Here is a 117,775-nt window from a genome sequence, read left to right on the forward strand (position 1 = left end):
ATTTAATAAAAACATTTGACATTTTCAGCCCTCGGTCCCCGTTCCTCGATCGTCACTTGAATATTCCTTTAAAAATTACATTTTAATGCAATAATGTAGAAAAAATATATTTTAAACATGCAAATATGCACAACAAAATTAATCCATGCAATTAAAAAATTTAATTAATATACACAATGAATTTAATACTTTGCGCATGTGGTTCGCGTGGACCTTTAAATTTTCGGGGCGTTACAAAATCTAACCTAGAACTAAACTTTCATTCTAGCACCGCCGACGAACCCCAAAATCCTTCGTTTAGATAGTGATATCACCATTTCCGTGAAATTTTCCAATTTTTCGAAACTTTGAGGAATTTTCATTTCCAAACGGCTTAGTAATTTTCCACCAAATTTGGAACCATTCATGTTCTTGATGTGAATGATTTTTAGTAAAATTTTCACGCAATTCTAAGACTGAAAATTTTTGAGCTATTTTCTTCCATCGAATGTATAGGCTGTACTGATTCTGTTCATTCCAGTAATTGTCTATAATTCGACTTGTACTCTTGATATCATTTCTGAACCTTCACTCTCATGTTTTGGATGTAGGATATGGCTGACCAGAGTAGCTACATTAAGAGCTTAGAGAGGAAGCTAGAGAAACTCAAGGAACATAACTACTGCCTAGAGCTGGACAAAGACGAATTAGAGCGTCGAGCAGAACACTTGAGATGTGATGTTCAACGATATGCTCACTATCTGCATGAAGCAGAAGAGAGGAATAGGAAGGCTCAAGAAGAGTTTGAGACCTCTCAAGAGACTGTTGCCGAGTTAATCGAGTTACGTGATACCTTGGTAGAGAAGATCCAAGTACTTAAGGATCAAAATCACCAACTCGTGCACCAGCATAATCAGTATAGAGAGCAGACTGATGCTCAGATTCAAGAGCTGCAGGACACTGTTGAAGTCCTTAGCGACCAGAATGCAGTTCTGCATGGTCATATTGAACATCTGGAAATAGTGATAGCCAACCATCAAGACGAACCTGAGGAGAATCCCGAAGAAAATGAAGAAGTTGAGGAGGATCCTATGGATTTGGGATTAGGAGAACTGATAGATTAGACATTCAGTAGTAGCTTTTTGTAAAAGAACTTGTTCTATTTGCATTTTGTTAGCATTTTCAAAGGTTATTTGTAATTGTACTTTCTTGGGAAATCAATAAAAATTTATTTCTATCCATTGGTTTCATATTTCATTTTGGAGCAATTACTCAATCATTTTTTTTGCTTCCTTTGTTTAGTCTCTATTCTGCCATCAATCTTAGAACTTACATAATTGTAGGAAATGGACCGACGACCAGTGAGAAACAACCGCAATCCTCGATATGGAAACTGCAATAAAAACCACAATGATGAAGATGCACAACAACCCCCACAACAACCACCAGCAGTTGGCCTCAGTCAGGTGGACTTGATGGCTATAGCCACGATTGTGGCAACCACGCACAAGGGTTGGTCAACCCTAATGATAACCGGCCTCCACCACCACCTCCAGCTCAAAATGGGACTAAGCAGCACCATGAGGCTCTCCGAAGAGCAAGAGTCCCAAACTTTGAAGGAAGTTCCGATCCCGAGGTCAGACAGAATTGGATGAAGGAGGTGGAGAACCATCTTCGACTACTTGAGGTTCCACAAGGGATCAAGGTAGATGTGATTGCACCTTTTCTTGTGGATAAAGCAGCCAAATGGTGGGAAGGAGTCTCACCAGCTTTGGTAAGGACGGGACCTATCACTTGGCAAAGGTTCCAAGAGGCATTTCTAAAGTAGTACTTCCCGACAGCAGTTCGAGTGTAGAAGCTGTCAGAATTTGAAATCTTGGTTCAAGAACCAAACATGACAGTGGTGGAGTATTCATCTAAGTTCCACTCATTGGGAACTTACTCCCCAACCATCATGGGAGACGAGACTTTGAAGATGCATCGCTTCAAGAAGGGATTGAACAGCCGTATTCAATCTGCCCTTGCCGTTATAGAGGCCAACAGTTTTGATGAATTGATGGGAGCCGCCATCAGGGCTGAGAATGACATCAAGAGGCTTGAATATGAGAACAAACTCAAACGTCCACAGTCAAACCAGTACCAATCGGGCCAACAATTCAAGAAGTCTAGGTTTTCAAGCAACCAATTTACCAGTGCTCCATCCAAAGGAACCACTTCTTCAGCATCAAGCAAAGAAGGAGTCAAGTGCCAAAATTGTGGATTCACTCACACGGGTGAATGCCGTAAGAATTCTGGAGCTTGTTTCCGTTGTGGAAAGATGGGCCACCGCATTGCTCAATGCCCTTTTCCAGATCCAAGGGATGGTCCAGCAGGCGGAACAACTCCAAACAAGCCTAAGGAGAACAAGCCTAACGCTCGAGTCTATGCTATTACTCAAGAAGAGACTGATAACTCAAATGATGTCGTAGCAGGTACCATTATAATCAATGATAGAACTGCGTATGTGTTATTTGATTGTGGTGCTAGACATTCATTCATGTCTAAGAGATTTGCCAAGAAGTTAGGAACTAAGCCTGATAACTTAGAAGAACCATTTAGAGTAGCAACTCCCGTAAATCGAATGCTAGAAACTCGCACTCTATATCGGGATATTAGTGTTCTCATAGAAGGTCAGAATTTCAAGGCAAACCTGATTCAACTAAACATGGTGGAATTCGAAGTAATTCTTGAATGGATTGGTTAGCCAAGAATCATGCTTTAGTAGACTGTCATGGAAAGACGGTAACCATCCAAGCTCCACACCAAGAGAAACTTTTATTTCATGGTAAGACAAAAGAACGAAAGATTTTTCTTTCTGCTTCTCAAACTTGGAAAGCAATGAAAAGTGGAGAAAAAATTTACATAGCTATGTTAAGAGAGGTAAAGAAAGAAACCACACTTACACTAGAAGAGATTCCGGTAGTACAAGAATTTCCAGATGTCTTTCCTGAAGAACTCCCTGGCGAACTTCCCGACCGCGAAGTGGAATTTGAGATTAATTTAGTACCCAATGCTACACCAATCTCAAAAGCACCGTACCGAATGGCTCCGCAGAGTTGAAAGAACACAAAGAGCAACTTCAAGAATTTTTGGATAAGAAGCAAATCCGACCAAGCGCATCTCCGTGGGGAGCTCATGTCCTATTTGTAAAGAAGAAGGACGGAAGCATGAGAATGTGTATTGATTACAGAGTGCTGAATAAGATCACAATCAAAAACAAGTATCCGCTTCCAATGATAGATGATCTGTTTGACCAACTTAAAGGAGCTTCAGTCTTTTCCAAGCTTGACTTAAGGTCAGTTTAGCACCAAGTGAAGGTCAAGACAGACTATATTCCGAAGACAACCTTCAGAACAAGGTATGGAAACTATGAGTTCATGGTGATGCCGTTCGGGTTAACAAACGCTCCGGCAGTATTCATGGATCTCATGAAGAGGGTGTTCAAACCATTTCTTGACAAGTTTGTTGTGGTATTCATCGACGATATTCTGGTATATCCGTCAAGTGAGGAAGATCACAAAGAACATCTTCGTCTCACCCTTCAGAAGCTGAGAGAAAGGGAACTATACGCAAAGTTCAAGAAATGCGAATTCTGGCTGGAGAGCGTCGCATTCTTGGGACACATAATATCAACAGCAGGAGTATCTGTGAACCCTAGGAAAGTTGAAGCAATCTCAGATTGGCCTAGACCAAAGACTATGACAGAAATTCAAAGTTTCTTGGGATTAGCAGGCTATTACCGAAAATTTGTTGAAGGATTCTCTTCAATAGCAATACCTCTCACCAAACTCACATAGAAGAACTCTAAATTTCAATGGAGTGAAGATTGTGAGAAAAGCTTCGAGACTTTGAAGAAGAAGCTTACCTCCATGCCAGTGTTGGTATTGCCAACTGAAGGCAAAGATTTTATCATCTACAGTGATGCATCTAAAGAAGGTTTAGGATGTGTGCTCATGCAAGAGGGAAGGGTGATAGCGTACGCATCGAGACAGTTGAAGCCATATGAACAGAATTACCCAACGCATGATCTCGAACTAGCCGCAGTGGTGTTTGCACTAAAAATTTGGAGACATTATCTTTATGGAGCTAAATGTGAGATTTTCACTCACCAAAGTCTCAAATATTTGTTCACTCAAAAGCAACTAAATATGAGACAAAGACGATGGATCGAACTCATGAAGGATTACGACTTGACGATAAGCTACCACCCAGGCAAAGCCAACAAGGTAGCAGATGCTTTAAGTTGAAAGAATATGAGTAAGGTGATCTTGACATCACTTTCAGCACAACCATGTCATCGAGAGACAATCAAGATAAGTCATGATAGAGATTCAACTTTGGTGAAACTAAAAGAGCAAGTTAAAGAAGAGAAATCACCAGATTTCGAGACGTATAACAAAGAAATCTTGTGGATGAAAGGATGATTGTACGTACCAGACATCGATAACCTTCGACAAGAAGTAATGTCTGAGGCACATAAGTCGAAATTTTCAGTCCATCCTGGCAGTACAAAGATGTACAGAGATTTGAAGAAAAATCTCTGGTGGAGTGGAATGAAGAAGGACGTGGCAATGTTTGTGTCACGTGTGCCAACAAGTCAAAGCAGAACAACAGAGACCTGGTGGACATCTTCAACCATTAGAAATCCTGGAATGGAAATGGAAACATATTTCCATGGATTTTGTAGTTGGTTTACCCAAGTCGAGACAAGGTCATGATGACATCTGGGTAATCGTAGATAGACTCACAAAATCTGCGCATTTCTTACCTGTCCTCATGAACTATAATTTGGACAAGCTAGCCACATTGTATATGAATGAGATCATACGACTACATGGAGTTCCAGCTAGCATACTATCAGACAGAGATCCGAGGTTTACATCCCGATTTTGGAAGAGCTTTCAACAAGCTATGGGGACAAAAGTTACTCTTAGTACGGCGTATCACCCCCAAACTGATGGCCAAACTGAGAGGACAATACAAGCTCTAGAAAATATGCTGAGAATATGTGATCTAGACTTCAGTGGTAATTGGAGCGAACATCTGCCCTTAATTGAGTTCGCATACAATAATAGTTACCACAGCAGTATTGAAATGGCACCATACGAAGCTCTGTATGGACGAAAGTGTCGATCACCACTGTATTGGGATGAGGTAGGGGAAAGCCATTGTTGGACCCGAAATGATCCAAGAAACAGTGGATAGAGTCGCTTTGATCAAGGAGAGATTAAAAGCTGCACAAGATCGACAGAAAAGCTGGGCTGACCTGAAAAGAAGACCCGTGGAATTTGAAGTTGGAGAGAAGGCATATGTAAAAGTGTCACCCATGAAGGGTGTTACCCGATTCAATAAGGCTGGGAAACTGAATCCCAGATACGTCAGACCATTTGAAATTCTTGAGAAAGTGGGAACACTTGCTTATAGATTAGCACTTCCACCCGACAAGTCAAGAATTCACAATGTATTCCACGTTTCGCAGCTGAGGAGATATATTTCCGATCCTGATCATATTCTTGAAGCTGGACCACTGTTGGTTGAGAACAACCTAAATGAAGAACTGAAATATGAAGAAATTCCGATTCTAATTGTGGATAATAAAGACCAAGTACTGAGACGACAAACTATTCCATATGTCAAAGTACAATGGTCCAATCACACCGAAAGAGAAGCTACTTGGGAGTTGGAAGAAAAGATGCGAGAACAATACCATTACCTCTTTGAGGATCATGTATAGCCAAGTTTCGAGGACGAAACTTTTCATAAGGAGGGAGGGATGTGAGAACCCGAATTTCCAGCATTTTCAGCATTTCAGTAGCAATGCAAAATTTCCAGCAGAAGATAATATTTCAGAAGCTGGTACTTTTCCAGCAGATTAGAATCCAGCAGCAGACAACAGATAAAATCCAGCAGCAGAAGATTTAGATTCCAGCAGACAATTACTGAGTCAGCTTAGACTTGTGACTGAAGCATTAACATGGAATAAAGGCTGTTAATGACAGATTATGGTCATTAATAGGGATGCTAATAGTCAAAATTTGGCCTATAAATAACACCCTCAAGTCTCTGAAATTGTTGTTACATAATTCTTGAGTTATCACTTTAAAATTGAGTTAAGAGAGTGTATTTTTGAGCTGTAAAAACCAGTAGCGAGACAAGCAGATTCCAGACTTCAGCAACCGAAATTTATAGCAAATTACAGTAAGTGGGCTATGTATAAATATCTTGAATCCAGTTTGATGATTTATGTTTTAAAGCAAAGTTTCTGTACGATTGATTTCTGATATCTGATTTTTGAAGCACTGAAACCTAGTGAACTAATGGTAAGAATATATATTCTGAACATTACTGATTACTGGCCTCACCCCTTAGAGGAGATAACATATAGGGGACTGATATCAGTTTAGCCATGAGATTCACGAACGTGCTCAGTGCTTACTTGTTAAATTTCTGACTTCTGATTACTGAATACTGATTACTGATTTCTGATTACTGAATACTGAATACTGATTTATGTTATGAAAATAAGAATTTTGGTATATGATTCGTATTACTGTTTCGGGATGAAAATGATTTCGAAAACTGGGAGTTATTCCCGCCCCCGCTTACTGAGTGACAATCATATCACTTACCCACCAAATCTATCTCAGATAAGAGCGAGGAAGATCACAAAGAACATCTTCGTCTCACCTTCCAGACGCTGAGAGAAAAAGAACTTTACGCCAAGTTCAAGAAATGCGAATTCTGGCTAGAGAGCGTCGCATTCTTGGGACACATAATATCAGCAGCAGGAGTATCTGTGGACCCTAAAAAAGTAGAGGTAATCTCAGATTGGCCTAGACCAAAGAATGTCTGTTACAAATCAAATACTGATGTTTTACAGCGGAAATTTAAAATCAGACATAACAGTGTCTTAACAGATACAGCGGAATTAACATAAACATAAACTGAGAACGATAATCTTCTTCATCAGCCCCAGAACTGGATCTGCTCTTCTTCTTCTAATTCTTCCTCGTTCTTATCTGAGATGGATTTGGTGGGTGAGTGATATGATTGTCACTCAGTAAGCAGGGGCGGGAATAACTCCCAGTTTTCAAAAACCATTTTTACAGAAACAGTAATACAATAATGTACAAAAAATTTTTATTTTCAGAACAGTAATCAGAATTCAGAGATCACAAGTTTCAGAACAGAAATCAGAATTAGTAAGCACTGAGCACATTAATGAATTTCATGGCTAAACTGATATCAATCCCCTATATGTTCTCTCCTCTAAGGGGTGAGGCCAGAATCAGAATCAGAATCAGAAATGTTCAGGATATATATTCCTACCATTAGTTTACTAGAGAGTTTCAGTGCTTCAAAATCATATAGCAGAAATTAAACATTCAGAACTGTGCTTTAAAACAGAAATTAACAAACTGATTTCAAGATACTTATACATAAGTTCACTTACAGTAATTTGCTTAAAGAATTTCGGTTGAAGTCTGGAATTCTGCTTGCCTCGCTACTGGATTTTACAGCTTCGAAAAATGCACTCTCTTAGTTCTAATTTCAAGTGATAACTCAAGATTTTGGTAACAACCATTTCAGAGATTAAGGGTGCTATTTATAAGACAAAATCTGACTATTAGCCTTTCAGTTAATGACCATAATCTGCCATTAACAGCCTTTATTCCATGTTAAATGCTTCAGTTACAAGTCCTGGAAAGAATCAGTAGCTATCTGCTGGAATCTCGCTACTGAACTCTTCTGTCTGCTGGATTCTGTCTGCTGGATTTTGTCTGCTGGAAAATATCATCTTCTGAAATATGAGTTGCTGCTGGAATTGTTAGCTTCTGCTGAAATTTGCTAGCTGCTGCTACTGCTGGAATTTCAGGTTCTCCATCCCTCCCTCCTTATGAGAAGTTTCGTCCTCGAAACTTGGCTATACATGATTCTCAAAGAGATAAGGGTATTGCCCTCGTATCTTTTCTTCCAACTCCCATGTAGCTTCTCTTTCGGTAAGGTTGGACCATTGTACTTTGACATATGGAATAGTTCGTCTCCTCAGTACCTGGTCTTTATTATCCAAAATCCGAATCGGAATTTCTTCATACTTCAGTTCTTCATTTAAATTTCCCTCAACCAACAGTGGTTCAACGTCAAGAATATGACTTGGATCAGGAATATATCTTCTTAATTGTGACACGTGGAAAACATTATGGGTCCTTGACATATCAGGGGGAAGTGCTAATCTGTAAGCAAGTGTTCCCACTTTCTCAAGAATTTCAAATGGTCCGACGTATCTGGGATTCAGTTTCCCAGCCTTATTGAATCGGATTACACCCTTCATGGGTGACACTTTCACATATGCCTTTTCTCCAACTTCAAATTCCACGGGTCGTCTTTTCTGATCAGCCCAGTTTTTCTGTCGATCTTGTGCAGTTTTCAATCTCTCCTTAATCACAGCAACTTTATCCACTGTTTCTTGGATTAGTTCGGGTCCAACGATGGCTTTTTCCCCTACTTCATCCCAATACAATGGTGATCGACATTTTCGTCCATACAGAGCTTCGTATGGTGCCATCCCAATACTGCTGTGGTAACTATTATTGTAGGCGAACTCGATTAAAGGTAGGTGCTCACTCCAAGTACCACTGAAGTCTAGAGCACATGCTCTCAGCATATATTTTAAAGTTTGAATTGTCCTCTCTGTCTGGCCATCGGTCTGAGGATGATAAGCTGTGCTGAGAGTGACCTTAGTGCCCATAGCTTGTTGAAAACTCTTCCAGAAACGAGATGTAAACCTCGGGTCTTTGTCTGATATTATGCTAGCTGGAACTCCATGCAATCATACGATCTCATTCATGTACAATGTGGCTAGCTTGTCCAAATTATAGTTCATGCGGACAGGTAAGAAATGCGCAGATTTCGTGAGTCTATCTACGATTACCCAGATGCCGTCATGACTTTGTCTAGACTTTGGTAACCCGACAACAAAGTCCATGGAGATATGTTTCCATTTCCATTCTGGAATTTCTAGAGGTTGCAGAAGTCCTCCAGGTCTTTGGTGCTCTGCCTTGACTTGCTGGCACATGTGACACTTGGAAACAAACATTGTCGCGTCTTTCTTCATTCTACTCCACCAAAATTTTTTCTTCAAATCTCTGTACATCTTGGTACTGCCAGGACGGACTGAAAATTTCGACTTATGTGCCTCAGACATTACTTCTTGTCGAAGGTTATCAATGTCTGGTACGCACAATCATCCCCTTTCATCCACAAGATTCCTTTGTTATCCGTCTCGAAATCTGGTGCTTTCCCTACTTTAACTTGCTCTTTTAGTTTCACCAAAGCGGAATCTTTATCCTGACTTATCTTGATTGTCTCTCGAAGACATGGTTGTGCTAAAAGTGAGGTCAGGATTGCCTTACTCATATTCTTTCGACTTAAAGCATCTGCTACCTTGTTGGCTTTGCCTGGGTGGTAGCTTATCGTCAAGTCGTAATCCTTCATGAGTTCAATCCACAGTCTTTGTATCATATTTAGTTCCTTTTAAGTGAACAAATATTTGAGACTTTGGTGATCAGTGAAAATCTCACATTTGGCTCCATAAAGATAATGTCTCCAAATTTTTAGTGCGAACACCACTGCGGCTAGTTCGAGATCATGTGTTGGGTAATTCTGTTCATACGGCTTCAACTGTCTTGACGCGTATGCTATCACCCTTCCCTCTTGCATGAGTACACATCCTAAACCTTCTTTAGATGCATCACTGTAGATGGTGAAGTCTTTGCCTTCAGTTGGCGATACCAGCACTGGTGTGGATGTAAGCTTCTTCTTCAAAGTGTCAAAGCTTTGCTCACATTCTTCACTCCATTGAAACTTAGAGTTTTTCTGTGTGAGCTTGGTAAGGGGTATGGCTATTGAAGAGAATCCTTCAACAAATTTTCGATAATAGCCTGCTAGTCCCAAGAAGCTTCGAATTTCTGTCACATTCTTTGGTCTAGGCCAATCTGAGATTACCTCTACTTTTTTAGGGTCCACAGATACTCCTGGTGCTGATATTATGTGTCCCAAGAATGCGACGTTCTCTAGCCAGAATTCGCATTTCTTGAACTTGGCGTAAAGTTCTTTTTCTCTCAGCGTCTGGAGGGTGAGACGAAGATGTTCTTTGTGATCTTCCGTTACAACAAACTTGTCAAGAAATGGTTTGAACACCCTCTTCATGAGATCCATGAATACTGCCGGAGCGTTTGTTAACCCGAACGGCATCACCATGAACTCATAGTTTCCATACCTTGTTCTGAAGGTTGTCTTCGGAATATCGTCTGTCTTGACCTTCAGTTGGTGGTAGTCTGACCTTAAGTCGAGCTTGGAAAAGACTGAAGCTCCTTTGAGTTGGTCAAACAGGTCATCTATCCTTGGAAGCGGATACTTTTTTTTGATTGTGATCTTATTCAGCTCTCTGTAATCAATACACATCCTCATGCTTCCGTCCTTCTTCTTTAAAAATAGGACAGGAGCTCCCCACGGAGATGCGCTTGGTCGGATTTTCTTCTTATCCAACAATTCTTGAAGTTGCTCTTTGAGTTCTTTCAACTCTGCCGGAGCCATTCGGTATGGTGCTTTTGAGATTGGTGTAGCATTGTGCACTAAATTAATCTCAAATTCCACTTCGCGGTCGGGAAGTTCGCCAGGCAGTTCTTCAGGAAATACATCCGGAAATTCTTGTACTACCGGAATCTCTTCTAGGGTAAGTGTGGTTTCTTTCTTTACCTCGGTTAACATAGCTAGGTAAACTTCTTCTCCACTTTTCACGGCTTTCCAAGTTTGAGAAGCAGAAAGAAGAGTCTTTCGTTGTTTTGTCTTACCATGAAATAAAAGTTTCTCTTGACGTGGAGTTTGGATGGTTACCGTCTTTCTATGACAGTCTACTAAAGCATGATTCTTGGCTAACCAATCCATTCCAAGAATTACATCGAATTTCACCATGTTTAGTTGAATTAAGTCTGCCTTGAAACTCTGATTATCTATGAGAACACCAATATCCCGGCATAGAGTGCGAGTTTCTAAAATTCGATTTGCAGGAGTTGCTACTCTATATGGTTCTTCTACGTTATTAGGCTTAGTTCCTAACCTCTTGGCAAATCTCTTAGACATGAATGAATGCGGAGCACCACAATCAAATAACACATAAGCAGGTATATTATTGATTAGAATGGTACCAGCTACTACATCATTTGAGTTGCCAGCCTCTTCTTGAGTGATAGCATAAACTCGAGCATTTGACTTGTTCTTCTTAGGCTTTTTTGGAGTTGTTCCTCCTGCTAGTCCATTCCTTGGATCTGAAAGAGGACATTGAGCAATGCGATGGTCCATCTTTCCACAACGGAAACAAGCTCCAGAATTCCTACGACATTCACCAGTGTGTGTGAATCCGCAAGTTTGGCACTTGACTCCTTCTTTGCTTGATTGAGAAGAAGTGATTCATTTGGATGGAGCACTGGTAAATTGGTTGCTTGAAAACCTTGGCCTCTTGAATTGCTGGCCCGGTTGGTACTGGCTTGGCTGAGGACGTTTGAGTTTGTTCTCACCTTCACGCCTCTTAATGTCATTCTCAGCCCTGATGGCGGCTCCCATCAATTCATCAAAACTTTTGGGTTCGATAACGGCAAGGGCAGATTGAATACGGCTGTTCAATCCCTTCTTGAAGCGATGCATCTTCAAGGCCTCGTCTCCCATGATGGTTGGGGAGTAAGTTCCCAATGAGTGGAACTTGGATGAATACTCCACCACTGTCATGTTTGGTTCCTGAACCAAGCTTTCAAATTCTGACAGCTTCTGCACTCGAACTGCTGTCGGGAAGTACTGCTTCCGAAATGCCTTTCGTAACCTTTTCTAAGTGATAGGTCCCGCCCTTACCATAGCTGGTGAGACTCCTTCCCACCATTTGGCTGCTTTATCCACAAGAAAAGGTGTAATCACATCTACCTTGATCCCTTGTGGAACCTCAAGTAATCGAAGATGGTTCTCCACCTCCTTAATCCAATTCTATCCGACCTCGGGATCGGAACTTCCATCAAAGTTTGGGACTCTTGCTCTTCGGAGAGCCTCATAGTTCTGCTTAGTCCCATTCTGAGCTGGAGGTGGTGGCGGTGGCTGGTTAGCATTAGGGTTCACCAACCCTTGTAGCGTGGTTGCCACAATCGTGGCTATAGCCATCAAGTCCACCTGACTGAGGCCAACTGCTGGTGGTGGTTGTGGTGGTTGTTGTGCATCTTTATCATTGCGGTTACTGTAACGAGGGTTACGGTTGTTTCTCACAGGTCGTCCGTCCATTTCCTACAATTATGAAAGTTCTAAGGTTGATGGCAGAATAGAGACTAAACAAAGGAAGCAAAATGATTAAGTAATTGCTCAAAATTAAATATGAAACCAATGGATATAAATAAATTTTTATTGATTCCCACAAAAGTGCAATACAACTGATCTTCGAAAATGAAAACATAAATGCAAATGGAACACGTGGTATTACAAAGGACTACCACTGAATGTCTAATCTATCACTTCTCCTAATCCCAACTCCATAGGATCCTCTTCAATTTCTTCTTACTCTTCTGGATCCTCTTCAGGTTCATCTTGGTTGGCTATTACTGCATGTAGATGTTCAATATGACCATGCAGAACTGCATTCTGGTCACTAAGAACTTTCACGGTGTCATGCAGCTCTTGAATCTGAGCATCAGTCTGTTCATTATACTGGTTATGCTGGTGAACGAGTTGGTGATTTTGATCCTTAAGCACTTGGATCTTCTCTACCAAGGTATCACGTAACTCGATTAACTCGGCAACAGTCTCTTGAGAGGTCTCAAACTCTTCTTGAGTCTTCCTATTCCTCTCTTCTGCTTCATGCAGATAGTGAGCATATCGTTGAACATCACACCTCAAGTGTTCTGCTCGACGCTCTAACTCGTCTTTGTCCAACTCTAGGCAGTAGTTATGCTCCTTGAGTTTTTCTAGCTTCCTCTCTAAGCTCTTAATGTAGCTACTCTGGTCAGCCATATCCTACATCCAAAACATGAGAGTGAAGGATCAGAAACGATATCAAGAATACAAGTCGAACTATAGACAATTACTGGGATGAACAGAATCAGTATGCTTATAACATTTGGTAGAAGAAAATGGCTCAAAAGGTTTTCGGTCTCAGAATGGTGTGAAAATTTTACTAAAAATCTTTCACATCAAGAACATGAAGTGTACCAAATTTGGTGCAAAAATACTAAGCCGTTTGGAAGTGAAAATTCTTCAAAGTTTCAAAAGTTTGGAAAATTTTACGGAAATGATGATATCCCTATCTAAACGAAGGATTTTGGTGTTCGTCAGCAGTACTAGAACGAAAGGTTCGTTCTAGGTTAGGTTCTCCTCGTCGAGAGCTTTCCAACGCATACTTTTAATAGTAAACATTTCTCCTGGATCAAAAGTTATGGCCGTTTGAAGTTTGCGCAAAAAACACCTCAACTTCCATGCCATTTGCGAAGTCTACTGCATGCGCTTGCTGGAATTCGCGGTCTACTGCAACTCTGATGCCTCTGCAATCAGTCTGCTGCTTTTCCAGCATTGTCTGCTGCTTTCCAGCACTGTTAGAACTAGTCTGCTGCATTCCGAGTCTACTGACCCAGTCTTCTGCATTCAGATCTACTGGTTTCCATCTACTGGTTCTGGTTTCGGGCTACTGGTTTTGGGTCTACTAATTTTTTTTTCCTACTCATTTCAGACATGCTGCTTATTTCAGACATGCTATTGAAACACTCAGAGCTCTACTGTATTCTGATTTGTTTCCCTTACTGATTTTTCCCAACTGTACGTAGTTAGTCTATATTTTCAGTAGTCTATTACAATAGTAAATTTTCAGAAGTCTATTACAGTAGCTTATTTCAGTAACTTTCATGACTTAATTTCAGAAGTCTATCAGAACTTATTATTTCTAGTTCCTTCTCCCCAGATTATGAAACCTTGCTCTGATACCACTTCAATGTCACGCCCCGGGACTGGAGTTGGTTGACACCGGCGTTGCTCTCAAATTTACATTCGAAAACAACCAGCCTCAGAGTACAGAATTCAGAAACCAATCTTTTATTCATAATACGAAATAAATCAATTGTCTGTTACAACTCGAATACTGATGTTTTACAGCGAAAATTTAAAACCAGACATAACTGTGTCTTAACAGATACAGCGGAATTAACATAAACATAAACTGAGAACAATAATCTTCTTCACCAGCCCCAGAATTGGATCTGCTCTTCTTCTTATTCTAATATTTCTTCCTCGTTCTTATCTGAGATGGGTTTGGTGGGTGAGTGATATGATTGTCACTCAGTAAGCAGGGGCGGGAATAACTCCCAGTTTTCAGAAACCATTTTTACAGAAACAGTAATACAATAATGTACAGAAAATTCTTATTTTCAGAACAGTAATCATAATTCAGAGATCACAGGTTTCAGAACAGAAATCAGAATTAGTAAGCAATGAGCACGTTAGTGAATTTCATGGCTAAACTGATATCAGTCCCCTATATGTTCTCTCCTCTAAGGGGTGAGGCCAGAATCAGAATCAGAATCGGAAATGTTCAGAATATATATTCCTACCATTAGTTCACTAGGGAGTTTCAGTACTTCAAAATCATATAGCAGAAATTAAACATTCAGAATTGTGCTTTAAAACAGAAATTAACAAACTGATTTCAAGATACTTATACATAAGCCCACTTACAGTAATTTTCTTAAAGAATTTCGGTTGAAGTCTGGAATTCTGCTTGCCTCGCTACTGGATTTTACAGCTTCGAAAAATGCACTCTCTTAGTTCTAATTTCAAGTGATAACTCAAGATTTTGGTAACAACCATTTCAGAGATTGAGGGTGTTATTTATAAGCCAAATCTGACTGTTAGCCTTCCAATTAATAATCATACTCTGCCATTAACAGCCTTTATTCAATGTTAAATACTTCAGTTACAAGTCCTGGACAGAATCAGTAGCTATCTGCTGGAATCTCGCTACTGAACTCTTCTGCTGCTGGATTCTGTCTGCTGGATTTTGTCTGCTGGAAAATACATCTTCTGAAATATGAGTTGCTGCTGGAATTGTTAGCTTCTGCTGAAATTTGCTAGCTGCTGCTACTGTTGGAAATTCAGGTTCTCACACTGGGAATGTTAAGCTAAGCAAAGACCAATTCCTTTCATCTGGAAGCATGACAAAAAGGTAGTTATTCTGAGATTAGTTCAAAATTTTGGATTCAACCTTCTCAGTTCCGTTGGACTAATGGGAATATGCAACTTCTCCTGTAAATAAAATACTATATTTTTCATCTATTCCGTCATTGATATACATTTGAAATTCTACAGGTTAATGTTGCTGGAAGAGAATCAAATTTCCTTTCACTCGGATGATGATATGATTGTTGATGGTGTCAAGGATTATTCTCACCAGATTGCTGAGATGATAGGATTGGGAAGTGATGCTGAATTTTGCGAAGCTGGTGTAAGTTATCTCTACAAAGCCTATCATCTCTTCATAATTCATAGTTTGGCCGACTGCACCAGGTTTTCTTATGTAAACTCAGGTTGTCTTTGTTAGAAAATCCAGAAAAGTTTAAAATTTGTGTTTTTTCCTTGTGAAACTGTTTTGCGTTTCATCGTTAATCGTAAAAATATAAATTGCCATATACCTAATTTTGTGTTTGATGAATTTGCTTCTGCTAAATTACAGGTGCGCAATGTGTTAGATATTGGCTGTGGATTTGGTAGCTTTGACGCTCACTTGCTCTCGCTCAAGTTGATGGCTGTTTGTATAGCAGCTTAATGAGTCAACTGGTAGCCAAGTTCAGCTAGCCCTTGAGAGAGGTCTACCAGCTATAATTGGAAGCTTCGTCTCAAGACAGCTACCATCTCCATCATTGTCATATGACATGGTTCACTGCACTCAGTGTGGCATCTTCTGGGATGACAAAGGTATTTTCTTTGTGTTTGCACCAAAAATAAAAATAGATCGATATTGTTTGGCCTAAGGGTGATAGGCTTTCCTCTTTCTGTCAAGCAATTTTCAAGGCAATGCTTTGCTCCTTGGGATCATAGAGAATATTCTTATTTCTCTAAGAATGATTTCTTAAACTTAGCCCGTGGACAATGGACTTTATCAGACTTAGAGCCTTTTTACATTTAGGAAAGTAAAATTGATATTTGGGTTCAATACGTATGCCAATCTTTTGTCATTCTGATTTCCTGTTGCAGCTACCACCATTTGATTTGATGTGGGTACTACACCCAGAAATTTGCGTGAAATGTCTATGTCTTGGTGTCACGGAGCTATTTTATTTTTTACTTTGATCATACACAAAATTCGTACTGTTGAACAATTTCAGGTACCATAACTATCAGATTTCATTGCACGAGGTATTTATATGACAATTTTTTCTATAAATAGAAATTTACTATTTCACGGAAAGTATTCTTTACAGGTCACACACATCTTCAAGTTGTCAAATTGGTTCTCTTCAGATCCTACTTAAACATTTGTATTTTCTTATTCTCTCCGTGCTAATGGAAGTAAAATACTTTGCTGGAAAATTTTTGTTGCTTCTTGAATACCGACAACTTAGTAATGAATGAGATCTAAGTTCATACTAAATAGTCTAGGTTAAATAAAAAAGATAAAGTCCAAACTGATGGACGTAAATTGAACTTTACGATCAAGATTTTGCCTACGTCTGGAATAAGCGGCAGATAGGTGTATCATCAAAGAAAAAAATAATTTTGTCTGTACATTCATTTTAACACCAAATTGACATCTGCTGGACTTCTATTTGATGCGTATACCAAACTACAAGGCAAGTTAGCTTTTTATGCTTTCTAAGCTTTCTAGGTACTGTGAAAGAGGATAATCTTGTACTTAAGTTTTTTGACATAATGTGATTGATTTCAATTATTCAGTTGTTATTTCTTGTGCTTATTACGAGTTTGTGCATCAGATGGAATCTTTCTAATCGAAGCTGACAGAGTACTCAGGCCTGGAAGATACTTTGTTTTAACATCACCCACAAGCACAAATCAAGGAAGTTATGTAGGCACAAAGAAAGGCAGCATTGCAACTCCTTTCGAAGTATGCACACGAAAACTATGCTGGGATCTTTTAGCAAAGCAAGAAGAGACCTTCATCTGGCAGAAAACTGCAGATGCTCAATGCTATATTTCTAGGTGAGGCTAGTTTGTTACACTTATCCTTTGCCTGATATTTCCTTTATTTTTGTTTAATTCCCTGCCTAGCCCTCTTTAATTTTTCAGTTTACTTTATATCCCTTTTCCCTCCTCAGTTTTATCATCATGCATCTTTCATTTAACCATGATTTCCTTTCTGTTCTAATTTTAGGAAGCAGGGCAGTACCCCACTTTGTAATGCAGAGGATGTCCAATCATATTATAGACCACTTGCGCAGTGTATAAGTGGGACGACAAGCAAGCATTGGATCCCAATTCAGAAGAGATCATCTGGTTCATTAACCTCTGATCAGCTGGAAGTCTATGGTAAGTAATGTTAGTTCACGACATACAGGTGTTGCGCTTGTATATCGGTTTATGTTATCTTTTGTCCACGGCCAACATGCTGAGCCCTGCTCTCTTTGGTTTGCAAACAAATTCAATTTGTCATATTGTTCAATTTTTATAGGAATTAATCCTGAAGATTTCTTTGAAGAATTGGAGTTCTGGAGATCATCATTAAGAAATTATTGGTCATTGCTTTCTCCCTTGATTTTCTCTGACCACCCAAAGAGGCCAGGTGATGAAGACCCAATTCCTCCTTATAATATGGTTCGGAATGTGATGGACATGCATGTTCACTATGGAGGCTTTAATGTTGCGCTGTTGGAAGCTAGAAAGTCTGCGTGGGTGATGAATGTTGTGCCCGTTGGTGAACCTAATATACTTCCTACCATTTTTTACCAAGGTTTGGTGTCTTACATAACTGGTAAGATGTTTGTTCGAAAGGTTCCTTAGACTAGTTCACTGCTGTGTTTCTTGAGTAAAAATTGACTAAGAAGCTGCTGCTTGTTCTGGAAATCCTATTTCATGCTTAAGTTTCTTTTGACGTCATGTTTCTAATATAGGATAATATAATCCATATTCTTATAGCAATGTTTTACTTGTATTTTACCTGGAATGGCTTATTGTTGAACACCCCAAATTTGGTGGAGATATTGGGATATAAGTACATTAGCCATCAATCATTAAGGTTCGTTTGGAGGTGGAGTGGGAATTTTGTAGTACTACATCAAGCTTCTTTGAAATAGTTCGAAACATAGTCTGATTTGGATAACAGTCTTAATTCCAATTTCACGGCCGAGAAGTTTATCCTCTATAAGCCAATATGCAAACCGTGTCTACAAAGCATAAAATATTCTCTACTCAGTCATTTTCTATGTGATTTATCTTGTTTTCTTGCACTATTTCTTGAATTTTCTAAAGCCATTTCCATGGAGTGTTGAGAAAACAGTTCTTGCAATGCAGGTGTGAGTGAACCTTTCCCTACCTACCCTCGGACATATGACTTGCTTCACGCGAAGGGACTACTTTCACACCTTGCTACAGAACAGTGCGGTATGTTTGATTTAATTTTTGAAATGGATCGCATTCTCCGGCCAGAGGTAAATGGTCAATGACCCATAGTGTAGATGCTCAAAAGTTCTTAATTATTCGATGACTTTCTGCATCTTATCCTGTTTAAAGTACAGATCTCATGCACATATTTTTGTATCTGCTCTTGATACTAGCATTCTCGAATTATATGCATAACTGTGTGTAGGGATGGGTTGTCGTATCTGATAAGGTTGGTCCTATTTGTAAAATCCAAGATTTTTGCATAATCGTGATAATATTTTTTTTGTAATTTAAGTGTTCTAGGATTATTCAATTTTTGGGTATCTATTTCATTATTTTATTTAAGATGTAAGATTTGCAAGTTTATCTAAAGTTGGGTGGATAATTATATCATGTTCAATATTTTTGAGCTCAAGATTTAAGATATTATTGTGCATATATTTTGAACTTGGGATAATAAATAGACCACGATCTAAGAAATTAAATAAGGAATATTTGGATATAAGCAAGTAAAGTTGGATATATAAATTCAAAGTTGGAAAGATTTTTACCAGATAAAGATCTAAGATTTGATATACTTGGATAAAGATTAAGCAGAGGATAATATAATCCCTAAATTTTGAAATATCCAAGGGATGAATATTTAGATTTAAAAATATTATCCAAGATCACGGATAAAATATTGATAATAATCATAGATTTAAAGTTTGATTCAAAAGTTCAAACGTAAGGATATACACGATCAGGATAGCAGCCACCTCTCTATAAATAGGAGAAGCTTTCATTCAGAATTTACACCTCATTTACACATCAAATTTCGAGTTTTTGTTCTCCAATTTTCGAAATTCCTATCCAAAAATTATGCACGAGTCATCAAAATTTTGTCCATGTTCAGAAATTTTTTTCTCTCTCTAGGATACAAGGAATCCGATCTTCACCGTTCAGAATGTTCTTCCATATGTTTCAAATAAGATATCCAAATTTCGTCCAAATCCAACGGTTAGTTTTTTGTTTATAGCCTTCGCCAAAAACCTGCTCCGATTCTAGGTGGGAAACAGTATACCTATGGTTTTTTGTCCATAAGCAGGTTAAAACGACTTCGAAACTCGATCTCCACCATTCATAATGTATTTGACGTAATTTTGAACGTACCGTGAAATTTTGAGCCCGATCCAACAGTTCAATAATGCGCAATGAATTTTTCAAGACTGCTGATTTTTCGGGCGATGGTGCTGCTGCGTTTTTGAAGTGTCGGTTACATGATTCTTCTATGATTTTCGAATTCTTCGTGTTTTTCTTCAAGGATTAAGGTAAGTGGGCTTGTATTAAATGTGTAAATTTCGGTTATGCATTTCGTGTGTTTTAAAATTTGATCGAGTGCAAATTCTTCTTCTACCCCCTTCTGGTTACGATTTTTGGCATGAGTTATGTTTTGACAGTGTGAGAATTCAACTTGATATGGGTGGGAATCCCAACCATGACGTATCCTTACGCGGTGGGGGACTTAAGCGCTATACGGCCTCGTCTCCTTATAGGAGTAAAAATTAGGGACTAATATCAGTAAAAAATTGAAAGTAGAGGAATCTCAGTGTCTGGTAAATGTCATGCATGTGATATGAATGATCTTATGTAAGTCGTGTGATTTCGAAATTTTATGCATGTTGTTATATTGTGCTCGAACGGCCCCCACTTGCTGAGTAATTCCCAAAATACTCACCCCTTACTCTACCCTCCCCAGATAAATCAGAAGAAGAAATAGAGAAAGAAGAATCAGACGCCAGTTTTTGGGCTGATAGTAGACGCATGAAGAATTTTAATTAAGAATATGTTCTTGTGAGTTTTAATTCAAGTTGTAAACGCTTCCGCAGATTTTTATCGTTTTCGGAGTTACTGTTGTAAAGACGATTCCATTTTTATGGTATTTATGATATAAACTGGTTTTGGTTTATAGTGTACTACGAGGCTTATTTAGCAATTATGTGATTGTTGAATAATGCCGGTGTCGACTAACTCCGGTCTCGGGACGTGACACTATTGAGAGTGCACGTACCATTGTTACACAGCTCCACCTCGAGTTATTGATCTTCAGAATGGAAGTGACCAGCGGCTACTAGTATGCCAAAAACGATTTCTGAGAAAATGATCTCTTACGGAAGCTCTCACACCCCGGAAACAATCCAATCCTCTCGAAATCTGGTAATTCTCACGTCTTGGATTATCGAACAGATAAATAATTCGAAAAAAGCTGTGGGGGCTTACAGGGCAAGTATGGCTAGCTGTTTTTCTCAAAATGATAAAAATTTCTAATGCCATCTCTAGTTTTTCTACAAGTATTAAATTATTAATCCCTTGTCTGTGTAAGTTTTGATGCAATGCTATCACCCAAGTGACATTCTATAATTACATCAATCAGGACAACACTGTTAAGATTGGAACTTGGACCTAACTCAACCCCAAAAGCTAGCTCAAGGGGGGAGGATTGTCCAAGCCCATATATACAACTCCCAGGTTATTTATCCAACCGATTTGGGACAATTAACACACCCCTCTCACGTCCATTAATGAACATCTGGAGCGTGGAGTTTACAAATGACCCAATTATGGGCAACACGGGTGGCCTAATTATAGGCAGTCCAACACATAACGGTGGAACCCGGGCTCTGATACCATGAGAAATATTGGAAGAAAATAATTTTCTTTTCCTTGATTGTTTTATCTATTGAATCACACGGTGTATATATACAGAGAAGTTCTCGAAATTGCAAAGTGCTATATTTAGACAAAAGAATAAATAAATGAAAGTCCTAATTATGGTTGAGATTTGACAGCACTAATTCTTCCATTAATTTTTCCATTGATGCTTCCAGAATTTGAGTCACGGCTGATGTGTCTAATTCCTTCTGATTGTAGAGTTTCCTTAACAAACACGACTGCTGGTTAAGGTTTCAACACAGCCATGATGGTTTTCCACGAGAAACCTGTCCTTGCGAATTCGATGGTATCGAAAATTTTGAAGGTTGTAGATTAGAGGTATGTTTGGTGCAGAGGATCTCCAGTTCAAAGAAAAGAGGATCACTCCAAATTAGTTCACAGCAGTCCTAAATCCTCTTCTTTTTTTCCTTTCTTTTTTTTAAAAATTCTATTTGATTATTTATGTGATCGAATCGTGTTTGCTTGCTTTTAAAAAACTGAACCATTCTGCTGTCATTGGTACAAAAGCCACAAAATGTAAAAAGTTATAACTGAATATTAGACAACTCACAAGTATATGAACTCCTGATCCCGAGTCTTGTTGCTCCGATGTCGCTTGCTTTAAGTAGTGTTTCTGCATAGGAAATGCCATTTTTACACACACATTGAATGATCTTCCATTTACAATTAGTTTAAAGTTATGCATCGGTTCAGATGTATTATGAATCCAAAGTTTGTTACTGTAAGCAAATCTACATTAATAATATGGTATAAATATTAATGATATGGTATAGATATTGCGAAAAGAATGTAAACATTGTGCTTTTCATTGATTAAATTTAATATATGTTTCAAATTTGAAAGCACCAACGGTTGTGTGCTGCATAGTCTGACCCTTTGTTTCATGTCTTTTGGAAAATTATATTTTTTTTCTTGTAATTTGCACCATTTTTGTTTTTATTATGTTATTGGTTAATTTATAATTTTAGTTCAATTATCTTATATTTTTTTTCATCGGAGTGTTATTGTGATATCAGATACATCAATAATATTTGTCACTTCGATAACAATATTCACTAACATGTCATCATTTTTCAGCATCAATTGTCATGTCGATAAAAAAATAGCTAAAATCGAAAAAAATGCAAAATAGTGAACTGAGTCTATAAATTGACTGATAACCTAACTAAAAATAGAAAATATATATTACATGAGAAAACAGTAATTTTTCTTATTAACATCTCAAAATTTTTAAATAAAAAATCCTAAAAAATATCCCAAATAAACATTGAGTAGGTCTCTTGTGAGACGGTATCACAAATTTTTATCTGTGAGATGGGTCAACCCTATCGATATTCAAAATAAAAAGTAATATTTTTCCATGAATAACCCAAATAAGAGATCCATCTCAGAAAATATAACGTATGAAACTGTCTCACACAAGTTTTTACATTGAACATTTTACTTCTTAAAATATCATATTTCTTTTCAAAACAAAAAGAAGTAAACATATTCAAATGTATAGTAAACAACGTGATTGGTTGATTGAATAAAAAAAAAACATATACGCACGTGTATCCTCTGCCAGTTTTCATAATTCCACTATTTCACTCCCTATCTTTCCTCAAATTACGCAAGTGCCCCAATCCAACCGTCTCTGTCTCTTCACCTTCCATTTGCCCCCGTTTTCCGTGTATTCTCCATACAAATATATATAATAATAACCTGTATGTATGAAAAGCACGAACGGAGCTCTCAGTTTTCTCTACGTTTCTAAATCTTTGATTTTATTTGATTTGATTTGCCGGGGAAAATGTCGACGGAAAATGGGAGAGAGGATATGGTGTACATAGCTAAGCTCGCGGAACAGGCCGAGCGTTACGATGGTAAATTAATTTACATTGCTATGTGTATATACGTTGTTAGTTGCATATGATGTATGGTTTCCATTTTCTATGTGTTTTTGTGTTCTGTAAGGATGTGGAATTGCCTCGTGTAGATAATTTTATTTCAGCATGTGTGTGTGGGGAAGAAGTGGGTTTCTGATGATCGGCTTGTCTATAAAAAATTACGGCTTTTTTTTAGATTTGATGTGTGTGTGCAATCGGTGCAGGCATGCGAGTTGTGTGTGTGTTTCTGGTCGGAATGGGTTACAGTCGGACACATGAGAAAATTGGTGATGTTGGTCTTTTTTTCTGCTGTAAAATTCCATGACGATGTGCTTGAGGTAATAGATTGAATTTTTCTATAACCAATGATGAGGATGATATTTAATGTATTTTGAATATGCAAAAACTAAAATTCCAAAAAAAATGCATATAAAATCCGAAGATTTTTGTAGGATGATCTTGTTTGTGCCTATCTTTGAGCATTGATTTTGGGTGCTCTATAAAGATATACTAATTCATTGAAGTAGTGTGATGTTGGTTGTCTAGTATATACATTAAGGGTTGATTCCAATTATGTGTTCTAGATGTTTTTAGTTTTCTAGAAATCAAATCTCCTAGAATATTTACACTATTTCTTGTTCAAACTTGGATATTCCTTCATTTGAAGGCTGTTAGGATTATGAATTTCTTTAACATCTTTTGCTTTGCCATCTTGCGAATGCCTTTCTCCCCTCCCACATTTTTCCCTCTTACAAATGAACTTGTGTACTGTAGATGGAAAGTTCTAACTATGTTTCTACGTTATTTTCGCAAAGTCGGGCCTTGTCAGTTACTTAATTGGGCTTTGCTAATTGGTAACGATCAAACAATATCATCCACTTTGCTGGTCATGCTGAATGGTACTGTCACAAATTTTTTTTTTCCAGAAATGGTTGAAAGTATGAAAAAGGTTGCAAAACTAGATGTTGAGTTGTCAGTCGATGAGAGGAACCTACTTTCTGTTGGATACAAGAATGTAATTGGTGCACGCAGAGCTTCATGGCGCATCATGTCGTCGATTGAGCAGAAGGAAGAGGCCAAAAGAAATGAAAACAATGTGAAACTGATTAAAGATTACCGGCACAAGGTGGAGGATGAGCTATCCGAAATCTGCTATGATATTCTTTCAGTCATCGACAAGCATCTAATTCCCTCTTCTGGTTCAGCAGAAGCTACTGTATTCTTTTACAAGATGTAAGTCAAATGGTTATCATATTTAAATGAACTAATTCTTTCGGTATTCTTGGTATAACTTAATATCTTCTTCTTGCTTTGATCTGATTATGCAATCAAAGTGTTCCAATAGTCTTCTATCCAAGGTTCGATTAAATGGATAGTTTAAGAAATGCAGTCTCTAGAAGCCAGGAAAACCATTTTTATTTCATTTTCTCTAGCTCGTGAGTTTGTTGGAAAAAACAAATTTGTGTCACTGTCCTTTCCAAATGTAGCCTGGTCAAATCCAAACTTTTGGGTCTGTGTGTCAAGTTCTTTGCGTATCATTAAAATTCAACAGCTCTAATAGGTATTTGCATGAATTATTCACTATTTTGGATTTTCTGCCTTCTGGAACATCAATTAATGAGCCGCAACTGACTAATTTCTGGCCTATTCTAATTCAGGAAAGGTGACTATTACCGCTACCTTGCTGAATTCAAGACTGATCAGGAAAGAAAAGACGCAGCTGAACAGTCACTCAAGGGCTATGAGGTGTGGTCATTTCTCTGTGCATGAGAAACCAATATAGAGAAATAACTAAGGAATCAGTCAATATGGCTTTAACTGTTTTCCTTAGCTATCTTGTTTCCATTGATCTGTAGGCAGCTTCAGCCACTGCAAATACAGATCTCCCATCCACCCACCCTATTCGCCTTGGTCTAGCTTTGAATTTCTCAGTGTTCTACTACGAAATCTTGAATTCCCCTGAGAGGTAATTTTATTGTTGTCTTTCATGGTTACTTGTGAGTGACTCTTTGAAGTGTTCTCGGAATCAAGTTGTTTAACAAAAATGGCAGGGCTTGCCATTTGGCTAAACAAGCGTTTGATGAGGCAATTGCTGAGTTAGATACGTTGAGTGAAGAGTCTTACAAAGACAGCACCTTAATTATGCAGCTGTTGAGAGACAATCTCACTCTTTGGACCTCGGATTTGCCTGAAGATGGAGGTAAGTGGTGGTGTATCGTTAGTTATTTCGTATCTTCAGTTCAGTTAGTTTCATTCAAAAGTTCAAAAGATGTTTTTCCTCGCCTGGTCTTATTTTAAGAGTGGAACTGTCGATACATCATCTTAAATTCTCAAAATGACTTTTAATTTCCGGAAACCTTTTTCATATTGTAATAATTATAATAACAAGAATAATAATGATCCTGTTCAGAATCTTGTAATGTTTCAGCTTCAATAAGTTTAGTTGAAGGTGTTTCAGTTATGTTTTGGGCTTTATTTTACCTCATTTCTAAAGTTTTAAAAGATATCATTTTTAATATAATTTTAAATTGTATACTTGAAACTGTTGAACATAGATCTTCCTCGTTTATGTGGTTTTAATGATGTTGCTTTTGAGTCATATAAAAATTGTGATAGTATATCAATATGCTGGAAAAATAGCTTGAAAACTCATTTAGAAAGAAATGTACATGTCAATTCATCCACCAGACCAGAGCATTTATCTGAGTGTTAATTTTTCTTCGAACTTTTAAAACAATCTCAAAATCTTGAAATTAAAATAAGCCAAATTCTTCCTAAAAGTGATTAGCTAACGCTAGAAATTGCACTTTACCCTTGGCAGGGTCTGGTGAGGAGAACAACAAAGGTGAGGAGAACAACAAAGGTGAGGAATCCAAGGCAGCAGCACAACCGTCTGAGGTAAATAACACTAAATCTCATCCCAACTTGCCTATCCACGTTTCCTTCAATTCGGATCTCACGTAATTATGTTGCAATCCAATTTTTTTTATTGGCAATGAGAGCTGTTTCTTGAATCAATTTCAAAATCATATTCACACACAAATTCGATACTGTTCTTCTTTTGTTAAGATATTGTCATTGTCTCTCTTTTGTAGAATTAAGGACTAGACTGCACCCAAATCAATAATATATATCAAGAACATGTTTTTGATTCATCTAAGCACGAGACGGCCACATTCGAAATGCCAACAATCCCTTTTGTAACGACTACCACAAGTTGCTACCGCAAAAACTTTTGTTTTGGCTTCTGAGAAATTCCGTTTTATCAACTGAGTATTTAAGGTAAGAAAATGATTTATATGCAAGGACAGGCGTATCATATTTTTGATGGTTTATGAATATTTAGGTGTTACTACTCATTGAAGAAGATTACTTGTTTTCTTTTATATAAGCTTTTACAAACCTCATACAACAAGGAACAGCCGGAGAACCAAATCGAAAATAAACTTTTTAAGCAACATTTTTGGTTAAGAAGTAGAATTGAAGTAAACGTCGATTCTTTTAAGTTTTAAAAATGGTAAGGAAGGATTTAATTTAGGAGAATAAAAGCCATGGTTGGACTTCGAACCAATTTTTTTAACCTTATTTTTTTTTTTCAAGGATAGACCATATCAATTACAAAGTTGATCCAAGCGCACAAATGCAAAAAACGTCTAATATCTAACGTCCGGTTCAAATCCTCTAAACCTATTATTCCTCGAACGAAATGAAAGAACACATAGTTCCTTACATGTAAGGCAAGACAATGAAGAAGCTGCCTTGTAACATTCATCCTGCTAAGGCCCAAAAAACTAATAGGTCGGAGGTTCCATAATTTACAAAAGCCAGAGGCCGAACAACACGAATGTCAGATAAATTTAAAAACTAGAGAGCCTCTTCCGCATAGTGTACAGAGAGACCTGTGAACATAGCAAAGCATAAGAAAAACATATAAAAGCAGGCATCACAAGGCTGTCTTTTGTTCAGATGTGAGCAACCATATCTTGAAAACTTACCATCATGTGTAATCTGTACTATACTGAAGATTAAACAGAAGGTCCCTGCGACCCTCTGTACCCATTCGAATTTTAAATTGCCTGCTTATTGATTCCACCTTGTCATCAGATTCGTAGTCCATCTCTCTAATGCATCGCCTACGCACCTTTTTTAGTATTCCCTTTGAGGGTTCAAATCCTGCTTGTACCTGCTCGAGGGGTTAAATTCCAGTTCAGGGATAGGTTCAATAGAAAATTGATAAAAGATAAATGTGGTGTATTGATTAAATGCAAAATTTACCATATCATCAATCACGGTGAGAGCAGCTTTAGGATCCCGTATAATAAGATGAGCATCAATAAGTAGACTATATGTCATCATATTTGGTTCCATGCCCAATCCAACAAAGTGTTCAAATACTTTTACAGCTTCATCCCTCTGCATTATCAAAAAGCCCTTATGATTGATTCAACAGAAGTGTGAAACAGTATTTAGGGCTGGATCAAAGGAAGCGTTTAATTCAGTATGAACATGTGAACATGGCCGTGTACAATCACAGTTAAGATTGATCAAAAGCTACGGTAATATATGTTACATGCATCATCTCTCTGAGAATCACCATGTATCTGGTTTGACCCTCAGGTTACACAAGTGGTTTTAAGAGAATAAGCCTTGTAAGATGTAAAAACTCTAAAATAATAACAATAACAAGAAGTTAACAGTAGAAAATAAGTGACTTGAAAATACTTCTTCAATTATCTACTTTAAGTAAATCTCTAAATGTCAAATGCATGCTAGTCGATAGGCCAAACAGGGGTATTATGCAGTTGTGAACAAGGGGAAGTGAGAGATGCACATCTAGTTACCTTGCTGAGTTTTCCGAAGGCACATATCAGGGAATTGTATGAATGGATATTTGGTGTCAATCCAAAATTTGCATCAATTGCGTTAAAGGTCTGATAAGCACGATCAAGATCCCATATATTAGCACATCCAAGAATGATACAATTGATGGCAGCAATAGACTTGTACGGTGGATTGCCTCGACTTAAATTCTCCAGCTGATAATAAACCTAAGGGAACACTTCAAAAACACAGTCAACTATAGGACATTTTGAGGGCACGTTACACTCTAACCATGAGAAATCATGCAAATCCAATAGAGGTACCAGAAAATATATAGGAAAGGATTCCATGTCAAGTTTGAGTTTTGGTCCTCAACTCCGAAAAGAAGGCAGAAAATTTACAAGCACGGGCAATTAGCTAGAACAAGAAATGATTTCAAATCATGACCTAGAAGGTCTGCTCTTCAATAATTAAAAAAAAAATTAAGCATGCGTAGCAAGCTTGAAAAATATGAAACCATAACGCCATGACCTAGTTGGTTTGCTCTTTGAGTCGAATTTTTTACTCGTACTTCCAGTACCCCTAGCAATCAAAAAAATTGTCTACGGACTCTGAATAGATTTCATGTAAGGCTAAAAGGGTAACATGCATTGTTATATGTATGGAACTCGAAAACATCCGAAGAATAGTTGCCGTTATCATTCTTAAAGGGTCATATTCTATCCAACCTGAGATTAATTCATTCAAATAAAATAGCTTACATGAGGTACTTCTCAAATTATGCTGAAAATACCCATGGACTGACTTAAATCAGGACATTAAAATCAGTATCTTCTAACCAAATAGGTAGGGATTCACCTAAAAGATTTTGCTTGTTTCCCCAGTTCAGAAGATCCATTCATAACTGGGAACAATGATTTCAATGTTTTTACCCACTTTTAACATTGACACGTAAAACTCCAGAGACAATGATACGAGATATTCTCACAATATCATTTTTGGAATGCTCTAGCGACGGAAATTCTTCTCACACGGTTCACTATTTTTGAATCAATGAACATGGTCGTATTGGTTATAATTATTTTGCATGCACAGAAATCTCATTCGAATGCATGAGGGAAACAACCTGTTGACCCTCAGAAACTTAATGACTGTCTTAAGGAAATGATTACATAAAAATACTCTACTCGTCGAAAACATGCCCGTCAAATTAACCAACACTGACTTGCATCGTCTGTCACAGCACCGCACAAGAAGGCACAAATTTTCAATAAATGTCATTTTTATGTTTGACACCACTCCACCACCATCTCAAAAATTCTAATGCTACGGGTAACCTTCTAACAGTCCACAGGTTACAAAATGAGTTCGAATACGTGATCACTTTTCTTCGGTCCTGACTTTTGACTTTCATTGTGATATTACAAGGAACTAGTTGTGCCATATATGACATGCCATAAAACTCTAACATAAGTGACATGCAAGTATGCAGGTATTAGGAATCTGGCCTATGGCATCTGTCAAGACAAACAATAAAGAAGCAATTTTACCTAAATTGCGAAGATTAACTATTCATACTCAACAAAAGCTCAAAAAATATGCATCTAGACTCTAGTCAAAAGAACTCACTGAATCCAAAGTCTCGAAACCTTTCTTGGAACATGCTATTACAATAGGATTCAAAGATTGAAACGGGGAGAATAGGTCTTCTCCATCTGTGCTTTTAGAATTTCCATAAGCACTCTCAAATTCATGCAGAGTACTGAAAGCCTTCTGTAAATTCCCCAAATTAGCATGGGCATACATTTTTGCAAGATAAGTTTCAGGACCAGGAAGCTTCTTGTTACGCAGTGAGCGCTTTAGAACAGCCCATGAACCATCAAGGAGTCTAGAATTGTAAGTTCTAGTAGCAGTTCCAAGAGCAGAGACAACTAATCCTTCATTTATAGAAAGATGGGTCTCAGGCCGTGATTTCTCCCCTCGAGCAATCCATTTAGCAATGAATTCAAGAGCATAATAAGTTAATTCGCTGTTATCTGATCGCATTGCTATATCAGCAATATAATTGCAGACAACCCAAGGAGGGCACAAAGACTTGTTCTGATCCATTTCCTAATAACAACCATGTAATCAGAGTCAGTCATCAGTATACTTTAACAAACTGCACATAATATATATATATATATATATATATATTTGACCTTGCATCTCTCTATAATTGATAACAAGGTGTCCAGTCTGGCATTTCTAGCACAGCTTTGCACACAGTCCGTGAATGCATTCAGTGACAGCATATATCCAGATATCAAGGTCAGATCGATGTACTTCACAGCAGAGTCAATCTGGTCATTTGAAAGAAGCATGCCAATGACTAAGTCATAAGACTCATCATCAGGTAGAGATTCTTTGTACTCTATTCCTGTTTGGAGCATCCTGGGGTCAATTACATAGATCCCACCATAATATTATTTTCGTGTCAAGTGAAAATGGTTTCAATTAATAAAAAAAATAAGCAATAAAATTCCATAAATAACAACAGCAGAAAGAAGATTATATGCAACAAAACACCACGAGAAAGCAATGCAGAAGTTTCATTCAAAACAACAATAAAAGGGGCTGAACGAGAAAAGAGAACAGGAAGGAGAACCAATAAAAACACAGACACACATTACTTTTATAAGACATAATAATAAATAAAAAAAGGAGGTGGATGGATCTAACAAAATCTTCATTTTTAGTCAATAGTCGCTGAAAAAGATTAACTTGAAGAGGAAATATAGAATAGGAACGGGAGAATGGAGTGAACAATAGAATTGTGTCAACCAACTTACCGAAACAAAAGAGATTCAGATAGAACTTATGGCATCTGCTGCAATTTTCATTTTATTCTTACCTAACCAAGTGCAACAATTTTCACCATGCCTCTATCGTCTCATGACAACAATCATCATATTTGATGCATAGGGCAAACGGAAAGATATAAAATCATAAAAACCATCACCAACGGAAGCATATTAAGGGTATAAATCATGTTGAACCATGTATTCTTAGACTATAAGAGAGACATTCAACACTTATTTTATATTTCCTATTGGGACATACATGCTCAACACAAGATAAAAAATTTAAAGAAACAAGGGAGACCAAGTTTATCCTCCAGCTCTTACACTTACATCTTGTCTTTGACCCAACATCAAGAGTTTCTTTATCCTCTATCTCTAAAATTACAAGTCAGATATCTTCTCTAATCTTATAGACAAAAGGTACACCGCCCAAGTAGGATATCCACCCTTGAAGAAGCCACACAACTGCTTATCCCCTCCGTGAAAGTATCAACTAAAGAACAACATCCAAACAAGAGTGCAACGACAAAAACTGGTCAAATTAACATAAGATCTATTGCCGCTCGAGAAGTCATAAATATTTTCAGTTAATTTTTAATCAGGAAGATCACAACTTTTTTCCAAAGAGAAGTTGCTAAAAAGATTCAAACCTCTCAATCAATTTCTCAGCCGCGAGCGCTTCACCAGCCTGTTTCATAGTCTTGAATACAAGATTATACGACGCGGCATTGGGTACGATCCCGTAATCATCCATTTGCGCAACAAGGTCCAGTAGCTCTCCAGCAGATGCGCCGATCATCAAATTCGCCCGCAAGTAATGATTATAAAGTTTCACATCCGGCTTGTTGGGCTTACCATTCTTATCCAAAGACCTAATCCAAAACTCAAAAAGCTGTTTCATTTCATTCCATCTCTGCGAGGTCATCCAATCAGCGAACTGATTCATCAAACTTTGACCGTCCAGCGATTGAGAAAGAGATTGCATACGCGAAGTCGAGGTATTTTGAAGAAACCCTAAACTGATCGGAATAACCGCCGCATCGGCAGCGGATGCGGAGGGCACAGGGCTCCTCCAGTTCTCATTGTATAGCGGGCTTCCAGAGGCCGGGTTAGGTGGCAGAGGCGTTTGCGGCTGCGTATAAGGCTCAGGCCCAGGCCCAGGCCCAGGCTCAGGCTCAGGCCCAGGCTCGGCCAGCTGAACATCCTGGTGGAGATGGATGGAGGTAGTAATGTATCTCAAGTTCTGCCGTCTGATCAACGGCCATGATCTGGCGATTAATGCCATTGGCGCCATTTCCGGCGAAATGCTTAAACGCAGATAGTCTATATGTATGAATATGTATCTATTTCATGACGAAGCTCCACTGTCAGTCCTCTGCTGCTAGGGTTTTTGGAGAAAGAGAGAGAGAGATAAGATTATAATATATTTTTTCGGTTTTGGAAACATTTTGGTTTTGGGAAATGCTTTTATAGTGTTGTTATTTTAAAAAAAAAAAAACATTCCTTTTTGAGGTTTAGACTGTGAGGGATAAATGTTTTGTATATATTTCTAATGTTTTTTTTAATAAAAATTGCACTAGCTCAGTGAATATAGTTTATACTAAGTGAACCATTTAAATATTTAAGTTTTTATTGACGGTTTTAATTTCGCATATTTAGTAATACTAGAAAAATGCACGTGCGTTGCACGTGAGAACATAAACTGCTGAAGATATATACGAAATTTTGATCATATTTAAATGAATTAAAACATGGCTAATAGCATTTATCAATTGAAACAAACCAAGCAACAAAAAATAAAAAATCATGACCATAGACGTTATATGAATTGAAGAAGTTATCTTATCCACTTGACACACTTTTCAATATGCTTCTTGGTTTATTTTGACAACTCAACAACTCTTTGTCGTAGTTTGTTATAATATGCATATAACTATTTTGGTATACTCAACAAGTATCTGATCGTTCTTAACATCTATTATGTTATTCACAATCCTCATCTGAGATCTGACATGCTCGTAGCTTGATTCCTTATCACGATATTTTTTCGGTTTCTACATTGTTTTTATCTGATAATCTTATTTTTCCGACTATTTGTTTTGTTGTTAAATGATTTTTCAGTTTTGACAATCATCAACTATAACTCTTAAGAAAACATGCTTTTAATCGTGATAGATTTTCACTTGTGACTAAAAGTATGCATAACCTATATATTCTTCAATAACATAATCAATGAATAGTGTTACACCTTCAAACATTATGATATTTGTGATATCATTTTTATATATTTAGTATCAATATTGTCAACATATAGCTATAAGGTTAATAAATTTTTAACAATTATTTCAGTATTTCTCAATCACTGTGATAAAAAATACTTGAAAATCTCTTCAAATGACTATATCTTATAATTGTGTCCTCGTTTAATTTGACGCAATTCAGAAAAATCATCTCGTTCATCATTTTTTTGAAAGCTTTAGAACAATGATTGCGTGCATCATGTCATGAGGATGATATAGTTTTAATCTAATTTGTTGTGTCTAGAACATAATATTATATTATTCATTGAAACAAAACAAATTTTCTTCTATTGAGTTTACATTTGTTTTATAATATTTTATATCTTATGTAACGACATACAAAACTAATAACTGTATTTTAAAAACCTTGAGAAAAGACACGAATAACGTAATTAAGATATGCGTATGAGATATCATTCAAATAAATGTCAAAGTATTTGTCTTATTCAATATTTCATCTAATAATACAACTGTTTATATTTCATAAGCATTTTATGATAGTCAAAATTAATTTTATGAATTATTGCAGAATTCTTTTTGAATTTCAATATTTGGCTAAGTGAATTTATTTGACGAGGAGTTTTCTATGCTAGCATCGTATATCTTATGAATTAATTGGTTAGACACTTTGACTAAAAAAAGAGACAAAAACAACCTTTTAGTCACTTCGAAATATATCGAGATAATATTGGAGAAAATAAAGTGAAATGACTCAATGTCTCAATAAAATGCACAAAATTGATTTATTGTGTCCACAACGCTTTAGAATTATTTTCATACCATTATAAATATAATGAAAATTACGCATATTTTGTTTTTCATGTATTTTTTTTCTGACTGAAGAATTTTTTTCTTTTTGAAAAACTATTTTATTTTTTAGAAATATTGACATTTTATATGACATCCATATGTCGCAAACCATGTAGTAGAACCATAATCACTATATACACTTAACGTACACATACAATTCTTCAATTTCTTCTTCATTGTGCTTCATTGAAACTTAAATCTGAATCATTCTTGATCTTAACATTTTGCTTTAAATACGATTTAATATATATGTATATGTTTCATGTTGCTTAGTTAGACCTAATTTCAAATATCTATAAAAAATGTGCTTGAATTATATCATACAGAATTTAGCACATATTAATACGCAACATTATTTTTTATTTAACGTGTCTTTTTTCATCCATTATATTTCTCTTAACTTTTTTGTTCAAAGTTTGACGCATTTCGTAGACTATATGTATGAAGAACCATAAATTATATATTTCACAGAAGTCATCTATTATGTTAGACTTAACTTTATTGTGGTGATAAGTATTAAAACCAGTAGGAATAATATCAACCAGAATATTATGCAAAACAGTAGCTTTTGAGTTGCTCTATCAGAAGCAGTATTTTAGTTAATACTCAACGGCTTAGCAGAACTTAGTTCTACTGGAACAGCACTTAACGACTTTCTACTCGATTGTTTCAATCTTAATTGTTACCGTTATCTAATCTAGTACCAAGCATTTATTGCACCATTAAATGCTATACTAAGTCATTTAATACGCTTTACCGATTTTAGTATAAAACAGGACTGATTGTTCTGTAGCTCTTATGCAGGAACCTATTTCGGTAATAAAGCTGATTGTATCAGAGGACATGAGACAATCTCTGATTATAGACGTTGGACTCAAGTTATCTATATATATGGATCAAAACCATTTAGATAACAACGCTGATCATTCTTATCCATCCAACGATACATTGAGCTACCGCGAAATTTTCATTATCTTCAAAAGCTCAAACTTGCAGAAAAGCAGTACACGCATCATATTTTGCATCTGATCTTTGGAGATCATTTTGTACTGCTGTTTCTTCATCTCTTCAAGCAAAACTTTATAATATTGTTGTATAAGAGTTTGTAAACTGGAAAAGAGTTTTTTCCAGAACATTCCTATATTGAACTATTGTATTGAGTTGCTAAGAGTTTCAGTAGGCAATAGATAAGTCCTGCTGAAGTGGGTGTGTACAAGTGTGTACTACAAAACCAAAGTCTTTTAGTGATACCTTCTGGAAACAGAAGAAGTGGAGACGTAGAAGATTTTATCTTTGAACTTCCAGAAACAACACTGTGTCACTACCTACTACTATTACTGTTTCTCACCTTACTCCATCAGATTGTTTCCGCACTTTCAATTGTGATCTGCTGGACGTACTATTGAACAAGAACAGCTACAATCTCTAACAGGATTTTAGCACCCTTTGCATAAACTATCATCAAAAGAGAAGAGTTTATTCACCCCCTCTAAACTCTACATCGATCCCCAACAAGTGGTATCAGAGTAGGTTTCTCTTGTTCTGAATATTTGCAACATTTATGGCACACTTTAGCAAGGTTCCCATGTTCTCAAAAGAAGATTTTGATGATTGGAAGATCCATATGCAAGCTCACCTTGCAGCTCAGGATGATGACATGTGGTATGTCATCACAGACGGACCATTAAAGATCTTAACGCCAAATACAGCTATTGCTGTTACTGAGGGGGCACCTCAAATGGTTGAAAAACCACAAAACGAATGGACTGGCGAAGATAAAATGAAAGCTAATCTGACAATGTTGCGGAGGATATTCTGTATAAGACTCTTGATAAAAATACCTTTAGCAAAATCAAGATTTGTTCTACCGCAAAAGATATCTGGGAAAAGCTCATTCAGATATGTGAAGGAAATGAGCAGACAAAGGAAAACAAACTGTCTGTAGCAATGCAGAAGTTTGAAAATCTAAAAATGAAAGCTGGAGAAACTCTAAATGAGTTTGATGAACGTTTCAGCAGCTTGGTCAATGAGCTGACGGCTCTGGGAAAAGAGCATGGCAACAGAAAAATAGCACTCAAAGTAATGAGAGCGTTACCTAGAGAATGGGACGTGAAAACAATGGCTATGAGAGTCTCTAAAGATCTAAACAAGTTGGAATTACATGACTTGTTCGCTGACTTAAAAGCCTATGAGTTTGAGCTAGAAGTGAGAAGCGGAGAAGAGCCTTCAACAAGTCTGCCAACCAAGGCCCTTGCTGCTATTATTGCTACTAACTCTACTGTTGCTGCTGCACTCATTCCACAAGCAGCATCTGCCACCTCTATTGAAAGTACTTCTGAAAAGACTACTGAGCAGATCAGCAGTGATGCTATGTCCTTGTTTGTAAAGAAGTTCTCTAGATTCATGAAAAAGAATCATCGAGCTTACCAAGGTCCAAATCGAAACTTCAAAAAGGATTCATTTTCTGGAGATATGGCATGCTTTAATTGTGGAAAAGTCTGGCATTTTATTGCTGACTGCCCAAAGCCCAAGAAGGATGATTTGAAGAAGAAAGAATACAGAAGGAATGACAAGAATTTCAGAAGAGAACGCAAAGCGATGATTGCTGAGGAAAGCAAATCAAAATGGGCGGACTCAAGTACTGAGTCATCTGACTCTGAAAGTCATTCCAGCGAAAGTGATGCAGAAGAGATCAAATGTCTTATGGCAGATGTTGAACCAAACTCGACATCTGAAGAGGTACTCGACTTTGACTCTGATGAATTCACACGAATTGAGTTAATTAACGCACTGCATGACATGGTAGAAGAGTGCTCGAGACTTTCTCAATCATTCGAGGAAGTTAAGATTGAAAATCTAAACTTAAAAAATTAAGTCAGTAAGTTCACTTGCTTGAAAGAGATTAGCTGCAATGATTTGAAAGTGGAGATGAGTAAATTGAAAACTGAGAATGAGATAGTAAAAGCAGATTACCAGACAATGAAATCTGAAAATCGAAAGCTATCTGTTCTGGTAAATGCTTGGAATAAGTCTTCTGTTTTATTAGAAAAGATGCAAGAATTGCAGAAGCAATCCGGTGACAGAAGTGGTCTCGGATTCAGCAATAATGAAAGCCCTTCTGAAACCAGTACTAAACCAGAACTGGAGAAAGATAAAGAAAAATTTATTCACTTTGTCAAATCCAGTATGGCATATGAACCAGAAGTACCGACTGTTCAAGTTGAAAGAAATGTAAATCAGATGAACAGAAGAAAGCATTATGGTCTGGGTTATGTTGAACCTAATGGAAGAGTTGACCAAAGTTCTGAATCCAGTAGAGGATTCAACTCAGGAAGACAACCCCCTATGAAGGTTAAAAATTACCAGTACTATAATTCTAGACCTGTTCAGAAGAGATACAGGCCAGACAACAGGAACAGAAGGGAAGAACAACATTCTAAGATGCATACTGTTAGAAATAACAGAACCTCTGCTGCACACACCTCTATGGATACCCGAAGTACAAAATCACCAAAAATTGTACAAATGTGTGTTCCTAAGGGACTAATAAGGCTTGGACCCAAATAGATTGGGTACCAGATACTAAAATTCGTGCTTGCAGGAATAGATGAAGAAAGCTAAAGTAAGCAGCTCCACATGGTATCTGGACAATGGATGTTCCAGACACATGACTGGACAGAAAAATCTACTATCAGAAATAATGAGTTGTACTGGACCAAAGATAACGTTTGTGGACAACTCAAAAGGTATAACCGTGAGTAAGGGTAAGATTATCCATGGTAACATAACTATCAATGACATACTACTGGTTGAGAATCTTTGTTACAATCTGATTAGCATAAGTCAACTGTGTGATAATGGGTATTCTGTAGCTTTTCAGAAGCACATATGTACAGTTAAAGATTCTGCTGAGTCCACCGTATTAACTGGAAAGAGAGGAGGCAACACATATAGAGTTTCTTGGAACTTATATCATGTTAATGCTTCTACATGTTTAGTTGCCTCTCTTACTGATAAGCATTGGCTCTGGCACAAGAGATTGAATCATCTGAATTTCAAGTCAATCAATAATCTCAAAAATCAGAACTTAGTTGATGGTTTGCCTGATATTAAATTTGTTAAGAATCATGTTTGTTCTGCATGTCAGCTTGGAAAACAGGTCAGATCCAGCTTCAAGAACAAAGGCAGTAAATCAACTTCAAGGTGTTTGGAATTACTGCATATGGACTTATTTGGTCTAATCCCTATCATGAGCTTAGGGGGAATGAAATACACCCTTGTTGTTATTGATGATTTCTCTAGATTTACTTGGGTAATATTTCTTGCTGGAAAGGATCAAACCAGTAACCTCCTGATCAAGCTTCTGAAAAAGATTCAAAATGAAAAATCTTCTTCTATTGTTAAAATCAGAAGTGATCGGGGTACTGAGTTCACTAACAAAATACTTGAGTTGTATTTAGATGAGCAGGGAATTCATCATGAATATTCAGCTGCCAGAACGCCTCAACAAAACGGAGTAGCTGAGAGGAGAAACAGAACTCTTAAAGAAGCTGCTAGAACAATGCTAGCAGATGCAGACATCTCTCAGCGCTTCTGAGATATGGAAAGGGAGTAAGCCTAATGTATCTTATTTTCATGTATTTGGTTGCAAGTGCTTTGTGCTCAATAATGGTAAAAACTACTTAACTGCATTTGATTCAAGATCAGATACTGGAATATTTCTTGGTTACTCTGCTGTGAGCAAAGCTTTCAGAATCTTCAACAATAGAACTCTCAATGTTGAAGAATCGGTTCATGTTGTCTTTGATGAAGATAGCAATACTCCTGAAATATATAATCTGTCAAATTTAAGTAACAGGATAGACAGAAATCATCTGGAACCAGATTAGATAAAATCGCATGCAAAAAATCTACTGTATATTATATCTTTTAACAATTTATCCATGTTTGTCGTCCACAAGAGGACTCCTAAACATACCAAATTTTTTTAGTCAACCTATTATTTTCGCAATAAATATTACTACAAAAATAATATAAGCAAGCACATAAAAACTCAAATTCAAATGCTTTCTATCAATCTAAATACAAAAATTTTGAATAGAGAATACAATAATTCGTAAAAAAAATTAAATATTGATTTATAGACAAGATTCTGGAAAAACATTTGCCTCAATAGATAAAAAAATATTATCTCTTGATATTCTGATACGTAAGGTAAAAACAAAAAAATATTTCAGCATTTTTAATATTTTTTAAGTCACTTCAAACTAAGTAATCTAAGCAAACAGAAAACATGCATTATGTGTTTACAAATTAACAATATATCTCAACAACAAAAAATTGAAAAATAACCATTTTCGTGGGATATGTGATTTTGTTTTCTGTTTTCTTTCGGCAAACAAACAAATCACATAAGAAATCCAAACACAACATGATCAATACAAATAACATATAACAATAAAACATGTTAACGCTAGGGTAAAAAACTCATCTCTTTGCAAGAACACAAAATGATCAAATGGATCATATTATTTAATAATATTTATTTAGCAGCATTTATAAAAAAAATTGATTAAATAGTTTAAAAACAGTGTTTGAAATCACTTATATTAAATAATTTCTCTCAATCACGTATCTCTATTGACACATAGAGAGTCTGAAAATATATTTATTCTAAATGAGAGAAAGAAGTTTTATATGACCTTAATATTTATTAATAATTTATTTTTATTCAATCCGACTCACCTTCCTTCGTCTTCCCATTATTACCAATCATTAATATGGTAGAGATTTTTCATGAATTTGACAGCAATGTATAAATTTAAATAACTAAAATTAAATTTAAAAGTAAATTAAAATAATAATTAGTTTGATTGAGTTAAGTACACTATTAATGATCCTATTAAACTAACATAAAAAATTTAAATAACATCATTAACATGAGAAATTGTAAAACAAAAAATGGTAAAATAGTAAGCTCACAAAAGTAATTCATATATTTAATATATTAATAGATAATATATTATTTTGTAATATTTATTTAGCATCATATATCGAAAATGAATAAATAACTTAAATGTTTACATTTAAATCACTTATATACAAACATTTTCTCTCAATCATGTATCTCTTTTGATACATAAGTAGTCTAAAAATGTCTATATTCTAAATGGGAAAAAAATATTTTATATGACCTTAGTATTTATTAATAATTTAATTTTATTCAGTCACACTCATCTCCATTCGTCTTCTCATTATTACCTTAATGTCCGTAATATTAAAATTTTATTTAATTTATAACATTATGATAGTGATTTTCTATTAATTTAATGTCAATGTAAAATATATTAAAGTAATTAATTTTAAATTTAAAATTAAAATTAAAATTACAATAATAAATAACTTGATTGAGTTAAGCGCTCTATTAATAATCATATTAAACTAACATAGAAATAATTTAAAGAACCTCATGAACATGGAAAATTATAAACAAACAAAATGATAAAATAGTAAGTTAAAAATAAAAGTCATATATTTATAATATTTATTTATTATTTATAATAGTAATATATGTTAGTAATTTTAGTAATTTTTTTAAATGTGTAACATTATGATAAGGATTTTTCATGAATTTGACGAAAATGTATAAAATTAATTAAATTAAATTTAAAAGTAAAATCAAGTCATATATTTATAATATTTATTTATAATAGTAATATATGATAGTAATATTAGCAATTTTTTTAAATGTGTAACATTATGATAAGGATTTTCCATGAGTTTGACGAAAATGTATAAAATTAAGTAATTAAATTAAATTTGAAAGTAAAATCAAAATAATAATTAATTAAATTAAAATTGAAAATAAAATAAAAATAATAATTATCTTGTTTGAGTTAAGTAGACTATTAATGACTATATTAAACCAACATAGAAAATGGCTTAAAGAACATCATTAACATGATAAATTGTAAAATAAATAAAAGGGTAAAATAGCTTAAATGTATAATATTATGATAAAGATTTTCCATGAGTTTGACGAAAATGTATAAAATTAAGTAATTAAATTAAATTTGAAAGTAAAATCAAAATAATAATTAATTAAATTAAATTTGAAAGTAAAATCAAAATAATAATTATCTTGTTTGAGTTAAGTACACTATTAATGACTATATTAAACCAATGTAGAAAATGACTTAAAGAACCTCATTAACATGATAAATTGTAAAACAAATAAAAAGGTAAAATAGCAAGCTCAAAATAATTATCTTGTTTGAGTTAAGTAATTATTAATGATTATATTAAACCAACATAGAAAATGACTTAAAGAACCTCATTAAAATAATAAATTGTAAAACAAATAAAAGGATAAAATAGTAAGCTCACAGTTCAAACTCATATATTTATAATAGTATTAGATATTATCATCATGATCTCAATTGTTTCGTTGTAATACACAACTGGTATCAGATCCTTGTTGTAAATATTTTTAAATTTCATAGTATTCTCTGTTTTTGCAGCTTCGTCTAATATTCCACGTCAAAAACTATTTTTTGTGAGTTTTTGTTGTGGCTACAGAATCAATGGATGAAGATGATGGGTCGGGACCTGGAATCAATAAGTTCGACGACACAACTTTTTGTTCTAGCAGTTACATATTAAAGATTATTTGTATAAAAAGAATCTCTGCATCAACTATATCAGGAAAGAAGCCAGAAAATATGGACGATGATGACTGAAAGCTCTTTTATCGACAGATGTTAGGTATAATATGATTAAACCTAACGAAGAACATGACACATAATGTGGTGGATGCAAAAACCAAAGAGGAGATGATGTTCATTTTGTCATATATGTAAAAAAAAAAAATCATCAGCAAACAAGATATATCTTATGAAAAAATTATTCAACTTGAAAATGGGAGAAGATGTTTCAGTGATTAAACACATCAATGAGTTCAACATGATTTTTTCTCAGCTAACATCGGTTGAAATTAATTTTGAAGATGAGATTCACGCAGTTATTCTTTTGACGTCTTTACCAAATGTTTGTGAACCGATGCATGCAGTGTTAGCAACTCTGTTGGATAAATAAATGTGTAATTCAATGATGTCATATATTAAATTCTTGCTGAAGAAGTTTGTAGGATGGATTTGGATGAAGAAAAATCATAAAGATCTATTTTAAATCTCGAGAACAGAGGCAAGGGCAAGATTGGCAAAAATAGTTCTAACAAATGGTATGGTAGATCCAAATCAATAAACAAAAAAGACAAAAACTCATTTAAAAAAAATCGAAAGTGCTGGAGATGTGGTGAGACTGATATCTTGAAATAAACTGCAAATCAAGAAAGAAAAATGTTAATGTTGTTACTGAGGAGATACATGATGCACTATTATTATCCATGAAAGGTTCGGCTGATTCTTAGGTTATGGACTTAGGAACTTCGTTATATACAACTGGAAATCATGATGTATTCGACAATCACATTACTAGAAATTACGGAAAAGTTTTTCTGGCAGATGAAAAACCTTTGGAAATAATTGTCATGGGTGATGTTCATATGAAGATGTCAAATGGATCTGTCTGAAAAATAAACAAATTCATGCATGTACCAAAATTGACACGCAATCTGATATCATTGGGACAACACAATGACGAAGGCTATAATATGACCTTTGGTGATAGTTCATAAAAAGTGAACAAATGAGCCATGATTGTTGCTTAAGAAAGAAAACTGGAACATTTTGTAGGACTTTCACTTGCAGAGATACAATAGTAGTTGTGGATGCTGGAGCTAATTCAAGTCTTTGGCATTGTAGGCTTGGGGATATAAGTGAGAATGAAATGAAGATGTTTGTAATCAAACGTGAATCTGCCGGAATTAAAGGCTGTTGAACACAAGCTGTGTGGAAGCTATATTTTTGGAAAGCAGAAATATATGAGCTTTTCAAAAGACAGTAGAGAGTTGAAAGCACCAAAAATGGAGTTGGTTTGTACCGATTTATGAGGACCATCTCCTATGATATCCTTTGGAGACTCAAGATATTGTGGCACTCTTATTGATGATCGAACATAAAATTTTGGGTTTATTTGGTTATAAATAAATATGAAGTTTATGAGACCTTTAAAAAGTAGAAGTTAACCATGAAGCTTAAATGGATTTTTTGTCATCCAATCAGACGTGGAAATTGACATAACTTTCGGAAGGTAAAAAGATTTTACATTACAAAAGGGTGTAACAGTTAAAATATGGTAGCAAGTGACACAAGGCAAAACTTGTTATAAAATGTTATTAAGAAAAAAAAACATTGATTACACTGATATTTTCTCTTTGGTGGTAAAGTTAACTATTATCAAGACTGTGCTTGGATTGATGCAAAATAAGATTTACACCTGAAGCAGTTAGATGTAAAGTAGTTGTTTCTTTATGGTGAGTTAAATGAAGAAATGAAGCAATCACAGGGATTTGAAGTACGAGGGAAAGAGAAAATAGTGTGCAAACTTCGGAAGAGCTTTTATGGTCTCAAAAAGTTTCAGACAATGGTACATGAAGGTTGATAGATTCAAAGTAATAATGGTTTCCTACGGTGTTAGGTCGATCACTGTTGTTATGTAAATAATCTTGATGGTTCTTATATCATACTACTGTTATATGCAGATTATATGTTGATAACATGAATTTGTCTCAAAAGATTGACAAACTCAATAAAAAATTTGCTATGAATGATTTGGGTGCTGCAAAGAAAATCATTGGAATGAGGATTTTAAGATATTAGGTGAATGCGGTCTTGATGCTTGAGAAGATTTCTGGATGTAAGAATTCAGTTGATATGCTCACACGAGCTGTGATCACTGAAAAATTAAAGTTGTGTTCGAATTCAGTTGAACTCCATCTATAAATGAGGGGGTATGAGTTGTCGCATTGATGATTCGAATATATGATTGAAATAGAGTCTTCAAGTGGAAAAAAATTTAGATGGTGTGAGCCAAGATGATTTGAAAACTTGTATAAAAGTGACACAATTATCAATGATGGTATGCATTATTGCGGCAGATTTTAGGATTGTATTGTGAGGTTTTTTGATAGCTTTGTTGAAAACTTCGAAAATAAAAGGAAACTTCAGACAAGTAGTTGCATTTATAAATAGATGTTTTCCTTCATCAAATATGATTATCTCGTCGACAATCCCTTCAAGCTTTCTTTAAGCATCCAAAATAAGAGAACACGATCAAGAAAATAAAAGAGTTTTTGAGTTTCGTGAGTATTGTGAGGTTCTCTTGTGTGAGTTAAAGAAATTATTTTAACGGTTATATTTGGGTTGAGATTATGAGAGATCAAGTGTTTTGTATACACTTGTTTTTTATTTATTATTTTAATTCCAAATTTTTTATACTATATTATCGTCATGATCTTATTGGCTCTGGTATATGTCACGAAAATTCAAGAAGAATGTGCCAACACTCAAAAGAAAGAAAGAATCCTTGAATACCACTTGGAATGATGTAGAATCTAAAACAAGTCGGGAGGAGAACGAGGAACATGTTAGCAATCATATTGCTTTGAATTTCTATATAAATTTGTTTGGGAAAGAAGTGCTGAAAGACTTCTTCCTTGAACCAGTCGTACAAGGTGTTGCAACAAGCAGTGGAACTTCTAACGAACTGTATTCTTTACTACTCAAAATTTGCGGAAAAATTAAAAATTTTCTTGAATATAAACATCCATACGGTCGTCAACTCATCGTTCATAAAAATATCTTTGAAATCATCCAACACCAATAAAACTTGCTAACAAAATACTTGTCCCAAACATCTCTCACCGAAACATAAAAAAAAATCATAGTATTTTAAACTTGCATAAAAATGTTAAAATAACATGGGCGGTCCTCGGGTCTAGCCTTCCGCTCAGTCCAAGCCTGCCCCTTGGTCACCACCTCCGGTCTCCTCATAGATATCCTCACCTGCATCGATCAAGTCTAGTGAGTCTAAAGACTCAACACGTATAAACTGGAAATAGCGAATACTACATAATAAAACCACATGCAACTTTAAAATAGAACATACATACTTGAAGATTGGATTTGAAATGAACTTGAACTTGCATACGTACATAGACGTGCCATAACTTGAAAGCTTTCATAAACATGCTTACATACTTGATCATACTTAACCATACATGACTTCATTTTTGCGTAGAGGATGTTTCAAAGCAAGTGACCCATACATAATAAACGCCTGATCAGACAAACCACAGTACTGGGCTGACAGGGACGTATCCACTGCCACATACATGAGATCTCCGTTCATAATTTAACGGGCTGGTTGGTCCCCGTTCATAATTTAACGCTTTCCAACCACGATCTAACCCGTTCATAATTTAACGGGGTGGAGAGGTCCTCGGCCACGTTCACCGACTTCCAAACCCATTCATAATTTGGTCACAAGACAATTAGCATACCTCAAAAACTTAAAATATTTTCTTGCACGTCAACATACTTACTTGGTGTTGAGGGATTCGTTGGACTTTGACCGGGGTTATTGCTGCAACATACTAACGTGAATTCATAAGCTTAACGGGTGTAACTTAAACATAACAGTCAAGCTTACCCACGAGTTCATACATTTCCTTAGGACGTTCTAAAATTCACATGACTCGACATTGTTAAACATTGCACTAAACCAAGACATCAAACATCAAAGCATACCATAATATTCCCCAAAACTCAAGTACACGGACCCCGTGCCCAGGTCCGGCTCCGGGTCCGTGTGGGTGCGGTGGAATGACTTGTGAAGAAAAAGGAAGGCACGGACCCCGTGCTTAGGTCCGGGAGGGGGTCCGTGTAGGTGCGCAAAAGTGAAACTCGGGAAGAAGTGAGGACACGGACCCCGTGCTAGGGTCCGTCTAGGGGTCCGTGTAGGCTCGCAAGGATGACACCGTGAAAGAAACAAAGGCACGAACCCCGTGTCATGGTCCATGTATGGGTCCGTGTACCTACTGTGAACGCGAACTTACGAAAATTTTTGTACATGTTTTGCTTAACTTTCTAGACTCGATTGCACGGACTATGAATCGACACCCCGAGACCCATCCTAGCATGCTATAACATCAAACCAATTTCGTACGACATCCAAAGCAACGATGTTCACCCTATGGCACATACAATTCAAAAAACGTGGTAATCGACACCAACTCGATTCCTACGACTACTAAGGTGCTCGAGTACCTATCGACACTAAACGACATACAAAATACCAACCCAACATCATAATAATCATACCTAGATGCAACAACGATCGTCCGTCGATCCCCAACGAAGCCTGCAACAAATAAACTTCAAGAACGCATCAATATCATAATTTTCTGAAAACGCAGTTTGAGCAGTCCCACGAAAAATGCCATAACTCACTCAATTTTTATCCAAAAATTTCGAATCTTATATCATATCGAAGGTATCGAAAAGTTCTACGTTTTTTGCGTTGAAAGTTTTCCCAAAATCTTGACCGAACATTCGCAGTTTTAATAAGAACAGTAAAAACGTGGTTTAGATCTAAAATTTTTCCTTCAAAATCGATCCAAACAATTAACCGCTCAAACTACTACACATCATACATGGATTTTACGCCTAAAAACAACGCACACATAATATGACATGATCGACGCAGCAAAAGAGAGATTATACATGCCTTATGATAACAAACGTTATCGAAACGGTGTCACCGAAGCGGAGATAGAAGCGAGGTTGATCCGGGACGATCGCGCAACGATTTTCTTGCCACAAAATACACGAAACCTGCTGGAAATCTAGTGGAGGGGGGGCAGCTGCTCTAGGAACAAGAGCCCTAGGTCTTTCCTTGTTTTAAAATAATAAAAATGTGAATTGTGATAGTGTGAGTGTTTAGCCGATAAGTAGTGTGTGAAATAATGTGTGTGTGCGCGTGAGTTATGGGTGAATTTAGGGAAATAAATTTCTTAAAAATAAATTAACAACTAATTAAAAGTTAATCAAGCACTAACTCACAATTTCTTGGAAATAAAATACACACTGGTTTAAATAACTCCTTAATTAAAATAACACCCACACAATAACAAGTTTAAAAGTTTTAAACTCTCAAAATTACTAAATAAGTGTTTTAAGCTTTAAAAATGCTAAAACTCAATAAATTATTTAAAACGCCCCGAACTTAGCTTAAAATAAAATACCACATTTAAAATTGCCACCAAACGTCACCGGTCTCTTTTCCTCAATCCCGCCTCGAATAATCGCCTGAAACGTGAAACTCGAAAAATATTTTAACGTGCATTACCATAAACATGAATAATTTAAAATAATATATTTTCATAAATCATGCATTGCTAAAACTCATTTAAAATTAATTAAATGATCTAATAATTAAACAGATGCATGGGTTATACGTGTACTGAATTTGGGCACTACAGTTCCTCCCCCACTTATATAAATTTCGTCCTCGAAATTAAGTCTTACCAAACAACTCCGGGTAGCGAAGTCTTATATCTGCTTCTGATTCCCAAGTGGCTTCCTCCACTGATTGATTTAGCCACCGGACTTTGACCAACTTAGTCACTTTGTTCCGGAGTCTGCGCTCCTGTCTGTCTAGGATTTGAGTCGGTCGCTCCTCATATGATAGATCTGGAGCAAGCTGCAACGGCTCGTAGCTCAGAACATGCGAAGGATTAGCTAGATACTTCCTCAACATAGAAACGTGGAACACATTGTGTGCCCCGGCCAGATTCAGCGGAAGGGCTACACGGTAAGCTACTGTCCCAACTCTGTCCAGAATCTCGAACGGCCCAATAAATCTCGGACTCAGCTTGCCTCTCCTCCCAAATCTCATTACACCCTTCATAGGTGCTATTTTGACGAATACGTGATCTCCTACGGCAAACTCGAGATCTCTTCTCCTCTTATCGGCATAGCTATTCTGACGGCTTTGGGCGGTCTTCATCCTGTCACGAATCTTGACCACCACATCTGTAGTTTGCTGAACTATCTCTGGACCAAGATCTGCTCTCTCACCAACTTCATCCCAATGAACTGGTGATCTGCACTTCCGTCCATACAACGCCTCATAGGGAGCCATACCTATAGATGATTGGAAGCTGTTGTTGTAGGTAAACTCCACTAGTGCTATCTTAGACTCCCAAGTCCCCCGAAAATCAATCATACAGGCTCTCAGCAAATCCTCCAGAATCTGAATCACTCGCTCAGACTGGCCATCTGTCTGCGGGTGAAAAGCTGTACTAAACAGCAACTTTTTCCCCATGGCTGCATGTAAGCTCTTCCAGAAGGACGACGTAAACCTCGGGTCCCTGTCGGACACAATCGAAAATGGGAACCCATGTAAACAGACTATCTCCCTGATATAAAGCTCCGCATACTGCGTCATGGAGAAAGTCGTCTTTACTGGCAAAAAGTGCGCTGACTTCGTGAGTCGATCCACAATAACCCAAATGGCATTAAAGCCTCTGACTGATCTAGGCAATCCAACGAAGAATTCCATAGTGATATTCTCCCATTTTCACTCTGGAATAGGGAGCAGCTTAAGCATTCCTGCTGGCCTCTGGTGTTCAGCTTTCACTTGCTGACAAGTAAGAAATTCTGATACGAATCTGCGGATGTCTCTCTTCATCCCTGGCCACCAATACAGGATCTGCAGGTCCTTGTACATCTTAGTACTTCCTGGATGAATAGAATACAGGGATGCATGTGCTTCTGTCAGAATATCCTGTCTGATCGAATCAACACTAGGCACCCACATTCTGCCCATGTATCTCACGATACCATCTGACACTGAGTAAAGAACACTGCCCTTGGCTTCGTCTTTCAGTCTCCATTTCAGTAATTGCTCATCTGAAGACTGACCTGTCCGGACACGGTCTAGCAGAGAAGACTGGACTGTCAGATTAGACAGCCTTGGTGCTCTGCCCTTACGGTATACTTCCAAACCAAACCTCTGAATCTCAAACTGAAGAGGTCTCTGCACTGATAACTGAGCTATGACTGCAACTTTCCTGCTCAAGGCATCTGCCACAACATTAGCTTTTCCCGGATGGTAGCTAATCTCGCAATCATAGTCCTTCACCAGTTCCAACCATCGCCTCTGTCTCATGTTTAGTTCCTTCTGCGTGAAGAAGTATTTCAGACTCTTGTGGTCAGTGAAAATCTGACACTTCTCGCCATACAAGTAGTGTCTCCAAATCTTCAACGCAAAAAAGACTGCGTCTAATTCTAAATCGTGCGTCGGGTAGTTCTTCTCATGCACCTTCAACTTCCTGGAAGCATAAGCTATAACCCGACCTTGTTGCATCAACACTGCGCCTAATCCGAGCTTAGATGCATCGGTATAAAGCACAAATTCACCTTGCCCTGTTGGCATGGCTAGCACTGGCGCCGAAATAAGAGCTTAGTTCAAAGTATCAAAGCTCTTCTGACATTCGTTACTCCACACGAATTTAGCATTCTTCTTGGTTAGTGAAGTGAGTGGCACTGCTATGGACGAAAATCCTCGAATGAACTTACGGTAGTAACCGGCTAAACCCAAAAAGCTGCGGATTTCTGATGCATTCTTCGGTTCAACCCAATCCTTAACAGCTGCTACTTTTGCTGGATCCACTTCAATGCCACTGCTAGACACTATATGCCCCAAAAACGCTACTTTCTGCAACCAAAACTCGCACTTACTGAACTTCGCAAATAACTTGCGACTCTGCAAAACCTGCAACACTGTCCTCAAATGCTGGCTATGCTCCTCATGGCTCTTTGAGTATATGAGAATATCGTCAATAAACACTATGACGAACTGATCAAGGTAGGGCTGAAATACTCGATTCATGAGGTCCATGAAAATTGCTGGAGCATTCGTCAATCCAAATGGCATTACTAAGAACTCGTAATGCCCATACCTGGTCCTGAAGGCCGTCTTGTGAACGTCTGCATCCTTCACCTTCAGCTGGTGATACCCTGATCGAAGATCTATCTTAGAGAACACTGTAGCTCCTTGCAACTGATCAAACAAGTCTTCGATTCTAGGGAGTGGGTACTTATTCTTGATCGTTACCTTGTTCAACTCTCGGTAATCGATGCACAGCCTCATACTCCCATCCTTCTTATTCACAAAAATTACTGGCGCGCCCCACGGTGAGAAACTAGGGCGAATGAACTCCTTGTCGAGAAGCGCTTGAATCTGTTGTCTGAGCTCTAACATCTCAGCTGGAGCTAATCGGTACGGCGCCTTAGAGATTGACACTGTGCCTGTCATGAGATCAATGGTAAACTCCACCTCTCTCTCTGGTGGAAGACCTGAAACATCGTCTGGGAAGACGTCTAGGAATTCACTGACTACTGGCACGTCGGATAAAGATGGAGTGGGCACATCAGGCGCTGAAATAATACTGGCCAAGAAGGCCTGACACCCCTTGGAAATCAGCCTCCTCGCTTGCATGCACGAAATCATGCAAGGGAAGCTTCTCCATCTGTCTGGCTCAAATAGAAACTGTTCCATGCCCAGCGGCTTAACCAATACTGATCTTTTCTGGAAGTCAATCAGGACCCTGTTCTTTGTCAGCCAGTCCATTCCCAAAATAATGTCGAACTCTGGCATCAACAGTAGAATCAAATCTGCATATACTAGATGGCCCTGCAATTCCAGATCGATATCCCTGATCACGCTAGTTGCTAACAGCTCTTCCCCGGATGGGACTGTCACCGAAAAATTTATATCTAGGCCAATGGACTTGATGTCCAGATGATTAGCAAAAGTCTCCGAGATAAAGGAGTGAGTGGCTCCTGAATCTATCAGTGCCGTTGTGGCTAATCTCTTAATGAAAATATTCCCTGAGATGCGTTAGCACAACAAACTAACTTATATCCCAAAAATTCTACCATAAACCTCATGCAACAAAAGACACTCAAAATTCCAACTAAAACACTAGTATTCCCAATTAAAACTAAACATGCAAGGCAAAGAAATCGATATTGTACTGAATTAAATAAATTACCAGTCAAAAGGATAGTGTCTGGGTTCGCCTCTTAAGCATGCATGGCGAAAACTCTCCCTTGCGTTGGTTGCTTCCATTGTGGGCACTCCTTCAACATGTGGTCCGTAGCCCCACATTTAAAACATTTCTCGGATCCCCATAAGCACTGACCGGGATGCTGGCGATTGCATTTCTGACACACTGGGAAGTTACCGGGCTTCTGAGGCGCCCCCTGCTGCTGGATAGGACCCTTGCCTTTCGGCGGTCCCTGATAGGGTTTCTTTCCCGGTTGCCCCTGGTAAGGTTTCTTGAACTGAAGCCTCTGATGTTGTTGCTGCTGCGGTGGGGGATAGGGCCTCTTGCCCTGCCTGTCTGCCTCAATATCCCGCTGGTCTTGTTCTGCCGCCAAAGCCCTAGAAACGGCAACTGCGTATGTAGTAGGGCCAGCTACCCTCACATCACGGCGCAAGATCGGCCGCAAACCATCCATAAAATGCCTCAGCTTTGACTGGGCATCATTCGAAATGAGGGGCACGAAGTAACATCCCCTCTCAAACCTCCTAAAAAACTCTGCAACACTGCTATCTCCTTGTCGCAGCGTCATAAATTCCCTAGTCAGCCGGGATCGTACTTCCTCAGTGAAGTACTTGGCGAAGAAAACTTCTTTGAATCCATTCCAGGACAACGTCAGCAAATTAACTGCCACCGACGCACTGTCCCACCAACGTCTGGCATCACCTGCTAAAAGGAATATGGCACAACGGACTCTGTCTGCATCCTGCAGCTCCATGTAGTCAAAGATCACTTCGATGGACTTAATCCATGCCTCTGCTACCATCGGGTCATTAGATCCCGAAAACTCCTTAGGATTCATCCTCTGGAACCTCTCATACACCGCTTCTGGTCTAGGCCTCTCCCCCGCGCCAACTGCAGCCTGATTCCTCGCAAACTGTGCGAAGAACTGAGTCATTCCTGCCAGCATCTGCGCTTGCATATCTGGCGGTGGAGGTGGAGGATTGGCTCTCTCCTCATTTCGGGTCTCTCGATCCTCTTCCCTTGCTTCTCGGTCAACCACACGTCTAGGAGGCATTCTGTCCCATCAATTACCCAACACGTAAACCCACTATGCATGAACATGATATCAATGACATAGGATGCACGAAATCTAAATTCAAAACATGGATATGCTGAATTCATGATTCAATGCTTATTACATACATAATGCAAAAATTAAAACTTACAGACTTGAGGTGTGACTTCAGAGCTTCTTGCGACTGGCAGTAGGCATAACCCTTTACAGGAACGCCGCTCTGATACCAACTGTAACGAACCGTATTCTTTACTACTTAAAATTTGCGGAAAAATTAAAAATTTTCTTGAATATAAACATACATACGGTCGTCAACTCATTGTTCATAAAAATATCTTTGAAATCATCCGACACCAATAAAACTTGCTAACAAAATACTTGTCCCAAACATCTCTCACCGAAACATAAAAAAAATCAGAGTATTTTAAATTTGCATAAAAATGTTAAAATAACATGGGCGGTCCTCGGGTCTAGCCTTCCGCTCAGTCCAAGCCCGCCCTTGGTCGCCACCTCCGGTCTCCTCATAGACATCCTCACCTGCATCGATCAAGTCTAGTGAGTCTAAAGACTCAACACGTATAAACTTGAAATAGCGAATACTACATAATAAAACCACATGCAACTTTAAAATAGAACATACATACTTGAAGATTGGATTTGAAATGAACTTGAACTTGCATACGTACATAGACGTGCCATAACTTGAAAGCTTTCATAAACATGCTTACATACTTGATCATACTTAACCATACATGACTTCATTTTTGCGTAGAGGATGTTTCAAAGCAAGTGACCCATACATAATAAACGCCTGATCAGACAAACCACAGTACTGGGCTGACAGTGACGTATCCACTGCGACATACATGAGATCCCCGTTCATAATTTAACGGGCTGGTTGGTCCCCGTTCATAATTTAACGCTTTCCAACCACGATCTAACCCACGGGGTGGAGAGGTCCTCGGCCACATTCACCGACTTCCAAACCCATTCATAATTTGGTCACAAGACAATTAGCATACCTCAAAAACTTAAAATATTTTCTTGCACGTCAACATACTTACTTGGCGTTGAGGGATTCGTTGGACTTCGACCGGGGTCGTTGCTTCAACATACTAACGTAAATTCATAAGCTTAACGGGTGTAACTTAAACGTAACAGTCAAGCTTACCCACGAGTTCATACATTTCCTTAGGACGTTCTAAAATTCCCGTGACTCGACATTGTTAAACATTGCACTAAACCAAGACATCAAACCTCAAAGCATACCATAATATTCCCCAAAACTCAAGTACACGGACCCCGTGCCCATGTCCGGCTCCGGGTCCGTGTGGGTGCAGTGGAATGACTCGTGAAGAAAAGGGAAGGCACGGACCCCGTGCTTAGGTCCGGGTGGGGGTCCGTGTAGGTGCGAAAAATTGAAACTCGGGAAGAAGTGAGGACACGGACCCCGTGCTAGGGTCCGTCTAGGGGTCCATGTAGGCTCGCAAGGATGACACCGTGAAAGAAACAAAGGCAGGGACCCCGTGTCATGGTCCGTGTATGGGTCCGTGTACCTACTGTGAACGCTAACTTACGAAAATTTTTGTACATGTTTTGCTTAACTTTCTAGACTCGATTGCACGGACTATGAATCAACACCCCGAAACCCATCCTAGCATGCTATAACATCAAACCAATTTCGTACGACATCCAAAGGAAAGATGTTCACCCTATGGCACATACAATTCAAAAAACGTGGTAATCGACACCAACTCGATTCCTACGACTACTAAGGTGCTCGAGTACCTATCGACACTAAACGACATACAAAATACCAACCCAACATCATAATAATCATGCCTAGACGCAACAACGATCGCCCGTCGATCTCCAACGAAGCCTGCAACAAATAAACTTCAAGAACGCATCAATATCATAATTTTCTGAAAACGCAGTTTGAGCAGTCCCACGAAAAATGCCATAACTCACTCAATTTTTATCCAAAAATTTCGAATCTTATATCATATCGAAAGTATCAAAAAGTTCTACGTTTTTTGCGTTGAAAGTTTTCCCAAAATCTTGACCGAACATTTGCAGTTTTAATAAGAACAGTAAAAAAGTGGTTTAGATCTAAAATTTTTCCTTCAAAATCGATCCAAACAATTAACCGCTCAAACTACTACACATCATACATGGATTTTACGCATAAAAACAACACAACACATACTATGACATGATCGACGCAGCAAAAGAGAGATTATACGTGCCTTATGATAACAAACGTTACCGAAACGGCGTCACCGAAGCGGAGATAGAAGCGAGGTTGATCCGGGACGATCGCGCAACGATTTTCTTGCCACAAAATACACGAAACCTGCTGGAAATCTAGTGGAGGGGGGGGGGGGGGGGGGGGGGGGGGGGCGGCTGCTCTAGGAACAAGAGCCCTAGGTCTTTCCTTGTTTTAAAATAATAACAATGTGAATTGTGATAGTGTGTGTGTTTAGCCGATAAGTAGTGTGTGAAATAATGTGTGTGTGCGCGTGAGTTATGGGTGAATTTAGGGAAATAAATTGCTTAAAAATAAATTAACAACTAATTAAAAGTTAATCAAGCACTAACTCACAATTTCTTGGAAATAAAATACACACTGGTTTAAATAACTCCTTAATTAAAATAACACCCACACAATAACAAGTTTAAAAGTTTTAAACTCTCAAAATTACTAAATAAGTGCTTTAAGCTTTAAAAATGCTAAAACTCAATAAATTATTTAAAACGCCCCGAACTTAGCTTAAAATAAAATACCACATTTAAAATTGCCACCAATCGTCACCGGTCTCTTTTCCTCAATCCCGCCTCGAATAATCGCCTGAAACGTGAAACTCGAAAAACATTTTAACGTGCATCACCATAAACATGAATAATTTAAAATAATGCATTTTCATAAATCATGCATGGCTAAAACTCATTTAAAATTAATTAAATGATCTAATAATTAAACAGATGCATGGTTATACGTGTACTGAATTTGGGCACTACAGAACTAAATCAAAAATTTTTGACTTCGAGACAAAAAGTGACTTAGATAAAGATGAAAATAGTGTTTTGTAAGAAGAAGAATTCATAAAAGCTTTTGAAGAAATGTATAAGACATGGAAAATAGTCAGCAAAAGGAACATAGAGTTAACGAATATGATGAAATCACTTGAAAGTGCGAAAGAAAATTTGAAAAAAATTGACACTTGAGCATGAATGATTGGCTACAGAAAGTCAAAAAAAATTGAATGACTCGTTGAATAAACTTCATCACTTACAAGAACAAAATAATTTGTTTAATATGAGAATTACTAATTTAGATCATGTTTTATCTTTGAAGTGACACAACAGTGATTGAACTGGGATCGAATATGAATGAACATTTCTGCCTCAAAACATTGTTTGTGAAAGAAAGCACAAGGGAATAATCACCGACTTGGAAATTTGCAGATAAGTGTCCTAAATTTGTTCTGATTTGTCATTTTTATGGAATATCTAGACAGGTAAGACCAAAATGCTATAAATATATTAATGCTTTGAAAAAAAAGAATGATATCAAGCATGTTAATTTTAAAATATCTAGATCAACTAATTAAACTAAAGATTACTTGTGTGAACCGATCATTAGAAAAATATGGGTTAAAAATCTGATCTAAATGAGTTTATCTCTTGTTCATCTTTAAAAGCATATCTGAGTGAAAAAAACTTTACTAAAAAATGGTTGTTCTACAACATATCATGACAGAAAAATCAAATTGCTGACATATTCACTAAGGCACTTGATTCTGTGAGTTTTGAAGCACTTGAAAAAACTTTAGGTATATGTTCCATGAAATTTTGCATTCTTAAGATAAAATTTATGAATTTTGAATATTTGAGTTTACAAGTTTAAAAAATTGAGTTTTGACTTAAGTTGAGTTAGTCTATGAGGTGAATACATTTTGTTTAGAATTTTGAATGAACTTCCTTAGCATTGAAAAATTATGCAAATCTCTTGTGACCTAAGAATTAGTCTTGGCCAATGTGTTAAAAAAAAAAAATTTGGGGGACGTGATATGGAAGAAGAGGTGAATTGGAGAAAATCGTTGGAAAAAGTTACCCAACAAACACAATGAAAAGATGTGTTAGAGTGTGAGCTACCAACCTATGTGTGGAAAATATGCCGAATAGAATTTTTGGTTCATGTTTGGAAGAAATTAACTAAAAATCCAATAGAAGATCTCTTTAGAGTGAGAGCTACCGATTCATGACAAAGAAAAAAAATGTAAATTTTGATTTACTACAGTTGTTTGAACTTGAAATTCTGAATTATACTTTGTCTTGGAGACAACTCATACTCTCATAAATTTTATACACATTTCTATACTTTAGGAGAAGTAGAAATCAAGAAGTACATACTTGACAACTCAAAATTGAAAAGCTCTTTTTCACATATATGTTTAAGTTTTTAAGTAATTCTTGCTCCGAAATTTTTGCTCTATTTGAATTTTGTCATCAAATATGATTATTGTTGTCTGTTTTGGAAGTTATAGTTATGATTTCGGTATGGAAATTAACTTTCTGATTTGCGTGAGAAAATAAACCGATATTGTGCATCTTTTAGTGTGACTTAGCTTCATTTTTTTTGTTTTTTTTAGAGACTTGCATGGGCATTAAGAATCATATTTTGCTTTGTTTCTCGCTTCTCAATTTTGCTACACTAAAATTTTGTTCATACTCATTTGATTTTGGTCAATTTGTGTTGAAAGCTTATTGTAGAAAATCTCACATTGAGAGAAAGTTTTCGGAAGATTTATGATGGTCCAAAGGATAATGAATATACCCAAACCGCTACTATTGTTTGATGATTGTCCCCTTGTTTGTTTCGACGCTAAGGGAGAATAAGTTTTTTTTGTTTGCATGGTTGTCTTGAAAATAAGTTAAATGGGGAGATTGTTAATTGAATTTTTATTGTGTTGATTTGAAATTGGATAATTGTCTTATTTGACTTTTTGGATATCTTGGTTATCTTTGCAGTTTGAGATAAGATTTTACTGTGTTTCATTTGTAATGATATACATGTATTATTATCTCATTTTATATTTGAATATCATGAATATATTTTATCGTCATATCTTGATATTTGATGTTAATTATCTTGATTATCATATATATATGTATTGGAAAAGTGTCTAACTTCGTGCTATAAATTTCCTAAATTCTATATGTGATAATGATGAGATTCAAGTGATATTTGTTTAAAATTTTGAGGAGATTAGTGCATATAAATGCTTGATAATGCACATATTATGTTGTGAAAGTATCAGTTGAAACACGTGACTTTTGAAGAAGAAAACGTCTTACTGTTCATTCATTGTCGCGGAAACCGTTGCAACAAAGTTTTGACAACATCACTATGTCATTCCGACGTTGAGAGTTTCAATTGCTAGCGGTACACACACATTCAAAGCTTTGTAATTCCTTTCTCGGGAGAGGAATGTGACGTTTTCAAGAGAGAACAATCCGCAGTTTCGAATGGAGTTCGAGTTGGTAAATATTGAAAACTCATCAAGTGAAGTCAACTGAGTGTGTTTGACATAAAAAGGTCATTAGAAAATGGGAAGTCTTTTAATTTGAATAAGTCATTATATGATCATAACATTATTTATATTTAGTAGATTCACTTGATAGTTTGGCATGAACTCGTAAATGTAGGCCGATTAGACCCATGCAATATTAAAATCTTGGTGTTCTTTATTTTATTATTATTATTTTTTTTTTGAACGGTTCTTTATTTTATTATTATTTACTCACTCAATCAAAAACTACAAAGAACAAGTTACTAATACCGCAAAAAAACACAATTTCACACTTGATATCAATGTAGGGAAATAATGATTGTGTCCGTTGAAATCCATACGTCAAACCATTTCTCAAATCAAAACTGGGTCATCAAATTAAATTCAGCTAAACGTGAGAGTAGACGTTTGAGGAGTTAACCCTGGACAGACTTAACCTATAAACTTCAAGATTCAACCATGCACAAGTTGATGACCGTTTTGAGTGAGAAGCCCAAACACAGAGACATTCATAACATAGTACAAAACAATTTCCAAAAAAATAATAATTTAACATAGTACAAAACCGACCGAGTTGATGACGGAAGACGTTTTGGCATTGATTTCCTCAAACACGTTAATTAACCAACCGCAATACAAAAATATTGTCCAAATTCGGACACCGTATAGGTAAAGTCACCAGAAGGGGGCATTCTTCCTACTCAGCTTCCTCTCCGTTTCACCAGTACGCCACTCTTTGTTTCTAACCTGTATTTTCTCTTTTTCGGATCAAATTTCTCTTGCTTGGGGTGAGAAATATAAGTTTTTTTTAAGGATCTTGGAGGATATGGCTGTTTATGTGGTGTGTTTGTTGCTTCTTTTAGCCATGGTTACTTTTTCAGGTGAAGCTCTTGACTTTTGAATTCTTGAATTCAATGTTTCCTTTGGGATGTCCGATACGTGTTTGATGTTGTTTCTTTATGGTACTGTTCTAGTATACTATATAAGAAGTTAGAACAAACTACTGTATGAAAAAGTAAAAGAAAATAGAAAGTTCCAATTCTTCTCTTTCTTGATCAGGGGCAATAAAGGGTTTGCAAGGACGTTATCTTTTTTTTTTTCCTCCCCATTTTCATGCATTTTCTAAGACTTGGGTTTTAACTATAATTTCAAAATCTAGAAAAGGGATATTCTTGTTCTGACCTGATCTTTTCGGCCATTTATGTTGATTTTTGATTTACAGGTGCAACTTATTGCCTATGTAATACTGGAGTTAGCAACACAGTTCTTCAGGAAAACATAGATTATGCTTGTGGAAATGGAGCTGATTGTTCAGCAATCCTCCAAAATGGGTCTTGTTTTCTCCCAAACACAGTCAAAGATCACTGTAATTATGCAGTGAACAGTTATTATCAGAGAAAAGGGCAAACTAATGGGAGCTGTGATTTTAAAGGCTCTGCCTCATTCTCTCAAACTCCTCCCTCTAGTAAGATTCAACATAATTAATCATCAAAAAATATAGAAGTATATTATTGCTTTATCCAGTCAATGGAACTAACTGCTGTTCATTTGTTTTGTTCCATTTTTTTTTTTCCGGTTGATAATTTGCAGATTTAGCTGCAGGATGTGTGTATCAATCTAGTCCCAGGTTTTGTTTTCTGATTCTCTTCTAGAAACTTAGGATCACATTTTGAAAATGAATATTTGATAAAAGTTTTTGGAGAGATAATTTCATTTGTAACTTATGAATATGATCCGGGACGGACTCAGTGGAGGGACAAGCAGCTGATTGACTCGCCTCTCCTCTCAAACAAAAATGCAAGGAGAAATCGTTTAAGTCACCTCCATTAATCAGGAATAGAATAATAATCCAGTCTTTTTCTTGCTTGTTTACCCAAAAAAGAATAATAAATTAGAAAGAAGGTAGATTTGAAGCTCTTCCCCTTTAGGTGAAGTGAAAGAAGTTCAAAACTTAGTGTACTGATAGTGTTGAAAACTTGGGGATGCTTCTGAAGATTATTGCTAATAAAATAACTTGCTATGATTTGCATATTGAATAGGTGATGGCTTCTTCTAGTCTGCTAACTTCTTTGAAAAAATTTAAGATTCAATATTTCACATTCATATGGTAAAACCTTGACTTTTGTTCGATTATTTATATAATAATGTGGTAATGGAAGCAGCCCAGCTCCACCATTCAGCCCCGGAGGAACACCTCCAAATGGGTCATTCGCCCCACCGGGTACGTTTGTACCTCCAAGCAGTTTGGACAATGGCACTGATGCGACACTATTATCTCGAAGCGTTGCTACATCTATTCTTGCATGTTTCTTGGTAAATTTCTTGATTTACGGCTTGAAATGGCCAAGGATTTGAATGAATCAAGGCTTACAAGAAACAATTTTTTATATATATCGATACACAATTCCACTTGACCTCGTTGTTATATTCTTCCTACCCTTTGGGGAAAGAAAATGAGATGGGAAATTATACTATACACCTTTGCATTGGTTATTTATGGGCTGGTCCAAAACTTATTGTTGTCATTTTATAGCTAAATCAACGAGAATGGGTACATAACATTGTAATATTTTTCCAAATAATCTATTACTATTATTAAGAATATCTGTGATAGAGACAAAAATGGTGTCTTGGTCTGTTATTTGATCTTCCAATTTTGTCCTTATGTTATACTAATATTACACTTTTGTTTTTATTTTTAATTTCAACAAACACTTTTGTTTTATTTTTTAAAATTACAACAATTCAAATAGCACTTAATCTCTCGATAATTTGTCGAATTTCATTTTAATCTCTCGATAATTATAAAAAAAAATGTACACACATGTACCGCGTGTGCAAAGTAGCTAGTCTAAATAAAAATTGCGACCACATTGTAGTATTTGTAGCTTTTTTATAATTAAAAAAATTAAAAAATTAGTGCCAAGGTATTTTGGTCTCAGAACCAGCTTCATCCTTATCTTTGCGACTTTTCCTCTATTGGAAGGCCAAATGTTGACTTTTGGAATTTTTATTATTATTATTATTATTATTATTTTGCGGTGGATGAATGTATGAGTGGATGAGAACTGATCAACCACCATTTAATCAAAGCTTATTTATTCGTCTCACAAATTAAAAAAAGTTTGATTTTACTTTATTTACATCAACTAAAAATCTAGTTACATACATCCATTCTTATCAATGACTAAGCTCCTATTAATTAATTAATTAAAGTACACAAATACAAACAGGAAATTATTTGATATGTAAGACGTGTGTGTATATATATAATTTTGATATAATGGTTATCGATTCACGTTCATTTTTGTGTCCATAATTAGTAACTCTCATCTAGTGGATGAATAATTTTGATATGTTTCATCACGTCTAATAGATGAATGTTATCTCGACGATAAATACAGTCGGTTGACAGCATATCAAGACTATATGCATATATTTTTTTTTTGGTCTGAGGTGAATCACTTTATCTCATTGCCTCACAAGGATATACATGTAGTCAAATGTCTAGTCGTTTGTTTTAACAATTTTTGTCAAGAAAATACAAATTTTTTAAAGTTGTGTACGGGGCTGACCTATTGAAAGTAAAAATCCTAAATTATTTAATCTTGCTTCGGACTTTGCATCATTACATTTTTTTTTCAACTGACACGGCATACAGTTAAAATTAAGTATAAAAGAAATACATTATTTTATGTATTAGTTAATAAATAGTATTTTTAAATTTTTCACTTGACATGGGCATTTGGTCTAGTGGTATGATTCTCGCTTAGGGTGCGAGAGGTCCCGAGTTCAATTCTCGGAACTGCCCCTTCTCTCTTTTCTTCTCTCAATCAGTAATTTTTTTATTTTATTCCTTTTTGATTTTCTGATATTTATTTTGAAAGTTAAAAGAAATTTGATTTCATTTAATTTTTCAGGTTCCAAACAACTGAAAATTAATTCTTGGAATTTGAGTGGTTGGAAACATGAATGATTGAAGGCAAAAATTTGTGCGAGACGGTCTCACGTGTCGTATTTTATGAGGTGGATGTCTTATTTGGGTCATCCATGAAAAAGTAATACTTTTTATGCTAAGAGTATTATTTTTTATTATATATATCGGTAGGGTTGACCCGTCTCACATATAAAGATCCGTGAGACCGTCTCACATGAGACCTACTCATGATTGAATATGGAAAAATATAAATTGATTCCTCTTCCGTGACTCTCCTCATCATATATTAGCTAACCACTTTTTAATATCGGGTTGGTTGCGGCTGAGGTGTTTAGATGGTCCGAGTAGATATGTATGTCTGGTGTGACTGGAGTGTTTTGCTAGAGATGGACTAAATATAGTTGATATTTTCTCTTGATTATAATTATTGATTCATCGATTTAGGGGAAAAAAATGATGAATAATAATGTTGCATCTCTTTTTCTTAGTTTTTCATAAAATTAAGAATAACTCAATTTTGAGCTCGTATGATAGAGATATAATCAAAATATCAGACTCTATACAAGTTCTATCAGGTGCAAGTCTAACTGGATGCTTCTCTTGATTAACTATTGAATTTGTCTATTTTTGTGCAAAGTAATAACCAGTAAAATTGTAGTCATTTCTCTCAACTTTTCATAGCATTAAGAATCACTACATTTTGAGTTTCCAGTGGAGAGATGTGATCGAAATATCAGATTATGCACAACCTGGAACATGTTATTCATTCAATGCAGAACCAGTGCAAAACAAGCACATTAAACGCGGTTTATCAGCTTCAAGTTCCGATTTAGACTTTCACTTTGTAAGATGATTTCCAGATTATTGTGTTATATTTGTAATGCTAAATCATTCAAATTTCGATAATCGATCCGAGAGATATGACCAAAATACCATAACTGCTCATGTTTAGCCAATAGTTGTATCTTGTGTCATCCAACTCGGTTTTGCAATGTTCAGTTAACATAAGTAACATCCAAACTGGTCGAGTCAGCTTGAAGTATGACTTGTATGTAATCGAGTTCTTTTCATTCATTTTGTTTGCTGGTAATTGAGATCATTGGTTTGTGATATATAAACAAAATACAAGAACTGATCATGTCAAGCTGGTTCTAGCTCAATAAATCTAGCTTAATAAATCCAGCTTGATATGATGACCACTGGTCCTAAATAACATCCGAATTAGTCCAACTTATCAGCGTATGACTTGTAGAGTTTTTAATTTTCTATTTAGCTATTTTGGTTGCTGGTCATTTCGATAACTGAGTTATAATATATCATCAAAATACTTTAACTTGCTAGATTTCTAAGTTGACTAAATTCGAGTTATAGCTTCTCAAATCTTACAACTTGACCTCTATCAACTGCACAATTAATGAAATATATTAACAACACAATAACAATTATTGTTATCATCAAACTCTGCTACCGTTTCTGCAGCACAACACAAAGCTTGATCAATTAGAATTTTAATATTAAAAACAATGTTTTCGATAACTTATAATTTTTTTAAATATAAATATTTAATTGATTTTTACATAGCTTTCCCAAAATATGTAATACGGTATGTGATTTATCATATCTGTAGGATCAAGCGCTTGCCGCTTTACCAAAAACTATAGCTGGTGGTAATGGTGCAACTCAAATCTTTTAAACCGCACAGCAGCTTAAGCATCACGGTTCGACCGCTCTACCAAGCAAGGACAATTATTGCAACCAACAATCTTTCTCACAATAATTGCACTCCTTGCAATCAATGGGAATCGAACCCGTGACCTTGGCTCTGATACCAATTGTAGGATCGAATGATTTCCGCTTTACCAAAAGATATAGCTGGTGGTAGTTATGCAACTCAAATATTTTAAACCGCATAGCAGCTCAAGTACCACGGTTCGATCGCTCTACCAAGCAAGGACAATTATTGTACCCAACAATATCTGATCGAAAATTTATGAGACTTACATACAAAGTTAGTATATTTTTTCCCTAGTTCGAATCTTATGAAATCTTGAAATGAAATCAAGATTTCATTTAATTAAAACCAAATCTCATCAAATTCCATCAAATATCAATTTCGTTCTGAAATCCCATTATTCCAAATACTTAAAAATAATATTTCAAATAGTAGGTATCTTGTGAGACTGTCTCATGAATCTTTATCTGTGAGACGGGTCAACCCCTACCGATATTCACAATAAAAAGTAATATTCTTAGCATAAAAAGTAATAATTTTTCATGTATGATCCAAATAAGATATCTGTACCACAAAATGCGACTCGCTGAGACAATTTCACACAAGTTTTTGCCTATTTCAAATTCCAAATCCCACTTTTTTTCGTCATATGAAACACAATGTTTATAAATTTTGGTGGAATCGTTAATTAGTTTCTAATGTAGAAAATCTATACATACTATACTAGATGTCAGTGATTTTATAATACAACTTTTATGTATGTATTTAAAAGTTTATAACATATAATCCAAATAAATCCAAGCTTTAGGCTAAAAATATATTTGTTGTAGCCATTGCCCAGGACAGATATTGTTGATTTTAGGATAAACAATGATTAAAAAGACATTATATTGTCAAGTAATAAATAAATAAGGTAAAAGAAAATTTCATACTTTTATATATGCGTTAATTTTATTTTAAAAAATAAAATTTTATAATTAATAAAAAAATTAATGGCTATAAAAAAAAGAAATTCTAATTTTCAGGTTTATCAAATTATCGTATTTATTCATTTATATTTACTAATTGACCATATTTTAAAGTCCAATTGTCTAATTTATACAATCTGACGTTACCAAAATTTTAAGTTTTATCTGGAGAACGGATCTTCAAATCTTTATGGTTGATGGATCGGGTCGATATTCTGAGTTATGCATTGTCCAAAACTCATAGTTTTTGAGTAGTAGGTCTCTTGTGAGATGATTCACGAATCTTTATCTGTGAGACGGTGAACTCTACCGGTATTCACAATAAAAAGTAATACTTTTAATATAAAAAGTAATATTTTTTCATGGATGACCCAAATAAGAAATCCGTCCCACAAAATACGACATATGAAACCATCGTAAGCGAGTTTTGCTTTTTCTAAGAGCACAAAACAATAATTGAAAACGTTTGAAAGCCAAAGAAATTGAACACTCGCCATTAAATTAGGGTCTCAAATTCACTATCCACAGTTAAGTGGCTGTTGCGAGCCATGGCCCCTCGAGATCAAAACAACTGCTTGTTTTTCACTTAAAACTAAATAATAAATCTACAAATCTTGAGTTGGAACATTCGCGCTTCCAACCAAGACCATGAATTCAATAAATTTTACTAATAATCTTCCAACTTCGGAGTCCATTCGTCGTTGAATTCAATACAGATTCTTGAGCAATTCAGTTCGTATAAGCAACGATTTTCGACTTCAAGAGTTTTGTAGCGTGTGATTTCTGCATAAGTTTCATTGTTTGCAGGGCTCTGCTATGAAGATCTCTAGTACTGTAATGGGCAAGTTCGATGTATTTTTTCTGGTAAATTGGAGAAAATCGATTTTTTAGGGGATATTTTGTGTTGTGGAAGAATGGATTTGTGGGTGGTTGCAGCAGCTGCCGGAGCTGGATACATTGCCAAGAACTTGCAAAATTTAACGGTGGATAAAAACGAAGATTTATTGGAGCCAGCTCTTAAATACCCAGGCAATGTTCAATTAGAATCCATGAATATCTTGCAGCAGATACGTTATAATACCTGCCCATTACGCAGATTAGAGCAAAACAGAGCTCAAGAAGATGGAGAGTTAGCTTCTAGCAGTACTGGCATTTCGGGACAAAGATTCTCAGAATTTGAAGATGGTGAGAGAAAAACTTCCCGTAGATTGGGAAGGGGGAAGTTCATTAGAAGTAGTAGGAGTGGCTTGAATGTTGCGAGGCCATTGATTTCTTTAGAAAATGACCTTGATTATGAGCTAAGTAAAGATGGTGAAGGATTTGAACAAAATATGTTTGGCATGTTTCCTTCTGTGTCTACATCGAGGCCACTGCTGGTTACTGATGGAATTGGATTGACCACCAGATCGAGCAGCGCTTCATCCTTGGCACTTTTTGATGGTGGGGTGGAGGAGGGGAGGAGAGAAAATATTGTTGGCTCAAAAGTGAGGAGTACAATGTTTAGGTCTCATTCAGTGGATCATATTGATTCGGCCGTGCTTCCAAGGAAGCCAAAAAAGAGTTCCGGCCTTGCACGAATGAGTGATTCCACTGATGGGGTGCCTCATGGACTTTTTGATTCATCAGGTCTCTACATCTGTTCTTGTTTTTACAAATTTTGATGTGTTTAATCATTTGATTTTATGCAACGTGCGGGTATTGATTGACTGAATTGCATTGTCTTGTTGAGTTCTGAATATTTACTAAAGGTTTTCTTTGTCAATAACATGTTCCAAGGAGTTGTCTCGGAAGAAGCTAACTTTGTAGTTTGTCTGTCATTTTAAGCAACTGTTTGGACATGAAATGCAACCAAATCCAGACACAGATGAATGTCTGTGTCGGCTTGTATCATGGCTTGCCAATAGCGTTGACTGGTGTCTTAATGTAGCCTGAGTATTTATTGTTCTGAATTGCAGTCTCGTTGAGTTCTGAATATTTACTGAAAGGTTTTCTTTGTCCATGACATGTTTCAAGGAGTTGTCTCTCAAGAAACTAACTTTGTAGTTTATGTCTGTCATTTTAAGCAACTGTTTGGACATGAAATGCAATCAAATCCAGACACGGATGAATGTCTGTGCAGGCTTGTATCATGGCTTGCCAATAGGGTTGACTGGTGTCTTCATGTAGCCCGAGTTTTGCCTGTTGACTTGCTTGTTTTTACTATCTTGTAAAGTAGTTCTGCTTAAGTATTTGTTTAAGGGGTTTAGTGAGACATGGGTGCAGTTATATTGTTTTCTCATAAAAGTTAATGGATGTGTTGAATATCGACAAACATGGCTTCGTTGCATGTTTAATTTTTTGGTTATTGATTTTCAGCTACTTTATTTGTCTAGCAATAAACTGCAGTTATATAAAGTTTAGGGTGGTTGGGAAAAAACTAAAGATTTGAAAAAAAGTTTGCCTAATTAAGTTCTCATTTGAAATACTTATTTCGGTTTTATGTTTCCAGGACCTAATGGAGTGCTTCTTTTTATCATGGGTATGAGCATTGGAATATTGTCTGCTAAAACGACCAGCAAAAGGGAAGTAGATAGTATGAAACTGCAATTAAAGCAGACACATAATTTAGTTCAAGATTTGCATGATGAACTTAATATGAAAGAAATGATTACTGTGAAGGAGATTGTAAATGAAGGCTATTATCAGCCCCCTCGGAAAAGTGATACACCTTCATCAATTAGGGAGCCAATTGCATCTCCTAACAAGGAAGCAAAAGAATTGACCAAATTTGACAATTTTAAGGCAAGCTATGATAATGATGAGAATCTCAAAATAAGGAGTAAAATTGAGGAAGAGCTTCAGGCTGAGCTAGAGATGCTCGAACACAATATCAGTGCAACTGCTCTTGAAAACATATCTTATATTGTTGAGGTGAGACACAGTTTTGCCTTCTTTTAAGAATTTGAACAGTTTGATATACATCATGAACCTGGTTTGTTATTTCATTGATCTTCGAGGTTTTGGTCTCAAAAATTTTGCTCTCTGTTGTCTGTGCTCAGTTTAATATTCTCTTGAATGCCTGGCATTCACCTGAAAACATATACCGCTCACTTTCTTAACTGGATCCTTCGTTGGATGTTAATGATACTTTTGTTCCTTAAATAATTCAAATTTCAAAATTTACTGAAGTTTAATTATTCTAGTCCATATGCCATGTCATGGACTCCTACAAGTCGAAAAGATTAAAGATATGTAGAAATATAATAAATTTGCTTGCATGGTCTCCCGAATTCTGTAGAGAACACTAGCTAGATATCTACTTTTTGCTTGATACCAGTTTGCGGAGGTTAAGTTTCTGATCAAGTTTTTATAAACCTAATATGCTTCAGCGTCATCTTTATTTTCCAGCTTGATCCGGATTACGAACCAGATATTGCTCAAGGAGACTTAAAGCCAATGATGGCCACGGAAACTCGAGATACTTTATCTGAGTCAGGTGACAAATCAACAGGTACAACCACCAATGTCTCTCAGCCTCCAAATTACGCAGTTTCGCCGAGGGAGCTGTGTTTCCGCCTCCATGAGTTGATTGAGTCAAGGCTTGAAGCACGTATCAAGGAGCTAGAAATTGCCCTTAGTAACAGCGAAAACAAAGTTCGAGTTCTTGGTTCTCAAGGCATTATATTGGGAACAAGACTTCCTTACAGTGAAACAGAATATTCATGCTCTCCCCAAAGCCCGATAAACATTTGTGAACACTACACAGCCGATGGATCGTTGGTTAAGAATATCTCCAGCAATTCCCTGGATTCAATTAAGGAGGAAAATGGGATTTTATTGAAGGCGACAGATAACGATCAAGAACGAGGTGAGAAGTCTATTAGTAACTTTGGCAGTGATCATGAAATGTATTCAACTGTACAAAAATTCATCGACGATCTATTCGACGAAGAAAAGGACCGTGTCTCACATCATGATGCAGTTATGGAAAAAGATGGTGCGCAAGAGGATTCAGTTCAAGATATGGTCCGGACATGGGATAGGCAGATGTCTAGAAGTTTGTTGTTGGATGAGGATTTCGAGAGCGAAGACGAGGAGGAAGCCGATGAATCAGAAATGCTTTTGATAAAGAAGATTGTTGAGAGAAGGAGATCAGGTTCTGCTTTTGCCTTTAATTTTGATGAATTTAGGATAAAAGGATGAGTGTGTGTGTATATATATATGTCTTGTATATTGTAACAATAAAAATTAATATATTTATCATTGTAAGGAATAATGCTTGACATATATGAGTTTATATGATAACAGTTGTAACGTCCGAAAAATCAGTGCACGTAAATCGCATGCATGCAAATTATTTTAATTGCTTAATTTTTTTTATTTAATTGCTTTTAAATGCTTGCATGATATTTATGATATGATTAAATGTATGATTGCATAATTAAATGATAATATGACATTATTACATGAAATTAATGATTTTACCCGAATATTCGATAATAAGAATGGAAAAGGAGACCGGGGACAATCAAGACAAGACTATGTATTTTTATTTAATTGATGGCAAGTATTTCTAATATGGTTTAAAAATGATTTAATTTTCCTAAAATTGTTGGAGTTCGAATTATTTTACGAGTCGAGCTCGATTTTTCTTAGGAAGCCGGTTTTGAAAAAACAAGGAGTTTTAAAAGATCAAAATATTATTTTATGGAAACTAATTTTATAAAATTTTATTATCTAATAAATTAAATGTTATTAGGCCCAATTTAACTAATTTAAGTAGGCCAAATACCCTTAAGTTTGCAAGCCCAAAACCAAAGCCCATTATCATGTTAATTATTTATAAATAAGTTACCAAAGCTTTCAAAACCTCACAATTCCTTCAACCATCAGCCAAAATACACCTCAAGCACACACCTAGTATTTTCGAAAATTTGGGAGAAAGAAAAAGCTTGTGTTCTTCATCGTCCGATCGTCTAACGTCGCACTCTCGCCAATGATTGAAGAATCAAGCGTTATAAGCGCAAAGACACGTTCCTAAACTCTTTTAAACATCATACAAATCATATTATACATGATTTAATTGTTTATGTATGAAAAATATAGGTGTTTGATATCTTTTACGGTAAGACGTTTATTTTAAAAAATACAATGATTTTACGCTTATTTTGAAAACTTTTTTGAATCCAACGGACACACTGCCGATACATGATATAATATGAATAAAACATGAACAAAACATGATAAAAGTGAAGTAATTAACAAGCTGGACAACTGTAAGATTCAAGCAAGAAGGAGCCGTGGATTTGTGTTCTTGTTGTGGTTCAAGTGGCTCGATTACTATGCATGGGGCTTAGGGGTTCGGCCAGGTCTCGAGGAGGGCTCATGCTGGACGTGGGTCAGGGTCAGGGTCAGGGTCAGGGTCAGGAAGAGTCCTAGCATGGCTAGGACTCCTTGGTCGCAGCTTTGGAGGAGTCCCATGGAGCATGGACTCCTCACGCGAGCTATGGGTTTGATAGCAGCCAAGGGGGCTCGCTGCTAGGGGTGGGTGGCTCAGGGTAGGTCCATCAGGGTCCTAGGGTGATGGGAAGGGGTCGGTCCAGGGGCTGGAGCGGCTGGGTGCACTGTGGCTCGAGCCAAACGAGAGAAGTGTGAGGGAAGAACAAGGCGCGTAGGTTGTTGCTCTTGGTTCAGAGGTTCGCTGCTTGGGTTCAAGGGCCTGGGCTGGTCTGGGTTGGGTCTGGGCGTGGTCCAGGGATGGTTAGGGTTAGGTGGGCTCGGTGGTGGCTCGACTGGAAGTGTCCTAGTTTGGCTAGGAGTCCATTAGCGTGGGTTAGCAGCTTGTGCAAATCTGGTGCTTGGTTGCTGGGTTTGTGCGTGGGTTGAGGGGCGTGGTTCGAGGGCCTGGGCTGGGTCAGGCGGGGTCTGTGTGTGGTCTAGGCTCGGTGAGGGTCAGTGCTGGTAGATTGTTAGGGGGCTGTAAGGTTCCTAGAAGGAGAAAGAGTCCTAAGTGCACCAAAACTCTCGCACACACCAAAGGGGTCAAGGGCAGTAGGTTTTTCGAGGGTCTAAGGGGCTGGTCAGGGGCTTGGGCTTGGTCAGTAGGGTTCCTAAACGAGTTGGATAGGGTTTGGCTCAAGGGCAGTTCCCGTGCAGTCATAACCAAAGCCAGAGTTATCTTCTCCACTTCACTGTATCGGAGCTCAGGGTCTCTAAGATCATGGCTGACATAATAGACAGGCTTCTGATCAGAGCCTTATTTCTTTATCAATACTGAACTGACAGCATACTCAGTAGTGGATAGATAGACAACTAATTTCTCCTCGGGCTCTGGCTTCACTAGGACAGGAAGCTCTGCTAGATGACTTTTGAGATCTTGGAAAGTCTGTTCACATTTCTCATCCCACCCAAACTTCTGCGCCTTCCGAAGGACCTGGAAAAATGGATAACTTTGATGTGCTGACCGGGATATAAATCGAGAACGTGAAGCAATTCTCCCGGTCAGTTTCTGCACTTCTCGGACAGATCGAGGAGATGACATATCCAGCACAGGACTTGACTATCCTGATTCACCTCGATCCCCCGATCAGTGACCATAAAACCCAAAAATTTACTACTCTTTACGCCGAAGATGCACTTGGCTGGATTAAGCTTAATCCCATAATGCATAAGAGTGGCAAAAGTCTCCTCTAAGTCAGAGATGAAACCAGAAAACTCCCTAGACTTGCCCAGGATGTCGTCAACATACACCTCTACATTTCTTCTCAGTTGCTTCTCAAATAGTTTGTTCATTAGACGCTGATATGTGACCCAGACATTCTTTAACCTGAAAGGCATGACGACATAGCAAAATGTACCTCCCGAAGTGATGAAGCTGACCTAATCTTGATCATTCTTGGCCAGGTGAATTTGATGATATCCCTGGTAAGCATCCATGAAACTAAGTAACTCATACCCTGAGGTGGAATCCACCAACTGATCAATTCTGGGCAGGGGATAATGGTCTTTAGGGTAAGCCTTGTTGAGATCTCTGAAATCAACACACATCCTCCACTTCCCGGTAGCTTTTGGTACAAGCACCACATTCGAGAGCCGGGTAGGAAATTGTATTTCCCGAATATGGTCGGCTAGCAGCAAATCTCGAACATGTACATCAATTACTTTGTCCTTCTCGGGACCAAAGTGTCTCTTCTTTTGCTTGATAGGTTGAGATCCCGGGAGGATATTCAAATGATGCTCAGCTACCAGGGGAGAGATCCCAATCAATTCCTAATGAGATCAGGCAAAAACGTTAATGTTGGTTTTTAAACGGTTATTAGACTGACCCGAGTGGATAGGTCAAGATCTCGAGCCACCCGTATTTCTTTGTCTGGCTTGATCTCCACTACTTCTTGCTCCTCCTCTGTCACAAACTGGACCTCCCCCTTCTCTACTACTCTCTCCCCTTCCTTACTACCGCTTGCTCTCTTCTGCTCTCTCCGGGCCTTCTTCTGTTCCACCCGGACCGTTTCCACATAGCACTTCCGGGAAGAAGGTTGATCTCCCCGGACTTCACCCACTTGGCTTCCCACTGAAAACTTAATCTTCAGGTGGTAGACGGATGCTACGGCCCTCAACTCATTCATGGTCGGCCGCCCCAAAATGATATTATATGATGATGGGGCATCCGCCACAATGAAAGTGGTCATTATAGTCTTCTTCAACTCTCGAGTTCCTAGAGTCAAGGGCAATACAATCTCTCCCTCCGGATAAACAGCATGGCCAGCAAAGCCAAAGAGTGCTGTTTCCACTGTCTCCAACCGATATCCATGCAAATCCATCTGTATGAGGGCTTCCTTGAAAATAACATTCACAGAAATTCCCGAGTCAACGAAAACCCTCATGATGTCATAATTTGCCACCCTGGCTTGAATTACCAGGGCATTATTATGGGGAAGATTGACACCTTTAAAATCTACCGGTCCGAAGCTAATAACTACCTCCTTCCTCCTCATTCCTTCCACTTCCATACAAATCTCTTCTGCTCCTTGACTTCCGAGACCGATTGGAATCACCATCAGTAGAACCTCAAAAATTCATTTTTATTACCCCTAAGACATGGGGTGAAGATTTCTTCCTCTCGGGCTCTCCCCCTCGGGGCACTTCTCGAATCTTCCCTGGCACTGGGTCCTGGCTGCCGAGCTGCCCAAGGTGGCAATCTCGGCCTCTTGCTAGGTGAATTATGTCCCTGAGCAGCTGGAGGGACATAATCTCTCTTTAGCATTCGGCATTCCTTTGTGTTATGCTAACACACTTTGTGAAGAGTACAAAATCTCTTCGGGCCTAGTAAATTGTTGATGGGGGGCATGTCCCTACTACACTCTTGGACATCCCGGTCCCGAGCAATTTTCAAAGGCACGTGCTGGGAAAAATGCCCCGAGTTACTTCTTCTTTGCCCTCTCTCCTCGGGTCTAGATACCCGATCTCCTCTCTCTCTCTTCATCGCCTACCTCTTCTGCTTCTGAGCCTCCTCCATATTAATATACTTCTCTGCACGGGCCAGCAGATCTTCAAAATCCCTGGACGTCTTCTTCGTCAGTGATCGAAAAAATTCACCCTCCCTCAGCCCCTGGGTGAATGCAGTAGTCTTGGTCTTGGGGGCACAAAAATGGACATCCAAAGCAATTCTATTGAATCTCCGGATGTATGCCCTCAGACTCTCTTCCGGGCTCTGCTTGACTTCAAAAAGACTAAATGCAGTCTTTTTGTACTTCTTGCTGCTACTAAAATGATGTAGAAACACCTTCTGAAAATCCTCGAAGAATGTATACTCTGAGGGGCTAATTTCTCAAACCATCTCTGGGCTGAATCAACCAAAGTAGTCAAAGACACTTTGCACTTGATCTTATCAGCATAACAATGCAGCATGACCATGTTCTAAAATCTGGCCAAATGCTCGTCTGGGTCAGCGTTGTCATCATAATCCTTGATTTTGGCAGACTTAAAATTCCCGGGAAGAGGTTCCTAGACAATAGCATCAACAAATGAGCATCCTTTGATGATTACTCGAGAATGACTTCGACCCTCCATCTGCCCCTCCAAAACTCTCATCTTTTGCCTCAACTCTTCCAACTCCTCGGCCACAGTAGGAGACTTAGAACCGGCACTGGACTCCATTTCCTCCATCCTCACTTCCTCCTCCCCATCTCATGCTCTCGCTCCTTGCTCTCCTTCAGACTGTGCAGCATGATGAGAAGGGTATTTTCGGGCTACAGCCTTCTCTACAACATCATATATAATCCGAGCCAACTCCTCAGGGGACAAAGTAATGACAGGTGGAGGTCCTGTGGGAGGAAGACCACCTTGTCCAGAAATAAGTGTATCATCTCCAGGAGCCCGGAAAGTATCTTGATTAGTTCTTCTGGTAGGAGCCATGTCAACGTCTTGAGCTCAATTTCCCACAGACGACATCAATGATTATATCCGGGTGAATTGAGTGAGTTGGGGGCAATCCACCGGATGATGGTATAAGTATTTCAGGAAAAATGAGCAAGGAAGAAGATATATGTGATGAAAATATTTTCTCTGGATAATATGGCTGCAACCGTAACTCGCGAACAAGAAAATGAACTCGTGAATGGGCACCGGAGGGGTGTTCGGCGTGGCCACTCCAATGCTTAAGTCAGCAGGTTGAAGGTGAAAGATAAGGACACTATATGTGAAGATATATGTGAGTGCTTGAAAATGCAAAATTCCAGAATCCTTTAAATGAGATGCATACCTGCTATTTATAGGAGGAAATCTCATGATTACCTTGTTTTTAATGCCCACCTGCTAATTATAATAAGATGGCTGCCCATACCCTGTTTTTGATGACTTCTTTGACACGCCAAACCCCTGTAGTTCTGACAGTAATGATTGTCAAGCATAAGGTAGCCCATACTGATGCACTCAAGTTAGGTGCGCTTCTCGATGTATCCGAATAGAAAGTTCCCGGAGCCTGCATGAAAGCCCAGACGTCTGGTAAACCGAGTAGAAGATGTCCCATGCATTCACATGCTCGACTGCTGAAGAAATCATCCTGCATGTTGACTCTGCTTTTGGCTATCCCTTTAATATCTTAGGTCATCCATGACCCGGGCTCTTATGAGGTATCACTCATCTACAGTCTTTAGGCTCAGTGTCCGAGGAATAGTTAATGATCCCTGCCTCTGTAGACAACCGGCCCCAGCCCGAGGAATAGGCAATGGAAGAAGGTTTAATTAGGAAAAAAGAAAAAAAGTATACACAGTAGATAAGGCAAGATAGATTCTTTATCTTTTCCAAAAAAGGAAAAACATTTTTTACCTGATTTACTTTCTGAATTTTCTTTAAGGGAAACTTTTGATTCAGTACCCGAATCTTCCCAACTTTCTCTCCACTCCCCTTTTTCCCAAAATACCCTTCAACTTAATAATTTAATAATTGATTTTTCTTTTTAAAGTAATGGCCCATCATGCTTCCGTAAAATAAATTAAATCTTTTACCTCTTTGACCGGAGTACTACCGGGTTATATCCATCGTATTTTACGAACTGCTCCTCACAGTCCAACCACGCGATCGCAACCGATGGTTACCGACGTAGATTCTTTCAGCAGTACTTGGCACAACCCTAATTCGTTTCCTACCTTAGGGTGTACAATAAAAGATAGAATTTTGAAAATAATACATGAGAGGGGCTAAGAGCAAAGATCTCTTTATTCAAACACAACCATTTATTTTTACATTGAAAACCTCCTGTAGAGGAGGAGAAACTTGTTTAGCTACTTATAGTAGCCGGACTTGAAAAACACATAAACTAGAAAGATAAATATTACAATTTATTTGTTGAAAGAAATGAGGAAAATGTTCGATGATCTTCACTTCTTCCTTCCTGCCTTATTTATAGAAGGCTTCTTCGGATTTGAAATTCGGATTTCAAGTCTTCATAAACCTTTACAGCTTGCACATGGACCATGTAGTGGTTGAGTGGAACCTTGACATGGTCTCTCCCTGTCTTTTTCTAGATTATTAATCTAGACATCAATTTCTCATCTTCTTTTATTTCTCCTTGGTACCAGTAAAAATGAGTTTGTAGGAGATCCGCTGTAATCTCATTTCCTTTTTCATGGAAATGTTTGACTAGCCATTTAAGAGCTTCTGCTTGAGTTCTCTTATACTTGATTCTTCTCTTTAAAACCTTAAGATATGCATAATACATTTTCTTTCGGTTTCTTTCTGGTGTGGTTTACTGGTTCCTATTTACCCTTATTTATAATATGATTTTTGGGTCCAGTTTTCTTGTCTTTTTATCAAATTTCTTTTTTTTTTAAAGATAAGGAATCCAATGTTCTTTGTCATTTTCCACCGATTATTGGTGGTCCTGTTTTTCCACTCACATGGTGGATTTTCTTTTGGTTAGTGGGTTGATCGCATGTTCACTTTCAACTTTGTCGAGGAATCTTTGGCTTTTTGTATCCTCGAGGAAAATGTGCTGGTGGTCCTTCCCCACTTGTCCTTGTTTCGGTAAAATGTTTCGATCAGATCTCGGTTTGAAACATTTACCGAACTCCGTTCTTTCTGATTCTGGCATCCAGGGCAGATGTTTTCTGACCATCTTCCTACATGTGCCATATTACAGAATTTTCGGCGAGTTTCTTTACTTGCCGGCAGCTTGCTGTTCCACAGAAGATTTCTTTTCTTTTCAAATATTTCTTCTGCAAAACTTGTGGTTTTTCTTGTCATTGTATTTAACATGAACGATCCATTCAAAGAATTTTGATAAAACCTGAATGGAAACTTGACTTTGTCAATCTCAGTGAGACAGACCCATAAACTCCATGCTCTTCTGGTTGAAATTTCGTCTTCTGTTATTGAAGCAACCAGGGGTGTTTCTTCTGTCGGAGGGTCCTTGATAAATTTCTGAACATTTGTATCTGGCCTCCTTAACTTGATGAAATGAAAGGCTTCGTGTGAACCATTCCCTGCTGATTCTGGTGCTGCACTGAAAAAGTATAACTCCAAAACATCTCCTCTGGACAAATAATCATTATTCGCCTAAGTTTCATGAACAGCTTCATGAATCCATTTAGGTAATCCTGAAATTTTTGGAAAGTTGGGTGAGGTGGTATAAACTGAGGCAAGAGCCCCGAATTCATACCAGGCTTTGACCTCCTTGGGATATGAATTAGGTTTCATCCATATCCTAGGATATTTCCCTGAAACATCAACCCTATTTGTAGCTGGGTTAATGCCAACTCTTGTTTTTAATTTCTCTCAGTTCTGTTGGTAAACCTGAAATGGAGAAATTGCAATTTAATTAGTACCAACCTTAGATTTGCCTTTGTCAGTACGAGGCCTAAGGTTGATATCTCCCTCTTCAATCCCCGAGGTGAAGGGTTGAGTTGAGGACTCAAGATAAGGATCAGGAGTCTCAATTTTTGTTTCAGCCGACTCATCTGGAGATGATCTCGACTTAACACTTGTGCTAGGGGTATTTGTAATGCCCGAGATTTTTATTCTATTAATCTGAGATTATCGATTATGAATTGATGTGATTATAGACGGACCACTCCGAGACCAGATTTGGTAAAACATGTGATTTGAGTTATGCGAGGACAGAACCCCTCGCGCATAGGCAGAGAACCTCGCGCATATGCGCGAGACAGGACGCGCATATGCGCGAGCAGGTGATATTGATAAGGGCCGAGACAGTAGGTCTCGCGCATATGCGCGGGATCAGGGCGCGCATATGTGCGAGCAGAAGTTTTTGATGCGCAGAGACCAGTAGGTCTCGCGCATATGCGTCGAGGAAGGTCGCGCATATGCGCGAGACGTGCAACATGAAAAGTGAGCCACGTTTTCTTTGCCATGCATTGTATATATATCAAAGTCTTCATCAATTCAGATTTCCAGCAAGAAAGAACGAGACAAGCCCTGGAGAAATTCTCAAGTTTTGATTTTAGAATTTGAATTATACAAGATCCGTCCGTTCGAATTTTAATCCGAGTTTGATTCCGTGCTCCTCCCGACAGAGGCTTCACAAGAACGTAAGTTTCTTATGTTTTATTATGATTTGAAAATATGATATTGAAGGAATCACGATATAACTGATATTATCTGTTCCTGAGATTGTTGTAATTGTATAATCGAAACCAGATTGAAGAACATATACCGTATGAAATAGTTATCATTTTCAGATTTGATTTGATTGAGGATATACAGATTTGGCATCAGATGATGTTTATTGATTGATTATGAGTTGTTGAGTTGAGATTGGTATCTGTTGATATTGTATCGCCGGGTATATCGAGATTGTGCAGTTATGCCGTCAAAACAGAATTAGATTGAGTTCTAATTTTATCCATTGTTGATTGAGTTGTATATTGATATTGTACTTATCAATAATGTCATTGTCCAGTCATCTATAAGATCTTATCTGTTTTTGAAATCTAATACATCCAAGTTAAGCATAACCCCATAAGGATGTATAGGATCTAAAACAGTTTTTCCATAGGGTGTTTGGTGCAAGGGAATTTGACTTCTCCTTGTCCTGATTCCCGCTGGGTGTGATCCTCCACCAGTATGGAAATCAGATTGAGATTCTCTCATGTTAACATTCTGAGATCCCACACTTTCCCTTGGTGGTTCCTGAGTAGATGACCAGGTTATAAGCAGGTATTTCACCTCCTGCTGTGTTCATCTTTAGATCTACCACTTTGAGATTTACGAAAGATTCCGCAAGCTTTTGTAGATCCTCCAGACCAATCTTCTCTAAAGTTGTCATCAGATTAACTTTTTTTCTGAGACATGATTTAATTAGATTGATCATCTTTTCTTCTTCAGTCAATGGTTTTGACAGCACTCTGGCCTTTCCTTGTTGATGTAACAAGGGTTCAGTACCAAATGATGGTGGTAACCATCCTCCTGAAGTTCTTTTACTAGAACTTGGTTGTTGTTCTAGTTTTTGAACTCTTGTTTGAATATCCTTTAATATTCCAAGAATTTCTTCCTGGTTCTTAAGGATTTCTTCAACTCGTTGGGGTACAAAATATAGCATGTTGTCATAATTTTGTACTGTTTTCTGGATTTCTCTAAGATCTAAAGAGAGCTTAGAGGAATCTGGTACTATTTCCAGAAACTTATTTGCTTGAATCATAAGTTTACCTGAGAATTTACCTGAGGGTGCTGTAGCAGTCTCTTTCTGCTTCTGATATCTAACAATAGTTAGATGCTCTTATGTATATTCCAAAATATTGGAATAAATCTTGTAAATTATTTTTCTCGAACCTAAGTTCGAATTCATAATTTTTCGAAACTCTCCTCTTCAAACATACCGTTTCTATATAATAATAAATATTGTGTTTGAAATAAATCAACCTAAGGCTCTGATACCCTTTTCGAGAAAACACGGGGATCAATTAAATTTATAAAGAATAAAGGACAATTTTGGTAACTCAAACTTTTCTTTTTCTTTCCAGGGAGTTGAGGCCAAATCTTTTTGATTTGGGGACTGATTCCCAGTTCTCCCTTTCTTTAATTTAGGGCCAGCTAGAAACTGCCATGAGGTACTGACAAGTGTGACGCTGCTGCGGACTTTTCAAGCAAGAAGTTGGGATGGGAGAATAATGGCTATAGCGTTGGCCACATGTGCTTATCATTATCTCCTTTTATGGAATCAAGAAAAAGAAAGGAATTACGTTGGTCAAATCGACAAATACTGACATAAGAAAATCGTATATTAAAAAGAATGGTCCCACTGGCCATTAATTCCAATTGCTACAAGGCTCGAAATGATAAATTAATACAATCAAGTTGATGGTATATGTGGTGATGATTTGTATTTGATCTTACATCAATATTTTAAATTTTGAGTTTTGAGATCTAAGTACAACAAAATTACTCCCTTGCCACCAAAAGGCCACTATTTGTAGGAGAATTCCTCATCGAAGCTGGTGCTGAGAATTCTCTTCTCCTGCCTCTGCTCAGTTCCTTGTTGTTTCTTACCCGAAAATTCCCAGAAAATGAGGAATAAGTTTGCCCGTGGAACTGAGGATTCATTCTCCTGTCTCTTAAAGAAAGAAATGGATTTACGAATCTCGTGTATCTTTTCACGACATTGCTTAAGTTGAATTTGGGCTTCCTTTGCTGTTTTTGATCTGTTTCTTGACCACCCTTGTCATGTTTCTTCTCATCACACCTCTTTCTCCATTTCAAAATCGAGAAGGATCTTGGTTTCCTTCGCACCTGTACCCCTTCTTCTTGCAAGACACAGCTGCAACTTTCTTGGCAAGTACTGGGATTGATATGATGATCAATGCTGATGTATTCTTGGTCGGTGTAAGTACTGGAGCTGGAGTTGTTTTCTCCGGAAAATCCATCGATTGGGAGCGTGAAACTGTCGAATGAATCATCGGTGGAGTAGCGCGGGAAGATAGGGAGATTAGAGAGGTAGTGCTGAGGAAGTAAATGGCCATGGAAGAAAATTTTATCTGCAGGTGATAAGTCAAATGAAGGGCTGGATTTGTTTCTAGCCAGAGCTTTCGACTGCGGATGGAGGGAGATTGTGAAGGAGAATTCATGGCTGGGAGAAGTGGATTGAATGTTTTGGATTCATTAGGGCTCTCTTCTTCTGTATTTCTTTCGATTTCAGACTGTATTTCCATTGTGGCAAGTTTTGTAAGAGGGAGATGGATAACGATATGTTTCTGTGTGGCGAGGGAGTTGGGGTGTACGGGGGGAATTCTTTTGTATCTCTAAACTAATTATTGCATGTTGAGTTATCAAAAGTATTCATCTTGTAACAAAAGATTTTCCCACCGTGCAGCAAGAATTCGCTTTTAAAATATTTCTTCGGACACCCTTTATTGTTCTGTTTAAACTTGTAAGAGAATATCAATACACAAAGTCAAAGGTTTCTATAGCAAGTTATTTGTATATTATATTAAAACTAATTCAATAATAATATCTTCCATGTGAAGGTCTTTGCAAATCCAATTCTCAGAATAATAATACTCGATTATTAAATTTGAACTTAACTCGAATCCCAACGTTAAGTGAAGTTGAACTCGAAAGCTCCAATAATTTGACCTTCGGATTTCCAACCCGTTGAAAAATTCGAGCTCGATTTCAAATGTACATAACTCAATCTTGAGTCCTATGGTATAAAGTTGCAGTTTGATAGGACACACAGGTGTAGGCAGTGGTCCGATAGTCCATGGTAACATGAAAAACTCATTGTTTGCTAGGTTACATCTCAATCACACAGGCATTATTTAGGTAAGCAGGATCATGTCCTCCACTCAAAATATGGATTATTATTATTAGTATAATTCAAATATAAAAGAATGTGAAAAAGTGTCATTGCAAAGTTGAAAAGTTGTGTCATTGCAAAGTTTTTGTCTTATGTCAAGTTTCTTGCTGGCATGTCTGTCCTTACACTTTTCTGCCTTGAGGGATTTAAAAATAAAAAAAAAGAAAAAGAAAAAGAAAAAGAAACACGATTTCAAGTGGCTAATAAAAAGATATGCCCATTGTTATAAATTTAGCCACCATTATTTATTTATCAACTAAGATATGTAAAATTGGGGAAACTTGAACTAACAAAATGATTCATTCATGTAAGCAGACTATCAGAATTATGAAGCGATAGAAGGCATTTTTGAGACTGGCGATCTCATGCATATGATGGACATCTCATTTTTGAAAAATATTTGCACATAAAATTTCAATTTACCAAAAATAAATTCAAAAGCTGCAAAGAACTTGACACAAGTATACAATACAAACAAACCAATCTTGCTAAAGAAAAAAAACCTAAAAACCACTCACAAAAGACATCAAATAAACAAATATTTCAAGAAAGTGAAAAGTAAGGTTGAAAAAAATGTGAAGATGGCAAAAGAAGACCCACAAAATACATGTATAAGGTGCAACACATGAACAAATTTTCTTTTCTGAACTTATACCTTCCCCAGGTATGGAAAGGAAGGGAAGGGAAGGGAAGAGAACGGAAGAAAAGAACAAAACAATGTTAAATGATAATAACTCTAATCAAACTCTTGTGTGACAATATTACAATCGAATAGCTTTCACCTATAGTTTGACCTGAAGTGAAAGTATACAAGAAAATATTTCCTGGGGATAAATGAGTTACGTCTAATTTTTTTTTACAGTAGTTGTACATGAGGAGATTTAGTCCCTTTGCTTCGAGAAAGGTATATCAACCAGATGATCCTCTGCCGTCAATGGTTCCGACTCAAGTCACTACAAAACTCATTAATCTCCATCTTCTAATCCAAACCAAGCAAAAGTGAAAATATTATGTTGTGTCTCAAATATTCACATAAGGGTTCGATTTCCCTCACTGCTTATACGTAAAACACAAGAAAAATTTCTCTACTCGAACATGTTGGCCTTCTCAGTTATGGTCTGTTCGAAAAAGTATGTGGAACGAAACGAAGTGGTGAAGATTTACTATTCACTTCCACTACTATATCTAGAGCCAGCTGGTAAAACAGGAAAATCGGAAATGAATCAAGTTTCCCGATTTTTTAAATGCTCCACAGAATACAAGAATCGAGAATGCATACCTCCAGAAGGTCTTTTCCCTTCCATGGCTTCTTTCTTCTCTTGACAGGTCAAGCAGAGGAAGGGACCGTCCCAAGGCCGTAATTTTCTTGGGTCGGATGTTCCTGCATGTACGGATATACCTTCTCCAGGTTTTATTTCCACTTGGCAAACTGCGCACATGAATAACTTGAACATATTGCAGATTGGGTACTTCGAGTCCAACCTACAATCCAGTACAAACAAATGAAACCATCGAAATACCAGTAGGTGATGACAGATGTAGTTTTTCCCAAGATGTGGACATACACCAGGTGTTTTTATCTTACAACAAACAAGCTCAATGTGGTTTCTATGTACCTCCTATGAGTCTCAAGAAAGTTCCATAGTTCAGATAATGTTGATACCCCTGGTGTATAAAATAGAAAGAGCTTAAACAGTACATAGATACCTTTTTGAAAGTGATGCTGATCCTTCCTCAAATAATTCCTCTACAACATCTGGCTCAAAAATTTCTTCCTTGTCAACCTGAGAAGATGATTCAGAAGGTTTTTTGCGAAACATAGACTTAAAGACTCCTTTCCCTTGCTTCTTTGGAGGTGGTTTTGGAGGATCAGGCTTCTCCGGAGGTTTTATATCTACTACAATACATGTGGTATCATCTCGAAGGCCTTTCAACCGTACGGCTTCCTAAAAGAATGGAAGGGTACGATTGGCGCACCAAATATGGTCTATTAACACTGAAACAAAGTGAAAACTCGAGCTCTAAAAAAATTACTTGGACAATTTCTGATGCTGCAGCATCTGGTGGCATCCCTCGACAACACTCAGCAGCTGTTTCTGCAGATAATGCGTCCCAAACACCATCACTTGAGATAATAAGCCTGCCTCCGGTTGTTGATAACTGCAAATATAGCGGTTGTTGTCATTTAAAAAAAACTGTTCTCATTCACAATCGTAAACTAAGTCTCTTTAAATTTTCAAGAAAAGATACAAAGAAAAATCTCCTGAACTTGCTTAATAGTAGTCTCCCATAAATAATTACAACCTAGGAAATAATAATTTTCTTTTTCTTTTCATAAATAATCTTCAGTTTTACCAATTATTCTTGCTTTAATTAACCCATAGATTGTGTAACATGTTTGCCTTTAATGAAGGCAGATATCAAGACAAGAAATGAGTATTGTTATGAGGCAAGCCAGGTGGACATAACTTTTGATCCCATGATTCAATCCACTGAAAAATTTGTAGATTCTCAATACATTTAATTGACGGTAACCAAATAAAATCTCGAACAACTTTGTTGTTAGAATGTGAATAAGCTTACATTGCCTTTTTTCAACAAGTGTAATCATTATATATCAAAAGTCATTTGAAAACTATATTTTATATTTTTTCAAAGACCTATTGAAAATGTTTGAAGTTTCAATTCTGGATAAACAACATTTTCTTCAAAACGAACCTTCACTTGCTTTACATAAGGAACTGGAACTATGAATTCTCCAACATCCATATCTCCAATAGATCGTGAAAGACACAATCCACCAGGCCAACATCTCAACGGACCAATCTACAATGAACCAATGCACAGATAATAAATCTACTATTAAAATTTAAAAAAACTATGTATCAAATTAAAAGAAATGTCAGATACAATAATTAAAGGTGCTAGGTTCGCACTAGCATAACGTGTAAGGCTGTCACGCTCATTATTAAGGTAAGGGACACTAGACCATAAAGATTAAAACTAGATAATGAAGAAAATCACATCAAATCATCCAAAACATACTCTGCAAACAATTCAACAATAATGAAACAAATGTTCATAGATTTATGTGAAAATGAATGAGATTACATTGTATTTCACATTGAATTCCCAAATCCCATGAACTTTATCGATGAATGTAACATGAACCGAAGAGGGAAGCATGTGAAAGTTTTAAAATTGCCGCGTAAACTGCCAATTTCAGTTAAAGCATCCATATGAGTCGTATCCACACCATAACAAACAATGTATTTTTATCGAGCAGTTCGTAGCACATGTCTCCGTAGAACCATGACAAGTAGTTCTGAGTCTTCGGACATTAAAAGTGATGATAAATTCCATGCATATTTTACTATGAGTAAAATCATTTCACTGTCGAATATAAAATCACTGGGCTCTCTGGCAATTAATGTGAAACCAATAATGAATTTACTTTTAGAAGAATAATACCTCTGTGCCACCTCCAGTATTAAGCCGCCCAACTTCACCTCCACTAGATGTTATTCTTTCCCTCCTATTTAAGAAAAAATCAAAGAATTGATGCGCTTTTTCAAGGAAAATATAATCCAGTCTACATGTATAGCCTAGAACAAAAATCACTTACTCTTCTTCACTGCATTCAAGTCTATGATCTGCTGACAGATAATATATGTCCCCCTCACTGGATTCAAGTATGGCGCGAGAATCACCAACTGAAGCAACTGTTACAATCCATCCTTCTATTATTACAAAGGTCACTGTTGTGCCCGAAGTTTGTGCTGATAGATTAACAGACCAATAATTAGCAGTCGTTTGCATGAGAGAAAGACCAAACGCTGTGTTAAATTTCAAATGACAAGTCGGAAGAGAAGTGAAAGGTGGAAACTACATACAAAATTTTGAGAAAGAATGCTCAGACAAGCATAATTTTAACTAAAACTTCATGTTATAACAATATAGACCTAAACAAAGTTCCTCCTACATCACAGGCGCAAAAGAAACCAGGTTCTTTTTGCATCAGGTGCAAGTATTCATGAATGGTGGTTCTGAAACAGCTTTACCTTTTTCCTGGAAATCTTTATCTGTTTTCACAAACCCAGCAACCAAAGCCCTGGGTAATGCCGAGATCCATTCATTACTGTTAAGATCTGATGGAATAGCATGCAAAATGTTGGTCAAGAGATTCTCTTTGGAATATATAGCAGCCGCAGATCCATTGTGGCCATCAAATAACTGTAGGAAAGAATGTGGAAAAAATAATACCCATACAAAGAAAGTAAATGGTCCATGAGAATGCCTGATAAGATTTTGGATCCCTTGGTAACAAAGACAGAAGAAACATTATTCTGAGGGGTAAAGAAAAGGATTCAACTGTCTTTATTAAAAGATTAGAGAAATCCACCTCCCAATCCCAATAAGCACACATAACTTTAATTATTCACAAAGTTATCAGAAGAGATAAGCGACTGAAAATCCATTATTCACGTTTATCACCCCCATCGGTACCAATTTTCCTCAGGAAAATAGAAAAGGTGTCGTTATCACCTACATTATCCATCAACTAGGAAATTTCTCAGTACCAAGTACCTACAAGCTTTGCAGTAAATGCCAACATTCACAAAATGAAAAATAAGACTAATTGTGGCGTTTCACATCAATTATCCAATAAGATGCTCAAATAACATTGACCCATTACATATAAAGCAAAACAAGAAGAACTACGTACCGCAAAAACTGAATACGTGGTGACTCCATCACCAAACACCCGTTCACATTCGGTCTTAATAAACGTCAAGTCCTCGCCCTTCTTGCTCTGATTGGCCTGACCATGTGAGATTTCAGGCCTCTCAATCTTCTCGTTGGCCAATTCCCGCTTTAATAAAACAGATAATGGGACTGTATGATGGTCATCGCTCTTGGACAACATTGCCACTCGCACAATTCAACCCCAAGAACACTAGAATTTGAGATTTTGGTTTTTCATCCTTTTCTCCTTTCAAAAAAAAAAAAAAAAAAAAACTTTTCCGCAAATGTCCGGCTATTTTCCCTGTTTTCTTGAATTTTAATATATATATATATATATTAAACAAATATTTGTATGTATTTCAGTGTAATAAAAACGAATAATATTGTAAAGTTGTGGAAATTTGTTGCCTTTTGTTCGGCGTCAAGAAAGCTGGAATCCAGCTGTGAACAAGAGTGTGTGCGTGCTCGCTCTATTTTCTTAATTATAATATTAAAATATAGATAATATCATTTTTTAAAAAAATAAGGAAGTTTCAAATGATTATTTTTAAATATTATATATGATAATTATAAAAATTAATGAAAGATTAAATTATAATTTTAAATAATAAAATGAAAGCAAAAAGATAGATGTATAAAAATGAAATTTGAAATAATGAAATTAATAAAAAGGAAAAATATAAGTGGGATTGTAGAAATTTTTTTTTCAACATATTTGTATATTTTTGATGAATTAATAGGCAAATTGAGCCAAACCACTATAATTTTCCGTGTCTGTGTTCTTGTTCTCATATTTTGATTCTTTATTTAACTTTGAATATCAATTGAATGATGTGTTGAGTGCATGCAAATCCAATGTTGAGTTCTTGATCAATTACGATAAGTGGTAACTGTGAAGAATTCATATCAAACTGGTATAAGCGCATGTTGTTCGATGAAATTGATAATATCAAGAATGAGAGTCTCCCAGAGTCGAGGTCGAATAGTTCGATGGTGATATCCCGTAAGGATCCGGGTCATCATTAACCCAATTTGTTATTTGGATAGCCCAATACAGAGCCAATATGCTGATCACTTTCCCGAAGACTCGGACACTTCTTCTCTTCCCGGGCCTTCCCCTCTTCTCGGGCAGTCATCATAGCCCGGGCTCTCATACAAGTACCCGGGTAACCTACTATCCGGGCTACCTCGAGAATTGCACCACACTCGAGTATGATAGATACATGCCGTATAATCTGTCAGAACCACTTGGGCTTGGAGTGTCCTAGAAGTCATCAGAAGCTACAAGTATGGGTAGCCGACTTGACATATTTAGTAGGTGGCTCTGGAATCAAGGTACCTACCCCATTTTCTACTATAAATAGCAGGTATTAATGTCATTTATAGATTCTGAAACCCTTGAACTCAAAAGCACTTGCATATTTTCTCTCAAATATTTCTTGTGTTCATCTGAAAACCTGCTGACTTTAGCATCGGAGTGGCCACGCCGGACACCCCTCCGGCACCCATTCACGAGTTCTTTTTATTGTTTGCAGGTGCTATTACAGCCATTATCTTCAAACTTCCCAAACGCTATAAATTGTTGATTTGATCCGTTGGAGCTCCTAACCCGGCTCGCCCATTTTAGCGAGATCACATCATTGGCGCCGTCTGTGGGAAAGTGAGATTAAAACGTTGATATGGCTTGTACAAGAAGAACCAACCAAGATAATTCTCGGGCCCAGGAGGATGGACGGCAGACGTCGAGACAAGGTGGTGTTAATAACACCAGACCAAATCTCATTACTTTGACCCCAGAAGAGCTGAAAAAGATTGTATCCGATGCCATAAAGAAAGCCATGGCCAGGAAAGAAGTTTCTTATCATGTTACACCACCCGGAGATAGGCATGAGCATGAGTAGGAGTAGGAGCAGGAGATGAGGGAGGAGGAGGTGAGAGGAGAAGACGAGGAGTCCAGCGCCGGGTCCAAATCTCCTACTGTGGCGGAAGAGTTGTTGGAGTTGAGGCAGAAGATGAAGGTGCTGGAAGGGCAGTTGGAGAGACGGAGTACTTCCCGGGATGTCACCAAGGGATGCCCGTTTGTTGAGATAATTGTCCGAGAACCTCTTCCCGGGAATTTCAAATCGGCCAAAGTGGAAGATTATGATGGTAACGCAGACCCCGAGGAGCACCTAGCCAGGTTTGAGAATATGGCCATGTTACACTGTTATACTGATCGAATTAAGTGTAAGGTGTTCCTGACAACATTGGTAGACTCGGCTCAAAGGTGGTTTGAGGGTTTGGCTCCTCAAAGTATTAGTTCTTTCAAAAACTTCCAAAAAGTTTTCTCACACAATTTCAGCAGCAGTAAAAAGTACAAGAAGACTGCTTTTAGTCTTTTCGAAGTCAAGCAGAGCCCGAAGGAGAGTCTGGTGGCTTATATCAGAAGATTCAATAGAGTGGCTCTTGACGTTCCCACTTGTGCCACTGAAACAAAGACTACCGCATTCACCCAGGGTTTGAGGGAGGGTGAGTTTTTCAAATCATTGACCAAGAAAGTGCCCGGGGATTTCAAAGACTTATTATCTCGGGCAGAGAAGTATATCAATATGGAAGAAGCTCATAAACAGAAGAGGGAGGCTGTAAGGAAGGAGAGAGTAGAACGGGTGTCTAAGCCCGAGGAGAGAGGACAGAAGAGGGATAATCCAGGGCACTTTTCTCATCACGTGCCTCTGAAGATTACCTGGGAAAGGGAAGTGCAAGAATGCAGTAGAGACCTGGCCCCGGACCATCAAATATCCGTGTCAGAGAAGAGAGGATTTTGCACTCTCCACAAAGTGTGTTATCACAACACCGAGGACTGCAAGACACTGAAGGGAGATTATGTCTTACCTTCCACCTCGAGACCCAGTCACGACAACAAGAGACCAAGATTGCCACCTTGGACATCTCGGCAGCCAGGATCCCGTGCTCGGTGAGGAGGTATGAGGAGTAATCCGAGAAGTGAGCCCAGGAGAAGAAGAGAACCCGAGCCCGAGAGAAAAAAGAATTCGCCCCCTGCTACGGGGTTGATTAAAATGATATAAGGAGGCTCCAATGAGGGAGACTCCAATCGGGCGAGAAAATCAAGAAGTAGGAGGGAATGTATGGAGGTAGAGGGGACGAGGAGAAATGAGGCGGTCATCAGTTTTGGCCCGGAGGATTTGAGGGGGGTAAATCTGCCCCACAATGATGCCCTGGTTATCCAAGCCCGGGTGACAAATTATGACATTTTGAGGGTCTTTATTGACTCGGGCAATTCTGTAAATGTAATTTTTAAAGATGCCTTTGTGTAGATGGATTTGCAGGATTTTCACTTGGAAGATGTGGAAACTGCCCTTTTTGGCTTTGCTGGCCATGTGGTCTACCCGGAAGGAGAGATTGTCTTACCACTAACCCTGGGCTCTCAGGATCTCAAGAAGATAATGATGACCTCTTTCACTGTAGTGGACTCCCCATCTTCGTATAATATCATTCTAGGGAGGCCGGCCATGAATGAATTAAGAGCCGTGGCATCCACTTACCATCAAAAGATAAAATTTCCTGTTGGAGCCCGGGTAGGAGAAGTCCGGGGGGATCATCCATCTTCTCGGAAGTGCTATGTGGAGGTGGTCTGAGCTGATCAAAGCAAAACTAGGAGGGAAAGAAAGAAAGCACGAGTGGATGAAGAAGGAGGAAGAGTAGTGGAGAAGGGAGAGGTACATTTTGTGGCATATGAGGAACAGGAGATGATAGAGGTCGGACCAGGGCAGCAAATCCGGGTGGCTCGGGACCTCAGTACATCCACCCGGGTTAGTCTGATAAATTGTTTAAAAGCTAATATTCATGTATTTGCCTGGTCCCAACAGGAGTTGACAGGGATCTCACCCCTGATAGCGGAGCACCAACTGAACATTCATCCGGGCTCTCACCCGGTAAAGCAGAAGAAGAGACACTTTGGTCCTGAAAAGGACAAAGTTATTGATGAACAGGTGAAGGAGCTGCTACAGGCCGGCCACATTCGAGAAATTCAATTTCCTACATGGCTTTCGAATGTGGTGCTGGTGCCTAAATCTACCGGGAAGTGGCGGATGTGTGTAGACTTCCGCGATCTTAATAAAGCTTGTCCCAAGGATCATTATCCCCTACCAAGGATTGATCAGCTGGTGGATTCTACCTCAGGTTTTGAACTACTAAGTTTCATGGACGTATACCAGGGATATCATCAAATTCCCCTGGCCAAGAGTGATCAAGATAAAGCCAGCTTCATCACCTCGGGAGGTACATTTTGTTATATTGTAATGCCTTTCGGGTTGAAGAATGCAGGGGCTACTTACCAGCGTCTAATGAACAAAGTCTTTGAGAAGCAGCTGTGACAAAATGTGGAAGTTTATGTGGATGATATTCTCGGCAAGTCCAAGGAGGTTGCGGACTTTATTGTTGATTTAGAAGAAATTTTTGCCACTCTCATGCATTACGGGATCGAGCTTAACCCTGCAAAATGTATTTTTGGCGTAAAGAGTGGCAAATTCTTGGGATTCATAATGACAGATCGGGGGATCGAGGTGAATCAAGAAAAAGTCAAATCCATGTTGTGTATACCATCTTTCCGATCTGTCAAAGAAGTACAGAAGCTGACTGGGAGGATTGCTTCCCTGTCTCGATTTATATCCCGGTCAGCATACAGAAATTATCCTTTCTTCCAGGTTCTAAGGAAGGCCCAACAATTCGGGTGGGATGAGAAATGTGAACAGGCCTTCCAGGACTTGAAGATTCACTTTGCAGAGCTCCCTGTGTTGGTAAAGCCGGAGCCCGGGGAAAAACTATTTGTCTATCTTTCTATTACGGAGCATGCTGTCAGCTCGGCTCTAATAAAAGAAGAAGGCTCTGATCAAAAGCCCGTCTACTATGTCAGCCATTCTCTAAGAGGCCCCGAGCTCCGTTACAGAGAAATAGAGAAGATTGCTTTGGCCTTGATCATGACCGCCCGGAAGCTACGATCTTACTTCCTGTCACATCAAATCATTGTTCTTACCAATAGTCCTCTTGGCAGGATCATGACTCATTCAAAAGTATCCGGACGAATGATCAAATGGACAGTAGAGTTGGGAGAGTATGACATTGAATACAAACCTCGAGTTGCCATCAAAGCACAAGCTTTATCAGATTTCTTATCCGAGATGATTCAACCCGAAGAAGAAGAAGTATGGAGAGTATTTGTGGATGGGGCGTCCAGCTTTGCGGGTTGTGGGGTAGGGGTTGTAGTAATATCTCCTCTGGGAGAGAAGATAAAATTGGCATTAAGGATCGATTCTCGGGTGACCAACAATGAGGCCGAGTATGAGGCTGTTCTGGCTCATATCCGAGCTTCCCGGGAAGTCGAAGCTTCTAGGATTATTCTGTACTCTGATTCGCAACTAATCACTCAACAGATAGAGGGCGTATATGAAGCTAAGAATGACAGGATGCTAAAATATTTACAGCTCATCAAAGCCCAAGTAGAAGGCTTTGCTGATTGGAGTATTGAACAAATACCCCGGGAGGAGAATGGCGAGGCAGATGCTCCGGAAAAAATGGCTGATTCTTTGTCAGAAGTCAGCACCCGGGAGGTCCTATGTGTTTCCCGGCTGATCCTTTCCACCGAGGAAGAAATATTATCCGGACCCGAGGATTCCTGGATGACTCCTCTTATCAAGTTCATTGTAAATAATGAACTACCCGAGGACAAAGCCCGAGCTCAAAAAATTAATAGACAGACTCCCAAGTTCGTTCTCTTAAATAATATCTTGTACAGGAGATCGTTCCAGGGACCTCTTTTGAAATGTTTATCTGAGAAAGAGGTGGATTATGTCCTCCGAGAGAATTATGAAGGGTGTTGTGCTGAGCACATCGGAGGAATATCTTTGGCCCGGAAAACAATGCTTGCTGGTTTCTAGTGGCCAACTCTTATTCAAGATTCTGCTCGGGTGGTCCAGGCTTGTGCGGGCTGTCAACATCATTCAAATTTTCGACACAGCCCGACCACTCTCATGAAGCATATTTGGGCATCTTGCCCCTTTGATCAGTGATGCATGGATATTGTAGGCCCTTTCCCAATTGATCGGACTCAGAAGAAATTCTTGCTATTAGCTGTTGATTATTTTTCCAAATGGGTAGAGGCTGAGCCCTTGGCTAAAATCACTGAGCAAGAAGTTTTAAAATTTTTATGGAAGAACATTGTGTGCCGGTTTGGAGTGCCCAGAAGACTGATCTCGGACAATGGAAGACAGTTTCAGGGCAAATAAATTACGTCGTGGTGCCGGGAAATGAAGATCACTCAGTCTTTCACCTCTGTTGCCTATCCTCAAGCTAATGGCCAAACAGAAGTTGTCAATAGAATTATTGTACAAGCATTGAAAACAAGGCTACAAGGCAAAGGAAAAGATTGGGTGGAAGAATTACCCAGTGTTCTCTGGGCTTACAGAACCACTCCTCGAGCACCTACCCAAGAAACTCCTTTTAACTTGGTATATGGTTCTGAAGCAGTCCTTCCAGTGGAAATTGGGCAAACATCTTCCCGGGTAGAATCTTACCCGGACAACAATGATCAAGGCCGGGCTATGAAGTTGGATTTGGTGGAAGAAAAAAGAGATCGAGCTTTCATTCGAATGGAAACATATCGGAGCCGGGTTATGAAATCAAATAACAAAAAGGTTAGGATCGGAGACTTCCAAGTAGGGGATCTGGTCATGAAGAAGGTCAACCCTGCTGGGGATGTTGGGAAGCTGGAAGCACGGTGGGAAGGACCTTATAAAATTACCTGGAGAGTCAGCTCGGGATCCTTTTATTTAGAAAATGCTCAAGGACATTGACTCAAAAGGCCTTGAAATGTATTTAATTTAAAGAAGTATTATGCCTAACAGATGTAATGGTTTGGTTGAAGATATAATGAAAGATCTACTTTTCTCAAAGAGGAGTATTATGTATTATTTCTTGTATCTTAAACTTGGGAAGTACCAAGCTTCAGTTATTTGAATAAGCCCAGGGCACTACACCCTGGCTCGGGGCACCACACCTCGACCATTCCCAAGTCCCGGGACATGCTCCCCGGCCCAAGGCTCCGTACCTTGATTCTTAAAAGCCCAGGGCACTACATCCTAGCTCGGGGCACCACACCTCGACCATTCCCAAGTCTCGGGACATGCTCCCCGGCCCAAGGCTCCGTACCTTGGTTCATAAAAGCCCAGAGCACTATACCCTGGCTCGGGGTACCACACCTCGACCATTCCCAAGTCCCGGGACATGCTCCCCGGCCCAAGGCTCCGTACCTTGGTTCTTAAAAGCCCAGGGCACTACACCCTGGCTCGGGGCACCACACCTCGATCATTCCCAAGTCCCGGGACATGCTCCCCGGCCCAAAGCTCCGTACCTTGGTTCTTAAAAGCCCAGGGCACTATACCCTGGCTCGGGGCACCACACCTCGACCATTCCCAAGTCCCGGGACATGCTTCCCTGCCCAAGGCTCCGTACCTTGGTTCTTAAAAGCAAAGGGCACTACACCCTGGCTCGGGACATGCTACCCGGCCCAAGGCTCTGTACCATGGTTCTTAAAAGCCCAGGGCACTACACCCTGGCTCGGGGCACCACACCTCGACCATTCCCAAGTCCCGGGACATGCTCCCCGGCCCAAGGCTCAGTACCTTGGTTCTTAAAAGCCCAGGGCACTACACCCTGGCTCGGGGCACCACACCTCGGCCATTCCCAAGTCCCGAGACATGCTCCCCAGCCCAGGATTTCATACTCTGACCAACTCATACGATGCAAAGTCTTTGTGCCTTAACTTAAAGGGTTTATATCTCGAGCATCGATTAGAATACAAGGATTATTATGCTGATTCAAGAGTTTAGGCCACTTACTGAAATTCCCGGTTATTTCTCGACACTTACAAATTTTTTAATTTATTAAGATGTGAATATTATGATTATGTTAGGAGACCGGGTATATGTCAGGTTGTTATTACAATAAGAATGAAAGGAAAGTAAGATTTCGTTGATAAAAAGCCCGAAGGCAGGGATTACATGAAAAAAGTAAAAAAGGAAAAGTACAGAAACTACAATCCTATTCTAAAATCTTCTCTGCATTAGATGGTTCCCCTGGCCTCCTCAGGAGCCTTCTCAGCCTCCTTCTCAGGAGCATCGTCCTTGGAAAGGGAGTCAATGGCCCTGTCAATGTCTGGAAAGCCCTCCCTGACTGCCGAGATACGGCCCTCTTCCTCAAACTGCTCCCGGCACTTCTCAAAGCCAACTTTGAAGTAGTTATACGAACTATCTTCAACAGCCGCTTGGAATTCCGCAGATTGAAGGAAGACAGTCCTCCATTCCTCGTGGGTCAGCTATAGGAGTCTGAGCTTATCCTCAGCAATCTCAGCCCGATGTTGCTGAGCACTGGCCTCATCCTCAAGATAGCTAATTCGGGATGCCAGGAACGCAGTTTGCCTCTGAGAAGCCTCCTCCCGGACTAGGCTGTCATCTCGGGCGAGCTGAGCCAAGACCAGTTGTTGATTGGCCACTTCCAGGGAAGCTTGGAGACCGGCGGTTTTCTCCTCATGAAGCTTCTGAACCCGGGCAATCTCTCCTTGAAGATGGTCATGAATTTCCTGAGCCGCCCGGGCTTGCTGACCTTTCTTTGTGGGCATCGCTGCCACCTCTTCAAAGGCCGAGACTATCATCTGGGCAGCCTGAACAAGAAAGAGTTAAAAAAAAAGAGAGAGAAAGGGAAGAAGATAAAAGCATAAAACTTACAGACAAAAGTCGGTTTGATCCCTCCAGAAACTTAACACTGGCAGGAGTACTCTTCAAGATTATCGCCTCAGCAGGGCTGAGTATCTGCTTGAGGCGCTTAACACCAGTGGCAGTAGCTTCCTCAAAAAAGATATTAGCCTGGGAAAGCTGATCGGTTGAAGGAAGCTCTTGGCCGGGTTCTTCATTGGACTGATGGCAGAGGGGAGGAGATGGAGCAGATCGGGAGGTGCCCTGGCCACCCTCGGGGAGGTCTTCAAGAATGACCAGCTCAGGGTCCGCAGTAGCTTTTCGTTTCCTCTGACTGAGAGGAATAAGATCTTCAGATTCCTCCGAGGTCTCAGCCATCACCCGGGAAGTGTTATCCCGGGGAGGGTCTTCCCAGGAAGCTTCAGCTCTCCGGGCTGCCGCCTCTGCAGCCCGTTGCTTCTCTTCTTCAGCAGCCGCTCGGTGAGCCGCCATTTCCTTCTCTCGGGCTGCCTTCTCAGCTGCTCGCCTCTTAGCAAAAGATGCCTGCATCTCGGAGTTATCTGCATAAAGAGGAGACAAGGTTATGGCAAATTAAAACGAGCAAGATAAGGGAATAAGGAAACAGAGTAGAGAAATGATGTACCGGGTTGAGAGCCCGAGCCCGCCACCTCGTCAATAACCCGATCCAAGGGGTCCTCAGCCCGGGAACTCAACCCATAGGCTACTAAATTTTCGTCCGAGATGAGGGCTGAAGAGGAGTACTTACGCCCCTCTACTAATGTTTGACTCACCAGATTGGGGAAGGGTAGGTTGTTGGGGGAAAGGAAGAGAGAAACCCGACTAGACAGGGAAGAGGACCCGAGAGTTGGATATAAAAAAATTTTCCTTTCCATCCCTTTTGAGAGGAAGGGATGTCATCAAGGAATCGGGAGTTTAGCCGGGAAGTCAGGGAAAATGCATTATCCCCAAGCCGGCAAGAAAAGTAATAATGAAGGATGAGGGGGGTGATGAGAAGATTATTCATTTTAAAAAGGACATAGGCCGAGGCCATAATCCTGAAAGAATTGGGATGAAGTTGATTGACAGGTACGCCAAAAAACTTGGCAACATCGATATAAAAAAGAGGGACAGGAAATCGAAGACAATTCCTAACTTGGTCCCGAAAGAAAGTGGTACATCCGGGGGGTGGGTGATATGCCCGATCAGAAGGACCGGGAATCAAAATGGGAAAATTAGAAGGGATGGACCCCAGAACCCGGAGCTCCTCATCTGTCCCCGAGCGCAGGGTGCTGCTCATAGAGGAGAACCAGGGAGCTCCCGGGGTCTCGGTTGGAGGAGGGCTCGAGACCCGGGCTTTGCCCTTACCCTTGCTCTTTGATGGAGCTCGGGAATAGCTAGAAGAAAGTTTTGAAGAGGTTGGTTTGGTTTGACGGGGAAGTGGTTTTTTAGAAGGCTTGGTAATAGAACGACGAGGGGGAGACGGAAAGGAGTCAGAGCGCAACGCGGTGGACTCTGCACTAGGCGAGCCTCGCGCATTGGCTCCTGAGGTTGAAGAGGTAGAGTTAGACATAGTTTAAAGAAGGAAAAAACTTACAAGTTTTTAGGGTAAAATACGGTGGAGGATCGTCGGAAGTTGAATGTTTTGCACTGAGGAGCTTCGAGAAGAAATTTTGCAAGGGCTTCGCCGAAATTTTGAATTTGAAAGTGATTTTTGAAAAGGGTTAATATATATAGGCGGTGGGAAGAGATCTCGGCCGTTGATCTGGATACACATGGACGATGGAGATTCACCTCGTAAATTGAAATGGGCGTATGAAAGTACATATGAGAATATCAAGGAGACAAGGTCATTATTGCCTCGGAATATGAAACGATTTTCGGCAGTATAAATGCTAAAGCATGGGTAATAATGACACCCTTTGGACTACCCAAGAATACTAAACGACACTACATTTATTAAGCCCGGGAGATATAAGGCCCCGGCACCATTTATTAAGCCTGGGAGATATGAGGCCTCGGCATTATTTCTTAAGCCCGGGAGATATAATGCCCCGGCATTATTTATTAAGCCCAGGAGATATAAGGCCCCGGCACCATTTATTGAGCCTGGGAGATTTGAAGTACCGGCATCTTATTTAGAGACCGAGAGATATGAGACCCCTGCATAATATCTTAAACATGGTTGGAATCAAGACCCTGGTATTTTCATCTCAGCTCAAAGACATCTGAAGACCCCGATGCTCTCAACACACTCAGAAATTCAATAAATGTACAACTATGACTAAATCGGGACAGCGAGTCAAGCTCTAGCCCGATTATTTTAGGGATGAGTGGTGATACCTGTTGGAAACAAAATTATGGCGTTTGACAAATTGCCAACTGATTATGCGAACCAACTGAATCTAACTCAACAACTGAATATAGTAAACTGATCTACGCAACTAAAACACAACTCAGTTATTCTCCTCACCAGTTTATTGCCCAGCAACTGATTAATTCAGCTGAACGCGTCATTAACAACCAACAAATAGTACCACTACAGTCTGCAACTATTAGTGGAACGCCACATTTCAGAGGTCATAGAGTACTGTTGTCAGAAGAATAACGACGTGGCATATCAACGGATATAATATTCAAATAGCAGTTAATGTTACCGTTGAAATGGAAGCTTATAAATAGTTGAAGAGAGCAGCTGAGAAACCAACCAACCTACAACGAATTTCCAAGCTTGCTGTTACGCTGCAAAATTCTTTTATTGCATTCAAATATCGAAAGCTCTCACTCACTTGATATATCAGTAGCATTCTGGCTATACATTTGAGCTTAATAGCACTTTGTAATATCTGCAAATTCTTTAAGTCGTGCTAAGTTCAGTCAAGGACTGTAAAAGCGTTTGTAGCTAAGAGTTTCAGTTTTGGCATTGATAAGTCCAAACTGAAGTGGGTCAGTACAAGTCTTGTATTTGATCAAAGTCTTTTCGTGGATATCCTATCTTCGTGATAGAAGGGGTGACGTAGGAGTTATTCAAGTCTCCGAACATCCAGAAACAATTGTGTTCTTTTACTTCAGTTATTATATTTCAGTTAGATATTCTATCTTTCAGTCAGTTCATATTCCGCAACTGTTTTCTTCAGTTTAACTGATAGTCATTGACCGACGTGATACCTAGAGTCAGTTTGTAACCAAACTGAATCCAAATCTAGAAGAGAATTTAAAATTCGTGAAGTGTTTATTCAACCCCCCCTTCTAAACACTTTTCATCCTTCCAACCGATCCTTTTAAGTGGTATCAGAGCAGTTGTATTTCGTCTCAGAATATCTTACTCAAACTGTTCAGTATGTCTTCTTTTAACAAGATTCCAATGTTTTCCAGAGAGGACTTTGATGACTGGAAAATAAGAATGCAGGCTCACTTAGCTGCACAAGATGATGATATGTGGTACGTTATAACTGACGGACCCATGAAGATTTTGAAAGCCAACACAGCTGTTGCCATCACTGATGGGGCACCTCATCGTATAGAAAAGCCCAGAGAAGAATGGACGACAGAGGATAAAAGAAAAGCCAATTTGGATAATGTGGCAAAGGACGTATTATACAAGACGCTGGATAAAGTAACCCTCAGCAAAATCAAAATGTACAAGACAGTCAAATAGATTTGGGAGAAGCTAATCCAGCTTTGCGAAGGGAACGAACAAACCAAAGAAAACAAACTTTCTGTTGCTGTTCAGAAGTTTGACAATATCAAAATGAGAGTTGGTGAAACGATGCATGAATATGATGAAAGAACCAGCTGCATCATCAATGAATTAAATGCACTTGGAAAAGTGTACACAAACAAAGAAGTTGCATTGAAGGTAATCAGAGGTCTTCCCAAGGAGTGGGATGTGAAGACCATGGCAATGAGGGTCCAAGGATCTGAACAAAGTTGAGGTTCATGATCTATTTGCTGATTTGAAAGCTTACGAGTTTGAACTGCAAACTCGAGAAGGAGAATCTTCTACTCCAGCAGCCACGACTGCCTTAGCTGCTGTTAGAACAGAGTCAACTGGCTCAGTTGAAAAAGCTGCTGATCAACTTAGCAATGATGTCATGTCATTGTTCATTAAAAAGTTCGGAAGATTTATGAGGAAAAATCAGGGAAATTTTCAGAATAAATATCAAAGAAGCAATTCCAAGGAAGAATCAAACGCTTGCTACAACTGTGGCAAACCAGGTCACTTTATTGCTGACTGTACCAAACCAAAGAAAGATAGTCAAGGCTCAACTGAAAGAAGAAAGAAAACATATGAGCACAAAAAGAGATCTAAGGATGATAAGAAGTTCTCTAGGAAGAAGCATAAAGTGCTCTTGGCTGAAGAGAGCAAATCAAAATGGGCAGAAACTGACAGCGAGGGGTCAGAACCAGAAACTTCATGCAGTTCTAGTGACTATGAAGAGGAAGTGAAATGCTTGATGACTGGTGATACAGAACTGGGGTCCAGCAGCCAACAGGTATTTGACTTTAGCTCAACTGATTTTATCAGAGAAGAACTTATTTCAACTTTGCATGATATGGTTAGTGAGTATCATAAGCTTGCCTTATCATTTGAAAAGGATAGAGTAAAGCAAACTGATCCTATAAACAATAAGACTAAAACTGATGAATCAGTTGATATGTTGAGTCTGAAAAAGGAGATTGCTGAACTCAATACTGAAATAAGCAAGGATCAATTAATGATTCAAAAGTTAATGCTTGAAAAATCAAATCAAACTAAGCTTATTCAGGCTTGGAACAAATCATCTGTTGCATTGACTGATATACAGAACTCACAGAAATCAGTTACTGATAAAACTGGCTTAGGGTTCAGTAACCAAGATGAAATGTCTCCCAAAGATACTCGACCAAAACTGATTATTGGCAAAGGAAAATATATTCACTTTGTCAAATCAGTTATGGAACAAGAACAACCGGAACCAAGTAAACTAGTTGAACAGCCAACTGAAAGTATGAACAAGGGCAAAAGATGTGGTATTGGTTATAGCCCAAAAGAGGTAACTGATTCACGCAGTCAGTCACCAAAAATGTTTAGCAAAAATTATTCAAATGGCTACTCCAATTACTATAACTGGAAGCCAGTTCAGAAAAGATACTGGCTGAACAATCAGTTGAAAAAGGGCAAATCACATGTTGTATCTTCTGCAAACCATACACCAAGCACACACAGATCGGGAAAGACCATCTGGAATACAGCAACTGGACGGTCAGTTAGACTGATCCAAGTCTGGATTCCTGAAGGACTAATCAATTTCGGACCCAAATAGAAAAGGGTACCAGAATCTTATCTTGTGTGTGATTGCAGGTAACAGGTACAAGCATTGAATCAATATGGTATTTGGATAGCGGATGCTCACGACACATGACAAGAGAGTCAAACTTGTTATCTCAACTGGTTAAGTACACTGGACCAAACATCAGTTTAGGAGATAATTCCAAAGATAAAACTGTGGGTAAGGGTAAGCTTATCCATGGTAACTTTATCATTAATGATGTTTTATTAGTTGAGAATCTCAAGTATAATCTGATTAGCATCAGTCAATTATGCGATAATAGATTATCAGTTCAGTTTGACAAACATTCTTGTTCAGTCAAATGCTCAAATAATGAGATCATCCTAACTGGCAAACGGTGTGGAAATACATACAAAGTTAGTTGGAATGATCAACCTTATGCACCAGTATGTTTAGTTGCTTCAAAATTTTCTCAAAACTGGTTGTGACATAAGAGATTAAACCACCTGAATTTCAAATCTATTGCATATCTAAGTAACCACGATCTTGTCACTGGTTTGCCCAAAATGGATTTTATCAAAGACAAAATTTGTCCAGCATGTCAGTTTGGTAAACAAGTAAAATCTTCTTTTAAAAACAAGGGCCGTAAATCCTCCTCCCGATTCTTAGAGCTGTTGCACATGGATCTATTTGGTCCAATACCGGTCATGAGCTTAGGGGGAATGAAATACACCTTGGTAGTTGTAGACGATTTTTCAAGATTTACTTGGGTTATTTTTCTCAAGACAAAAGACCAAACTGCTGCACAACTGATCAAGCTTTTCAAAAGATTATTAAATGAAAAATCAGATGGTATTGATAGAATCAGATCCGATCGAGGAACTGAATTCATCAATCAAATTCTTTCAAATATTTTAGAAAATACTGGAATTAAGCATGAGCTCTCAGCAGCTAGAACTCCTCAGTAAAATGGTGTAGCTGAAAGGAGAAATCGGATCCTTAAAGAAGCTGCTAGAACAATGCTTGCTGATTCGGGTATTTCTCAAAGATTTTGGTCAGAGGCAGTAAACACTGCGTGTTATACTCATAACAGATCAATGATTAATAAGAATCATATGAAAACACCTTATGAGATCTGGCATGGAAGAAAAAGTGTGGTTTCTTATTTCAAAATATTCGGTTGCAGATGCTTCATTCTTGACAATGGCAAAAATTATTTAAAAACTTTTGATGCAAAATCTGCAGAGGGAATATTTCTTGGATATTCTTCGGTGAGAAAAGCCTATAGAGTTTTTAATAAAAATTCTCTGAATGTTGAAGAATCTATCCATGTTGTTTTTGAAGAAACTGTACTAACTGATAAGCCAACTGATCCAGTTGAGCTAGTGGATAGATTTACAGATATCAGTTTGGAGGATGATGAAGAAGAAGACAATCATATCAATCAAAACAACCTCCAAACACCTGAACCAGAAGTATTAGATCAACCAGCTGAACCAGAAGCTGTTCCTAACTATCAGTTGATAGAGCAAACAAATGATATTCAGTTACCAAATGAAATTGCTCCAACTGAAACTGAAAACATTCAGTTGCCCACAGAAGCAGTTGCTGAATCAGAAGCAATAAACGCTGAACTCAGATGGAAGAAATCACATCCTCCAGAATTGGTGATAGGTAATCCATCTGATCCAGTGAGAACAAGAAATCAGATGCTCAATCTATTTATTCACTCAGCTTTTGTATCACAACTGGAACCAAAGAAAGTTGATGAAGCTCTTGCTGATCCAAACTGGATAAATGCAATGCAAGAAGAGCTAAATCAGTTTATCCATAACAATGTCTGGAACCTAGTTCCAAGACCAGTTTCAAAAACTGTTATAGGTACAAAATGGGTTTTCAGGAACAAACTGAACGAAGATGGTTCAGTTGTGCGCAACAAAGCAAGGCTAGTAGCACAAGGTTATAGGCAAGAAGAATGAATTGACTACGATGAGACATATGCACCAGTTGCAAGACTGGAGGCAATCAGAATTTTCCTTGCCTATGCTTCATTCAAAAACTTCAAAGTCTACCAGATGGACGTAAAGAGTGCATTTTTGAATGGCCAGTTGCAGGAAGAAGTCTATGTTGAATAACCTCCAGGTTTTATCAATCATCACCTTCCTGATCATGTCTACCATTTGAACAAAGCCTTATATGGTCTTAAGCAAGCTCCACGAGCTTGGTATGACATTCTTTCAAAATTTCTAACTGATCACGATTTTTTTGTTGGATCAGTTGACAAGACTTTGTTCAAATTCTCCAAGAATGATCATATTCTACTCGTTCAAATTTATGTTGATGACATCATCTTTGGGTCAACTAACCCCAAATTATGCGAGAAATTTGCTAAGTTGATGCAGGAGAAATTTGAAATGAGCATGATGGGTGAACTGACATTCTTTCTTGGATTACAAGTGAAGCAACTGGAGTCGGGTACTTTCATTAGTCAAACTAAATACACAAAGGTCAAACTAAATACACAAAGGAACTACTGAAGAAGTTTGGCATGTAATCGTGTTCAGCTGCAAATACTCCCATGAGTTCATCAGTAATACTGGACACATATCAAGGGGGAATATCAGTTGAGACGACGTTTTACAGAGGTTTAATAGGTTCATTATTGTACCTAATTACTAGTCGTCCAGATATTGTATTTGTTGTTTGCATGTGTGCTAGATTTCAGGCAAATCCTATGCAATCACATTTCACAGCTGCCAAGCGTATTCTAAAATATCTAAAAGGCACACAAAATGTTGGGTTATGGTATTCTAAGGATTCATCTTTCAATTTAGTTGGCTATTCAGATGCAGATTATGCAGGATATAAGCTTGATCGTAAAAGTACAAGTGGATCATGTCAGTTTCTAGGAGACAGACTGATATCTTGGTTCAGCAGAAGCAAACATCCATAGCAACTTCCACAACTGAGGCAGAATACCTTGCTGCTGGAAGCTGCTGTGCTCAACTGCTCTGGGTTCAGCAACAACTGAGAGATTATAGAATTGACGCAAAAGAATCACCCATATTTTGTGACAATACAAGCACGATTGATATTACCTACAATCCAGTTCTTCACTCCAGGACCAAGCACATAGATGTCAGGCATCACTTCATCAGAGATCATGCCTTGAAGAAGGACATCAGACTGGAATATGTTTCAACCGATCAGCAAGCAGCTGATATCTTCACCAAACCATTGGCTGAGACTAAGTTTTCTCATTTTCGCAATATACTTGGCTTAATTGATTTATCTTAATTTTTATCAGTTAATCTTTATCAGTAATCTTGCTTATGAGTTATTTGTCAGCTGATAAAATTGAAAACAAATACAGGAAAATAAAGACAGAGATAAACTGGATAGACATTTCATTCATCTGAAGAAATCACCATGGATTACAGTGTTAAATTCTTCCTGAACAAAAGCTCTCCACTTGCTCATCCATTGAGATAAATCTCCAGTGGAAGTCTTATGGAAGCTGTCAGATTCAGCCATAAGCTCTAGGATTCTCTTCTCCTTATAGAGCATCAGCTGATAATCTCTGTCATACTCGAATATATTCACCGTGTGTGCCACGTGCAGGCACTTTCGGTATTTCTCCGGTTTCTCCACTAGGACAGGAGTGGTAGCCATCTCATTCTCCCAAAGTAACTGGAGTTCTTGTAAATCCTCCCAGTAGCGAAGGATTTGATGGAAGACTTCTTCTTCTATTGTCTCCTTCCTTTTCTCTAGTGCAGCTCGCATAAATTCTTCAGCCATATCCGGAGCTTTTGAACCACTTGCATCTGCCATTTTAGCTGTTGAATTTCTTTTTGCTGATATATTTGCAACTAACTGTTCTAGAATTATTTATAGACCAGGACAAGGAAGATGAAAGGACAATGTCATTACAGCAGACGCTTACACTACTAAGCATCAGGATAATTTTAATTAATATTGCTTATAATTTTTATATGCATCTATTAAGGGGGAATATTGGTTTTAAGAGGTTAGCTGAGAAGACAAATGTTAGTCAACTCTCAACTGAAAGGACTCAGTCTTACAACTGATAATTCAGTTGGGTATTTCACTAATCTTCTCATATAAGCTATCTAATTGACCATATTATATTCCAAATCAAGTGACGTGACTGTCTGCTATCTCATGATGAATCTTATCCTATCTTAAAACGTGGACGCATATTAACCGTTTAATTTGTACACACGCTTACAGCACACATACACATGTTTTCACTCAAATTTTCAATGGACTAACACGTGTCCAGAATTTGAACAGTCACGTACATAAGTACCTTTCCCCGCTTAACTTCAGTTTATTCTTACGCGTACATCAACTTTCAAGAGAAAAATTATACACTCCGAGCTTGTGTCTTGTGAAATTTCAGGTTTTCTTAATCTCAGCAATGGCAAATCAAATTCCGGCACATTTATTGAACGCTATGGCTATCAATTTTGAGTCATCCCTATCAATCGGAGAAGTCGATATGAAAAATGTTTTTCTGAAGCTTGAATCAGCAGGGTTGAAAACTTTCTTAGGGCAATTCTGTCAAGAAATCTATCCAAAGGAACTTCAAGATTTCTACTCAAATGGATTTATCAACTCTGAAGGTAACATCATCTCCACTGTCAACAATCAATTGTTGACCATTTCTGAGGATTCTCTTGGAGAATTATTTTTGCTGCCTTCTGATGGGTTGGCACAACTTGCTGATGTCAAAGCATATGATATCGAAGAAATGCATACCTTACTTTCTGCTGATGGACGGAAAATCAAAGTTTCCGATCCAAAGAAGGAGCTGAAGCATGAGGTTTAGTTACTGGCCGACATTGTAGCCAAGGGGCTATTGGCAAAGGCAGGATCCTTTGCTGCTTTAACCTTGGAAAAATTTCAAGCCATTACTGTCATCATGGCTGGACGAAGACTCAACTGGAAGCACCTTCTTTTCAACATCTTGAAGAATATGTTCTCTTCCACCAAGCAGTCCAAAGGTTTTGCAATTCAACTGAGCTATTTGATGAAAGTCAAAGGGTTAGTAACTGATGATTCAGAGAGATTATCTAAATTCAAAGTGTTCAATGCCAAGAATATCTTGCCTCCAAAAACTAAGTTGGACATCACTCCTGAAAAATTTGTTAAGATCAAAACAGAGATTGGGACGCAGCAGGCTGTTCCCAAATCAGTTAAGATTGCCCAGGCTCTACCACAGAAGAAGACTTCAAAGCGCAAACTGCTTATCAGTGATTCTGATGTAGAAAAGACCCCGTCTCCTCCAATTGCCAAGAAACCACGGACACTGAAAACCAAACCTACTGCTACACTTGAAGTCATACCAACCGATAAGTTTATGAAATCAGGAGCTCAACAGCCAATCCAGGCTGTTCCATTGAAGGCAATTCCAACTGAGTCCTCAACTGAGGATCAGTTACCCTTGTTCACCATTCCGCTAAAGAGTATAATCACTAAATCTAGTGATAAAACCAGACTTGCTGGAGTAAAAGCTCCACTTATTAGTATTTCTCCTTACTCCCCTTTATCATTTGTCAGACCAAAAGGGGTTGTGCTCAGAGAAAAGATTGATACAACTACTTCTGGATTAACCATTCCTCATATTTTGACTGACTCTAAGGGCAAAGGTAAAATGCAAGAAGAGCCCAGACCTTCGAATGCCATTCAAACTCACATTGATCTAATTTGGCAAGAAGTCAATAAATTTGCTGAAGAGAAGCTCCAAGTTTTTGAAGAATGGGTAAATTTCAGAGTCTATGTTTTTGCCTAGGACCTCAACAAAAAGTCTAAGCTGAAAAGATTTATTGCTCCAGAAAGAGCAGTGCTGAAGTTTGTCAAAGCTTCTTCAATTTATCAAGCTTTGCAGAGGAAGAGGTATTTCTTTGATCTTTCAAGAGAAAAGAAGCTGAAGCAGATTGTTACTGAGCTTCGGCAAAATTTCAATCCCACAAGTCCAACTGCATTCAATGATAAAGCAGTTTATGCTCAACTGAAGACAGATTTAATTGGACTACAAGCAGAAATTAAACAGTGGGAAATGGATCAAGAACTGATCATACCAGAATTTTCTCAAGAAATTGTGACTGAAGATCTAGCTGAACAATCAGCTGGAAAGTCTGATAAGGACAATACTGCTATCCTTTCTCAGAAAGCAGATATCTCCTCATCTTTAATTGCTCCATCTTCATTTGTGTCACCTTCTCCTATTGATGATCCCAAGATGTATTCTGAAGCTGATTTGACACTAGCTCATATTGATGAAATCATTCAATCAGTGTTTCAAGAAACTTCCACCAATGAACCCTTGTCAGTTGATCACTCCGCTGATCAAGCAGTTGAAGAGAATCCCATCTTAACTGACGAGCCAGTTGAAACTGTCATTTCTGAACCAAATGTTCAAGAAATAATGTCTGTTCAATCACCAGATCACCACATTACTGAGAATCTGGAGGATCTATTGACTTCTTCTGAAAATCCTCTAACTGTTGTGTCAGCTCCAATCTCAGATGATCATCAGGCAGAAGCATCAGTTCATGACCCTCTAGTTGAAGACCCTGCAAACTCTCACATTCAGCAGGAAAGCACAAATGCTAATCAACTTCAGTCTTCACCTCCTCTGGTCCAAGCGGAAGTAACTGAAACAGATATTCCAGCATCGACTATTGCTGCAACAATGATATCTGAAAGAACCATGGTGGTTTTTGATCGACTCTCTCAGGAAACTGGAGCGTCGGATTAGCCAAATCCTAACTCTGCCAAAGATCTCGATTTTGCTCTTGAAGAGATTAAGGACATTCAGCATAATATACAGAGAGTGATTAATGATTTGTACAAAATTCAGCATACTCAACTAGCACATTCTCTAAAGCTAGAACATGCTGAAGAATTCAACTCAGAGAAACTGAAAGCAATTCAAGAAGCCTTAATCTCTCTTTCTCAGTCAGTGGACGCAATTCAAAAGAACAAAGGTTTGGCTCAGAGTCTCTCCATCACTCAAGACGTTATCAGCAAACGAGTTGAAAATCTGGAGACGCTTGTAACAAGCAAAATAGACTCGTTGCAAACCACAATGCTCTCTGCCGTCTCTAACATATCCTCTTCTGTCAATCTCTTATCAATCGATGTTCGGAAATTATTTCTTCAGATGTGTTTATTTGACAAAAAGGGGGAAGAGATTAAAGAGCTGCTAGATCATCAAAAGAAGAGCAACCTTTGAGTCATTTTCTGTTACTCAATTCTAAACTTTTATGTTATCTACGATGAGTTCAGTTGTTCAGTTATTTTGTACTTAGTTTTGTCAAACATCTTAAAGGAGGAAATTGTTGGAAACAAAATTATGGCGTTTGACAAATTGCCAACTGATTATGCGAACCAACTGAATATAACTCAGCAACTGAATATAGTAAACTGATCTACGCAACTAAAACGCAACTCAGTTATTCTCCTCACCAGTTTATTGCCCAGCAGCTGATTAATTCAGCTGAACGCGTCATTAACAACCGACAAATAGTACCACTACAATCTGCAACTATTAGTGGAACGCCACATTTCAGAGGTCACAGAGTACTGTTGTCAGAAGAATAACGACGTGGCATATCAACGGATATAATATTCAAACAGCAGTTAATGTTACCGTTGAAATGGAAGCTTATAAATAGTTGAAGAGAGCAGCTGAGAAACCAACCAACCTACAACGAATTTTCAAGCTAGCTGTTACGCTGCAAAATTCTTTTATTGCATTCAAATATCGAAAGCTCTCACTCACTTGATATATCAGTAGCATTCAGGCTATACATTTGAGCTTAATAGCACTTTGTAATATCTGCAAATTCTTTAAGTCATGCTAAGTTCAGTCAAGGACTGTAAAAGCGTTTGTAGCTAAGAGTTTCAGTTTTGGCATTGATAAGTCCAAACTGAAGTGGGTCAGTACAAGTCTTGTATTTGATCAAAGTCTTTTAGTGGATATCCTATCTTCGTGATAGAAGGGGTGACGTAGGAGTTATTCAAGTCTCCGAACATCCAGAAACAATTGTGTTCTTTTACTTCAGTTATTATATTTCAGTTAGATATTCTATCTTTCAGTCAGTTCATATTCCGCAACTGTTTTCTTCAGTTTAACTAATTGTCATTGACCGACGTGATACCTAGAATCAGTTTGTAACCAAACTGAATCCAAATCTCGAAGAGAATTTAAAATTCGTGAAGTGTTTATTCAACCCCCCCTTATAAACACTTTTCATCCTTCCAACCGATCCTTTCAATACCCCCATAAGGATCCGGGTCATCATTAACCCAATTTGTTATTTGGATAGCCCAAGACAGAGCCAATATGCTTATCACTTTCCCGAGGACCCGGGCACTTCTCCTCTTCCCGGGCAGTCATCATAGCCCGGGCTCTCATACAAGTACCCGGGAAACCTACTACCCGGGCCACCTCGAGAATTGCACCACACTCGAGTATGATAGATACAGGCCTTCTAATCTGTCAGAACCACTTGAGCTTGGAGTGTCCTAGAAGTCATCAGAAGCTACAAGTATGGGTAGCCGACTTGACATATTTAGTAGGTGGCTTTGGAATCAAGGTACTTACCCCCATTTTCTACTATAAATAGCAGGTATTAATGTCATTTATAGATTCTGAAACCCTTGAACTCAAAAGCACTTACATATTTTCTCTCAAATATTGATTGTGTTCATCTGAAAACCTGCTGACTTTAGCATCAGAGTGGCAACGCCGGACACCCCTCCGGCGCCCATTCACGAGTTCTTTTCATTGTTTGCAGGTGCTATCACAGCCATTATCTTCAAACTTACCAAACACAATAAATTGTTGACTAACTTCTCAATATGGTGAAAGAGAATGAAGGCAATCCTGGTACAAATGAAAGTTGCTAAAGCTCTTGAAGGAGAGATGTCTGCCATCGACACTGAGTCTTGAGTAGAAGACAGAGATTCTCGAACAAATATACAACACTATTATATTTGTGGGCTCCCAAATCGTAATATCATCATTATCACTTATAATTTGCAGTAGCGGAAGCATATACAATCCTTGATTTTACAAAATATTAAAAAAACACGAATTCGGCAGAAAAAATTACGGTTTTGCTAATTCAAAATTTTCATTTTCTCAATTTTCATCATATTTGGAATTCTGAAATCTGTATATATGAAATTTATAATAAATAGAAAGAAAATAGATGTTAAGTCTTTAGGGACTTACTGAGAGAATAAATTGGGTTTATATATAGTTAACAAATCAAATGATAATATATCAGTGGAGTAACTCAAAATGAGATGACATGTATCAGTAGTAACATATCGTTGTAGAGATATCTTATCAAATGAAATGCAGTGACTGTTCAAAATTATGAAGTGAATATTGTGGACTAAAGAGATAGCTCCCACCAACATTCGGTGAAACACTTTTCTCCACGTACTCAAGTAAAATCCGTACAATCGATCATTTAGGAGCCAAGGTGAACTCACATTTCTTTACCGAAATCATGTTGTTCAGATTAACCATATATCGGTTTTAAACTCAGTTGTTTGTTGGACTCCATTTTCGGCCCAAAGCCGCGTTGTCCAGTGGACCAGCGATCCGATACATATATCGTTATATAGTGATCCAATAATTCAGTCATTCACATCAGTGAGCAGTAAATCGGTAACCAGTCAAGAGCCGATAATTCTATAAATTCAATATGAAGTACAATATGACTAATAAAATGATAAATACATAATATGATGCAATAGATACAAAAAATCGATAGTTATGAAATTTTACGGTCAATTTCAGGTCAAATGTTAAAGAATGTGATTGAAGAAATCGGCAAGAAACCTCACAGTATAATAATATAGAAATCCTCACAGTAGAAATCCCCCACTTGACACCTTTTAAAAATCATTTTTATTTAAAACTTGTACCGGATAGGTTTGGTTAAAACTTTAAAAACTCATAACAATTAAAATAAATGTCCAAAATTAGAATAAATAAATAAGTAGGAATGCCTAAAAAGTGCACAAGTGATCGATCGCTGAAATCTCGATCATCAAAGTGGCGCGTGAAATTCATGTGTCGTCGTGCCGACATGTGGAGAAGCTCTGGAGGCCACACGCGGCCGAAAATTTTATGGTGGATTGATCTTGGCCTTATCTACATCTTTTATGTTTTATATGTTTTCAAATTTGAGCCGGAACAATAACAGGTTTTGAAAAACTAGAAAGATTGTCAAGCTCATTTCGGAAAAAAGAAGGGGAAAACCAAAGAAGATGAACCTAATAATCAAGCCATGTTTTAAGATGGGATTGAGACATATGAGGCACTTGTGTCCAAGAAACAGAAAGAAAGTGGGTGTATTCTGAAATTTGGGTGTTTGTTCCATATGAGACCAAATAAAGAATGGTTTGAAACCTTTGAAGAAGGTGATGGAGGTCAAGTGATCATGGGAAACAACAGAATTCAAATTCATGGGTATCAGGTCCACTAAACTTGAAATGAAGGACGGACTCTGCAGAACTATGACTGAAGTTCGATATGCTCCGGGCCTTAAGAAATATGATCTCACTTGGATGTCTTGATAATAAGTTATATATATATATATATATATATATATATATATATATATATATATATATATATATATATATATATAAACTGAATGAGGAATCGTAAGTATAAGTTCAGGTGCTCTAGTCATAGTGAAGGTTATAAAAAATAGAGGCCTCTATGTCTTGCAAGGTAACACCATTATTCCCACTGTTAGTTTAGTTGCAGAAAAAGACATGACTAAGTTGTGGCATGTTAGAGTTAGTCACGTAAGCCAACGGGGGATTGATGAATTAAAGAAACAGAGGGCTTTTGGTATTGATCATGTACATATAATAGATATATGTGAATATTGCATTTTTGGTAAACAAACTAGAGTTAAATTTAGTGTGACTTGGCATATCACCAAGGGAACCTTGGATTACATTCATTCAGATATTCGGGACCAGCTAAAGTTAAAACTCTAAATTGATACAGATACTTTATAACCTTCATTGTTGATTTCTTTATAGAGGTTTGGGTTTACATAATAAGCAAAAAAAGATGAGGAGTTTAAAAGTTTTAAACAATGGAAATATTAGGTAGAAAAATTCAAACCGAGAAGAGATATAAGACACGGAGAACTGATAATGAACTAGAGCACCTTGAATATGAGTTTACAGATTTTGTAAAGATCAAGGGATAGCACAAAACAGTAAGACACATGCCTCAATAGAATGATACACCAGAATGTATGAATCGAACAATACTTGAAAGAGTTTGATGCATGCTCAATCATGCTAACTTAGGTAAGCATTTTGGGGAGAAGTCGTACATCTAATCAATAGAAGTCCTTCTACAACATTAGATTTCAAAGCAACCAAAAAAGTCCTTATATGATGATTAATACAATACAGTGTTATGGAAATCAATGCAAATAATGCAGTTTTGATCAAAAGAAAAACTTCATCCAGCACAAAAGCTCACGTGCTTCAAGACTTGAAGAGTACTCCTTCAGAATGATACTGGATTACTACTCCTATCCTGGTGTCCAAAATTCGGGATCCAATCTGATGGTCATGAAAAATGCCAAGAAACTTTTATTAGCTCATCTCTTTAACGAGTTTTTCAAGCGCTTCACTTGTGAGAGGAATGTATAAGCAATCTTCACCATCTGAATTTCTTTTATTTTTGACCAATTCATGGTCTTTGAATTCTGTCAAATGAGCATTCAAAGTAATCTAACTACTCACTATAAAGCTTTCACGACATATTGTGTAAAGATTATTGAACTGCATCCCTGGGAAGAGAAACACACACTTATTGGTTTGACAAGGAAAAAATGACTAATTTCAATTAAACAAGTGTTTGATGTGAACACTTGCCTTCTTCATCAGGATGGGACAGCTGATGGTTAGCCAGAACTTTAAAAACGCTATGAGCATTGGGTGTTAAACTCTGTAAGACTACTGAAGCAGTCTTCACATTTTGCGCATTGCCACTGTGTGCGAGTATCAAAGGGAAGAACATTCCTTCAACCTTGTAAGGTGCATAAGTAGGAACATGGAACCAGTACCAATTGAACTACGTTTGAACCATTTTCTTGTCCACACTGAAAAAAGAATTATAATATACTTGGAACAGGGACTCCCATGATATGTACATGTAGAATGTTGAAAAACAAAAAATCCTAATAAATCATAATTTGCTTCCTTGGTTTTCTTTTCACCTTCATACACCCCAATATGACCCAGACTCCAGATTTAATGATCAACTCCTATGAAACCAACTGCTACACCAATGGACTGATTTTGTGTTCAGTCATTGGCTTTATAATGGTTTTTTTTCCGAAACAGGCTTTATATTGGTTTTGATATTAGGAGAAAGATATCAGAATTAAAATTCAGGGATCAAAACAATTTCTCAGTGAATATGGACTTTCACATAGCATTGAAAGAGAAACCATCTAGCAACCTGACTATGAAACTTTCTACAAAACAGCTGGAACAAAAAATAAACGATGCAGAAACTCAAGTAAGCCATTAAAATTGAAGCTCGCAATAAGGTAAAGAAAAGTCACATGTCCGCAGCCATGGCAAAACTATCTAGTACTAGATAATTAGTAATTATCAGATGAACTTACAGAGAGATGCATTCACATGATCAATGGAAGCAAACATACGGATATGAGAACAACCTACAATCCTCGCAAGATATTGTTGAGTCTCGGAATCACGAAGGCCAGGTCCATCTATATTGTTAACTATGATACACACAAAGCATTCATCACTTCCTAAATGTGGTCCATCTAGAAATGAAATAAGGTCATCCATAGAGCGAGTATTAAATGGTTGCTTGTTTTTAGGATGCTTTCCCGATGTATTTTTTTGCAGCATTTTCAATTGATCCCACAGGAGTTCAGCTAAAGTTGCCACAGCCTACATATTGCACATCAATGAACTGATGAGCATCAAAAGTGAAGGATCGTGTGTGCTAGCACCTTCGAAGATTCTTCAAACACTATATTCTCCAATGAGCTACAATAGCTCGTGTTCTAAGAATGTTAACACCGATGAATTAAATCGAGTTTGGTTTAAAACCAAGCGAAAGAAACTCGAAGTATTCCTTCGTGAAGAAACCTATTATATTAGAAAACATTTTAACTTATGTAAACTGAATAACTAAAAAGCTAAGGATCAATTGTCGCATTTATCAGTTCAGTTATGGTGAAAAATGAATTGACGGATGCTCTAACTGATCAAGTCTGTCACGCCCCGAGACCGGGTTATGACACCGGCGTTGTTTAACAACCACACGATCGAAAAACAACTAGCCTCGTAGTACATCATAAACCGAAACCAATTTATTATCATAAATTTCCCAAAAGTTCACTATCTTTACAACTCAAAAGAAATAGAAACATGCGGAAGCGTAAATACACGATACTGAAATCATAAAACAGAATAATCGACGGGTCCCGAATTAGACTGCTTCATCACCATCCCCAAAAATAGTCTTGCTCCTCATCCTCAACTTGATTCTCATTCTTATCTGGGTGGGAAAGTAAGGGGTGAGTATTGTGGAGAAATACTCAGTAAATGGGGGCCGATCGCGCATGACCATTATCGAGGATATACATATGATAAATTATCAAAATTTCAATATTAAGCATGTTGAATCAAATACTAACACAAATACGAATATAGCACTGAAAATCATCTCATTTTCTATGGTTTTTACTGATCAGTCCCCTATATGTTACTCCTCTAAGGGGCGAGGCCAAAGGAACGGTTATTAACCCACCGCATCAGGGCCTAAACAAAGTATATCAAAGTTCGGAATTTCCTTTACCATTTCTAAATCGAGTCATTACAGTGCATTTCAAAAAAATTCAAACATGCTTTCACATATTTAACTGATATCGAACAAAGAACAATTCAAGGGATTTCAATACCAAATGGAAATGAATATATCACGCCGACCGAATTTTCAAAGTCATGTTTAATTTAGTTTTCGAAACATATTATGCCCACTTAAAAAGAAATAAGTGTGCCAAATAAAATAGTAGCAAGAACCCACTTACAAAAAAAGATATATAGCAAAAGCCCACTTACAAAGAAAGATATATAGCAAAAGCCCACTTACTGTATTCTGACTGCTCAAGGAAACGTAAACGTGAACGGTGAGATTGCGGCAGAGCTTTGTTACTAGAGGGCGAAGAGCTTCGAGAATACGGTGCTGCTAGAGAGGATTTCGAGAATTTGGATGTGCAAGTTTCGAATGAGTAGCCTTCCTTTATATAGGCACGAATAATCTGCTACAAGGTAAGCTCTGAAGTCGCTCCACGAATGACGCTGCGTTGATGGCTCCACGAATGACGCTGATGGCTTAATCAATGGGTGATTGCACTAACCTCTCCCGGATGAATGTGGCCACTTTTTGGTTCAAGGTGCTCACTCGAGATTTATGCTGAAATGGAGTGATTTTGGCTGTATGAGTTCCTCCACAATTGGTGCACTTCCATAGTGCATGGTCTTCACAAAGTCAGTTTGAAAACAACAGTTAATCAGTTAAGTACACAAGATATGTTTATGGATGTTTGGAGATTTCAACTGTTCCTACGTCACCCTTTCTACCACCTCGGATAGGATCCACTAGAAGACTTTGATTTATACAACAACTTGTACAAACCTACTCAGCTAAGGACTTACACTACTGCCTCAACTGAACTCCTAGCCTAGACTGAAGGCAGAACCTTCCAGCCAACACTTGTTAACGTCTGTGTGTCAAAGACTACATACACAAGTTTAACATTTTTGTGCAAGACAGTATTTTGAGTGTAAGTGAGTGTGTGTGTGGAAACTGAACAAGGAATACACCAGAAAGGTGTTTCCACACACTGAGGGAAATGAGCTTCTAAACTAAGCTGATAACATGTTGAAGTGTTCCTCTGGGCTGAATGCTTCTTGAAAGCTGATAAGCATTAAGCATGTCATCTCTTCTCTTTTCTCTTCTCATGTTATTTTCGAGTCTTCACTGATCTTCTATATATAGCGGGAAACTGATCGTACAGTGAGACTCAATTATTGTATCCATTGCAGCTTGAATTCGTTCCTTGGACTTTGTGTCTTGACTTTTCCGACATGTCTCCAGGAATCTCTCTGCTTTAATCTTTTCTGCAACGTCCATTTAACTGTACTATTGATAGTATAGATACTTTACCCAATGTGCACAGCTGGATTCCATTGAATAAGCTTGTCGTGTTCTCCACATTGATTGATTCCTGACTGATGCTTTGAACTGGTCAGTTGAACTGGTCTTGAACTGGTCTGGTGAAATCAGTTGGCTCATCAGCTGAACTGGTTACACTGGTTCAGTTGAACTGGTCAGTTGGGCATTCCATCAGTTGAGCTCTTCATCAGCTGGCCGGGCTTCTGAAGGTCTTCTGCTGAATTACTTAACAACTGATCAATCAGTTGAACTGTTCTTCGATACATCAATTGAACTGATTCAGCTTGGGCAATCAGTTGACACTATCAGTTGGCGTTCTCGAAAGCTTCAGTTAGGCGAGAAAACTGATCAGTTCGTCTTATGATCAGTTACAAAATCCTGCGCACTACGATAAATCATTAGTAACAAAATAACAAGTTTTGTTAACATCAAAATCAAGATTGCGAACATGAAATATTCCAACAAAAAAGAAACTGATTTTGTCTGCACCATTGTATGACTTTTCTTGATTAAAATCTTTGCAATTCTACAGATGTTTATAGTCACTACATAAGGAACTAGAAGCTGAGTATCTTATTATGATCACGAGTTATGACGAACAAGTTGTGAGAGAACAAGTACCCGAACGACGGCTGCTACAAAAATTCTGATATTAAAATCCATACCTGTTTGAGATTGACTGATTGAAGATATTCATTGATTACAATAACAGAATAATCCATCAATGCTGTTGATGCCGAATCCTCTATCAATGCTTTCTTTGACCCAAACCCATACATCAAAAGCCCAAATCCACATATTTTATAGAGAAGTAGAGAGGTTTGTGTTACTATACTCAAAATATTCAAAAAGGTAGCACCCTCAAGAAAAATGCTACAACTTTGGAAAAGCGGGAGATATCAAAATCCAGTGAGAGTACCTCAATACAAAAACACATTCTTTGTACGAATCCTTATAACTGTGTCCTAAATTACTAATTTCTTTATCGTGCTTCTGATCAATGTTAGCATATGCTTCTCTTAGCTCCCGCAAATGTAATAGAAATTCTAATTCTTTTCTGTGGTTTATTCAAATCTCAGAATAAATGACATGGTAGGCCAAAAATATTTGTGCCAGCCAGCTCAACGTGAAATTAAACAAAAGACCTGTTCTTCCACGAGAATGATATCTGAAACTTTGCGTGCATATTTTTTACCCGAGCTGCGTAGTTCTTTAGCTAAAAAGTAGTTTCTCGACAACCCAAAATCATCTTCTTCCATGTCATTTGATGCCATACAGCGAGTCCAAATGCGTGCCCAAATTATTTTCCGCACGTTTCAACTTTTAAGTTTACAGATCAGATTCCAGTTCAAGAAAGTGAGAGCACTTGAAGGAAAGCAGCTCAACCTGAAATTGTTTAAACTCAATTATGCTCCTCAAACTCAATCAAACCATTTTATGGTAATCGCAAATTATGACAGCCCAACCACATCCAAAGGAGCATGTGACTAGGATCTCATTCCACCAATCAGTGCACTCTAAATCACTACCTCGAGATTTCGATAAATTTTCCCAAAATGACAGTTAATTTTGAAGTTATTTCTATCTCGTCTAGAATAATAAAAACAAACAAATTAACGTCAATGAAATTAAATATTGTATTGCAACAAATTACCTTATGAGAAAATCAGAGAAAGGAGGGTAGCTCGCAGACAAAGGCCATCTGTGGCCGTGGCGGTGAGGTTGAAAAGGAGGGAGAACCCTACGAACAGCGCACACTTGTGGCGGGAAACACTGTGTTATATGATTTGATTAATTCACTGTGAAAATATAATTTATTCGTTTTCAACTTGGCTAGGAAAAAGCTCTTCCCTCTTGTTGGTGTTACCTGGACACCTTTATGGGCCTTACCTAAGCTTTTTAGAGTCCAAAACTGAGCCCAGATTTGATGTCTTCCCTCTAAAATTGGCTCGAATCTCCCTATCTTGATTCTCTTCAGATTTGATTAATCTTTTTTGGGATGTAATAAACAACAATAATTTGTAGAATTTAAACAAAAAGAAAAGAAAAATCTACCACCTCTCCAATTCGTTTTCTCGGATCATATTTGTACTCAAAAGTGATTTATTTGGATTTTCTTTTCATATATATTTGGATTTCAAAATAAAAAAAAAAGATTAATAATATCACAGATTTAGCATAATAAAATTTTGATATGACCAAAATCCAAAATTGAATCAGAAAAGTAAAATTAAAAAGTTTAAAAAAAATAAAAACCAGTAAGAGGGATGCCCACTAAGACAAGCCTGGTACGTTTGCATGTTGACGCCTTTCAAAAATTACAAATCGATCCGGCGATTCATCGAAGATATTAAAAATAGAACATTATTTAACCATACAGATTGTATTAACCAAGTGCTGTAAACATCAGTCCTTGACTTCATACGAAGAAATAGAGGAAGTCGTAATAAAGAAAACTACAAATCATGTTGGAATAGTTGGCTGTCTCAGGACTTGAAATATCTAGGCCGATGAGTGGAACTCCTATGCTCTCACAACAAAATCTAGAAGACGACCGTGTCCAGCATCGTCCCCAATGTCTGGACGATGTTTGAAGACATCAAGTTGTTGGGGAAAACCCATAAACCGCATAATCCATCATGATAAATCCGTACCTGAAGCCATAATCCTGAATTCTTTAGAACGTGTCTTGATCTTCCAGATCTACGCGCTCTTTTCTTGAGAGAATCCTTTAGTTTCTCTTCAGAACTATTTTCTTAATGGGAAAGAGAATAGTGAAAGTGACAAAGCGAGATCTGGGGACCATGACCCATATTTATAGATAATGTTTACCAATATCTTCTGATATTTCTGTTTTAGCCCATCATAAAAACAGAAATTACACTTATGTCTCTACACATTAAAGGCCCACAACCCATTAGATACATTAAAGCCCAATAACCCGAAACATTAATTGATCACTTTATTTTGGGCTTAACTTAATAGACAACCCACAATACATAATTATTCACATATAAGCCCATATAAATAAATTGATCCAACAATCTCCCACTTGGGCTATATGTGCAACTTTATAATTATGTTTGTGAAAATAACCTTATGAGCTCAAAATTGTTGTC

At 37.9% G+C, this 117,775-nt stretch overlaps 9 protein-coding genes, 1 long non-coding RNA gene, 1 other non-coding gene and 1 pseudogene across 13 annotated transcripts; 7 read left to right on the forward strand and 5 right to left on the reverse strand.

The window, feature by feature from the left end:
* The first annotated feature begins 15,205 nt into the window (after positions 1 to 15,205).
* Positions 15,206 to 20,791, forward strand: LOC142525584 (putative methyltransferase PMT4; annotated as a pseudogene).
* A 2,163-nt stretch (positions 20,792 to 22,954) lies between these two features.
* LOC142525242 (14-3-3 protein 7-like) lies at positions 22,955 to 26,595 on the forward strand. The gene is made up of 7 exons (XM_075629462.1): positions 22,955 to 23,225; positions 24,155 to 24,461; positions 24,887 to 24,974; positions 25,085 to 25,194; positions 25,280 to 25,428; positions 26,050 to 26,126; positions 26,324 to 26,595. The coding sequence occupies exons 1-7, from the start codon at positions 23,153 to 23,155 to the stop codon at positions 26,327 to 26,329; spliced, it is 810 nt and encodes a 269-aa protein (XP_075485577.1). The 5' UTR covers positions 22,955 to 23,152; the 3' UTR covers positions 26,330 to 26,595.
* A 304-nt stretch (positions 26,596 to 26,899) lies between these two features.
* On the reverse strand, positions 26,900 to 32,186 carry LOC142524446 (pentatricopeptide repeat-containing protein At1g26460, mitochondrial-like). Its single transcript, XM_075628450.1, has 7 exons — positions 31,543 to 32,186; positions 30,251 to 30,482; positions 29,679 to 30,161; positions 28,070 to 28,276; positions 27,504 to 27,641; positions 27,224 to 27,411; positions 26,900 to 27,127 (listed from the first exon to the last, which is right to left on the reverse strand). Exons 1-6 carry the CDS (start codon positions 32,184 to 32,186, stop codon positions 27,226 to 27,228), a joined length of 1,890 nt encoding a protein of 629 aa, XP_075484565.1. The 3' UTR covers positions 26,900 to 27,127; positions 27,224 to 27,225.
* On the forward strand, positions 31,909 to 32,299 carry LOC142524447 (uncharacterized). The gene is made up of 2 exons (XR_012814893.1): positions 31,909 to 32,035; positions 32,066 to 32,299. It is a non-coding gene; the product is annotated as an uncharacterized LOC142524447 (long non-coding RNA).
* Positions 32,300 to 58,179: 25,880 nt separating this feature from the next.
* On the forward strand, positions 58,180 to 60,110 carry LOC142525566 (PLASMODESMATA CALLOSE-BINDING PROTEIN 2-like). The gene is made up of 5 exons (XM_075629879.1): positions 58,180 to 58,391; positions 58,481 to 58,548; positions 58,890 to 59,132; positions 59,258 to 59,293; positions 59,817 to 60,110. Exons 2-5 carry the CDS (start codon positions 58,494 to 58,496, stop codon positions 60,020 to 60,022), a joined length of 540 nt encoding a protein of 179 aa, XP_075485994.1. The 5' UTR covers positions 58,180 to 58,391; positions 58,481 to 58,493; the 3' UTR covers positions 60,023 to 60,110.
* A 1,296-nt stretch (positions 60,111 to 61,406) lies between these two features.
* On the forward strand, positions 61,407 to 61,479 carry TRNAP-AGG (transfer RNA proline (anticodon AGG)). The gene has a single exon. It is a non-coding gene; the product is annotated as a tRNA-Pro (tRNA).
* A 3,373-nt stretch (positions 61,480 to 64,852) lies between these two features.
* Positions 64,853 to 68,589, forward strand: LOC142524338 (uncharacterized). The gene is made up of 3 exons (XM_075628283.1): positions 64,853 to 65,930; positions 66,793 to 67,214; positions 67,692 to 68,589. The coding sequence occupies exons 1-3, from the start codon at positions 65,219 to 65,221 to the stop codon at positions 68,484 to 68,486; spliced, it is 1,929 nt and encodes a 642-aa protein (XP_075484398.1). The 5' UTR covers positions 64,853 to 65,218; the 3' UTR covers positions 68,487 to 68,589.
* A 1,950-nt stretch (positions 68,590 to 70,539) lies between these two features.
* Positions 70,540 to 72,340, reverse strand: LOC142523737 (uncharacterized). The gene is made up of 4 exons (XM_075627470.1): positions 71,609 to 72,340; positions 71,239 to 71,552; positions 70,857 to 71,109; positions 70,540 to 70,716 (listed from the first exon to the last, which is right to left on the reverse strand). Exons 1-4 carry the CDS (start codon positions 72,338 to 72,340, stop codon positions 70,540 to 70,542), a joined length of 1,476 nt encoding a protein of 491 aa, XP_075483585.1.
* Positions 72,341 to 79,093: 6,753 nt separating this feature from the next.
* LOC142523738 (BRI1 kinase inhibitor 1-like) lies at positions 79,094 to 79,877 on the reverse strand (the record flags this gene model as incomplete). The annotated part of the gene is made up of 1 exon (XM_075627471.1): positions 79,094 to 79,877. A coding segment is annotated over one exon (699 nt), but the record flags the coding sequence as incomplete, so codon positions are not given.
* A 1,435-nt stretch (positions 79,878 to 81,312) lies between these two features.
* On the reverse strand, positions 81,313 to 85,625 carry LOC142524764 (putative protein phosphatase 2C 12). 3 transcript variants are annotated; one of them, XM_075628854.1, is made up of 9 exons: positions 85,319 to 85,624; positions 84,654 to 84,825; positions 84,218 to 84,371; positions 84,064 to 84,127; positions 83,311 to 83,418; positions 82,627 to 82,752; positions 82,300 to 82,538; positions 81,872 to 82,074; positions 81,313 to 81,787 (listed from the first exon to the last, which is right to left on the reverse strand). In XM_075628854.1, exons 1-9 carry the CDS (start codon positions 85,517 to 85,519, stop codon positions 81,756 to 81,758), a joined length of 1,299 nt encoding a protein of 432 aa, XP_075484969.1. In that variant the 5' UTR covers positions 85,520 to 85,624; the 3' UTR covers positions 81,313 to 81,755. The 3 variants fall into 3 exon arrangements, with proteins under 3 accessions (XP_075484969.1, XP_075484968.1, XP_075484970.1); XM_075628853.1 differs by having other exon boundaries at positions 81,313 to 82,074; positions 85,319 to 85,625; XM_075628855.1 differs by lacking the exon at positions 85,319 to 85,624 and adding an exon at positions 84,856 to 85,258 and having other exon boundaries at positions 81,313 to 82,074; positions 84,654 to 84,740.
* A 1,629-nt stretch (positions 85,626 to 87,254) lies between these two features.
* Positions 87,255 to 88,295, forward strand: LOC142523739 (uncharacterized). Its single transcript, XM_075627472.1, has one exon. It carries the CDS (start codon positions 87,255 to 87,257, stop codon positions 88,293 to 88,295), a length of 1,041 nt encoding a protein of 346 aa, XP_075483587.1.
* A 22,336-nt stretch (positions 88,296 to 110,631) lies between these two features.
* On the reverse strand, positions 110,632 to 115,677 carry LOC142525675 (origin of replication complex subunit 2-like). Its single transcript, XM_075630033.1, has 3 exons — positions 115,322 to 115,677; positions 112,069 to 112,363; positions 110,632 to 111,537 (listed from the first exon to the last, which is right to left on the reverse strand). The coding sequence occupies exons 1-3, from the start codon at positions 115,433 to 115,435 to the stop codon at positions 111,440 to 111,442; spliced, it is 507 nt and encodes a 168-aa protein (XP_075486148.1). The 5' UTR covers positions 115,436 to 115,677; the 3' UTR covers positions 110,632 to 111,439.
* Between the last annotated feature and the right edge of the window lie 2,098 nt (positions 115,678 to 117,775).

The sequence above is a fragment of the Primulina tabacum genome, chromosome 14, assembly GCF_025594145.1.
Source record: "Primulina tabacum isolate GXHZ01 chromosome 14, ASM2559414v2, whole genome shotgun sequence".
NCBI lineage: Eukaryota > Viridiplantae > Streptophyta > Magnoliopsida > Lamiales > Gesneriaceae > Primulina > Primulina tabacum.

Excerpts from the sequence above, each read along its gene's own strand:
- LOC142525675 (XM_075630033.1), bottom strand. The coding sequence starts at position 115,435 with ATGTATGGGTTTGGGTCAAAGAAAGCATTGATAGAGGATTCGGCATCA. Across the intron at positions 112,364-115,321 it reads AATCAGTCAATCTCAAACAG|GCTGTGGCAACTTTAGCTGA; the intron begins GTATGGATTTTA and ends TGCAATATGTAG. Across the intron at positions 111,538-112,068 it reads TCATGTGAATGCATCTCTCT|TGTGGACAAGAAAATGGTTC; the intron begins GTAAGTTCATCT and ends TTCTTTTTTCAG.
- LOC142524764 (XM_075628853.1), bottom strand. The coding sequence starts at position 85,519 with ATGTTGTCCAAGAGCGATGACCATCATACAGTCCCATTATCTGTTTTA. Across the intron at positions 84,128-84,217 it reads CTTGAATGCAGTGAAGAAGA|GAGGGAAAGAATAACATCTA; the intron begins GTAAGTGATTTT and ends TTTCTTAAATAG. Across the intron at positions 82,075-82,299 it reads TCAGCATCACTTTCAAAAAG|GTTGGACTCGAAGTACCCAA; the intron begins GTATCTATGTAC and ends ACTGGATTGTAG.
- LOC142525242 (XM_075629462.1), top strand. The coding sequence starts at position 23,153 with ATGTCGACGGAAAATGGGAGAGAGGATATGGTGTACATAGCTAAGCTC. Across the intron at positions 24,462-24,886 it reads ACTGTATTCTTTTACAAGAT|GAAAGGTGACTATTACCGCT; the intron begins GTAAGTCAAATG and ends ATTCTAATTCAG. Across the intron at positions 25,429-26,049 it reads GGATTTGCCTGAAGATGGAG|GGTCTGGTGAGGAGAACAAC; the intron begins GTAAGTGGTGGT and ends TACCCTTGGCAG.
- LOC142524338 (XM_075628283.1), top strand. The coding sequence starts at position 65,219 with ATGGATTTGTGGGTGGTTGCAGCAGCTGCCGGAGCTGGATACATTGCC. Across the intron at positions 65,931-66,792 it reads TGGACTTTTTGATTCATCAG|GACCTAATGGAGTGCTTCTT; the intron begins GTCTCTACATCT and ends TTATGTTTCCAG. Across the intron at positions 67,215-67,691 it reads ACATATCTTATATTGTTGAG|CTTGATCCGGATTACGAACC; the intron begins GTGAGACACAGT and ends TTTATTTTCCAG.
- LOC142523739 (XM_075627472.1), top strand. The coding sequence starts at position 87,255 with ATGAGGGAGGAGGAGGTGAGAGGAGAAGACGAGGAGTCCAGCGCCGGG.
- LOC142523737 (XM_075627470.1), bottom strand. The coding sequence starts at position 72,340 with ATGGTGATTCCAATCGGTCTCGGAAGTCAAGGAGCAGAAGAGATTTGT. Across the intron at positions 71,110-71,238 it reads TTGGTGGATTCCACCTCAGG|GTTAAAGAATGTCTGGGTCA; the intron begins GTATGAGTTACT and ends CATGCCTTTCAG. Across the intron at positions 70,717-70,856 it reads TCACTGATCGGGGGATCGAG|GTCCTTCGGAAGGCGCAGAA; the intron begins GTGAATCAGGAT and ends CCATTTTTCCAG.
- LOC142525566 (XM_075629879.1), top strand. The coding sequence starts at position 58,494 with ATGGCTGTTTATGTGGTGTGTTTGTTGCTTCTTTTAGCCATGGTTACT. Across the intron at positions 59,133-59,257 it reads CTCTCAAACTCCTCCCTCTA|ATTTAGCTGCAGGATGTGTG; the intron begins GTAAGATTCAAC and ends GATAATTTGCAG. Across the intron at positions 59,294-59,816 it reads TGTGTATCAATCTAGTCCCA|GTAATGGAAGCAGCCCAGCT; the intron begins GGTTTTGTTTTC and ends TATAATAATGTG.
- LOC142524446 (XM_075628450.1), bottom strand. The coding sequence starts at position 32,186 with ATGGCGCCAATGGCATTAATCGCCAGATCATGGCCGTTGATCAGACGG. Across the intron at positions 30,162-30,250 it reads CAATTATAGAGAGATGCAAG|GAAATGGATCAGAACAAGTC; the intron begins GTCAAATATATA and ends GGTTGTTATTAG. Across the intron at positions 27,642-28,069 it reads CCTTCGGAAAACTCAGCAAG|AGGGATGAAGCTGTAAAAGT; the intron begins GTAACTAGATGT and ends TTGATAATGCAG.